At 55.7% G+C, this 105994-nt stretch overlaps 23 protein-coding genes across 23 annotated transcripts; 11 read left to right on the top strand and 12 right to left on the bottom strand.

Moving 5' to 3' along the window:
* Positions 1-13101: 13101 nt before the first annotated feature.
* Positions 13102-18413, bottom strand: GLRG_03617 (ABC transporter transmembrane region; the record flags this gene model as incomplete). The annotated part of the gene is made up of 6 exons (XM_008094302.1): positions 13102-13436; positions 13792-13860; positions 13999-16506; positions 16563-17178; positions 17234-18037; positions 18102-18413. 6 exons carry the CDS (start codon positions 18411-18413, stop codon positions 13102-13104), a joined length of 4644 nt encoding a protein of 1547 aa, XP_008092493.1.
* A 2201-nt stretch (positions 18414-20614) lies between these two features.
* On the bottom strand, positions 20615-22213 carry GLRG_03616 (alpha amylase; the record flags this gene model as incomplete). Its single annotated transcript, XM_008094301.1, has 1 exon — positions 20615-22213. One exon carries the CDS (start codon positions 22211-22213, stop codon positions 20615-20617), a length of 1599 nt encoding a protein of 532 aa, XP_008092492.1.
* Positions 22214-26872: 4659 nt separating this feature from the next.
* Positions 26873-27871, top strand: GLRG_03615 (uncharacterized protein; the record flags this gene model as incomplete). Its single annotated transcript, XM_008094300.1, has 1 exon — positions 26873-27871. One exon carries the CDS (start codon positions 26873-26875, stop codon positions 27869-27871), a length of 999 nt encoding a protein of 332 aa, XP_008092491.1.
* Positions 27872-28695: 824 nt separating this feature from the next.
* Positions 28696-29218, bottom strand: GLRG_03614 (uncharacterized protein; the record flags this gene model as incomplete). The annotated part of the gene is made up of 2 exons (XM_008094299.1): positions 28696-29103; positions 29171-29218. 2 exons carry the CDS (start codon positions 29216-29218, stop codon positions 28696-28698), a joined length of 456 nt encoding a protein of 151 aa, XP_008092490.1.
* Positions 29219-34478: 5260 nt separating this feature from the next.
* GLRG_03613 (stress-activated map kinase-interacting protein) lies at positions 34479-37011 on the bottom strand (the record flags this gene model as incomplete). The annotated part of the gene is made up of 3 exons (XM_008094298.1): positions 34479-34595; positions 34664-36932; positions 36989-37011. The coding sequence occupies 3 exons, from the start codon at positions 37009-37011 to the stop codon at positions 34479-34481; spliced, it is 2409 nt and encodes an 802-aa protein (XP_008092489.1).
* A 414-nt stretch (positions 37012-37425) lies between these two features.
* Positions 37426-38595, top strand: GLRG_03612 (uncharacterized protein; the record flags this gene model as incomplete). Its single annotated transcript, XM_008094297.1, has 1 exon — positions 37426-38595. One exon carries the CDS (start codon positions 37426-37428, stop codon positions 38593-38595), a length of 1170 nt encoding a protein of 389 aa, XP_008092488.1.
* A 343-nt stretch (positions 38596-38938) lies between these two features.
* Positions 38939-40426, bottom strand: GLRG_03611 (uncharacterized protein; the record flags this gene model as incomplete). Its single annotated transcript, XM_008094296.1, has 2 exons — positions 38939-39731; positions 39795-40426. The coding sequence occupies 2 exons, from the start codon at positions 40424-40426 to the stop codon at positions 38939-38941; spliced, it is 1425 nt and encodes a 474-aa protein (XP_008092487.1).
* A 5760-nt stretch (positions 40427-46186) lies between these two features.
* On the bottom strand, positions 46187-54414 carry GLRG_03610 (ubiquitin carboxyl-terminal hydrolase; the record flags this gene model as incomplete). The annotated part of the gene is made up of 10 exons (XM_008094295.1): positions 46187-46284; positions 46359-46415; positions 46470-49199; positions 49254-49462; positions 49517-49626; positions 49678-50249; positions 50299-50656; positions 50717-53417; positions 53484-53649; positions 53706-54414. 10 exons carry the CDS (start codon positions 54412-54414, stop codon positions 46187-46189), a joined length of 7710 nt encoding a protein of 2569 aa, XP_008092486.1.
* Positions 54415-57285: 2871 nt separating this feature from the next.
* GLRG_03609 (uncharacterized protein) lies at positions 57286-58154 on the top strand (the record flags this gene model as incomplete). Its single annotated transcript, XM_008094294.1, has 3 exons — positions 57286-57350; positions 57406-57456; positions 57539-58154. The coding sequence occupies 3 exons, from the start codon at positions 57286-57288 to the stop codon at positions 58152-58154; spliced, it is 732 nt and encodes a 243-aa protein (XP_008092485.1).
* A 1183-nt stretch (positions 58155-59337) lies between these two features.
* Positions 59338-60887, top strand: GLRG_03608 (uncharacterized protein; the record flags this gene model as incomplete). The annotated part of the gene is made up of 3 exons (XM_008094293.1): positions 59338-59530; positions 59581-59618; positions 59685-60887. 3 exons carry the CDS (start codon positions 59338-59340, stop codon positions 60885-60887), a joined length of 1434 nt encoding a protein of 477 aa, XP_008092484.1.
* A 645-nt stretch (positions 60888-61532) lies between these two features.
* GLRG_03607 (nucleolar complex-associated protein) lies at positions 61533-63632 on the bottom strand (the record flags this gene model as incomplete). The annotated part of the gene is made up of 1 exon (XM_008094292.1): positions 61533-63632. The coding sequence occupies one exon, from the start codon at positions 63630-63632 to the stop codon at positions 61533-61535; it is 2100 nt and encodes a 699-aa protein (XP_008092483.1).
* A 414-nt stretch (positions 63633-64046) lies between these two features.
* On the top strand, positions 64047-64748 carry GLRG_03606 (60S ribosome subunit biogenesis protein NIP7; the record flags this gene model as incomplete). Its single annotated transcript, XM_008094291.1, has 3 exons — positions 64047-64272; positions 64343-64431; positions 64500-64748. 3 exons carry the CDS (start codon positions 64047-64049, stop codon positions 64746-64748), a joined length of 564 nt encoding a protein of 187 aa, XP_008092482.1.
* A 582-nt stretch (positions 64749-65330) lies between these two features.
* GLRG_03605 (glutamate 5-kinase) lies at positions 65331-67010 on the bottom strand (the record flags this gene model as incomplete). Its single annotated transcript, XM_008094290.1, has 5 exons — positions 65331-66136; positions 66230-66500; positions 66552-66662; positions 66719-66906; positions 66959-67010. 5 exons carry the CDS (start codon positions 67008-67010, stop codon positions 65331-65333), a joined length of 1428 nt encoding a protein of 475 aa, XP_008092481.1.
* Positions 67011-68109: 1099 nt separating this feature from the next.
* Positions 68110-69024, top strand: GLRG_03604 (peptidase M76 family protein; the record flags this gene model as incomplete). Its single annotated transcript, XM_008094289.1, has 2 exons — positions 68110-68709; positions 68797-69024. The coding sequence occupies 2 exons, from the start codon at positions 68110-68112 to the stop codon at positions 69022-69024; spliced, it is 828 nt and encodes a 275-aa protein (XP_008092480.1).
* Positions 69025-69427: 403 nt separating this feature from the next.
* GLRG_03603 (uncharacterized protein) lies at positions 69428-70739 on the bottom strand (the record flags this gene model as incomplete). The annotated part of the gene is made up of 3 exons (XM_008094288.1): positions 69428-69544; positions 69604-70575; positions 70644-70739. 3 exons carry the CDS (start codon positions 70737-70739, stop codon positions 69428-69430), a joined length of 1185 nt encoding a protein of 394 aa, XP_008092479.1.
* A 2909-nt stretch (positions 70740-73648) lies between these two features.
* On the top strand, positions 73649-74554 carry GLRG_03602 (uncharacterized protein; the record flags this gene model as incomplete). Its single annotated transcript, XM_008094287.1, has 2 exons — positions 73649-74371; positions 74432-74554. 2 exons carry the CDS (start codon positions 73649-73651, stop codon positions 74552-74554), a joined length of 846 nt encoding a protein of 281 aa, XP_008092478.1.
* Positions 74555-75090: 536 nt separating this feature from the next.
* Positions 75091-76989, bottom strand: GLRG_03601 (uncharacterized protein; the record flags this gene model as incomplete). Its single annotated transcript, XM_008094286.1, has 1 exon — positions 75091-76989. The coding sequence occupies one exon, from the start codon at positions 76987-76989 to the stop codon at positions 75091-75093; it is 1899 nt and encodes a 632-aa protein (XP_008092477.1).
* Positions 76990-78363: 1374 nt separating this feature from the next.
* Positions 78364-80181, bottom strand: GLRG_03600 (DEAD/DEAH box helicase; the record flags this gene model as incomplete). The annotated part of the gene is made up of 1 exon (XM_008094285.1): positions 78364-80181. The coding sequence occupies one exon, from the start codon at positions 80179-80181 to the stop codon at positions 78364-78366; it is 1818 nt and encodes a 605-aa protein (XP_008092476.1).
* A 1000-nt stretch (positions 80182-81181) lies between these two features.
* Positions 81182-83365, top strand: GLRG_03599 (uncharacterized protein; the record flags this gene model as incomplete). Its single annotated transcript, XM_008094284.1, has 1 exon — positions 81182-83365. One exon carries the CDS (start codon positions 81182-81184, stop codon positions 83363-83365), a length of 2184 nt encoding a protein of 727 aa, XP_008092475.1.
* A 3763-nt stretch (positions 83366-87128) lies between these two features.
* On the top strand, positions 87129-88392 carry GLRG_03598 (KH domain-containing protein; the record flags this gene model as incomplete). Its single annotated transcript, XM_008094283.1, has 3 exons — positions 87129-87528; positions 87586-88202; positions 88255-88392. The coding sequence occupies 3 exons, from the start codon at positions 87129-87131 to the stop codon at positions 88390-88392; spliced, it is 1155 nt and encodes a 384-aa protein (XP_008092474.1).
* A 1448-nt stretch (positions 88393-89840) lies between these two features.
* Positions 89841-91265, top strand: GLRG_03597 (UAA transporter; the record flags this gene model as incomplete). Its single annotated transcript, XM_008094282.1, has 3 exons — positions 89841-90070; positions 90150-90943; positions 91033-91265. 3 exons carry the CDS (start codon positions 89841-89843, stop codon positions 91263-91265), a joined length of 1257 nt encoding a protein of 418 aa, XP_008092473.1.
* Positions 91266-93622: 2357 nt separating this feature from the next.
* GLRG_03596 (dual specificity phosphatase) lies at positions 93623-95968 on the bottom strand (the record flags this gene model as incomplete). Its single annotated transcript, XM_008094281.1, has 1 exon — positions 93623-95968. One exon carries the CDS (start codon positions 95966-95968, stop codon positions 93623-93625), a length of 2346 nt encoding a protein of 781 aa, XP_008092472.1.
* Positions 95969-103428: 7460 nt separating this feature from the next.
* On the top strand, positions 103429-103875 carry GLRG_03595 (uncharacterized protein; the record flags this gene model as incomplete). Its single annotated transcript, XM_008094280.1, has 1 exon — positions 103429-103875. One exon carries the CDS (start codon positions 103429-103431, stop codon positions 103873-103875), a length of 447 nt encoding a protein of 148 aa, XP_008092471.1.
* Between the last annotated feature and the right edge of the window lie 2119 nt (positions 103876-105994).

Here is a 105994-nt window from a genome sequence, read left to right as displayed (position 1 = left end):
CCCACACCCCCAAGGCAGCCAGCCCCCAGGCTCTCCTGCTGTACTCGCACTACTGTGTGCGTAGACGAGTTCATCAGAGTACAATCCCGAGCAAAGACTGCCCGCATCTTTGCACATCCATAGCCTGTGCCAGACCCAATATGGCCCTGCATGACCAAATAGAGGGATCCCTAGTCCCGACAAGGGGTTCACCATGTGCTGTCACTTGCGAGATTTGTAGAGGGCGGGCGGGCGATCCTCTTGGCCCTAGTCGCTCTCCCCAGTCCCCAGGAGTGAGCAGTGCCGCAACGAGGCCCGCAATCTGAAGGCTCTGATCATTCAGAATCGGGCACACTTACGTAGGTTTGCAGTTAGCTTTCCACTCATCCTTGATATCTTCAACAGCTTGTCGTCTCGAGTCTGTTGTTTCGATGGCATGAAGAGCAAAGCGACCATGGTGGACTCAGAAGGTCGATGCGAGTATCTGGCGCAGTGCGCATCCCGAGTACCAGTGCACCCAGTCGCCAGATAGTTCGGCAGGTGCTTACGCCGCGGGATTTCCACCCTCCTTGCCGCCTTTGAACTGTCAAGCACCCTTCTCGGAGGTACTGGAAAGAATGGTTTGTGCGGTTGCGTAAGGGTGTGGGAGAGACCCCATGTCGACGAGCAGGGGGTTGAGGTGAGACAACGGTGGACCGGGCTGAACGGCGCATCGGTCGGCAAGAGCCTCGCCAGTCACGAGGGTCTCCATAAGTACATGACTGGCCGTAATCTGGTCGCCGACTGCATCATGTTCAAGCCGAGTGCTATCTCATCTCAGCACTTTCTTTCTTCTTCTCACCATGGCTGCTGTTATTTGGGAATGCCTCTAAATACTCCCTGGGGCACGTCTGGGCGCTCCTCAGATACCCGTATATCGGTGTTGGACAGCATGACGCCTGCAGAGGCTCGTCGTGGGTTGACAGTCGCTAACGCAGCGATATTTGTGCTGTCCACTGTCTTGGGCGTTTCGATTGCATTGGCCGGCGGACTCTTGTAGGATATATGGTGGTCTGGGATCAGGGAAATACACGCAGCGGTCCGTCGTGCCTGGCTCAAGATCAAGGCAGCGTTGTAAGCAAACAGCTTGCCTTATTTTGGAATGCAAGGCGCAGGGTTGGGTTTGCAGCAAATTCAAGGAGCGCGGACAGAAGAAAAGTTCTCTCACGTGGATTTAGACGAGACATCGGCCCTCGTTTGGTCGACTACAAAGTGCGTAGCGAAAACCCTATATGGCCAGCTGGCCGCCAGTGTCCGGTTCCTGACATTCTGAACAGGCTTGCAGATGAAAACACCCGCGGTCGAGATAAGTCCAGGCGGGGTTGAGAGCGGAATTGGCATGGTTGGTCAAAGGCTTGCTGAAGTTCGGGTGAACTCACTGCATCAGAGCGGGGACTTCATTCTTGATGAACAGGAGACAGGACCCCCTTGCTTCAGGACGGGGCCAGGAGAGGGGCCTGGGTACCTGAGCAGTGGCCGGCTTGCGATTCCCTCGTTATCGGCCTGCCTTTGGTGTTTTTTTCTCTCTCCTACAGCTCAGGGCGAGCTGCGGGAAGCGGTACGGCGCGGAAGTTAGTACGTGCGCTGGCAAGCAAACAAATTTTCGACAGGGACCCAGTGCCCCATAGACACAGACGGGAAATGGTTCTTATTCGTCGCTATTGGATGCGGATTGAAAGGGCAAGTGTCCATCCAAACGGTTTCATTCGCTATTCCAAGGACCTGGTAATCCGTCAGGACAAAGGCTAGTTGCTAGTGTGCCCAAGCCATTGCCTTTCCGTTGGCGGCAGGTCGTCAACGGATGGTCAGGGCAGGTTGCGAAGCTGGGGCCGCAATATGGGATGAAGCCTGCAGTTGAAAGGGATCAGAATCAGGCATTGTGGGGTCGGGGATGATTCCGAACCAGGGTTAGGCTTGTGTGCGTTTTGTCCTGGCGTATGTTGGAGGCGTAGGACCCAGGGTTGGACCTCAGTGTACGTATTCACATCCGTTCGCTACCTGAGGGGGTGTCAGCTTCTGGTAGAGCGAGGGGGATGCAATCAATGGCAAACAGCAAGGTGGAAGTGCCTTACCTATCGAGGCACAGACAGCGATGCGCCAACAGGCTGCTGCTGTCGTCCATCGGGGGCCCGAACCATGCCGGCCCACCCGGGACAAGCAATAAGAAAGGTGGACTAGGTTCGGTTCGTTGTGGAGAAGAGTGGAAGGGGTGGTGGTCAACGGCTTCATTCCGGTGTCGGGAAACCTGACGGATGCTCTGCAGACGGAGGAATGCCATAAACGTTGGAAGCCGAGAAACGCATGTTTGCTTCCTCCTTAGGGCCTGAGAAGGTAATAGGTAGGTAGGCGGCGGACGGTGGGCTAGACCTGTTGAGAGGCCCGCCCCCAAGACAGTGGATGTACTGCGTATTGTACAGTTCTGGAGTAGTATGTATGCGCGGTACAGAGTACAGGGAACAAGAAAAACATGGGTGGAACGGTAGCAGTGTGGTATCGAGGAGGTGGGGCATGTGATGTAGGCAGGCAGGCGTCCTGCTGGAGGCACCGAGTTTCCGCAAAGTAGCCGGCGGCCATGGCCCGATCGTGCTTGACGGTAAAGGCGAAATTATTCGATCGATGCACTCCCAGGTCGCGTATAGAAAGAAAAAGAAGCGCCCGCACAGGGACGGCTACCAGCCGGAGAGGCGCCCGCGACAGGTATGGGCGGATGAAGAAGGACAGCGTAATGGTTGGATATCTATCGGAGCGAACAGCAGCAGTGTGGTGTGAGTCGAGAGAGGAACTGCTACATTGAGGACGATCATGAGCTCGGGTAGACAAAAAGGCGGGGATCGAGTTGGGGGGAAGAAAGTACGGGACGACGGGAGGTCAGTCAGAATGACCGTCGCGTCGTGGCCAAATACCTAAGGTACTTGGGTAGATACCTTGCCTTGTACGGATAAGTACCTCTGTCTAACTACCTAGTAGATCGGTACTTTTCCTCAGGTAGGCGCAAGTGGGGCGCGTAGGTCAATGTGTCTTTTCAGTACGTATCCGTACTCTGTATCCGTACAGGGAACCTTTTCTGCGACCGCATTCTGGGCGGATAGGTGCGGCCGCCCGGCTTTCTCCACTCGCTGGAAAAGGAATAACGCTGCTACTATGCATGTAGTGTACGCTCTATACCTAGTTAGATACCTACACTACCGTAGCCACTCGCTAGATCGGAGTAGAGCTAATTATCAGGCTAACCAGTGATGGCTAGCGTGCATCCATCGCGCTAGGCTAGAATATAGAAGGCGGTCAATCTACCTACTCCACTTGCCACCTGACTTGCTGCTGACGTACGTGACTAAACCCTGCTTTCTGCCAGTACACTATACCCATCACAGCAGCCGCGAAAACTCTTATGGTTAGCTCAAGAATTAGCTCTGCTCCGATCTAGCGAGTGGCTACGGTACTTGCATCCAACTAGCACTACCGCCGTCCCGTTGTGCTGACCATGTTGCTTCGCTAGGATGAGCTATCCGCACCTCCTCCCTCCCTTCCTCCCTGCCTGGTCTGAAAACCGTGCGTGTCCACCTCATGTCAGGCTCAGGAACACCGACGAGCGGGCAAACTCCCCAAATGCGGACGGACTAGGGCTGTGGAAGAACGTTACAACACGACGTCAACGGCTATTGACAGCAATGGAGCTGCCCTGTTGTCCGGGCGCACTACCGGTATGGGCACGAACTCTGGCCAATCCTACCTACACTCGGGGCAAGAGTGTGGGGGTTGCGCGGCAGGGCTGCTCGACCAAGAGCTTTGTCAATCTCGACTCCAACCTGAGCAAGCTTACATAGTACTTGCGCGGTATGGCCGGCGGGTCAGGACGACCGAGGCAAGGACGTCACGCATTCACAGGATAACTTAGCCAGGGGAAAGTGTGATCCATCGGTGTCTCGGTCTGTCTGCTGCAGCGTTGGCAATAGGCTTGCGTGCCCGCTCCCTGCATCCAACTGAGGACTCCATCGCATCAATGCCAACTCGAGGCATGCAGAGTGCTGTGTCATGCCAGATCGGAGGGATTGGGCCCTTCTTCGGGTTGCTGTGATGCGTCGAGACCACGGCGTTAAACCTTGACCATCATTGCCTATGCTGAAGCTTCCGGCCCGGCCCATCACGGCAGCAGGGGCGGGGCGGACTACCTGCAAAGTTACCGGTGCCCATGGAACGGCCTGGTAGTAATTGGCCGAGGCGACGCCATGTCGAGGTTTGATATACCGGTACAGGTTGCGCTACCCGAAGCCGTGGGGCAAGATTGAGAGAAGTGGAACGGGTAAATCTCTGCCCTGGGTCCCGCGGATCCCATTCGATTGCTGTAGTAGGGGAAGTGGTCTGATAATTTGACTGCATCTGAGGACAATGTTTGGCTATCAGTTCGAGAAGCTTACCTCCCTACAGTACTTAGGCTCGAGCATGTAGAATTGGTGACGTTCCTACCAGCTTGCCCTGCCGTTGTAGTAGTAGGTATGGTACGGCCCAGAGAGGTTCCGTCTCTTTTGATTTTGCGAGACTGGGGAGTAGCCAACCAATCCGGCATGAAAGCTCACATCCTAGCCAGATACCTACCTAGGTAGGTAACGGTAGATCCACGTCCCAGCACCTGCCACCGGGAAGCTTTTCTATCCCTCCCTCCCGCGGACCCCCAGCTCATTGAATAAGTAGATGTCATAGCTTCCGCAGGGTCCAAAGGCCCAAAGGTAGGTAGCATAGTTGTTCGGTCCCAAGCAGGTAGGCATCGTACGCAACAGCACTCACAGTTGTCCTTCCAGACTGGAGACCCCCGCATGATGCCATTGTCTCCTTTTCCATCATTAGCTAATGCAACCAAGTCTGGTTAGCTTTCTGCAGGGAGGCAGTTGCCAAAACCATAGCAAGCCATTCACTCTTCCCTCTTTCCCGTCGTTTCTCGACCGTGACTTGCTGATACGTGATTGGCCAGAATATGCCATCTTTTTTGGAACGCACCTGCTATTACCTATCAACCTCGTAGCCAATGGCAGTGCCTGCCTTTGCTTGTGGGATTTGTCCGGACTGACCTACCTCAAGCCTGTGCCCACATCCTCATCGTCACTCAGGTCCCAAAACCTCCCTCGCGCAGGAGACGATCCCATCACCATCATGGCGATGCGCAAGGCAGCACCGACCTTTCACAGCAATGAATGCCGTTCTCCACCCATCATACCCATCAACCTTTGCTCGTGAGATACATTGATGCTGTTCCGTGGTCTTGGGGCATCCGGTTGAAGCCAGGTCACACAACTGGCCGCACACGCTCATACGCAGAACCGAGCTCGTCCCGGAAATGCCTCTCGGCCCAACAGCATTGCTCATAGGCGGTTCTGGCAGTTGGGGTGACCCAAGCCTCTCGTTTCAGCCAAATTGGAGCGTCAACGATACTCGGTAATCGCAGTACACTTGTTTGTTTGTTTTTTTATTTGTTTTTTTCAACTTGGGGGGAGGAGGAAAAGCATCGGATGGTCCACCCAGAACCTGAACCATTTAGTCGTCCGACTCCGTCACATATTCCACCGGCTCGTCTCGAGCGATAGTGCAAAAGCAAGATATCGTCACATCCTATCGATCCAAAAGTGCCGGCCCGTGCGAACCTAGGACCCCACCACGCTAAAGCTGGTCTTGCAGTGCCTCTATGCACGCTGCGAGACCACCACACTTGTTATGCGGCCTACCGATACCAGCTGCAACCCTCGTCAGCCAACCATAGCAAGCCTGGCCACCGTAGCCAAAGGCATGTCTGAGGCAATGTGGTTAGTGGGAAAACTCGACGTCTCAGCGCAAAACACGAAGCCCCCGCCGCTACAGCCTACCATCACAGGAAAAGCAAACAATCCAAGAGCTACCTGTTTTGTTTTTTGCCTTTTTTGTGGCTCACCATGCTACTTGGTTGACCGAGGAGTGCGTAACGATCGTACCTCTCGCTTACCCAACTCGATGACCACTGCATCTTCGGCCACAGCAGCCACTTTGAAGCATGTTGAGGTTGCATAGGCACAGCGCTACTTCATCCTTCTGGCAAAGTCGTGCTTTGCCGCTGACGCCCGCATCCTGAGAGGCCGAGCCGAGGTGTCTCGTACAAAGTGCCGCTGAAAAGAAGGACTGCTCTGCATTTATGCGCCTTCGGCACCCTCGATTCCGGGATCGCACTACCCTTGGCAGAAGAACTAACCATGTCTTGAAATCGCAGGTGCGTCGCTCGCTTGCTTGCCCAGAAAGCCCAAACAAAGATTACAACGATTGTGTCCCAGCCCCGTGCAACCAGAGGCCATGCAGTCTTGTCGTAAGCAGACTAGCATTTCGCCATGTCGAGCTGTTGAGAACGCCTGGTGGAGACGTATGCACATGTCGACCTCTCTGATCACATTCCGTCGTTCCGTCTGCAGATAGCGGTAAGCGTGAAGAAGAGACTACCAATGCCTTGGGACGATTTTCGGTTCGGTGTTGGGTCTGTCAGGAAACGGCACAGGAGAAGGGTTACATCAACTACCGTTTGGCTTCATTCTCCGCTGCCTGCCATAAGCCCTAGAGCAGGCATCCAGTGTACCTGCTAGGTATTGGCATTGCTCTGCACATTCGCAATGCTGGATAGGCATGTTTCCGACGATTCGTCCGGGTAATAGCCCAAGGCTAAGAAGCACACTGGCGCAAACCTGCGTCTTGGGACCCGGCCTCTACTCTACCACACGTGTACGAATCCGGCGAGCAAGAGCGGCGGTGGTGGTGGTGGTGGTGGTGGCGGCGGCAACGGTGAGGACCTTGCGACAGGCATCGACAAGGAGTGTATCGGGAACATCCATCCGAACCCTCGCACAGTTTGGTCAATTGAACCTCACACACTCGTTGTTCGGCTTTGATCGCTCCAACCGTCTCTCCGTTGCAACCCTGAAGCTTGGATGATGGGGCTTTGTATCTAATCAACCTCATTCGCAGCGCCATCGATCCGTGATTCGTTGTCTCCACATGGGTGATAGGCGCCCCAATGCCGTCAAGGCCAAAGCGGCCACTTCAAGCCCTTCACCCTCTCGACGCTGACCAGGGAGGCAACTAGGGAGCCCTGGAACACCATGAACATACACGTAGGGTAGAGCTGGAGACTCGGCAGAATTCTCCACTTATAACCGGTCTGACAGCTCAAGTCACCCTACAGTTGGAGCCGACTCCACCTCTATTTTCTCCTCTTCCAGTCGCCTCGCTTTGGACCACTTGACGGATGTCGGCCGCACACAATGTGTCAATGCATCCCTGCCCGCCTGACTGTTTGCTATAGCCTTAGAGTTAATAATCCCCGTTCAGTATTGGCTTGGTTCAGCATGGCCTGGGGTCGATGAAGGGTTAGCCCAAGGTCTTTATTACCGCATATCTATTTCCGGAAAGGAGATGTGTGGCATGCCGGATTCGAGGTTGGCTTCACTCTGCCAAACCGACTCGACGCGTCTCAGTCTTGGCTAGATTTTGGTGACTTTTTGTTACTTTCGGAACAAGGTGAATATACTGACGAACTTGATATCGATGAAGCAGCAGATTATGAGAAACTTGACGTTGGGTGTTACTTTTTCCCCAGCACGCATGCACCGTTATGGTCTGCGTCTGATGCGTCGCGTCCGTCGATAACCTGCGCAGCTCATTTACCACAGGACTGGTAACGAGGAGGCCTGCGAGCCACCTGTGCCCCTGAAATAAATTCCGTGGTGCCGCCCGGAAAGCCTATCATGCCTCACGGACCATGAGAAAGGGGATAAGAGTCCATTTCCCCCCTCATATCCCGGGTACTCTTCGCCCCAATCCTCTCCTGTCATCTCTATTCCGGTAGAGATGTCTCGGGGCAGGATGGTCTCGCCCAGGATGGGTGGCCGTACCGAGCAAGAGGTACGAAGATCTACCCCCCATCTCAATGCGCTACCGCTAGCGTTGGTGTTCGTCTCTTATCGCAAGTAGCAGAACCCGCATCGGCGATGGATGTTGGAGCTCCCTCGCCAGATCCCCATGGGACACTGTTACCACTCGGAACAACTTTATACTTCCTCAGAAGTGCGATTGTAGCAATGCATACTGTTGCGGCCGCCGAAAATTCGAGCCAAGGAGAAGATTGTTCAAGGATAGATGGCGCCGTCTCAGGTTCCCCATCCTATCAAGGCGGATACCCTATTTGTCTGTTCCTGTAATCGTTGCAAGGCGCCGACACTTTTGCAAACGCTGTCGTGATGACACTTCCTCTTCGTGAAGCCCGTCTACATGCTACTGACCGCTGCTTACGCTCCCTCACCGGCGCACTTTGGGCGAGCTAGCATGAAAGGCACCACGAGCCTGTCATTCATTATGGTCGGGCTCGCTCCGCGGCACGGAAAACGGTTCCAACCCCTTGTAGTATATGATTGGGACACTTGCGTCAAGCATCGACATCTGGGCTGCTTCCCACGCCAACGCCACAACCACCCTTGATGTAGCAATCCAAGACGAAGGCCCAGCTGCAACCGATTGCTCGGATCCTCTCGCAAGGTGGCTTCGAGCCAGTTTCGTTGGCGCCGAAATGGAAGACACTGGCTTTGATGGGGGTTTTCTGACCATCGGCCAGGCAAAGTCACGAGATTCCTTGGCTTTTTAGGTATCTTTTTACCAGCACCCTCTGTCTCATGGAGGTACATGGAGGCGGCCGACACTCTGCTGGGTTGCACGACATTCGGCGGTGGCACAGCAGCCCAGGTGGCCGCCACTAAATCTTATTCGATAGCCCGTGCGGTCAGGAAACGCTCTGGCGTTCCCGGGGCTTTATTGCGCACCCATTACTATTCAATAAGATGTCCGCGGTATACCGGTCAGAGTGATACGTTGTTTCGCTCGCGTTCTACTACTCGACGTGAGTCGGTTCTTCAGAAGTACAGCTCTTCAAGGGCGTTTGACAAAAATGCTGTTTACTGCGTATGGTAGGTTGCATCTGACACTTGCCGGTGATGACGGTTTGTTTGTACACGGTTGCTTATCTTTTGTCTCCGCGGCTCGTTCAAACCACTCCGGACCACCACGAAGCGTGGGCAGCTAGCTGCTGAGGTCTGGTTCTCAGTACATTTTAGCTGGTAGCCCGGCGCGTCTCAAAAGTCTGTCACAAATGACCACACATGGAGCGTCTCCACCAGAGGTACGAACGAAAGGGGGGGACCCGCGAAGAATGCCTCCCTCTCCAAGGGTGGACGTCGAAAGGGGTCAAGGATCATTTGGATGGGAACCCATGTATCAGACCATTCTTTCTTGTGATCTTCATCCTCTCAACCTTCCACGGCGGACCAGCTGAGCTTCACGGGGGGTGGGGGGCTGTCACCGTATGGACGACATTAGAACCCCACCGTTAGTGTGCTTAGTCTCTTTGGACGAGTCAGAACTGCTCAGAATAACACTGTATGCGGCTTTCAGACACGGAAATCAGTGGCTTATTGCGAGTATCCAATATCAAGCGTGGAGCATTGGGTGCAGGCATAGCCTCTCGGCCCAGTCTGTCAAAAGACACTGCGTCCAGCATCGATATTGGACGCCCACGGGTCCTACCGAAAGTAAAGTCATAACGGAGCGTATGGGACGCACTGGCTGACCGTAGGATGGAAACTTTATGCTTATGATGCCCCTCCGATTTGGCGTTCCGCCCCTTTTTAACCACCACCCACACACAATCCTCATCTCCAGAACGCTGACCCGAGGTCGATTTTGGACAGGCCTCGTATCTCGAACGCAAGCTGCAAGTCATTGGGTACGACACGAAAAGAAAAAGAGAGTTTTCCCCGTACCCGCCATGAGGTGATTACCCCTCCTGGCACAGGGTGTATGCACTGGTGGCCTCCGGCGGTCAAACTGTTGCGGTGTTGTGCACGTCAACGGTGCGGCTACTAAGGCGGTCCCGCGCTCCGCTTCAGTGCCTTTCATCTTTGAATGTGTTCCCAAGTCTGGTCCTTGTGGATTCTGGTGCCCGCACGTGGCCATTGTCCTGCTTGCGTGTGTCCGGGGCTTTTCCGGAGCCACCTGGGCAGGGCGATTGGGAGGGGGAAGGCGAGAGGGTCGTTGCAAGAAACTCCCGCTGATTTCTCGCGTGTATGACGTGACTCGGTGTGCCTGTCGCAGCAATCTTTGGCCGTTGTGTTCTTGCAGTGATTAGCCCCAGACCGTCATCTCCGGTTGTTTCCACCCTGTTGTAAACACTATGCCAACGGCAGCCCATCTTGCAACGGAGCTTGAGGCTACGATCATAGAGCGAGCTACCGACCTTGTCTTTTCCCCTCGACGAGAACGCCCCTCGCCGTGAAACCACGACCCGATTGCGAAACTCCTCCCCTCCGACGTCCCCACGTACCCCGCCTTGACGACGAGCCACGTAGACGAAACTGAGCCTCCCGACTACCCCTAACCTTCTCGGGGGTGTTCCGGAGAAATCTACAGTGCCGCCGAGCGGCGGTTGACGACTCTCCTCCATCTGTAGGCGATGATCCAGCTCGAGCCCGGCCGGCCTCGAGGACGCGGACCCCGCGGACGGACGACCGCGGGGGGGGGATCGTCTCGGAGCGATGAATGCGGGTGTGTCCTTCCCGCCCGGGGGAGCAAGTACCTAGTAGGAAGCATGTCCGTGTCCCGGGCATGGTGTCCGGGTTGTAACAGCCGCCGATGTCGAACGTGATACGAAAGTGCGACATGGACGATCCGTTGCGGCAGAGGTGTCACTGGTCCTCCTCGAAAAACGGACGCGAGCCTGCTTCGTCGATACATATGTTGTCAGTTCGCCGCGCTCGGTGTGCGTGAAAACCCCTTGGGGCCCACGAAGGATCGACCAGAGAGGCCCAAGGGGCCCAGGGAGCCTCTTTGCCGATCTGGAGAGCTCCAGTGATATACAGTCTCTCCCCCACTGGTCACGGGTTGGACTGCCGTTCGTGTCCCTGTAAGGGCCACCCAAGTAATGGCCTTCCCCTCTGGAGGGAAAGAGTTGCATTCTGAGCCAGCAGACGGTTGGGGGAGGGGGTTTCCAAGTCTCCAAGTCAAAGCCAGTCCGTCGGACCGCAAGGGATACGATTGCCCTCCAAGACTATGCCTGGCTGTGAATCTGAACAGCTCGAGGTCATCACGCCGCGAGCTCTAGCCCCTTTCCGTCAGAATAGAGGGCGTCTGTGGATAACGTGCGCTGCTTGGTGACTATATTCCCCGTTTCTCGCCTCTCGCGACGCTCCTGGACTACTACGAGGTCGGCCGGCTTTGGGAGGATTGGGATAAGCCCCCTCGCGTGGCAACAGTTGCAGGGCAGCGTCTGGCTGCTTCTCCTGGCCAATACCTTGTCCGGAGCTCGACCCCTTTGAAGCTCATAATGATGAAATGTCACGTTTTTATATTTTCTCTTTTCTTCTATGCCGCATATCTGAGCTCGGCTTACACCCACATATTCTCCGTTGTGCGCTAAGGAAACCAGGTCCGTCAAGGGGTTTGGCCATCAGAACAGGTCACCGAGGCCGGTTATGCTTTGTTGGCAGAGCTTGGCAGGAAGGCGAGTTCCCGTGATATCTAGAATACCCAGACTCACGGCGAACCAGCCGAGGCGCCGAAGTTGCAACGAGACGCGGAGGGTCTGGTCTCACTGGCCCAGGAGAGGCAAGCGTATGGTCGGGCTTTTCGCAGTATATCTGGGTAGCCGTCGTGTGTTTCCGAAGCACAAGAGATACGTTTGGATGTTTCTCCTGCAAGGTGTAATGCTGCCGGGAAGGCGAGGAGGAAAACGCAGGGGGCCGGAGACGTCGAAAGCCCGCACAACAGTATCAAAGTTTCTCCTCCGGCGACATGTAAGCCCCCTTCCCACTGGAGACCTCACCGAGCAACTATCCCAACGCCGCATCCTGCGGCGTCCGATGCGGCCTGTGAGAGCGGTTTACTGTAGAGAGGGATAGAAACCGGTACATCGCTGACGCATCACGGATTCCACGCCCTTTCAGCAGCAGCGTCAAAGGTCACCTTTGCCGTTTCCGTTACCGCCAAGACGGACGGAGGTGCTGTTTCGCTCGTAAACGGCCCGCATACCGCCCTCTTCTGTGTCACCAGCCCATCCCACCCGTCAGACGCGCTCCCAGCCTCTCGTCCAACGAGCGCCGTCTTTCCCCTCTCCCACCCTCCCTCCAGAGCCCCGTCTCCGTCGTTCCGTCTTATCCAGAAAGCCCGAAAAGCCCGCCCCACGGTAAGCCTTCGGCAGCCGCGTCTGCCCAACCCTCACCGTCGCACAGGGAACCGCTCCTCCCCAACCCGCCCGGCCGAGACCAGGTGCCATCCAAGGAAAACAAGGACGGGGGAGAGAGAAGGAGGGGGAGGAGGAGAAGGAGGAAGAGGTGTGTGTGTGTGTGCGCGCGCGTACACAGGGAGGGAAGAAGAAGAAGAAGTTTCAAAGAGGGTGTGCGCACCGGGACCCGAGGACCCGCCTCTCGGGAAATACGAACGGTGTGGGGTTCGGCGCCAGCCACGCGCAGGGTGGTGATAGCGAAGAGAAATGAACATGGAAAAGGGTAGGTCGAGAGGCAATGGCGTGATGACGTTCACCGTGGCAGCACACCACCAGGCGTTGGGCCGCGGACGGAAGGGCGGGGGCGGGGTTCAATGTTGTCGCCGTCAGACAGCATCCCAACTTCTTCGGCGCCGAGCCCGTCTTTTCTCACCCTCCCTCCACGAATGGCGCAGGCGTATGGCGGATGTAGATCTACAATGGCTTCAAGATCCTTGCGGTACTTCTACAACGATGCCGGTGTATGCACTATCCTTTCTATCATCTACAAATCCACGCCATCCCTCCCAAAGATCACACACACCCTCTTTTTACCGGGGCTCGCCCACAGCCAGTGCATTCTAGTTCCCAAGAGGATAAAAACATTGTGTGGTTACACAAGCACGCATATGCTCTCCCGTTTTCTCTCTTGTCTCGTCCCCCCGCCTCCGCCACTGCCAATACTTCCTCCTTCACCGTCTTCTTCAGTCGCACAGGCTTCTTTTTGGCGCCCGCCGCCGTCAGAACAACGGTCTTGTCGGTCCACCCTACTGCTAGGACGAATCCGAGGTATCAAGACCGGCCTGCTTGACCAACCCGTAAAAGACGCCCCGCTTCTTGATGAGCTCCTGGGGCTTGTCAAACTCCACCACCTCGCCCTTGTCCAGCACGACGACGCGGTCGCTGTCGAGGATGGTGTTGATGCGATGCGCGACCGTGAGGATGGTGCGGTTCGCGAACAGCGGCGACCGCAACGTCGCCTGCAGCATGGCGTCCGTCTCGACGTCGACGGACGCCGTCGCCTCGTCCAGCACGAGAATGTTGGACGGCGTCAGCAGCGCACGAGCGAGCGATACGAGCTGCCGCTGACCCTGCGAGAGGTTGGAACCTGCGGCGTGAAGAAAATCAACAAGTCAGCAATCCGGTTACGCAGCCCAACAACAGTCCAAATCGGGGGAGAGGCTTTGTGGCAGAGAGAGTGAGAATGGGGGATTGTTGGGTCAAGGGCGCAAGATGAGTTGAGCTAGCATGAGGCGTCCAACTGCATGCGTGGAAGATCATGCAGGGGACTCTAAATGTGGAGATGGGTTCGTGTGAAAGATGACGGCCGCCTGGTCGCTCAAGTCTGATGCAACAACTTGAACTTCCGATACACCACTGCAAGCAGCCGTAAACATTGATGTGGGATGGCCCGAGTGGCAAAGCCGACAACAAGCGAAGAAGAAAAACATGCGGCGACTCACCTCCTTCATGGATCTTTGCGTCTAGGCCGCCTTCCATGCTCGACACGTGGTCCTTCAACCGGGCGTGTTCTGTGATAGCACTGCGCATTAGCTTCCACCGTCAATTCATGGAGGGGTAAAGACACCCAATCTCGACCAAGGTGGTGTGGGCGGGGAGCCGCCACGATTGGTCGGCGAGGGCATGACCGCTCGTCTGGTATGACTTACCCAACACGCTCCAGAGCTCCGTGTCATCATGCACGTTGGCGGGGTCCAGGTTGTCCCGGACTGTGCCCTCGAACAGGGCAGCGTCCTGCGGGATGATGGCCAGTCTTCTACGCAGGTCCAGCAGTCCGATAGAGGACGTGTTGATCTGGTCGATGCTGATGTGGCCAGCAGTCGGCTCGATGATGCGGAAGAGGGCCAAGGTCAGCGAAGACTTGCCCGCTCCCGTGCGGCCGACGACACCAATCTTCTCATGCGACTTGATATCCAAGTTGATGTTCTTCAACACATTATCCAAGCCCTCGCGGTAGCGGGTGCTGTAGTTCTTCAGCTCGAGAGAGCCTTTGGATGGCCAGGCGACGGGTGGCCTGCTGCCCTTGATGATCTCAGGGGCCTCGCTGGGCAGACGGGCGTATTCGAGAACACGCTCGACCGACACGATGTTCGTCTCCACCTCGACCGTCTGGCGTACGATCCAGTTGAGCGACGTCGTAATCTGCAACGCGTAAGACATGGCGAGGCCGACCATGCCCTCGCTCACGAAAGTGCCGCTCGCAACGGCGGAGACGATGCCCCCCGCAGCCGAGACAATGACCAGGGCACCGATGAACTCGAGGCGGACAGCCAGCCAACGGTTCGCGCTGATGGACGGGAAGTAGGCCTTGAGGTTGGCATCAACACGCCACTCGTTCTCGAGCTCGAATCTCTGCTGCTGACGGTAGGCCCGAATCGTCGAGATACCTCCGAGAGACTCCTGGAAGTGGGCATAGATGGGACTCTTGCTGACACTGTCGAGTCTCTTGAGCTCGCGAGAAGTGCGGAGGTAGTATCGCTGGATCCAGTAGTAGATGAGGATGATGGGGACGATGAGCGCGGTAAACGGAGGCCACGTGACTGAAATGATGGCCAGGGTGAAGCAGGAGCGGGCACCATTGACGAAAAGCATGTTGAAAGTCCTGGCAAGTACCTCGTCGACCCTGTAGATGTCACTGGAGAATCGGTTGAGGATGCGACCCGTCGGCGTGGTGTCGAAGAAGGACATGGGAGACCTGAAGATGGCGTTGGCCATCATCTCGTGCAGCTTCCTTGACGCCTCGATGGAGCAAAAGATCCACAGGATGAGCGTCTGGAGGACCGTCAAAAGCGAGGAGCCAATGCCGAAGGCGAAGTAGATGCCGATGTAGTAGCCCACATGCAAGTTGCTACCTGCTTCTGAATTTCCTTCGGACCACGTCTTGAGCCACGCGGAACCACCAATTTGGGCCGTCTGGGAGGCCAACAGAGCGATCATGTAGACCGCGACGGCAACGATGTTGCTGTTCTTGGCGTACTCGAAATAGACGTTCCACTTGACCTTTCCTTGCTCAACGTGTTCCTTGGCCTGCTTGGACTTGCTGCCAGCGACTTCTTCGTCAGTAAGCTTGCCACGGGGACCCTTGAAACTGGCGGTGCTAGCGCGACGCAGGGTGGCCATGCTCGAAGACCGCTTCTTGTTCTTCATGGAGGCTGCGGTTTTGATGGGCTCCATTTCCAGGAGCTGCTCTTGGGACTCTTCCAACTCGGACTTCTCTTGGCTGCTACCCTCGACCTCGATCACGGTCGAGGTCTCGCTGCTGGAACCGCTCGAGCTTGCGGAGGAGGACGGGTCCGATTCTTGTCCGGCAGTCTTGATGAGGTCGTTTACCATGCCCTTCATAGCCACGAGCTGTTTGTAGGTTCCACGCTCGACGATCTCGCCGTTCCTGATCATGGTGATGTAACTAGCCTGTCCGAGCACGGCAATGGCGTTGGTCGCAAGGATTCGGGTCTTGGTGCTCAGCAGACCTCTAGGGCCCAGGACGTTCTCGATGATGTGTCGTCCCACGTGGGAGTCGACGGCCGAAAGGACGTCGTCCAAGAGGTAGATGTCCGCCCTGGCATAGACGGCGCGGGCCAGGGCCACACGCGCCTTCTGGCCACCACTCAAGGAGATACCCCTTTCGCCTACAACGGTCTCGTCGCCGTCGGGGAGTTGAGCAAAGTCATCGAGGAGAGCGCAAGCCCTGACAGTCTTTTCGTAGAAATCGGGATCATATCGGTAGCCGAAAATGATGTTCTCCTTGACCGTGGCGTTCAAGATCCAGGAGCCCTGAGCGACATAGGCCGTAGTTCCATGGACTTCCACCAATCCCTTGACTTTCCAGAGATCGCCCAGAATGCACTGCAAGAAGGAAGACTTGCCAGCGCCAACACGACCGACAATGCAAGACAACTCTCCCTTGTAGGCAGTGAAATCAATGTCCCTGAGGGCCTCTTTGTCCTCGTGGCGATTCCAGGAGAATGATCCATCTCGGATAATGACGGTCTCCTCTCCAATCTCCTCGGGCGCCGGCTTGATCGTGATTGCATCGGGTTGGATCTCCTCGGCAGTCAGGAAGGAAGTCAAGCGACCAACGGCGACGCTAGCCTCAACGATAGAGGTGATGACCATGGGGAGAACAGCCAGGGGGAACGTAAGCAAGTTGAAGAGGGCTGGGGGATTGATTGTCAGCACTTGGCACCGTCACAGGCGCGCCGAGAGAACTTACTGAGGGCGGGGAAAACGATATCTGCCGTCAACGGCTTGTCCTGCGTCAAGACAAACACAGCAAAAGTCGAACAAGAGACGAAGAAAGGCGCGGTGCTCCACGTGAAGTTGGCAAAGGCCTGTGTCGCTCCAATCTTGCGCAGGTTCTTGAGTTCGAGGTCATTGCGGACAAAGTTAAGCTTGTTCATGAAAGCAGCGCCCCAGGCATAGAGCTTGATGCTCTTCATGTTGTTGATGATCTCGTTGATCAGACGGCTCCTCTTATCCTTGTTTTTCATCTGTTCCTTCTGTAGGTTCCTCATGACCCTGGCAATGAAACCATGCGCAGGCATCATGATGATCATAACGCCGATGCCAGCAAGCATGGACCAGCCGACCAGTTGGTGGAGAGATACCATGCAGATTATGATCTGGAAAGGGGCAGACCACGCTTGCTGGGCAAACTGGGTCAGGTCCTGCAGACGCTGCGCGTCAACGGCCATGTAGTTCACGATATCGCCAGTTGACTTGGAAGCGCGGCCCTCGTTGGACAACCTCATGGACTTTTTGTAAATGGCGGACGCCAAGCCGCCCTTGATACGCATGCCGGTGACGAAAGCAAGCTGGAAATATTGATGCTGCCAAGGGTTAGTGGGGCTGACGTTGGGCGACTTCTTGCGAGGCTGGACTCACAATCATGGAGGTCTGCAAGACGGCAATCGCGAACATGGCCAAGGCAATGGCAGCGCCCTGAACTGCAGGCTGAGACTCCTCGTCATGTAGGTTCCGGGAGCGCACGAAAGCAATGAGGTACTTAAGAAGCTGTGGCTGGATGTACTGGGTGACGTCATTGACGATTTTGAAGAGCGCGGCTATCGCATAAGGGCCACCATAGGCACGGAACATGGCGAGCCACAAAGACGGGTTCTTGTGGTGCTTCAGCTCGTACTCCCAGGCTTGGTTGAAGGCCTCCCCAGTGTTCTTGGTCTGGTCCTTCTTGGCAAGCCCCCAAAGGTCATCTTCGGTCAGATACTGCTTGTATCCGTAGCGCATCAGAGGAGTCATCCACGAGAAGGTTAACAAGGAAAACACGGTGGCGTATTCAATCGGACATTCTTCCTCGTCGATCAAAGCCTCGTATGCGCTAACCTTCCTCGGCCACAGCCACTCGATCAAAAACTCGGCGATGGACAAGCCGAAGCCGACGCTGTAAGTGATGAAGTATGCCCGGTTCGTGTCGTAAAGTTGCTGCGAGATCAGAGAGCGGAACTTGACGGCGTAGGCGATCAGGAGGAAGAGCCAGTAGAACAAGACAACGCCGTTGGCGTTGCGCAGTCGGGAGTGCTCAATCCATTGGATGGCAAAAACAACGCCAAGAGAGAGGATGGTGGCCGCGGTCGTCCAGAACCTGAAGTCGCCGAACCAGATACCAGGGTAGTTATTTATCTGTATAGCAAGCTGCACTGCGACATCGGCGATGATGAGCCCGAGAAGCGTCTGCAGAGGCGGCTCGTCAGACCACAACTGTGACGAGGGAGACGGCAGATCGGGGGACACTCACTTGCTTAACCCAAAAGTGCCAGTCCTTGGGAGCGTCTGTGGGCTTCTTGTGTTGGAGGAGCCAAGCTATCGCGAAAGATCCGAAGACAACGCCAAAGAAGGCCACGGAAGCTACCCAAACATCGATAAAGCAAGGTGTGAAGTCATAGCGGATGGGACTCAATGGGCCCCAACCCTCCTCGTTACCGCATAGCGGCTGCTTGTAGTCCGCGGTCGCAGAAAGGTAATTGCTGCCGAGCTGCCCCAGGCGGTGGAACCCTGTGAAGGATCCCGTATGCAAGACGCGCTGCGACGAGTGGTCGGAATAGTCCATGACGAATTGCTATCTGCGGTTCCCCAAGCCCGCCTGTCAATGCATGCTAGACAGCAGAACGACTACTCTCGGGCGGGGATGTTCTCGGTGGTGGTGGTGGGGGGGATGTCGCTCGGGAGTGTGGTCTTCGGTAGGTTATGACGGTCGGCCTGTATATGCGAGGTATAGATATTGCAAAGAAAAGGACGCCGCGACACGGAGGGAGACTCAATCGTAGTTATCGTAGTAGGAGAGGTGGGAAAAAAGTTTTGAGAGAGAGTCGACCGGTCGGAGCAGAGTGCATGCGATGCTCCGCGAAATGGATGGCAGAACGGTGTATTGCTGCTATTGGTGGCTGCACGGTTTGTCAGCTTCGACGGTACGGTGTGGGAAACGACGTTCGATCGGGTTCGCCCCGGGGACCACGCTGCAGCCAACTGCAAGCTGCTGCAGCCTCCTGCAGGCAGCGACGAGTGACCCAACCACAGGGCTCACCGTGGTTTAGCTCTCGGTAAAAGTGGAGAGCTATGACGACCTGCATTGGCTAGTGCCGCATTCGGCATTTTTTCTTCTAGCGCATTATAAATCCGCTAAGTCCGACACGTGCACTAGGTATCTACCTATCTATCTACCTATACGGAGTATTCCCTGCAGATATTGTTTGCACTGGAAACGATGGTTCCGCGCGTGTCAGCGTCTTACATCTCAGATGAGACATTGGGTGGTATCCCAAACCCTGACTATCCTTCCATCTTTGCCGCGTACCCTTGTGAGCCTGAGTCGTCGTTGACCAAGGCACTTTGTTAGTAATTGTGTATAATGGCAAATGCACGCACCTTTTCTTCACAATGTGGTTGAGGCGGCCACTTGACAATTAAATTGAGATACGGCTCGGGCAGCACCATGGTCCGGTCTCTTGTCTCCAACAGCTTATCAAACATCCATCTGAGTCTCTGAAGATCCAAACCTGAGACAAGAAACACAACGAGGGGTGTGTGCATCCCCCCCCGGATGCAACATTGCTTCTTTGGATTGTACATTGTACATTCCATTTAAGCTTTCGTGAAACCCCTTTTGTTGTCAGATGGGCTCCTCCCACGTGCGTCGTGACACCTCGCCCGTGCTTGTCTGCCCATCCGTCATGACCAAACCAAACCAACCCCACACCTTGTTGCATCAAACGCCGCATCGAGTCATCACAATCTTCGAGTGCGGCGACTGCTGACGCGTGTTCCCATCCGGCTGACGCCCCAAAGGCTAGCACCGCCAAGTCAGGAGAGGTTGAATCAAGAGAGAGACAAGCCCTTGCACGACAGCCTCTGCGGAGCATCCGACAATTCCGGTTCCCCTGCTCCCGCCCCAGAGAGAGAGAGGTAGAGGGGAAAAGCTGCCCAATGCAGTCCCCCGTTTTAGACCGCAACTCCCTCTAGCTCGCTGCCCGCCGTCGCGACCCGGGGGGCCACGCGACGAACCATCTCAAGAGCGAGAGAGCTGTGGCTTCATGATGTTCGAGGCCGTCCAGGGCAACGTCGGCCGTATTGTCGGCTCGCGCGGCGTGTGATTTTCTTACGAAGCTTACAAAGGCTATCCGATACCGGATGTTGAAACGCGACTGTCTGGGAAACGCCGCAAGCATGTCTGCCAGCGAGATGGCTGCGGACCCGACTTCACGGCCATCCGATGCCGCTTGCTCGAGTTCGGGCTCGGGCTCGGGCTCAGCCAGCGATCTAGCCTGTCTTGATGTGCTGGATCTGTTGTAAGAAATTGGGGTTTCAACACTAGCAACTCATCCAAGAGGGGATTTGATATCCCTCAGCAATGACGACAACCACTTACTTAGACATGGATGATTTGTAGTATAGGTTATCCGTAGTTTCCCGTCGAGACTGCCATAGTGGAGCAGACAATGCTTTAACAAACCAAGGGTGGGTCCTGAAGTAGCGACCTCGAATTAGAGATAACGCTCTGTCATGCACGTAGGGACGAGGCTGCATTTGTTTTGTTACACGTGTTTATGTGTTTAGTCATTATGTATCTATATATTAAGTTGGTTTAAGTATTAAACGCGCAACGCTTTGTATCCAAAACACATCGACATCGACATAGCTAGGTAAGCGTCGGGTCTCGTCAGGCACGTTTCGTGCCGCCATAATTCCACTGCGCCATATTTTCGCCGTCCATCCATCCGTGAAAAACAAATCCAATACCACATCACACTATACCTACTCCAGGATCGTCGTCACGTACGGCAGCGACCGCTTGCTGACGTACCCGGTGTTCTTGTCCACGCCGACCTTGACGGTGGCGCTCGACAGGGGCGCCCTGATGTCGTTGCAGAGGCCGGCGGTCTGCTCCTTGGGCAGGAAGACGCGGGGCAGCCCCCCGGCGGGCATCTGCACCCAGAGGCGTCCCTTGTCGGCGACGGTGAAGGACTCGCAGTTCAGGACATCGATGACTTCGGCGCCGATGGCGAACTCGTGGACGTTGCGGGCGATGGCGAACATGACGTTGTTCTTGGCGTTGACGCCGCCATTGGTGTACATGGAGAAGAGCTGGCCCTTGCGGAAGGCGATGACGCGGCTGCTGTCGGTGCTGTGGTAAGAGAAGACGGCCTGTATCCGGTCCGTGGTCAAGAAGTTGGGGTTCGCCTGGGCGGCGTGCACCCGGATCTTGTTCGTCTGCTGGATCCAGCCGTACAGCGGCGAGTGGATATCGTAGCCGCCCAGCCAGAGGGCTTCGCGCTGGTTGGGCGTGGCGCCGCCGCCGTAGTGCTGCTCCTGGCCGTAGTAGACGATGGGGATGCCGTCGCGGAGCATGGTGATGGCGTACATGTTCTTGGCCAGGGCAATGTCGGAGGTCAGGTGGGGGAAGCGGACCTGGTCCTGGTTCTCGGCGAAGGAGCCCAAGACGGTAGGATCGATGCTAGGCATGCTCGCCATCTGGTTGGTTCCCTTGAACACCACGGATAGGTCGCCGTCGACTACGGAGAAGGCGTCGGCGAACCAGTGGTAGGCACTGTAGTCCAAGAAACCGTCCATGACTTTCTGGTAGGGGGCCAGCACGTTCAAGTCCGTGTGGCTGATCTCGCCCATCATGTAGACGCCGGCAGCTTCTCTGAAGCCGCCATCGGTCCAGAACGAGGGCTCGATCTCGAGAGCCGTGTCGAGGCGGAGGCCGTCGATGGAGTACTTTGGAACAAGTTCTCTGATCCAGTCGGCATAGGTCTTGCGGATGTAGGCGTCCTCAGTCCTCAGGTCGGGCAGACCCGAGAGCCAGCAGACCTGGATGGACGGAATGCTGTTCCAGTTGATGCCGCACTGCTTGTGGTAGTACTCGGGCTTGTTGAAGGGGATGTACTGGGAGTAATTGCCGGGCTGGGCGTTGAGACCCACGTGATTGGGGGCGATGTCAACCATCAGGTACATGCCGCGGGCGTGGATAGCATTGGAGAGCTCCAACAGGTCGGCCTCGGTGCCGAAGCGGGTGTTGATCGAGTAGAGGTCCTGGGTCCAGAAGCCGTGGTAGGCCTCGCCGGCCCCTGGGATGTTTCCTTCGATGTTCTTGACGATGGGCGAGATCCAAACGGCGGTGGCGCCCAGGTTCTGGATGTAGTCCAGGTTCTTGGTGATGCCCTTCCAGGTGCCGCCGCAGTACACGCCCTGGGTCGTGTCGCATGCGGGGGTCGAGCCGTCGGAAGTGGCATAGCGGTCGGTGAGGACTTGGTAGATGCTCTGGGTGCGCCATCCGGCGGCGTCCAAGGCCGATGCGCCCTGGATGGCCCCGATGGCCAGCAAGGAGAGAGTTGATGCGATGGAGGGCATGGTGGATGTGAGAAGGATTAAGGTATTACGGTACGGGTTTATAGCCGAGAGAGGAAGGAGGGCAGAGGAAGAAGAAAAGAGACAAGAAGATACTTGGAACACACGATACAATGAGAGTGAGTTGGTCAAGGATTGGAACGCAGTGCCTGGTATGGATTAAACGAAAGACAATAAATAGCGAAAGGCAGAACGAAGGAGTACCTTTGCTACAACGGCGGCAACTGCAGATGAAGGGAGGGACCTTGAGCGAGTGTAAACCACGCTGGCAGCACGGCGGCGCCTATGATATACTGTCACCGACGAGAACGACAAAGCAGGATCCGCAACTCCTGCACTCCTGGTACCGACTGCGCCGCCTCCTCTCTCGGCATGTAGTAGCAACGCTTTCAACTCGGCCCTTGCACCTATATAAGCTGTGTATTAAGCAACACGCGAACCACTTACCAGATGGAGAGGTCCCGGCCGATCGGATGCGCCCCAGACCGTCTCTTTTGAACCAGACCCCGGCCGCCATCTCCATCCGGGGACCCACTATGGCGCCTACCCATACGGTAAGGTAATGGTCCTTAATATTGGTTCAGGTACCGCTAAGCTCTGCAGTGTTTAAAAAGCAACTTGGCGGGTGGGGGGGCATAGGCTTGGAGAGAGGTGAGGTACCTAGAGAACTGGAGGAAAGAAGCAGTGATGGAGGGTGCAGACGACGGGACGAAGGAAAAGCCTCCAGTCTTGATATTCTTGAAGCTCGACGAGGGCTTAGCACTATAGCCTACCTACCGGTACCTTATTCTAAGGATGTGTATCCGTATAGAATTACATGGTACTCTCTAATTGAGGCGGATTCGTATACTGTATTCGTAGGTACGTGTATCCCAAATCGGAAACGGATAATGTGGGGCGGCGGCTGCACGGCCATTACGGAATAAACAAATGGGACCATTATCCCCAGATTAGCCAATATTGCACCCGCCCCTGGCTGCTGTGCCATTGCCTCGTGTAAACGCCTTATCTGTGGTTGGAGCGCACGGTACACCAAGCTCTCCATTAGGTATGGTCGCAAGTCAGAATGCAATATCTGAACCAATTATATGTAGACCCAACTGAAAGGTTGTAATGTCAAGTTGCAATCCAATCCCAGTGGCGTCAGCGCAGCGGAGCTCTACACGTGTACAAAGCACGTAGTCCGGCGGCAATCGAGCCCCGAGTGGGTTGGGAACAGAACACCACGCGAGGAAAGGGACAAAAACAAACCTGAGGCTGTGCAAAGAAAAGAGGATGTCTGTCACCTCGCGAAGCCCCCCCCCCCCCCCCCACATCCCTCGGACTTTGACAAAGGGGTCGGCATTTTTGGTGCGAGACATGAGGACCGGAAGAACAACACGCCTCGACGAATCGAGAGACACCGCTGTATCAACATGTTCCGCTTTCCAGCATATATCCGTACACATCCGTGGTTTATGAAAAGTCGAGACGAGTCCTTGCCGAGGCGGTGCTCCCTCCTTGACTACTTCATCAGCCGTGGGAAAAAGGCCTCGCTGACAAACCCTTGCTGTACCCCTTTATGAAAACAGTTGGGTTGCTGGTAAATTGACGGTCCCCTTTTGGTATCTTGACGGCCCTCTAAGCCTATCCCAGTTAGTCACTTGCTTACTTTAGTTAGTCCCTGCAGAAATACTATATTCCATTCCATCAGGCGAATATAACCAACTAACCCAGACCCTAACCATCCTAACCACTAACCCTACGCATCTGTAAAAGCATATATAAAAGATGCATAGGGTTAGTGGTTAGGGTCTGGGTTGGTTGGTAATGTTAGAGTGGTGGAATGTGTTATTTGGATGTGCTGTGGTGGTAGTGGCTAGAGGGCCGTCAAAATACCAAAAGGGGGCCGTCAATTTACCGGCAACCAAAAGTTGGACAACCCTTGCCGGCCCAGTGTCTGTACCAGGGTCCAGTACTCCGTACTGTCCGCTTTCTACCCGACGCCGGTTGGGAGGGCGGATGAATTACTCCGTACGGAGTAGATCGAGGTTGGTTCAATAAGAGAACTGACGGCACTTCTCGATGCTCCTTAACGACTCGTTTGCTCCACCAGGCAGTCAGTCTCCTCGCCAAGGTCTACACCAATCATTAAAACCGTATCGCTACCTGCTGAGGGGGCAACTTCATCCAGCCAAACCGGCCGACCCAACCGAGTTAACAGCCGAGCCAACCGCTGACTAAAATGCATCGCTCTCCGCAGCCCACGAGTACTACAGCATTGCATATGGAAACACTTGGCCAAGAGACAAGTATCGTAAAAGCTTCGACCTGATAGGCATCTTGCGAGCAATGGAACACCTATAGCCACTTCGATTCCGTGCAGACGCGCGCGCCATCTTGACGGAAAAGAAGACCACAAGAGCGGTAAGTTATCGAGAGGCAAGTATCAGTTGTGGTTTCACGGACATGCTATCGCCCAGCTGTGAGTGCTACAAGGGGCCTCCTTGCAGCGATCTGGTGGTGAATGCCATTCCACAGGCTATCGAACAGCCTGTTTGATCACTTAGAATCCCCTTCAATGGACAACAGATGGAGACAGCAAAATAATGGAGCAAAATACGTCAATACAAACATCGGAGGGAATCGAAGCTGGACGAGAAGAACTTGAAACCCGAAGTCCACACCCATATCTTTGGATATAGTCACCTTGGAGCGTAGTGAACCTCATATGTCTCCAGTTTCCAGCGTGTGAGACGAGACTGTCTGTGCAGAGGCATAGCACAGTCAGCCACAAATTTGTTTTTTTTTCTTCACCCAAAGAAGTGAATGAGTCGAATCCGGACGCTACCATTGTCGCGCTATCGAGCATTCCTTCTTTTCCCGCCTGCAGCAACCTGATCGAGCTGTTCGCGATATGATCTGGGAAGTCTACTCCAGGTCCAGGTAGCCTCACGGACTGAACCACATGTTCGCCAACACCACATGTTCCTCAGGGAAGTGGGGGAACACATGCTTCTGAGGGCGGCAAATGTGCCGAGAGTTCGGTCATGGCTCATCGTCAAGAGGGCACAGGGGCAAGCTAACCTTTATTGGCCGCCTAACTCACCGGGTGTGAGAGAACGGACGCGGAAAGTTTCCCGTATCAGATAGCGATATCGAGGCCGCATAACTGATGGGAAGTCGTACGACTATGGCGAATGATGTGATGTTGGAGTGTGAGACCATGGGAGGGTACTCATGTAGGAAATAGTACCAAGGACGACCGTCATCAACTCTTCTCGACATAGACATACGAATTGCGGCAGGGTCAACAATAAAAGCACAGCTGCCACAGCTTCCCGTGTGTGTGTCGATCGAGTTAGTATCTCTGCTATCGTTGTATATAGCTGCTGTCTTAAGTTCGAGTTGGTGTTCCGATGTATCTGCCCAGTGCAGATGTATTTCTTGATTATTGGTTCCTTCGGTGGAATAAAGTGGTTGTTCCTTAATTGGGTATTTCAGTCGGGATGGTAGAGGTGGCCGCGATAGTCTTCAACAACCCGACAGTTGCCTGCGAGATCAAACCAATCCACAAAGCGTAGTGTTTGTCTCAACCCACGCGCAGAGGCCGCCCGAACGCTGACAAGGATAGTGTTGGCAGACTTTCAATATGTACCTGTACAGAGCGGTGGAGCGAAGGATTCCCAGTCGTTCCACTCCGGGTCAATGCCGATATTGGCACAACTACCGCTGCCTCCCCTGACAACAAACGGATGTTTGTTATTTCGGTCACCAGGCCGTCCATTGCTGCCTCTTTGACAAAACGCATACTTTCTAGCAACTGCTTTAACTACGCCCTCGCCCTCACCGTCGTTATGTCAACGCCCAGCAATGAATACCACCAACGCGACTACGCAGTCCGGCAAAAGGAGAGCAGTACAGTGCTACGATGGAAGCAGACAGGCACCATCAAGAGGACCGCCATATTCCCGCATTCGGGGTCAACCCATATTATGGTAGCAAGAGAACAGCCATTGTGAGCCATATACGCAAAATTCAGGGGGGAGGTGTCATCGGAAAACAACAGCTGGGATGTGAAGGGTATATCTGCCCATGGTAATCCTTTCTCTTGATATGTCCGACAATTCGCATTGGATTAAATTGGCTTGTTCGGCGAAAAACAATACGCCGGGGAAACGTACCAACAAAACAACTTCCTCAACATCCTGACCAGTGCACACCTGAGGCTGTGTTGGCCCCCTATGGTTGGACCTGAACCATAACCCACTAGGCTCAGAAGTGCATTGCCTTGTCAGTGCACAACAGCCTGGCCAGCCCCGCGCATGTCGTATGTGCAACATTGTTTAGGCATCAGACGACGTTGCGGCCTGTTGAGCCTCAGGATAAGTAGAGTAGGTAGTCAGGCACATACCGTTGGAAAGGGGGCTACGAACCTACCTAGGTTGGTTAGCCGCCAGGATCAACCTTATCTCGCACCATGTGGAGGGAATGACCCAGGCACGCGCCAAGACCTGTAAACAGGAAACTTTCAGCGCCGCACACGATAAGATAAGCAACAACGACGTCAACCCAGGGCCATCCCTCCAGCAAACATCTCTCGCCGAACCTTTATCCGACTACATCTCTTAATTCGACGACGACGACGACGACGATAGGCAGCGCATCGATGGGGTTCTCGCCATGACGAGCCCACCAGCTTCCCCGCGACGGCGGCACATCCTGTCATCCGTCAACCCGGAGGAGCGTCACGAGGAGGCGCCGCGGTCCAAGAAGCGCAGCTCACCTGGCGCGACAGAGTCGATTACGGAAGAACATGCGACAGCAGATGACGGCCCAGACCTACAGCCTAGACCGTCGCGCATTCGTCTCAAGTCGAGACACTCCAAGTCAAGCAGATCACATGGCGACCGCGACGATACCGAACACCGTTCCTCACATCACCGCCATCACCACCGTCGGCGACATCGCAGACGGTCGAGATCGCCAACGCCACCAAATCCCTACGAACAACAGGCACTCGACCCGGATGCCGCGTTTCGTGAGTCCCTGTTCGACGCGATGGCGGACGACGAGGGCGCAGACTACTGGCAAAGCGTCTACGGGCAGCCGATACACGTTTACTCCAACGAGCGACCCGGCCCAGACGGCGAGCTGGAGCGCATGACGGACGAGGAATACGCCCAGCACGTCAGGCGGAAAATGTGGGAGAAGACGCACCAGGGCTTGATCGAGGAGAGGGCCCGTCGAGAGGAGGCACGGAAACACAAACGCGAGGAGGAGAAGATGAATCGGAAGCTGCAGGAAGACATGGAACGGAGCCTCCGGCGCGGGGAGGAGCGCCGTCGGAGGAGGACGTGGACGCGGCTCTGGGAAGAGTACGCACACGCCTGGTCGGAATGGTCCAACGATGCGGAGAAGATACCGTGGCCCGTGGAAAGTGGACGGTGCAAAGACATCAACGAAAAGGAGGTCAGGCGGTTCATCGTGAACGGGCTGGCAGTGGAGGACATTGGCGAGAAGGAGTTCGCCGCAAAGCTACGCGAGGAACGCGTGCGGTGGCATCCGGACAAGATGCAGCAAAAGCTCGGGGGCCAGGTGGACGAGGCCATCATGAAGGACATTACGGCCATTTTCCAAATCATTGACAAGTTATGGGCAGATACCCGGTCGAAGGCGTAACAAATGCCGGGCTGCAGCAGGCATCCTTCGATCACCACTTCGTTATGGCGCAATCAAAAGGATCAATCACGAACATGCTCTTGGGCTTCCTGGGTGAATGTGGGAGGGAAGAGTATGACTACAGCCCAAACACAGGTGTGCCCACCCCCTTTTCTTCTTGAGCCGTGAAACACTGGGGGTGAAGCAAGCAGATGGGAGAGAGCTTGGTGCCCTCCAACCAAAGTACGGCCAAGACGATTGGCGCAGCATCACATCATCACTCTCCCCCATCCGGACGGCGGTGAAGGCATAGCTCTAGCACAGGACACAAGCGTGGCCTGACGCACCCCTCCCCGGCACCCGGACTACCCAGTCAGGTGCAAGACGGTGACTGAATGCATGGATCACAACTCGGTCATTGTGTCCCAACTGGCAATATTGCGCACTGGCACAATTACCCGGTGCCAAGTTGTTCTAGGCGGCCAAGGCGCGTAACGGCAAACCGCGCCTCGGTCGGTTTGCCCCCAAATCTCGATTCCCGCCACCCTGGCAAACAAATGATAGGTCGAGCAAATTGACCAGCCAGATCAAACAGCCCCCCTCAAGGAAACTGAACAGAGATTTCTTTTCTTCTTGGAAAAAAAAAAAAGTACGGGTTGATGATTTATTTATTGGTGTACAATTCGTACAGGTATTACATCATGATATCTCTGATAATCCCAAAACAATGCTGTAGTCTCCATCCTTATTTCACCAAGTGGCGCCTATCAGGGGAAGAGTTTTTCCCCACCAATGAGCCCGTGACGATTTCGTATCGCTGTGCTGTATGAACAATTGTCTATTTTTTACATGTTGGCAACGAGGGCGGCACCACCGAAGAGGGCACCGAGGGCGACGGCAGCGGTCTGCTGAGCACCGCCGGCAGCATCGGGGGCGGTGGTGGTGCCTGTGGCGGACTCGATCCTGGAGGCAGCCTCGCTGGAGGCGGACTCGATGGCGCGGGATAGGCTGGCAGAGGCGGAAGCGTCGGTGGCGGAGCTGAGGGCCGCGCTCAGGGAGCTCTGCTGGGCACCAGCGGAAGAAGTGATGGCGTTGACGGCGGACGAAGCGTCGGCGGCGGCGGAGGAGGCGGCGCCGGCGGCGCTGCTCGCGATGCCGGAAGCCTCAGAGGCGAGGCCGCTGGTGACGGAGTTAAAGATGGAGCTGAGCTCAGAGGCGCCGGGGATGGCGGGGGTGGTGGTAGTCTCCTGGGCCTTTTAGGAGGGTGTCAGCATTGGACAGCGGAAGAGAGTTGTCTGAGGATTGGGAGTTGCAACTTACAGCAGCCAGGGAGACGAGGGCGAAGACGGTGGCAGCGGTGAAACGCATTTTGGACCGAGTTTTGGGGTTTGGTAGGTTAAAAGGTTATTAAGTTGGTGGAAGGTTGGCTGGAGAGATCGACGAGTGCTGAAGACGATTGAGATGGATTATGAAATGGATAGAAGAGGGGGGGGAGCAGGTCTGTTGAAAGAGTCGGTGGAAACGGTCTTATATATCCCATGGTGAGCATCGTTCAGCAAGAGGTCAAGACAGTGGGCGCCCCCCCGTCCCCCGTCCTTCTGTCTCTCGCCTCGGTTTGTTCAACCCACGCCCCCCCTTTCATCTCGTCTCCGAGAAGGGCGAGGGCGCGATCCTCCACAATCCTGGGCGGCAGCGGTACACGTAGACTTGGCGGTGCAGTTATGGCGAGGTGAGTGGTACGGCGTGCAGTCCATGATGGGATTCCTCCTCACTCACCTCCACACGCCCCACCACCCACCCCCCCCCTATGCCTCACCTTGCCCGCTCCAGGAGGCGAACACACACGCCGAAGACTGGTGAGAAGGAGGGGCCTTTGGGGCTTGGGGCATTGCGACTAGGTTGCGTTGCTAGTCTAGCGGACTGCGGGTGGCGCTCCAAGACGGAGACGCTACGGTGCCGACTACGTATCGTATTCGCAGGGTGCGGTGAACCTACAAGTACATCGGACGTAGCGTACATAGGACGGAGAGAAGGGCAAACGCAGAGAGAGACAGCGGGAATGAAAGACCCACATACCCACGTCACCCCTACGGTAACTTGCGGCCCCGGATTCTCCAGCTGCTGAGACGGGCATGGGTTATGACTGTAGTGTACAATCAATGTACGGGCTTGATGGGCCTCGAAGGTCCTTTCGGAAGCTCGCTCGTCTGTAGCACCCCGCTGCTGCTCCATCCTGCATCTTGTGAGACTGACGGCGGAGAGGAAGCATTACATGATCCGTCGTCGGGCTGCGCGTTTGCCTGCGAGCCTGGTGGTTTAGACTCGGGGACGTAGTGCAGTTTGGTAAGCTGTAGCCAAAAAAGCAGCAGGCAAGCAAGCAAGCAAGCAGCGAACAGGGGCCCTCGTCATGCCCGTCAATCTGGGGGAGGAGGACAAGTTCCCAGTGTAGATGTACATATCAGGTACGTACATCGTACTTGTACGCCGTGGACCGCCCCAGCATGACCACTCCACACACACTCCCTCTGTCCCTGCCTCTAACGAGAGAACCGGTAGAGCTGTTCCGTCGAAGAATCCGACCACCAGGAGAGGCGATGGAGAGACGATATCTTGGATCGGTTGATGATGGAAGCGAACGCGTCCGCCGTCCGTTACCCCAACGAAGAGGAGCGCCAAGGCTGACGAAACGGAACTAATTCAGCGCGGATTGAGGAATCTCTCCCGTGGAACCGAACTGGTGCTAGCTGAACGGTGCACAGCAAGGCGAGACACGCACATACGCATGCATAGCAAGGCCACCCTGGCGTTTGTGCCTGCGCGGCGTGGCTAACGTTGTTCCAGAGGAGGAATGAACAAAGGAAAAGGAAAGGCCCAGGACCTGGTACCTGAACAGCCGGCCGTTTCCCAAGATAGCAACAGCAGGGAGGCTCGCAGCTCGCAGCTCGTAAGCCACGCGGGTACGTGGCACTCAGTGGCGCAGTGAGGAGAGGTCGTCCTCCGCATCATCCACGGCTTTACCGTACAGTACAATGTGTAGTAGACCCCAATGACCAGAAGAAATTACCCGGCCCCAGAGACAGTGCATTGACAGGACAGCAAAGAGCGGAGAGGGATGACCCACGGCCATCGGTCGCGTCGCCGAAAGGGGGCATTATGTCATTGGGAAAAAAAACAAAAAACAAAAAAAAAACAAGTGAGAGCATATGACGGTACTTGGCCTACGAGTGAAGACGGAGAAAAAGACACCCAAACGGGAGAGCCAAGGACCGGGGCGGCGGCGAAGACAAGCCGATCGACAGGAGGTGGGGAGATTAAGGGGGGACGTGATTCGCTGGAGCTCCTCATCCTCCTGGCGCACCGTTCTGGGGCTATTCTGTGATACGTACCTCCAAAGCAAACGGAGACATAAACTACCTACGGAGTACACAAACGGGAGAAACGGCATTGATTGCTGGGCAGGATGACGATGGGTGGTCACAAGGGAAGCAAGGAGGTCGCGTAGAAGGAATAAAAGAGAAAAAAAAGGAAGGAACCGCCGGCTGGCTACCTACATGTATCTCTCTCGGTTGGACAAAGTTGGCACGGCAATCAGGCTGCCGCGAGGGGTCTCGAGTCGTCATCATCATCATCATCATCGTCGTCGTCGACAACGACAACGTTTGACGGGTACACAGGTGACTAAGCAGCACCGATGCCATTTACTTACTTACCGTCACCAGCAGCCAAAGGGAATGAGGGGACGAGGCTTTGTGCTGGGAATCTGCGCGCCGACTATCGGGTCCCTCCCTGGATCGACACTGATATCCATTGTAATTTCTGTACCGCTTTGCTGAGGGGACCATCCGGCTAACTGTGCACGTGCAGCTTTGGAGGGCAAAAGGCAGTTTTGTCCAGCGAACCCTGCCCGGCGTCAATCTGTCCGGTGCCGCCTGCCAGCGCAAACTCAAAAGTCTATCCCAAGTGTCACCGCTTCTCGTTTGTTTTTGTTTCTATTTTCATCTAGTTTTTTTGTGCTTGCCGACAGCTGATAGACGGGCAAACTTTCCCTAGACCCCCCCCCCCCCCCCCCCCCCCCCCCCGGCCCCTGTGAAGGGGAAACATGCTTTTGTTTTATTTTATGGCGTGCCTTGAGAGTCTTGGTGCACTGACGGTTGGTATGTCAAAGCAGCTGCGCCGGTTTTTGCTCTCCAGGCACCGGGGCAGATCGGCCTCGATTGATGGCGTTTGTTGGAGCAGGCCAGACAGAACAGATGAGAACGACGGTCCAGCTACCAGAGGTTCGACCCCCCCTGTTGGATTTAACATAACGCAGGAGAGGCGGAAACCTTTTGCTGCTGTTTCTTGGTATGCATCCGAGCCACGTGAGTGGTCATACTACCACTTGCTACTTTCGGTTGGCTAAAGGCCATGCAAACCAAACCCATGTAATCCGTAGGAAACTGGGAAAGCTGGCAACGAGAGGGTGGGCTGGACCCGACGGACGCAATCGAACGAGTCTCGACTGTTCTTGGAGACCAGTCCCAGCACCCCACAAAGCCCAGAGGTCGTTTTCTGCCGGCTTAGCTGTGCCTGCTGTCGGACTGCCAATGCTGCGCCAATAATGACACTTTCACTTTGGCGTGCCCCCCTTCTCCAAAAGTGCCTTTTTAATCTGACATCGGCTGAACGGTCCTGTATCAGATCAGACGAGTCGGGCGGCTCGGATGGGTGGAGCGAGCGGTGGCGTTTTCGTCTTCGTTGTCGTCGTCGTCGTCGTCGTCCCTGCATCTGTGCGCCGGGGCCATATGGGATATACGCACCGGTCAGCGAGCAAAAAGAACCCAGACGGACAAGAGTTTTGGGGAGGTTGCAAAACCCAGGCTCGCACTACACACGCGACGGGGGCCGGGGGGGCGGAGAGACAGATTACGTCATAGGCGGTCCAATACCGCCAAGCACGCCGTTAGTTTCGGACCCCCCCCCCCCCCCCCCCCCCCAAAGTGCCATGGTCAAGGCGAGGCCGGTCTATGCAGCGCCGGGAAAGGAAACTCAATGCTACACACCAAGGTAATTAAAAAATTTAGAAAATCTGCTCCAGGGCACCTAGCTTCAATTTCCTGCTTTCCTTCCGTAGGGAAGCTCTAGAAGTTGTCTGGCATACAGGGCCCCGACGGGTGTGTTTCACCAAGACACACCTGCTTGGAACGCCATGCAGGGGAGGGAGTCCCCGGGGTTCCGCCCGCCCGCCTGCTGTCGCGAAATATGTTTGTGCGACCTCCCCTCTTTGGGAGCGTGAGAGTGAGGTGCACAAGTAAATGAATAATTCACGGATGGGCAAGCAGGGCCCATTACGGGGGGAGAACGCAGTCGGTCTCGAGTATTGACTTGGTCGCTTCTGCCTCAACCCGACACGATCAGCAAACGAAGAAAAGAGAGGAGAGGGGGCGTACAATGCTGTCCTGCCGCCTCGATGGCACGCACGCCCGCCATCAACCACCCCCCCAAACCCCCGGTTCCAGCGTTCCCAGTGAACAGAGTAGTGTACACCAAGATGGTGGGCAGCAAGCTCGGGAACTCTCCATCTCGGATGATTCCCACCAGGGATGAAGGATGCAATAGAACAGAGCGAACGGAGCCCCAGAGGTGGTTTTGGTTGGCTCACCGACGTCTTCTAACCATTGCAAGATGACGTGATGACGGGGGTTGGGGCATCACACTGGCATCACGACATGCATTACAATAGGCGAAATCAAGACGGGTTCCGAACGCCGCAGAGTCAGCCCTGATGCAGCTTACATCCGTCAGTTTCAGAAAGCTCGGATTGTCCATTGGCTTGTCAATTGATTGATTGCCTAGGTATGCCGTGTCATTCCGAAGAGCGTGGCTGAAGCTGGGCCAGCTTCGTGCAGGTATCCTCCACTGGTAATCTCCCTCCCCCGATTACCTCATCTCGCCCATCCATCAGCTCATCTTCCTGCCTTATCTCCTCTCCTCTCCCTGGCACAACGAGGCAAGCCCCTCGGGCCCCCAAGACGTCCTGTCGCGAGATGTATCTAGCCTTGCGCCCCGAGAGCGACTCAGAAGGAGCGCGGCCGCGGCGCCAAGTGTCCCGGCCCGCAGCTCTCATCGCGTTGATCTGCATGACGCAGAAGCCAGGATGCGAACCTTAATTGGACATGTGCCCCACACCTCAGCACTCCCACGGTCCCCACCCCGAATTCCTTTTACCTGCGTGTCTCTCTCTCTGTGGGTGCTTTTGGTAGGTGGGCGTAGATTGTCATTACATAATGGTCAAACCCCTTCCGTCATGAAGGGCGTGGCAAGCCACTGAGCTCTGCTAAATTAAGCAGCAAGGGGCTCTCGTTTTGTGGTGACGCGTAATCCTTTGCCAGCACAGAGGCAGCCGGCCGGGTGCGCCCCGTCCAACCAAATCCCGTTCTGGTCAGCAGGATTGAGTACATCACCCTTCAGCCCTTTCCCGCGCAGTCCAGTTCAACTGGAATGTCACCAATGGTTCGAGAGGCACTCCTTTTCGTGTGGCGGTGATGGTACGTGGCGCAGCCCGCCGCCTAACTGCATCTGTGGCGAGTACCTGACGGCTCCTTCATGATCGCCGAACCATGCGCAATTGCCATCGGGCATAGAATGCTCAGCCCATAACCTGAGCAACCCCCTTCTTGAGCTCGTTGACGATCTCGTGAGCCTCTTCGACTGATTTCGCTTCGAAATCATAGCGCTTGCTCTCCGTGTCCTTGTATATGAAAAGCTAATAGGCCATCTGTCAGCTTATGCCCTGACGCGGAAGCCCGCTCGGCAATCTGTGCGTGCACTCACCTTGAACTGGTTCGGATGCTTGCTCGAGACCTTGCATCCAATCACCTGAGAGATGTGCGCCGTCGTCGTCTTTGAGTCCCTCGTCGTTGGCTTGATGTGCACATACTCCCCGTCAATCTCGAACCGCTTCTCGGACTGCGTGATCATCCGCACCGTGCGCAGGCGCCAGACCACCCACGACTTGTGATACGCGCTCGTGAACTCCGCCTGCTTGATGGCCTCCTGAGCCAACGGGTGGCTTCCCATGATATGCGGCTTCTTAGCTTTGCGGCCCGGCGGGCCGTCTACAAAGGGAAGAAGCTTCGGCGAGGCACTGCTCGGCGACCCGGTCATGGCAAGTGGGCCGTCCGTGGCGAAGCGGCGCCGGTGCAACTCCAGATCTGCCAAGCTGCCGATTGCAGCGACCTTGGTGTCGAGCAGGATCACAGGGCCCCCGCCGGGCATCTTGAGAACGTGATTGGCCTTGTCCAACTGTCTCTTACGACACACCATGTCAAGGACCTCGGCCATGTACGTTTCCGTCGTTGTGTCGAGCGTGACCAGCTGCCCCGGAGCCACGTCGGTCGAGTGAAGATGCACCCGCAATAGCTTTTGTTGACCCCGGCTCGTGTTGGGCGCCGCCGCCGGCGCCTGAGGTGCGTCGGCGAACATACTATGCTGTTGACTATAGGTAGTATTCGTGACGGGGTTGGGGCGAGGCTCTGTGGCGACGGGAAGGAACGAGTTCAGGTTCGGCTGCGGCGTGTTGCGCGGCGTCAAGTCCTCGTCGGCATCTTCGGCCGCCTCTTCCTCTTCCTGCGGTGTGATGCTCTGGTTCTCGTTGAACTCGGACTGAGTTGCCTGTACCAGGCCAAAGTTGTCGAACGTCTTGGAGTTGGCACGCATCCTCCCGGCAGCTCGGTTGTTTGCCGTGGTGAAGGATGTCAACGCCTTGTTCCGCTCAAACGGCGGAAAGTCATCGTCGACTTCGCCGTCCTCCTCGACCATTCTGAGGGTAAACCAGTTGATGTTGGCTTTATCGGCGGGGATGGGCGGCTGCCGTTTCTCCTCGTTGTATCTCCAGAGTGCGAGGCCGATGAGGTCCGCCACTGTCACAGGCCGATCGCCGCCTTCGCCGTGATGCACCATGCGCCGGATAGGGACTTCAAACGGTTTCGCGGGGTTATCAGAGAAGGCGGGATAGATCCGAACGGCGATGGGGTTGTTCTCGCCCTGGCCGGAGAGGGCTGCAAAGCTCTCAAACGGCACCTTGGGCTTGGTCTTTCTTGCTCTGAGCGCTGCAGACAGCAGACTCTTGGGCTGGATCATGCTCATGGGCCGGATGGTGCTCATCGGACGAGGCGGCGGCAATGCCTGCAAGATGCGGGGCGGTGCCTGTGACTTGCGGATAGTAGACGTCCTCGTAAACTCGCGAGGCGGCGTTCCGACAACTTGCTTGTGAGGGATTGGTTCTGGGTTCCCGACGGCGTCCAGGATCGAGGCCGAGTCGATGCTCTCAATATAGGCACCGGACATGTCCGACCCATCGGAATCGTCCTCCTCCTCCTCCGGCAGCAAGTCAGTGCCAGCCCGCTTTATACCAAGGCCGGGCTCCTCCATGATCTTAGCCTGGAGCTTCACAGACTTGGCGGCGGCTCTCGCAGCCTCTCTCTGCTTATGGAAACCAGAGGCGTCGAACTCGTTCTCGGAGGATACCTCGCTGCTCGTGACCGTGTCTCTCCGGGCCCTCTCTTTAACCATTTCGAGAGCAGACTGAGAGCCCCGGCGAGCGCTGTGGGCCGCGCGGGGCGACATGGCTGGCGACTGCTTGATCTGCGACGACTGAATGGGGCTGGATCCGGCCCTTGCGCGGACGGGCATCTTGGCGAACTTGATCTGCTGCGCCGCTCGCTGGCCTGCGTCGTCATCGTCGCTCTCGTCGGTGAGATCACTACTATCATCGTCTTCGAGCGTTTCGCGACGTCTTCTTCTCCTTATAGCCAGGCCTGGGCCGATAGTATCGGTACCTCCACCAGTCAACATTCCAGCTTCATCCGGTTCATCTTCAAGGGTTACTCCGGCCTGCCTCGGTGCTTGGAAGTATTCGGAAGCAATCGCGGTTGGTATTGGGGGAGAGTAGCATCGTTTGACAAGGTCAGGATTCGCCTGCCAGGCGACCGCCTTGAAAGCCGATGAGTTCATGAACCCCTCATTGAGGGTAATCAGTCGCTCACCCACCCCGTCGGCGATTTCTGTAAGGTAGCCGCAGCGCAGCTGGTATGCAACCAGCCTGGAAAACCAATGTCAGCAGGGCGTGTAAGCTTTACGGGTACTCATCCTACCTACTCTTCGTTCTGGATAACCGACATTGTGGGCAGATGTGCTTCCGGTCATTGGGGTTGAAAGCAGAAGTTCAGTCGCAGACCACTCCAAAGGGTATCAGGTCAAAGGAGCTACACCCACGATCTAAAAAAGAACATAATTGCGAGCACGGCTCGCCAGATCGCAAAAGGAAGAAAGCTGTGCGAGGTTGAAAGAGGAAGCAGCCGAGGGGTAACTACGAGATGTGTCGGCAACAACCAACCCTCAGCCTTGTGAAACAGTAGCGCTGAGGAGATGGCTCGTGCACCAGTATGACGCACGGTTCCAGACTAGCCTTGTGGTGTGGCGGTGCGCCCCAGACATTCAGGGACAGGCACCTTGTTGACCTCCCAAGTCACTTTTCGCATTTTGTCCAACTTCATCTACAAACTGCAAACGACAACCTAAAACCAACAGCAACAATGGGCTTGGTAGACTACCCGGAATCTTCAGGGTCGGAGGACGAAGCGCCTGTCAAGCCGACCACCGCGAAGCCCGCGAAGCCCGCGTCCACCACAGGAAAGAAGCCGTTTCAGAAAGTCGTCGACCGATCGAACCCAGGCAAGATCGTCGTCAACCTGCCGTCGACACAAGCGGAAGATCCGAAACCATCGAGCGATGAGCCGCCAGCCAAACGCGCGCGCACCGGGAAGGGCGGCCTGTTCAGCGGCTTCAACTCCTTCCTCCCCGCACCGAAGAACACCGCGAAGGCCGCCTCAGCGCAGAGCAGCAACAGCAGCTCATCGCGGCCAGTATTCCAGCTCAAGACCGGCGCGGAGCCTGGCTTCAGCAGGGAGAGAGGAGGCGGAGATGTAGAGGGATCGTTGGGGACGAATAGCGGCGGCATGAGCCTGCCCGTCCCCAAGGCTCAGGCGCAGCCGACGATACCAGAGGGGATGACACCGGCGGACGAAGTCAAGTTGGTCGGGAAGCCGATGATGTTCAAGCCCCTGTCCGTGGCCCGGAAACCGAAGAAGAAGACCCCGGCCTCGGCTCCTCCCGCGGCAGCGCCTAAGGCGACACCTAAGGTAGATGGAGTGTCCGAAGCGAAAGACACGCCTACGCCGGCTCCAGCACCGACGAAGGTCTCCCTCTTCTCCTTAGAAACCGACGATGACACAGCAGCCGCGCCGACGGACGCGGCACCCGCCAGCGGCGCATACGAGCCGCTCTTTGCGACGGAGCAGCCGACGGACAATGGCTACGCGGACTACGCGGCGCAGGCCGGCTGGTCAGCCCCGACGACGGCGCCTAACAACGCCAACTCGCTCGACACCATCGCCGACGATCTCAACCTCTCGGCGGCGGCGCGGCGTGAGCTCTTTGGCCGGCAAAAGGGCGGCGGCGCGAGCGCCCCGCAGACGGCCTCGCGGGTCATCAACTTCAACATGGACCAGGAGTACCAGCACAATGAGGAGCTGCGGGCCGCGGGCCAGCAGCAGATCCACAACCCCGTGCGGTCCATCGCGCCGGGCAAGCACAACCTGCGGCAGCTCGTCAACCAGGTGCAGAACCAACGCGAGGCGCTCGAGGACAGCTTCGCCAAGGGCAAAAGCAACAGGAAGGAGGCATCGAGCCGGTACGGATGGTAGGAGTAGGCAGGCAGGCAGGCAGACGGGAGAAAAGATATGGCACGAATGATACCCGAATTGATGTAAAAATCTTTTTTGAACTCTTGTTTGATCATGTTTGCTAATGTACATGATGGTTGATGCTTGCGCATCTCGGTTGTCTAGGTACTCTCCCCCAAAACTTTTGTACTCGTAAAGGTCGTGATACACACTCGAAAGAAGAAAATGAACAAACAGGCTATCTTGTATACACGGGGGAATATTCGCCAAACCGTCACCGAATGTCTTTCCCAACAGGGAAAAGAGAGAGAAAAAAAAGACAAGGGATATCGAGAGGGCCACGAAGAAACAAAACAAAGCAGGCTCAGCAAGTCATGACTGGGGCGGTGCGGCCGGCTCCAGCGCCGCCGGGTCCCATGAGGAAGCCCCACTCGCCTCGGGTGATGGGGGAGATGTCGTCGTACGCGTTGGGCGTCACCGGACCCGTTTGCTGCCTGTCGTCGTGGAGGACTTCGGCGATGGAGATGGGACTCCAGACAGACACGGGCGGCTGGCGCTCCGGGCGGGCGGTGAGGTCTTCCTCCTCGTCATTGGAGACCTCGCCGGCCCTGACCTCGCGCGGTGGCGACAGCGGCTTGTTGTTGAAGTTGGTCAGCACCCGCAGCACGGGGCCCTTGGGAGTGGGCGGCTTGGAGATGCGGATGGTGCCCATGGTGGCGGCCAAGGTGTCGTCGACCTTCCTTTCGAGCTCCCTCACGGTGCGCTCCACCTGCTCCGCGGAGCCGACGCCCTCGATGGCGCCGACGCGGTCGGGCCCGCCGTAGGCCCTGCGGTACATCTTGTCGACGTCGTTGAGGGCGACGTCGGTGACGCCAAGCCAGTCGTAGGAGCGCAGCAGTTCAGACTTGGTGACCTTGCGGCCCGCGCGCGAGAGGATCAGCCTGCGGAGCTCGTCCACGGCGTCCTCGAGCCTCAGGGGCGCGTCGGTGCGGGAATAGCTGGAGAGGGCGGCTTTGAAGGTGTACAGGCGGTCCAGGGAGACGAGGGTGAGGCCATCGGAGGCGAAGAGGACCTCGTTCTGCACGATGGAGCGGCGGATGAGGTTACTCGTGACACCGCACGCGGAACCGTCAACAACGGGCGGGAGCCATTCAGTTCTGAGGGTGCGTGTTAGTGCGGGTTCTTGTTTGTGTGGTGATAGGGGGGGGTAAAGGACTTACCCGATACGGAACTTCTTTTCGGCCCGCTCAATGGTTTGCCTCAGCGTCCGCTCCTGCTTGTCGGTAAGGAGGTCGGCGTGGATGAGGCGGATGCCAAAGGGGTTGGGCGACATGGGGCCGGAGGCGTCGGTGATGGTTGAGGAAGCGGTGCTGGGCGTCATGGGCGGGGGCGAGAGGGGGATGCCCGGCGACAGGGGCCAGCGCAGCCGCGGGCCGTTGGTGTCCATGAGGAACGATGGCGTGAAGACGAAGGTGTCGGGGGCGGAGGCGGAAGCGGCGCTGCTGGTGGAGGAGACAGAAGAGGTTGAGGAGATGCTGGAGCCCGTGTTGGACCTGACGAGCTTCTTGAAGTTGAAGCGGGAGGTGGAGAAGGAGGAGTTGCTGGAGGAAGAGGCGGGCGGCGACATGGCTGGCGAGGAGAGGGCAGAAGACGAGGAGGCCGAGGAGGAAGGGAGGAGGGTGGGAAGCTGGTACTCGCGCCGGGCGACGACGAGGGTGACGTGGATGGACTTCCTGGCGAGGCGCTTGGAGGCGTACTCCAGGGCCTCGTTTAGATGGGGCGGTAGGTTCTGAACATCGAGGATGGAGGTACCGGCCTCCAGGGGCGATGAAATGCGGCTCTTGAGTGCCATTGTGAGGCTTTTGGTAGGTAGTCTGGGTAGAACAAAAGTTGGGGCAGGGAATGTTTCCCGAGAAGGACGGTGATTAGCCCAAAAGTGGCGACGCCAGGTCGATAAAAAAGTTACAGAATACTAAGAAATCGACACTGAGCGCCAGGCTTCGTTTGGATTGTCGATACTGGAACACTACTACTGCTGCTGAACTTGTTGACAAGCTCTGGGTGATAGAGGTCGAGTTGGGGGGGGGGGGGGGGGAGAGGCGGCGATGTTATATCGACAGGAAGGAGGCGCGAATGCAGGGAACCCCCCCAAGAAAAATCCGAAACAAGAGTCATTTGGATGCAGGAACCCCCTTGGCGGTCACCTCGTCATTAAGATGGCGATGCAACTCAAAACAGCCTTATGGGGGTATCTTGTCTTTCTTTGGTGCTACATGGATCTTTTGGGCAGAGTCCCAAAGGGGAAAGCAGCTATCTCCCGCGGACGGTGTGAGCGAGTGGCTTTGGCGATTGCCCCACAATTGGTGCTCCCCGCAGCTACGGAGTACATGGTACGATGTACTTATCCAGCCGGGGTTGTAGTGGGTGTGGTCGATGATGTTGATGTACACCACGTACCCCTGCCTCCTTCCCAAGGTAACCATGCAGCAAAAGGGGGGAAGGAGGGGAACCACTGCCAAAGGGACGCGAGGACGTACGAAAGAAGAGCCCTAGAGGCCGGATAAAAATAAGGGTTCACTGGGCGTTGGCGCGTCTGACAAGGGAAAACTCTATCTCTCGTAATACCTAATGTACTCAGGGTGGATCGCTACAGCCTTTGCCAAAAAAGATGAAACCCCTCTCTTTAAGATGACATGTGCGATGGGAGAAGGACGGGACGCACGGTCGCTACGGCTTAATTATTGGTTCTGGGCAAACGGCCAGCGGCCACGCGGGCGAGCGAGTTGTGTTTGTACGTACAGAGTACAAATATATGCGCGGGCTGGAATGAGGCGGCGATTTCAGTAGGACGGGATGGCCAGGCGAGCTTTTGTTTCATCATCTCCCTCGGTTTCCCGTCCTGATTCGACGACTTTGTCACTCGAGCGGGGGATGGTATCAAGGCTGTGACGACGACGATGAGGAAGAGGACCACTACACTCATGGGCTCAGTGGGCGCCGCACATGATGTACAGGTAAGGAAGAAGCAGACGTTGCCAAGGAATGCGGGAGAGCGAGAAAGAAGCCAAAACTGGCCCCGCCTGCCATCTATCTCTACCCATTATCAAACATGCCGCCAACAACGGCCAGCACTCCGCGGGCCCCCGCTGTCATCGATAAGCATGTCGTGGGTTTCGATATCGAATGGGTCTTTGCTCCCTAAGCGAACCACTGCCACGTATCATGGGCTGCGCGACGTAGAGTGCCTACGAGGTGAATACCTAGCCAATCTCACGGAGAGCAGGTACATCGTCAGCAAGCTAGATGGGGCCACTTCCTATTTCCAGCTCAGGACGGTAAGCTGCGCTCGAATCACACGGTAGTCCACTTCCCGTATCTACAAAATTAGAGCTGGGAAAGGCACTTGCTCCTTGTTTGTTTTTGCCCAAAATCTCACCTTGGAAGCACCTACTATTTAGCTATCTTTCCCCAACTCTGCAGAAAGCGAACGTTTGGAACAGCAAGATGGCCAATCGTAGATTTCCGCCCATCTCTCGTGCGTGCAGTAGCGTATTCTGGGCGGCTACGATGCTATTTTCAGTGAAGAAACCGACGACCGTTAGCTAGGTCGGGCCAATCAGACGCCGCTGAGGCGGCCGTGGGGATCTGCTTTGAGATCGCCTGTGTGCGCGTGTGCCGAGCAGGGGTATCACCTGCATAATATGGGGCCCGCCGTACTCTCCAGTGTCGCAAAAATAGAATGATGCCTGCCTTCCTGCCACACCCTTTCATCAACGCGCCGGGGCGAATGTCACCACCAAGGAAGAAAACGAGAAGGAGATAGAGAGAGAGGCTCAGGAATTGGTCCACACGCACCGCGGCGATGACTGCGAACTTGCGGGTGCCGAACCCGTGGACCGCCCCCATCTAACAATTGACGTGACTCGAAACAAAGAGAATCAGTCATCCTTTGGGGCATCGTGATAAGGCTTCCAGAAGAGGCAGTCACTAAACCAGCTTGCACACGTAAAGAGCTTCCCAGACCGGACCCCTCGCAAGACAATGAACGGTTCGATTCCCCTACTAACTAGGGCGAAACCTATTGTTCTTTTCTCTTCTCTCCCCCTCTCTCTATATCTGTCTCTGCCTCTTTATCGCAGACTCGCCTCCTTGCCGAGCCATTGGGGGGGGAGCCTTAATAGCAAGCGACCGTTATGCCGCGGGAAGTGGCCACTATGTATCCACTGACTACCTAGGTGCTTACCCACCTGTACCTACCTATCTGGCGGCTTCGCCTAATTTACCTGAAAGGTCGGTTGTCACGGTCGTCGCAGACGTTCCCGTGGGGAAAATGACAGGGTGGGGCGACGGGTACACATGCACAAGCCACTCTCACTACTACATACTACAACGGGTCGCGACACAGCCCATCAATTTACCCAAGGGAGCTTTCTCCCACACCGCATTCCTGCGCGGGACATAAATCTCTTGTCGCTTTGAGGTGCCCGCTCGAGATAGATTGCGTATCCCCTTACAGCCCATGACGTTGTCGACTGGCCTTGGCAGCTTCCGCATCCACCGTATCGTAAGTGATGCCGGCGGAGAATTGCCAAGAAACCTTCCGGGACTGTTCTCTCGACTCGCTTTAACGATCACGACCGTTATACCCACCCCAACGGCCAAGGAAAGATGGAGAGTCAGTCAGTCGTTCGGTCGGTCAGTCAGCTGCGAGGGCTACTAGAAACAGTGCCGAGCATCTTGGCGGGACTTATTGTTGCAACAATAGTCGAATATAGACATCAACTCATCCCCACCGGACTCGTCGAGCAACAAAGAGGAGAGCATTGAGACGGAAAGCGCATGAATTGAACAAGGAAAACGGAAGAAAGAAAGAAGGAAGGAAGGAAGGAAGGATAGAAACCAACACAACATAACCCTAAAGAAGATAATAGAGAAAAGGAAGAAGGAAAGAAAGCAAGTCCCTCGCCTTGGCATCCAAAAAAACAAACTTTTCTCCAACTGGTCGCAGAAGCCTTGGCTCTTCTTCTTCTCGACTCTTCGTCTTGGCCCCCACCCTCTTAGTCACTCTGGTAACTCTGCCATGTCGCGCACGAACTAGCGATACTCAACTCCATCTCATCTTTGGCTCAAACACTTTCTCACTAACGACCACAGTCAGCAGGACTCGTGAACATGTCAACCTACTCTGACAGATCGAGATCGATCCCGGGCCCCGACCTGACTGGCCCGTTGATCCTTGGCTCCCTCCTCCCAACATGGCGGTACACCGAAAGCCAAGAAGCACCTCAGCCTCAACCGCGTCGTGCACCGAACCCAGAGGAAATGCTAGCCGATGTTCGGGAACCCGAGCCCGTCGCGTCCGCTCACTCATCACGTCAGCCCAAGTCAGCAAACCTAGAGCCCCAAGCTTCGTCCCAACAACCCCTTCTTGATCGCGGCCACATGAAACCGTCAGACTGCCCAATTTATCCGGCCACCAAAACCCTGGCTTTTCCCCCTCGTGCCCTTCATCCACGGGCTCCCGCTGCCGTCGCCGCCGCCGCCGCCGCCGCCGCCCCGGCCACCCATCAACTACCGAGATGGCGTCATGCCGTCACGCTGCTTGTCGCATCTTTCTTTCCACCTCCTCCCATCTTCCTCACCGATCGTTTCCGACTTCATTTTTCGCCACGGGCCGGCAAACATCGTCCCTCCCCCATCGGCCCTGGTGACACGGCAAGGTAAGCCTGTAATGAAACATCGTCGCCCATCCTCGGAAACGGCTAGCGGCAATTGATCCACGGCATCACGGACAACGCACGCGACCGCCAGGCCGAGGACATATGTTTCACCAAACGCCCCCTCCCTTCTTTCCTTCTTCTTCTCCTTCATTGCCGACTGTCCTGCCAAGTGCCGGCCCCATGTCCCGAGAGCACATCGCCCCTCATCCCCGTATTCGGGCCACAAAGCTTGCCGTACCCCCCCCCCCCCCCCCCCCCCCGAGAGACCGGTTTCCCGTCTCTGATCATGTATGGAATAATGTCAGATGCCATCTTGTTACACGACTTCAGATGAGAGGGAAATCTGCTTTTCACTGGTGTGTCGTGCTGCAGTCCTGACAACAATTGCATCAGTGGGCGGTACCCTGATCCCGCCCATCGCCGTAACCGCATCCTCTCAAGAAACCACCCCGATCTTTCCTTCTCCCTTGGCTTTTTATTGTTTGTTTCGCGTGTTTGCGGCCTCGACATTTCTCGTAGCCTATAGCTGCGGGTCCCAGAATCAGACCAGCCAGTCAGCCAAGCCCAGCCGTTTCTTGAACATTCAGCCGCATACGCCCTCGTCAAGGTTTCTGTCCTGGTTTCTATTTTCGACTCGTCCGCGGCAACCTCGGAATGTCAGCCAGACAGAGTAAGCGCACCATCCGGACGCGGCCAATCGCTGCCGCCCAACCGTGAATCTACATCCAGAAGCCAAACGGATCCTCCATTCTCCTAAATCCTGCTTCACCTTCCCTTCCCTTCTCCCCCCCCCCGCTCGGACCGAACGAAAACGTAGAGAGAGAGAAAAAAAAAAACCCCAAGACAATTCCCCACGCGTGATATATGCATATGCAAGTTGGCATCCGTAATTGCTAGGCAAGTACCCCCGCCCGGAAGGGCACCCTTCGACTTCCCTATTCGGCAGCAGCTGTCAACTACCCTGGTCGGTTTGAGCGACTGCTACCTTACCTCAGGATACCCACGGCGGCTAGCAAAATGGCGGGATACCACCGCGGAACCCAAATTGCCTCTTACCTCTCTACGAAGTAATCTCCTTCTGCGCATCATCTCGCGTTATTGTCCACTCCATACACCCTGAACCGCCCGAAGAAACCTAATAATGGAATCGTCGCCCCATCTGCGTTGAGAGCGGACGGACTTTCCGCATGCCATCACATTCCTTTGTCTACTTGTTCACTGGTCCACCTTATTTATGACTTGCTAAGTCAAAGCCGCCACAGGTCCTGGCATGGTGGCATTCATTCAGTTACGCTCACAAATCTGTGCCCACTCCCACGATGCCATCCTCCTCCCCCCGTTTGTCTTGTTTCTACAAATGCTTTGTCCATTTTCCCCATAGCGTGCCAAAAATAAGTTTTACAATTCTATGTTGCTAAGTAGGCCTGCATGCAAGGGCATCGTTCACAGGTATGGTCCGGGGCCTAACATGGACCTCATACCCCATCGCACCCTTGACGCAACAATAGCGGTCTACTAACTAGCCGTACGTGGCATGTCAATCACCATCCAACGCCCCCCTTACGATCAAGAGCTGGCTGGTCGGCTGGCTGGAAACCAGACCATCGCACTCCACGCCCTTGGCCGTTGCTGTCCTCGCTGAGACACAGGAAAACTTTTACCCATCCCTGGGTCCGTAAAACGCCGACGCGCCACTGAAATGCAAGAAGCCCTCATCACCCTGTATAGCGCTTTGTGCTGCCGATCCCAGAATTCGTCCCAAACGAAGACTCCCCATTCCCCAGACTCCTTGCGTGGTCGGACTGTTTCCGACCATGTCGCACAACGAAAACGTCTTCAAGCAATGCCGTAGTCATTCAATTCATCAAAGGCATGTATGTGTTGTCTTTCCGTCACTGGAGGTCCGACTCTGGCAGGTCCCCAGCAGCCTGCATGCTGATATCTGCAAGGCTCTCCAGCTGCTCCGAGGATCCGCATGAGTTCTCCCAGTCTTGACCGCCGTAGTCAGCCATCATGATTCTGAGCCGAGGGTGTCCGTGTCACTGTAGAGTCCTGGAGACATACCGGAACCCTCATCCTCCAATTCTTCCACTGTCATGCGTCGCAGCGGGTCAACAACGGCTAGGTCACACGTTAGCAGCCGTCCAGCCAAGGCTTGATCCGTCCGTGACTTACAGCGGTAGAGCTCTTGGAAGTCTTCGTACATGATGAGCCCCATCCCGTTGACTCCCACCCCACTTGTGAAGAAGGGCTCACACTTGGCAATCACGGCGAGTAGGGGTTCAGTGGACTGCTTGGCCACCTGGGCGCGCCTCTGCACAACATGCTCTCTAAGGTAGATGAGGCAGTTCATAGCAAGCCTCCGGGCCACCGCGTTCAACAGAACCGCTATACCGTCGTCGTTGTCCTCGGCCGCTTCGTGGTTTGCAAACCACACAGACAAGAACTCCTCCGCCCCCCGCCGCACCTCTGCGTCATAGTAGCCCAGCAGCGAGGGTGCCCATATGGGAATGTGCTCCATGTATAGGGGGTAACGAGCGGCCCTGACCTCTTCTCGTTCGTCCTGCAGGCTGGCATAGGCGAGTCTGAAAAAGTCGAGAAAGGCTTTGCCGTCCGTGTTTTGCAGGTTTCTACACTGGTAGGCGATGTGCCTGAACAGTGCCTGGACGCAGCCTGCATTGCTACTTTCCTCAGAGAACAACACGGCGGCTCTGATGTAGGGTGTCATCGAATACTGTACCACTTGGCCTGTAACCATGCTCTTAATAGCTAGAAATACTTTTTGGTTCATGTCAGGGTTCAGATGAATCATGCGCTTGATGATGGACGCTGTGTAGATGGGCTCCTGGTCGAGGTCGACCAGCTTCTTCACAAAAGTGCTGCCCGTTCCTTTGTTCCATTCGTGGGTGAGAACATTAACTTCGTCGGGCGTCCAAGACATCTTGGGTGTCTGATTCTCCATGTAGATCTCCAAACGCATCTCGTGTGTTTCCACAATGGTGTGGATGTCTATAACGTCCTCCAAGGCGTTCATGAAGTGGTCGATGAGCTGGATGATCATCTCATACGAGGTGGAACGCGTATTGTTGATCCGGCGGATGACATTGGTCAGCATTCGGGCGTAGTTGTTGGGAAGGTCCATGTTGGTGTCAGCGAAGACGATGCGCAAGACTCTGAAGAACCAGTCCTCCGACATAAGCACGGCCGTCTCCAGCGGACCCATCTGTGCGAAGGCTAGGATGGTTTGGAAGACCTCGGGCCACGACCGGATATTAGCGTGGAAGTTGCTCCAGAGTGTGTCGAACATTTGCACAACTTGCATCATGATAGGATCCTCGACCATGTCTGCCTGAGACAACCCCCAGATTTCGGGCTTGGAGGTCTTAATATGTCGCAAGGCTGTGATGAACAGGCATCCGACCGAGTATCTGACGTTGCAATCGGGATTTCTCTGAAGAAGCTGCCGGAACGCCTCATGCCTCTCCTGGAAATATTCGAAGAAGTCCACGGCGCACTTAACACAGTTGACGACGGCATGTTCAATCTCATCTCGGAACAGCTCGAAGTAGGGGAGATCCTTGGTCCGGGAGGCAACCTGGTCGAGGTGGCCGAGAAGCATGTGCATGGCATGTTGCTCGATTATATGCATGCTCGAGCAATTGCCACCATTGCGCATCTTTGCATGTTGGAACATGCGGAGCACAAACTTTGAGTGGCTCGGGTCATAGAGGCAATGTCGTCGAAGTAGGACTGCATTCTCGCCGTTGATGTGGTCGGCAACCTCGGCGGGTACGTCCATTTTCAGTGGAGTAGTCAGCGAGAGGCTCTGCAGCTTCTCCTGCTCCGCTCTTAGGACCGAGGACCGTTGGTAGAAAAGCATATATGCGCTGTACGTCTTGTCGTAGGAAATGCCAGTCTCAGCAGACCCATCCGTGCCGCCAAAAGTCGACTCTTCCATTTTTGCTGGATCCCATGGGGAAACGACGTCGTCGTTGAACTCAAACCACGTCTCCGAGGAGGCCGCAGTCGGCCGCTCTCGGATGTACGAGTAATAATGGCCAGACTCTGCCGTGCCTGCGTGAACGAGTACGCCGACCAGCTCGAAGATGTCCTCTTCGCCAGACTCGGACGGAGATCCCAAATGGTCGATGGTGTACGGGCGCATGTCAATCTTCGTGGGAAACGAGAAGTGATCGTTAATCTTGCTTCGCATCAAGGTCCGGAGATTGAAATCAAACCGTTTGAGATGGAAGATCAGATTGTCCGGGATGTCCTTCAAGCAAGCCCTTTTGACCGCATCCACGTGCCGGTCGCAGCTCGAACACTTGTACTTATTGTCTCCTTCCATGATTTCGCCGTCGACGTAAGCCTGGAGACTATCCTGAAGCGTGCTCTTGCCCTTGATGTCGCACTGGATGGCCGAGAATGGCTCAAGCCGCTCGGAGATGTGATCGCATTCCTTGGAAGCAACCTGCTGGACAAGTTGGCCACCATAGAAGGACCTCAAGGCCTTTCTGTCATCCGCCGTCGAGAGCTGTCCTTCCCAGCGATCGAAAAGCAGATTGTAGAACTCGTCGACGTCCATCTGGTTATGCACATCGATGATTGTCTCCTCGTACGTCTTGATCGAACCGACAAGCAAGCTGGGGTCGATGAATTTCCGAGAACTTTCTTGCATGAACGCAAATAACTTCCGGGTTTCTCTGAGCAGCGCATGCGTGTTGGCCTGGCTTGGAACGCGAGCGTTCATCATGAATTGACGGAAGCCTGTGTTCATGAAAAGCTGGGTAAACAGCGAGTTGAGATAACATGTGTTGGACAGGTTGCGAAGTCCAGCATACCCGCAGGGCGCTCTCACGGCAGACATTCGGTCGAACTGAGGCTGTAGCTCGTAAAGGTACGGATCTTTATCATCGTGTAAGCCATTTTGAGAAGTAGTGGCAGACTGAGGGGACATACCAATGTCGAACTCGTCGAACGGCACAAGCTTTTCGAGGTCCTCGAGCATAGCTGTAAACTCGCGGTCTCGATCTCTGACGAGGTCGAAGATGATTTTGCACAGAATCGATCTGGTTTCGGTCGATAGGATGCAGGATCGACTTGAAGTCAAGCCATGCTGTCCAGGAGGGGGGAACAAGTGTCTCCAGAAGAGCTTTTTCCCGAGGTTTCTGAGACTGGTCAGCATTGCCTGCCTCGGTCGTTTTGGCCTCTGGCTGACTTACGCTGGCAGGCTGTTCTCCAGATCCACATCGGACCCTTCATTCAGGCAACTTTGTAAGAGCTTCACCAAACCGTCGGCTACGGCGTCTTTGTATCCACCATGGCCCAGTTGCTTGGATTTATTAGCAGAGGGGTTCTGAAAGATAATAGCAGTATTACTCACTTCCAATGATTCGTGCTCGAGAAGAAGCCTCCCACAATCGCTTGCCAAGGCAGGGATGTCGACAGCGAAGGCATATTCGAAAGCCATTTCGCGCAAAAGTGACAGAGACAGGCCAAAGACTTGTCTGCATTGCTTTGGGGACTTCGCCGCCTTTGGAACAAGCCGGTGAAGTATCGGCCAGAGAAATTCGCCGAGCGAGATAGTGTTCGGGGAAAACCTGTTGGTTGTGTCAGACGGCAACGAATGAGTGTCAGCCAGATGGACATACTCGTCAGGAGAGATGACCCTTTCCTCTAGGAGCTTGGCGATATTAGCACGGATTGCCTCGGAAGGCTCATCCAAAAGCAAAACTCCCAACAACTCCTCAAGACCTGGCACAGCTTTCAAGGATGTCCAGAAAGCAGTGTCGACGCAAGCACTGCGAAGAACTGCAGAGAATGTCGATGCGATCAGGGGAATAAGGCTCGTGTGGCCTTGCGCGGTGACCGCCGACCAGAGGATTTCAATGAGGCGGTCCGCAGGTGCTATGGCCACGGGACTGGGCGGAATGTCGATTCTAATGAGATCAGGATCTGTGGTAGTGTTAGAAGGTTTCATGATCAAGAGACTATCGCATGTTACCTTTAAAAGTCAGCCCGTATACGTTCATCAAGTTGAACGTTAACCGGTTCTTTAGAGCTTCCGAGGCACAGCCTCCAAGAATGTCACGGTCAGAAATTGCCGCCACAACCAAGGCTCTCACTCGGACCAGCGCTTCGAGGTATGTTCCAACTCTGGCATCATCTGCATCGGATATGGATGACTGCACTTCTCTCAGCCGACGACCAGCCGTGGCGATATACTCTGTCATGGCGTATAGGGCATAAAGCGACTTGAAAGGCTGCCCCGAAGGGAAAATCTGCTGATACGATGTGTCTGGTGAGTCGAAGGCAGCTAGCATGTGGGCGTCGGCAGGTAATTTGGTAAGGAAGGAGTGAATCTGCGGCGTTGTCAGCTTGATAGCACTTGATACGAAAAAAAGAAGAAAAAGAATGCATACTTCTGCGGCAATAACTTCCTGCATACTCAAGTAGTTCCATAGCTGGTCGAAGTGGCCCAGGATCTCAATCTCCAAAAGGGAGGCGCCTGGCTTGATCCTAGATGCCATGGCTGTGCCAGTCTCCTCCCGTTTGACCAAGATAAGGCCGTCGTGAATTTTCAATTCTTCGAGAGACCGGCAGACATCGCTTTCGTTGGGAGCAAAGGGGTGACCCCGGTAGTAGATCCGATAGTTGTCGAAGCCAGTCGCTTGGCGAATGCTCGCCAGTAGAGATGCAGCGGTGTTCTGTCTCCCAACCTCGAGGGGCATGATGTCCGTCTGAGTGTTGCCATCGAAAGACTGAAACTTGAGCTCAGCAGGCTCACCTTCGGCCACGCTTGGCGAGCCAGGCGTCAGAGCACGAAGATCGGGTGCAGAGAAATGAGCCTTGGCCTGGTGCGCATTCAAAAAGTGCCGAAGGACTGCAAGCGATCGCGTGAAAATACGTTCCTGTTCCAGCATCTGCTCTTCGGTTGCCACAATAACCATAGGCTCATCGTCACCGCTCCGAGTGCCGTCGTTGAAAGCCTCCAGACTCTTCGCAGAGTCTTCCATTTGCTTAAGGCAGCGAGCTACAAGTCCCAAGTGAACCTGACAAGCCCTGTGGTGTGGGTACGCCAAAATGGACTCACTGTCGACATAAATGTCGCCCACAAGCGTCTGGATCGCGGCATCTACGAGTGTCATCTCCTTGGCCACGATTGCGGTATCCTCGGCATCAAGAATCATACGCCAGAGTTGCTCGACCCCACTCTGCGCAAGACTTTCACCATCATCCAAGATGATATCGTTAATCTCGTTGACGCGAGGGAGCACTGCATTCCTTACAAACTCCAGAGCACCTCCGCAGAGGCAGTCACGAGGGAGATCGGGCAGATACTCACTGAAGCAGACCGAAAGAAACGGGTTTCCGTGGGCCGTCTTTGGGGTGGCGTTGAGGATCTTCCATCCATCGTCCCGATCGTCCTGGCAGGCGGCGCCATGACCAACAAGCATGTCCCACAGGCGCGGTCCAAGGTCCGATGTGATTGTGGAGGGCTCGTGGACCAGGATGTTTGCAATGAGGTCCCTGCGGGGATGGTTGAAGGTTCCGCCAATAATCCTTCGGATGCCAGCTTGCTTGCCTTGCTTGATCGCATGCTCAAGCTCGTCCACCAGCAGCAGGGTCAGGTTGTGTTCCGTGGTCAGCACGCGCAACTCTGAAGCCACAGCGGGTCGCAAGGCCACCGAAAGGCACGACAAGGTTCCTAATGTCGTGGGCGTTTTCGAGGCTATGTCCTCGATGCAGTCGTGATAGATTTCTCTGCGAATTTCAGGCTCAATACCGTCTCTTACGAGCTCTCTCAGTTTGTTCAAAGCAAAGTGGTGAACGTCGGGATGAGCAACAGCCGAATCCGAAACGTACACCGAAGACTCCCGCAGAAGCCGGATGCAGATCCTCAGCGGCAGGACGCTCTGGGTCTCTCCCGCGAGCTGAATTTTAGTTTGGAGGGCTCTAAGGCTGTTCTCGCAAAGGCCTCGTACGGGTGGGGTGAAGTTGTCTATCGGTAAGGTTTGTAACTTTTCGCACAAGTAGAGCAGCTCCTCTTTGTAGAACAGATTGACGATGGTCGTTGTCATACGAATCAGGGCTTCTGACACACGTGGATCCTGCGTGGTCGTTATTGTCTGCCAGAGCAAGTCTGTTTGCTCGCTGCGGTAGAAGCGGGTGACTACCAAGAAGCCCACGATGTTACCGCTCTCAACGGTGATTTCGGGATGACAGGTTGGACCCAGAATGTAGTCAACCAGCTTGGTCCCAAGAAGATATTCAGCCACGTAGTTCAAAAAGAGCTTGCAGTCCTCGTCTTCGTTGTCATTGTACCTTTTCCAGCATGTGACCAGATCATGACACATGGTCGAGGCCGCCATGACACGCAGTTGCATCTGGCTTGACGTGATCAGCTTCCCAAACACGCCCAATCGCCATTCCGATGAGATGGCCTCCGGCGTGAACCGATGGGGCAGGTCGGGATGTGCTTGCCGGTGTGCCTTGAGCCGCTCTATAGCCAGCCTATGGTCGCTGCCCAAGGAGATTTTGAGGATATCCGATAAGGAAGTAACAAGACCCTGCGTCATTTCGTTCGAGAGTTGTGTCACCTTGTTTTCAATCGTTCTGTGCAAGGCATCCGCAACCAGGTGGTACAAGGTATGGCCGTCCGCCAGGCGATTTTTCGCGATTTCCAGACTCGAAGAAGGGGCATCAGGGTGGATGCCTTGAACAGTCTTGTGGAGGATAAGGGCCGCAACGTTGCAAATGGGTGAAAGCACATCCATCAGATGCTGGTACCTCGGCGCGTTGCTCACATGCATCTGGGCGAGCTTGATCAACCCTTTGATGCTTCCGGTTCCCGACTGAAATGTATTCATCATCTCCGTACCAAGCATCTCTTCTTCATGTAGTTGACCATTCTGGATCCGATTGTGTTCTCTTCTGGCGAAGGATGTTAGTGGCTGTAAAAACCGGTAAAGAAGAAACTCTGGTTGGCGGGGCTCGTCATCTGAGGATGCCTGGAATGCCTGAGCAGTGAGGAGATCGAATTCAACGAAGTAGGCGGCCATTCTCGAGTAGGCTATGAAGAAGTCGGCGATGATCTGCCGGCATTCCGCAGAGGCAGGTTGCCTGTGAGAGCAGTGTGAGTAATTCTGCTTCACCTCCCTTCACTAGCGGGGTGAGCTATGTACTCACTTTCTGTTAGACAACACCCATGCAATTTCTGGAAACATGTGCCAGAATGTATGATAAGCCACTTGGGACTCGTAGGCGGCCCTCATCCCAACGATACCGACGTATTTTGTGTACTGGATTGTCCAAGAACGCAGAGACTCCAAAACACCCTCCTCTGGCGGCGCTTCTGGACCCGGTCAGAACCTCAAGTAGACCCCATTCACCAATGCAAGTTGGACTTACGAGAAGAGAGGTAGTTAACCAGCTTTCCAACCGTTTCCGGCAACGACTCGTGGGCATCATGGTATGGGAAATCGGGCGTCGGATCAAAGGACGCCGCATCCTCGCGAATGATGCCGACCTCCTCGTCGAACGGAGCATCCTGATCGTCGTCAGGTATGGCAAGCACTTCCACCTCGGGACTCTGCGGGCTTGAAGAGGAAGAAGGCGGGGTGTCTGTGATCTCAATGGGAGCTTGACCCATGTCAACTTCTTCCAAGTCTTCTAGACTCTTCTTCTTGGACCTCCCTGGTGGTTCGGCCAGCCGGCCTGGCAATGTATGCGGCGTCGGGGAGACGGGGGATGAGGAGAAAGGCTCGGGCTGGGCAGTATTGCGCAGATTTATCGTGACCCGGCTAGAGGCAGGCTCGGTTGCGGGCTCTGGTGCAGTCGACTGCCGCTCTGGCGTCTGCGGCGTGGAGGGGCTGATGTCTATTTTCATGGCAGAGTCTTGTGTGGCGGCGTCGTCGGCGTGGTGTGTGTTGGAGGAGCTTGAAGTATCGCGGTCCGACTTTGTGGTTTCGACAGAGAGGCTGCGAGAGCCGCCAGACATCGAGGTTCGGCGCCGTTTCCGAGAAGAATCGTCGCCTTCGGTAAAAGGGTTCGGTCTCGTTGAGCTAGGCTCTGAGGAGACCGCGCGTTCTGCTTCCGAAGATACTGTAGGCTGGTCCATCTGGCTGGTGCAATGAGGTGTTGCAACGCGGGTCCTGGAGCTCCAGAGACGTCACTCGGGCGCGAGAGACGACTCGGCAGCAGCTGGCCAAAATTAGCATGTGGTTTTTTCCCCTGTCCGTAGTGATGATCAAGGCGGATGGCAAAGTACGTGTGGGCAGTGATGATGTGCTAATTTTCTGAAGTGAATGAAGACTGGTGACAAGGCTTGGCGGTAGTTCCGTCCTCGAGGTAGAATGGAGGATGGGGAAAAAAGAATGAGAGAGTGGCGCTAAGATGTCGAGGTGACGGTGACGATAGCGAGGTGCAGGATGAGGTCTGTTGAAGGTGGGCTTTTGGGGGGAGCAGGGATTGCACGTCGGCCTTTTTCGGTGCTCGCAGGAGACGCGGTGCAGTGCGGGCGCAGACGTGAACAACGTGAATCCACTAGAGCTGGGAGCTGTACTTTGGAGGGGGAGGGGGGGCGGATAGTTGCTCGTCTGTTTGGAGACGGGCTGATGGGGGGCGGAGGGATGATGAGGTAATGCCTTATGACCTCAAGGGCCGGGAAGACGGGAATGAGGACTTTTTGTTACTAGGTTTTGGGTGAGGTGTGCAGGTAAACGGTCCAGGTACGAGAAGTACCTTTTTCTTTTCTTTTTTCAGGGTGGGCGACGGTGGGCGATGGAGCTCTGAGCTTACCTTGGCTTAGCTTATCAGCGAGTTGCTAACGTGGAAAGGCCCGGGCACGAGATTGGCTTTCCATGGATGAAATAGAAAAGGATACCTGGAAGGGGAGAAGAAAAAGAAGAAAAGTTAGATCGCTACCGGGTATTTCCTCTTATTAAAGCACGTCATTCCAGGCATAGAGAGAAGAAAAGGTTACTGCACCTCTCTGAGCCTCCGATTTGGGACAGCTTCCGTCGGCAAGTAGTTTGATGCTGCCAGAAGCTTTTGGACGATAATTAAGGCGCTGAAGTTGACGGGTGCGGGGTGACGGTGCCGTGTAAAGTCGATGTGGTGTGGCTCAATGGTGAACACCGAAAGTGGAGACGGGGGGTTTCTGAGGCGACTGAGCAAGGCAGGCGAGAAGGTATCTACCTACCTGCAGGTGAAGTGAGAGGTTGAAGAAGGAAGGCGCATCGCGTTCAGACGATGACCAAAGACGAAAAAAAGAAATGGAGGACGGGTAGCCCTGTATGAGACCAAATTACGTCAGTTGCCTCGGTTTTCTTTTCAAACCGCCTATTCGACTTTTCGGTGCTGCTCTTCCCTCAAGGTGCCAAGCTTGAGCTTTGCTGACGAGGTAATGTTGCGACAAGTCAACAAGCCCTGCAGCTGTGAGCTGCACAAACGATGGGCGAAAAGAAACTGTCAACCCTTGGATTATCGTCTGGGGTGAACAAGGAGGTTGACTCCCTTCTCCGTAGGGATGCTGGTTTTCTTTGACAAGATGCGTGGCTCTGGTTCATATGAAGGGGAAGAAAGCGATGGATGACCAGCAGCTGTCTTGCACTACTGCCTGGTACCAAAGAAATTCCAGAGGTTTTTCGGGTGGCTTGTTCCTCCAGGGTGACGGATGTGCTCGCGCTTATGGCCGTGGTTGGCCGAAACATAGGGACAGATGGTCCGCCAAACACCTCTGGGACTTGGCCGCCAGAACCAACCCAAAGCTAATATCTGCGGCTGCGGCCTGTGTCAATCGGTCTGACTCGTCTTACCTCTCTCTCTAGGCAGCCTGGGAGAGTCAGTGGTGTCATGAATTGGTAGCATCTGATGGGTCACGACAGGAGCTAACTGCTCGATTGGAAAACAGTCAATCCCGGGCAGGCAGCAAATCTAGAGGGATGCCTGTTCGCCCCGTCCTCTTCCTGCCTGCCCATCCCGAGTATCTGTACCTTGCGTAATTCAATGTGGTTGAGCTAACGCTTTAATCAACGCTTCTGTTCTCTTTCTTATGGGGCCCGGAATGCTTTTGCTTCGTAAACGACAGGATGACACTTTGGGGCCACCTACCGACGAATGTATTATCCACCAACAACGTCCTATTCATTGATACTAAACGTAGCACTCGGCCTCTCGCCGCCCCTTGCGCGGCTCGTCATCCCGCCGCTGTCCGTGCTCCCCGGGAGACTTGGAGCTCATGCGGGGCCGGCATCTCTGTGGCCCTTGTCCCTGCTGCGTAGGTATGTAGCCTGTAGGTACCTCGACGACCCCAACACTCATGTTTCCGTGCTTGCTGTGGCTGACATCCAGCGAGGAGACCAGAGTGAAACGCTGTGACAGGTCATGTAGTCTTTTGAGAGTACCTATGCGATTAAATCTCTTGACAGCGCAGTGTGTGATCAACCGCATATTATTCTCAGCGTCCTGATATCGTTGTTAAAATCTTTCGTTGATCTAAAGCTCTCATCTGTTCGTCTCGTTCCCCCCCCCCTCCCCCAATGGTCTCATGTGGCGCTAGTGCCACCCGTCCATCTCGCTTATCGGCCAGGCTATCGGCCGCTAAGGCCAATTAGCTTAATCCGTCGTTTGTGACTGACGAGTTTTGTTTTTGCCTTTCATTTCGTCCACGACTGGCACACACCGGCATAGATGGTTTAATCCAAACCTGTGCCGTCTGATTGGAACGCCTACTATTGCCCAGGAGCTCAACATTACGGAGCGTAACTCACACCGTCTTGGCATTGGCCGTTCTCCGCATTTTGCAAGCCCTACCGTTGTTGCCTTCTCACGGAGACGATCAAGGGTTCGCCATATACTTTGCAAGCTCAATCCCCACTACCACCAACGTCCTGCCAGACAGGTGGTGTTGGCTCCATCCGGCCCCCTGCTTGTCTTAACGCTGGAAGAGAAGAGAGACGTATTTTGTGGTTCCATACCAAATTACATTATGGCCGCGCAATTACGGAAGAAGCTGGTGTATTCGGTTGACACTCCCTTCTCAGCAACACAATGGTATGATATCATTGCCCCCAATATCGTCGTTCTCGTTAATGCTAATGGGCGATAGGCCAGAGATTACTCCTGAAGATCAAGACGTAATTTTAGAATTACTCTGCAGGTACGTGTTGGACCTTCCTGTGTCACCCAACAAACAACACTTTTCTCCTTCAGACCTCTGAGCTCGCTGACATGGAATACAGCCTTTTGTCTCCTCTAGGCCAACATCGCCAGAGGCATGTCAAGCCCTCAGAAGGCAAGCGAGCGGCCAAGAGGAAGATGAAAGAAGTTGGGATCGATTCGAAGGGACCAGCCAATAGCGAACGCCCGCCTATGCCTGATCTCGCCTCCTTCGTTGACGTCGGTCTCACTAGTATCACTCGTAACCTAGAAAGGCTTGCAACAGGACAGTACACCTCGGAAGCCTCCGGCGATAACAACACCTTGGCAAGCTTACCCACTCCCTATTCCGTTGTATTTGTCGCTCGCTCAGGGCAGTCATCCGCTTTCAACTGCCAACTGCCCCAAATGATCGCTGTTGCCTCCAAGAGCTCGTCAACTGCTCCTCCGATCCGGCTTGTGGGGTACTCGAAGCCATGCGCCGAGAAGCTAAGTGCTTGCCTTGGCATTCCAAGGGTTTCGTCGGTCGGCGTCCGGGTTGGTGCCCCTATGTCAAAGGCTCTCGTCGAGTACGTTCAACAGCACGTCTCGCCCGTACGAGTGGCGTGGCTTGAACAGGCCGAGGAAGCCATGTATCGTCCTACGCAGTTGAAGATAGATGAGAAGATGATTCCAGTAAAGAAGGGCGGCAAGGCTTGATTTCCACCGTCATGGTCACTAGTCGTCGGGATTGGAGAGGTGACATCTATAGGGCAGGCTTCAATAGTATACCCCTACCAGACTGTAGCTTTCTGAGAAGCACCACGTTGAGAGGCTATTTTCCTTACCCCTTGATGGGTTTGTTTAACATGAAGGGCTTCATAGCCGATTTCATTCGTGGTTACCACTCACCTGTAATATTTCTTGCTCGTTGCCCTTTGTGCCTACGACACACTTCATTGTCTTCCATCTATCAATTTTGTAACTTACAAGATTCACGGAATGCTTTCTAGGAGTGTGTGCATATACTTATGGTGTCATGGCATGCTGATACCACGCTTATATCATACGTAATCTTGTTATTTGATATCCCCTTGTCCAAATCTAACCAAGACATTCGCGCCTCTAAAGCTGGCAATCACTTGCCTCCTTCACAATACCTAGCATGTCCACTTGCTGCCAGTACTCCAATAGCTGGGTGCCTGATCAAGTGGTTGCAGACAACCCGATAGGAATGCGAGAAGGTACGGGAATGGTGCTGCTCTGCTCTTTCCTGCCATCCTTATATTCTCTTTTTGTTTAGCGCCCGCACAATTCTTTTGGCGAGTCTACCTCAGACGCACCTTTCCAATCATTGAATCACTAACTCAATTTTCCAATCAGTTACTTGGGAAAGAGCTTCTCCATACTCTCTCCTCTGTTGTCTCCTTCTCTTTTTCACTCAACCTTTTCTCTGTGGCCTTCTCATCTTCCCTTCAACACCTGTCTCTTCTCTTTTATCAACATTGTCGAAGGGTCGAGCTCTTCCACAATTTCCATGATCCCCAGACACTCGAGGCCAGGTTTCTAGAATCCGTAGAACCACAACACAGTCCCTTCTAGGATTTTCATCAAACAACGGAGCAAACAGTAAGTTACATTCCCTGCTGTTTCATTTACCCCATCATCAACTTCTGTTGCTTTCATGATGCTTCTTCAGCATGATTCCTTCCCTATTCGTATCATCATTGCTTCAGTTTTCTCTACATATAAGCCTTTGCTCCTTCTATGTGTTCAGTTCAGCCAGTACCGACGGCACATCACCAAGTAGTACATCATAAGGTATTGGAGCTAACACCAGTGCTAAAAATAGGAAACTGGCACAGACAGAACCTCCGCGCCAACATTTCAGGTCATCAACACGATGGACAGAGCCGCTCAGATGGAAGCGGCCAGAATTCTGGCACAGGAGTTCAAGTCGGGAGGTAACACCCGACGTGCCGGTGGTACTCGAGGCGGCGGCAGAGACGTGTTGAGGGGCGGAGGTGGTACCTATGGTGTTGGAGCTGGACGATCCTTGACCAAGCCTCGATCCGAGTTCTCTCGCAGCCCGATGAGTAAGTCATTTCCCAAGATGTTGTATCGCGCTCTTTGCTAATATTGCCAGATCGTCCCATGCCTATGCATTCCCGCTCAGCTCTCTCAGTGGGTAATGCCAATAAAACTCCTACTCGAATCAACCCATCTCTTGCTGGCTGGCTTGGTGATCAGAGTACCGGCCAAAACATACCCGCGAAGTCTACTCCTGCCGCTACCAAGGAGGCCACTGTCACGGTTCCAGTCGATCTCAAGCTTGCCAGTTGGCTTACCAACAGCAACCAGTCTCAGTCTCTTCCAGCCAAACCGGTACCGAAAGCCAACACCACTCTTGGGCCCAACATCTCGGCTTTAGGAGTTGTCCCTGCTGTCCAGCCTGCTGCCGTTTCCCAGAATCAAAGCATTCTGAAGGGGCCGATGCGTGTAACTGCTCAGACTCAGAGTCCCACATCTTCAACCATCAATAAGACTCACCGGGATGGGCAAGAGGTTTCGGATGGCCCCTTCGAGAAGAAGGCTACTTCAACATCGAAGGGCAATGGTCTTGACAAGAGCATACGGACCAGCGAGAACTCATCAACAGTTCATACACAGGGTGAAATCAGTGTCCAGGGTTCAGTCGTCGACACCGCCGTGAGCAGCCAAGCTTCTAATATAACCCAAGGGCAGCAGCCAGTCTGTACCGCTGCCGCTGCATATGACGGACAGGTTTCCCGGCTCCTTGAGACGGAGTACCCCAAAAACAAGACTCAGAAGACTGCCAACAAAACCGGCAGCAACCTTCAACTCCGCCAGCAGCCAAAGGTTGGTACCTTGCTCTGGGCCTTGCAACACATTGAAGCAGGATTGGAGCTCCCGGATCCGCAGCAGGTCAAGGCTCATGGATACCAACTCGATGGCAATGGCCCTCACATCCAGTCTGTGGCTGCCTCGCAATCAGATGACGTCAAGGGTGCCGTCTCACAGGGTCGGAATCAGAAGACCGAGAACGACGAGAACAGAAATGTCTCGACAGATGAAATCAGTTGCGACTGTCCCAAGAGAAGCCACCCTGTTACTGGCCTGGCGGCTTCGAAATACAATATGGACATAGACGGCGACGTGGGCATCTCTGGCATGTCAACTACAGCTCGCAACAAGTTTGCAGTCAACGTCATCCTTCATGACCATTCTAAGCCTGATTGCCCCGTTCTTCTGAGAACCAAGATGAAGTACCCGCTGTATTTTGGGGCAAACCCTGCTACAGCTGACAATGATGATGATGGATTGAATGTCACCGTCTGGGAGGGACCGCACCAAGCGACTCCCCCTACTCAGCAACTGCAGCAACCGTCCAGCAGAGGAAGAGGCATCATGTCTTCAATTTGGGCTGCTTAGGCCTTCCTGGAGAAAATACAGACTTGGTTAAGCTGTGTTAGTCATTGGAGCCGCTGAATCGTCGACCAGACGCTGGCGAACTAACATTAATTGTGGTATTTCGAAACACGCTGTCCTACTGCTGGGACAGCTGAATATGCACGGCTACATTTCAAGGCACTGATCAGGTCGAGATTGGACAAAATGTTTCCATTCAAAACGCCCTGCAACGTCACGGCCTTGAGAAGCTACCGAACAATGACTCACTTCTGATATGATCCCTTTTCGGTGTTGACGTTCGGCTATCATGGACGACCGACGAGACAGTGGGAGATTGGGGTGTGAGGCTTGGGTTAAAACGTAAAGAGGACCGGCACACCATGCGGCATTGCCCCAGTGCCTATAGGCACATAATCCGCTGCCAAATGTAAGCGAACTCTAGGTAGTCAATCAACGAAATACACAGGGACTGTTGACCGTGTCTACCGAATCATATGCCGCGGGCCACGAACTTGCAGACTAGACAGATGCCCCCGAACGACCTCACGACATCACACAACATGCTCTTTGTGATCCAATGCCACGCGGTCAATAGGTAGGTAGTAGACAGCACCGCCAGTATTTTTGATTTCCCAACTCCTTCTATGCCGTGTCTGAAATTGCTCTTTATGCGTTACTGATCTCTTTTTCTAATAGCTTGACGCCCTCCCGCACCTTGGGCGAGAAGTGCCTCCGCAGGAGCTCGCCCTCCCACACCGTCGTCGCGAACGGGTTGCTGCCCTCGACACTCTCGCTCAGCGCGTTGTAGGTGCCGTCGCCCTTCCTCTCCTCGGTGCGCCACAGCGACGAAATCTTCTTGCCATGCGTGTGCGAGACGTCCTGCATCAGCGCCAGCACCGCCTGGGCCGACTTGTCGGGCAGGTGGAGAGCGGCCGACATGAGCTGCTTGGAGAAGGCCGCCAGCCGCAGGGGTGGAACGGAGCGGATCTGGTAGGCGGGCAGGAGAACGGCCGTCAGGCAGCGGAGGAGCAGGACGGTGGTGGTCTGGAGGTTCACGCGGTTGTCGCGCGTCGCAGCGGCCGTCGCGGGCCGGATGTGGAGGGATTTGGAGGTCAACTCCAGGTCCGGATTCATGCAGAGCGAGGGGAGCGAGGCGAAGAGGTGGGTGACGAAGTAGGAGAGGTCGAGGTGAAGCTGGGCGCGGGAGTTGTGTGCGTCCTGGCCCGCGAGGAGGGCGAAGGCCGTCACGGCGCAGAGGAGGGCCTCGCGGGTGGTGTTGCGGGACGGGCCGCCATCATCGTCGTCGCTGGCGTCTGCTTCTTGGTTTTCCTCGCCGTCGGCGTCGACGGAGTTACCTTCGGCGTCTTCCTGAGCGTGACGAATGAGGTCCTTGAGAGCTTCCAACAAATCGCCGAAGAAGTCCTGATTGATAAGGTGGGCGTACTTCGCCAGGCCCTCGAGAACGGCGCCCATAAGATGCGGCACGCGCATCTTCAGGATGCGGAAGTAGGACGCGAAGACGAGCTTGAGCGTCTCTGACTGCATGCGCTCGCGCTCCTCGTGGCTGACGAGGGCATCGGCCTGCTGCATGTCCTTCTCGATAGCCTTTTGCTCCTTGAGCATCTTGCGCTCCTTCTTGGTGCGGAACTCCTTCTTGAAGCTCTTGCGGGATTGCGGTGGCGGCGCGCTCGGGTCGTGCTCCCGGTCAACACGGTCCTGTGACGCCTTGCCGGCGAACTCGGACAGCAGGCGCAGGTGGAGGAAGAGGTTCGGCACGCTCTCGTCGACGGCGAAGCCACGGGCCTTCATCATCTTGGCCAACAACGACACAGCCTCCATCGAGGGACGGCCCTCCTCGTCCTCGATGAAGAGCGTCTCGAGCGAACGGCGGCATTTCACATAGTCGGCGTCGATTTTCCGTTTTGAGAGCTTGCTGACGAGAATCTTGAGCAGGTCGTTGCGGAAGTTGAAGTGCGGCACCGCGTTGACGAGCGTGCAGGCGCACGCGATGGCGACGCTCGAGATGCTTTGCCCTGTCTTGCGTGTGGTAGGGATGTCGGCCTTTGCCCACTTGGCCAGCTCCTTGACGTACCCCTGGTATCCGGACACGAGGGCCTGCTCAAAGGCACGCAGTTTGCGGACCTCTTTGGAAAGCTTCTCGACGGGGGCGTCCTCGGCGACAGGCCGGATGCGGTAGCCCGGGATGACATCCTTGTAGACGGCGAGCTGGGTGGCCAGCGTGAGCTTCTGGATGGCCTGGATGCGCGACTGGCCGATCTTGGCGAGGGCCTTGAAAGCGCCGACGTTCTCCTCCGGGTCCTCGTTCAGCGCCATTGCGATCTTGGCGAGCTCCTCCTTAGCCTGGTGGATCTGGACGGGCTCCGGCAGGTTCGACTCTTCCTCCTCCTTCCGGCGATCCTGACGCAGCCGTTCGGCGGCCGCTTCGGCGGTGGCGTCTTCATCCTCGCGACCCTCGAGCCATTCGCCGTCGCTCTCAACCGAGGCGGCGTCGTCATCTCTGTTGTCGCCCTCGAGGGGCTGGTACTGTTCGAGGCGGCCGTCGGCCGTCTTGATGGGCAGCCGATGGCTGTCCTTCTTTTCCTTCTTCCCCTTTCGCGGGCGGTTCTCATAGTCCTGCTCCAAGTTCCAGCTGGCGGCGTTCTTGAAGAAAGACTTTTGGATCTTCTTGGAGCTCTTGCCGGCGGCGTCTTGCTCGTCTTCGGGAGGAGGTGTGAGCCTGCGGCGTTTGGTGGCTCTGGACGACATCTTGAATCGAAAGATGGCGGATGTGTCGTCGATCGAACCGGTTTGGCACGGGTAATTGAGGCTGTTCCGTTTTGTTGGCCCTCAATGCTCGTCGCTTGCTCGCCGAATGGAAGATTTCTCGATGCACGGGCGGACTGGATGGGACCCTGCGAGACCAGCAGCAGAAAGAGGGTCCGTCGAGAACTTTTTAGTGGAGTTGTGTCATTTCAACCAATAGTAACCCTGGCTTCCCCTCAGACCGCCCGAAATTTTTTGGGTTTCTGCCACTACTCCAAACCTATTCGCATCGCGATGCACCCTCTGCATCCCACTCTCGGTACGGTAGCGCTTGCAAGTTTTCCCAAGAAAGCCGCCCTTGATCATTTTCTCACCACCACCAAAAAGAAAGAAAGGAAAAGACGCTAGAAGCCCACAATGCGTCCCCTTACCGAAAAGGAGACCGAGACCCTCTTCAACAAGCTGGCCAGTTACATGGGCAGCTCGCTGAAGAACCTCATCGCCCCGCTCGACAACGGCCCCGAGCCGGACCGCTACGTCTTTCGCATGATCCGCGACCGCGTCTACTACGTCCGCCTCTCCGTCGCCAACCTTGCGACCAGTATCGCCCGCGATAAGCTCCTCAGCATCGGCATCTGCCTAGGTACGTTCTCGCGCGCATGGCCTTCTCACACTGCATTGGAAGTTGTGTCTCTAACCTGCCGGCGATGTAGGCAAGTTCACAAAGACAGGCAAGTTCCGTCTGCACGTCACCGCCCTCCCGATTCTCAGCGAGCACGCAAGATACAAGATCTGGGTCAAGGTGAGCCACTCTAGTCCGGAACAAGTCTATCCGAGGACGGTAATGCTAACTTCAATCCTCTGCGACAGCCCAACGGCGAGATGCCCTTCCTGTACGGCGGCAACATCGTCAAGGCTCACGTTGGCCGCTGGTCCGAAGACTGCCCGGAGCACCAGGGAGTCATCGTCTTCTCCATGGACGACAAGCCCCTCGGCTTCGGCGTTACCGCCCGCTCGACGGCCGAGGCGCGCCGTCTCGACCCCACGGGTGTCGTGTGCTTCAGGCAGTCCGACTGTGGCGAGTACCTGCGCGACGAAGATACCCTCTTTGCCGGTTAAACGGATTCCGCTTGTTTTTTTGTTCTTCCTTTTTCGCGGAGGAAAGGGGACCGTGGTCGTGAAGAAGGAGGAGGAGGCCGGAATCCCCCCTCCCCTCCACCCCCTTTGGCTTCTTGGACATTTTTGTGTTAAACATGTTTGGAATGGCGTTTTCGGTTTCACCCTAAAAAGAGAGTCAGAGGACACGGCGGGGCATCTTGACGGCGTTTCTTGTTGGTCATCAGCAGTCTTGTTCTTTCGGTCACTTTCTTTTCCAGCCGGGGCACCATGCTGGTACTGCCGGTGGCCTTGCGCTGCCTCCCCCCCCCCCCCCGACTAGTAAAATGCAATCACCTGGAGGATATATGCCGAGCTTTTTGCGAGTACATGACGAACAAAGCGCATGTGACAGTGTATGATTCTGTAGTGGGACCCTCGTTGAGAAAGCCCTTGTATAGTCTTTAATAAGCCGTCAGGTCTCAAAGCCGGCACCAAGTATCCCTTTATGGAATGCGCCTCGCAATTCTGGAAATATCGCTTTTTGATTCATCACACATGCAGACTTGCCCCCTCACCCCGGCCATCGTTGTCCCTCTCTGCCTCTTACGTCTTCTGTTCATACCCGGTGATGCCAGAAATCACCTCCTCGACAATCTGCTCCTTGGCCTTCTCGATGCTCGGCGTCACTGGCCGGCTCTCGCGGCTGAAGATGCGGATGTGCTGCCTCTCCGCCACGTACTCGCTGTCGGCGTACCCCAGCAGGCCCCCGATGTCCGAGCTCTGGTGGCCCTTGATGCGCATGATCTCGGGCGCGGCGTAGTTGACCAGCGCGCGGCCGACCTCGACCGGCGTCCCGCCCCACCGCTTGCCGCTCTGGCCCGCGCTCGGGCCGTGCAGGCGGTCCACGACGACGAGGCGGACGGCCTCTTGCTGCGCAAAGTTGCCGTCGACGTCGATCACGCCGGCCGGCAGCAGGCCGGCCTTGCGGAGCAGGGCGCTGTGGGCGCCGGCGTCGATGTACAGCGTGCCGTGGGGCTTGAGGCCGTGGATGAGCCAGAAATGACGGTCGCGGATCGGCTCCGCGGAGGGGAGGAAGCGGGTGTGCAACGGGGGCTTCTCGACGGCCTGGTCGAGGCGCAGGGAGGCGGTGGACTGGGACAGGGGGTCCTCGGCGTGGTCGTGGTCGTGGTCGTGGTCAGTGTCGTGGTCTCCGCCATCATGGATGGCAGTGGCGTCCAGGTGCGGGGAGGATTTTTGCTGTGCCTGGATGTAGCGCACGATCTTGACGATGTTGCCCGGGTTGGAGGAGCGGGTGATCACAGTGGTCACGCCTGCGGATGTCGCCAGTCTTGCAGCCACGATCTTGGTCATCATGCCGCCGGTGCCGAGGGAGGAGCCGGCGGTTGATACTGTTTGGGTGTGTCAGCTTCGGTGCGTTTACCTGAGCTCTCTCTCTCTCTCTCTCTCTCTCTCTATCAGGTGTTGATCTTATATTGGCTTACCGTCCGCTTGGATGCTGGAAATATCTTCAACTACTTCAATGGCCTGTGCGTCGGGGTGTGTTCTGGGGTTCTTGTCGTAGAGACAATCCACGTCGGTCATGAGGAAAAGCATGTCAGCGTGGACCATGCCGGCGGCGATGGCAGAGAGCGTGTCGTTGTCGCCGAACTTGATTTCCGACACCGCCAGGGTGTCATTCTCGTTGACGATTGGAATGACACCCATGTCGAGAAGCTCGTTGAATGTGTTTTGGGCATTGAGATATCGGGTCCGCTAAAGCCGGGTCAGGCACTTCTATCGTTCGTTCTCATTAGCATGACTTACATCCGCTATGTCGTTCCGCGTAAGGAGGATCTGGGCGACAGGCTGTCTAAAGTGGCTGAACAAGTCGTCCCACAAACTGATGAGTCTGCACTGGCCAATGGCTGCTAACGCCTGCGAGTCTGTCAGTCGTGTCTCTTTTGAGGTCGAGGTTGCAGAATCGGACCAACCTGCAACGTCGACAGGTGTTTCGGCCGCCTGCCCATTTCCATCCGGAGAAGACCAACGCCAATGGCGCCGGATGAGACGATGACCACCCTATGGCCATCTTTCCTCAACTTCACCGCCGTCTCGACAATAAGACTAAGAATAGACAGCAGGGGCTGATGGGTCTTCTCGTCAACAATTGAGCTGGTGCCTGTGAAACAAGTCAGTACGAATCATGGCGAACCCATTTCCGAACCACTCACCCAGCTTGAGCACCACTGTTTGGGGTTTCTGGCCCTCACGGTGCTGCTTCATATCTGCGGTCGATGATACCCGAAGTTAGTCACAGGCTTCTTTTCTTTAAAGCTTGCACCTTTCGCTAACGCCAAAAATGGCCACGATCAACGGTATAAACAGCACCAAAAATAAAAGACTAAAAAGACGCCCAACGGCGGCATCAGGCATATTACGTAGGCGCGGAAAATATTGGATCCTCTTACACGTTGAACCACTCTCTTCCGCCATTGCCAGGACTCAGACCAGCCAGTTGTCGTCGAAATGTGGGACGCAGGGACGAAGAGGGTGGTAATGTTCAAGGCCCCTGGTCAGGACTAAGTGGTTGTGCGCCCCTTTGTTGTCGGGCTTTGGTCTGGTGCGGCGCTGGATGACTGGATCGGTAAGAGAAAGAAAAAAAAATCCCCTTCCGGATGGCCCGACATCGGGATCGTCCGGTGTGACAGAGGCAGGCGGAGAGAGCCCGGGAGTGAAGCTAGGAGGAGCCTGTGATTGGGTGGGTGCCCTTCCCTAAAATCCGGGGCAGAGTGGTCCATATGAGGAATCTCGTACAAATATACCACCCAAGGCCGGTTGTCCTCTAGACGTGATGCATGCGGCAAGTATTTGAAGATTCGGTTGCCCACTATGTCACCAAGTCGAGCTACAGCAATAGCACGCCTTTATAGACCGCATCTGAGCCAACTTCCAGGGGTGCGTACAATGCGTACCTAGGTAGGTAGGTAGGGTGGGCATCTTACTCAGCCTAGAAGTATTAGGTCGTAAGTTGGGAAACCATTGACCTCAAGTTGCAATGCAACGGGTCTATTCCAGCGCTAGCCATTACATCAGACAATTAATGAAATAAAACCATAACATGATGAGAAATATACTATGAGGTCCTTTTCTTGCCAAATTGTGAGTAATGAGATGGCCGGATACTTGTCAAATGGCCCACTGACCGGCACTTCATGTTGAACATCGGCTCGCGCAACACTGCTGGCCTTATCGATAGTGGCCAAAATTTCCCCAGTCTCCAATCCATCTCCCATTCACAATCTCCACCCTGGCCATCACCAACGCTGTCGAGCGCCGATACCCAACGACTCGATATTTCACATCACTCCGATAGCCGGCCAAAATGACGATTCTTGACGATAAACCGATGCCTGCGGCGTCTCCCGAGGCCCCCTCGACGACGACGGCCGCCTCCTCAGCGGCATCAGCAGCACCGAACACGCCTCAGCAACCGCCGCGCGAGCTTCGCAACGATCCAGCCCGCACCGGCTTCGACCCGCAGACCAAGTGGTGGATGAACTACTTCAAAGTCCTCACTGGAGGCATGACCCCCGAGGGCCAGTTCCACTACCGCGAGGCCCGCTACCGCGCCAACGAGGAGCGCGACTGCAAGCGCTGCGAGGAGTACCGCGACTGGCTCCTCGCCTTTTCCCCGACCGTGCGCTTCCTCAACGACAAGATCGCCGCCCTCAACGGCAACCTGGACTCGTCCAACATCCTCTGCAGGCGGTGCCCTGCCCGGCTGACCGAAGACGGCGAGGTTCACCGCCAGTCCGGCGGCTTCAGCCCCGCGCACGGGATCCTCATCTGCGCCAACGAGGTGAGGGACCGGAAGCACCTCGAAGACACGCTGTCGCACGAGATGGTGCACGCGTGGGACCACCTTCGGTGGAAGGTCGATTGGATGGGTGACTTGGACCTGAAGCATGCGGCGTGTACAGAGGTAGGTTCTCTCCTGGGAGGTGGGGGGTGGATGGGGAACGTGGGAATGATGATGACGACGACGGAAATACTAAAGTGCGAGAAACAGATCCGAGCATCGATGCTCAGCGGCGAGTGCAGGTGGACGAGGGAGGCCTTCACAAGAGGCAACTGGAGCCTGTCGCAGCAGTTCCAGGACTGCGTGCGGAAGCGCGCCATCCAATCCGTCCTCAACCGGCCGAGGTGCAAGGATGACGTGCAGGCCACCAAGGTGGTGAACCAGGTCTGGGAGTCGTGCTTCAACGACACGCGGCCCTTTGACGAGGTTTACAGATGACGGAACGGCGCCGAGAAGACGGACAGGATGGTGGTGGTAGATGGGCTCGGGAGACGAGCGTGCGCGCGCGTGTGTATAATACCCTTGGAACAGGATGTACTATATTTTCTTCTCAGAAGAAGCGAAACACCCAACTACAGTAATGCTTTTACGATGAATGGCTATGCTTCTCTCTGGTTTTGTCTCTCTACTACACTTCAAAAAAAAAAAAAAAACGACGGACATATAGAGACAACCCAACTCCCGCCATGCAATTGGAAAGAAAAAGAAACAAGACTGCCCCCCAAAACCCCAAGCCGTAGATCAGAGCCCGTCTGGATCCCGCAAAGAAGAAACGCCGTTAATCATACAAGGGCCGTTATGCCTTGATGGTATGTGATGCATGAATCATAAGGGTCATAAATTAGGTGCTCTTCTCGCGGTTGGCGGCTCTCTCGCCTTTGACGCAGTGCTTGACGATCCAGGGGTGGGTTTGGACCTGCTCGAGGGGTATTCTCTTCTCGGGGTCAAGAACAAGCAGCTGGGCAACGACATCAGCACATGGCGTCTGGGAAAGCGGCGCGCGTGATATTGACTCACCTTCTTAATCAAATCCTTGGCCTCGGGACTGACAAACGACGGGACTGTCATGTCAGCCCGGGCGATCCTCCTTTGCGTCATCACGGGCGTGTCCTCGAAGGGTGCCTCGCCCACGAGGAACTCGTACGTGAGGACGCCCAAACTCCAGAGGTCGACCTTTTCGTTGTAGTAGTTGTCCGAGCTACCGGGCTTGATCATTTCGGGCGGCAGGTAGTCGAGGGTACCGCACATTGTGTTGCGGCGGTTGTTGGGGGCGTGGACGCTCCAGCCGAAATCGGAAATCTTGATCTCGCCGTGGATGCCCATGAGGATGTTCTCGGGCTTGATATCCCTGTGGATGACGTGCTTGCGGTGCAGGTAGCGCAGGGCCGAGGCCATCTGGGCAATGTACTGCGCCGACTTCCACTCGGGGAAGCGGCTCTCCTTACGGAGGTGCTTGTACAGCTCGCCCTTGCCGGCAAACTCGAGGATGAGGAAGACGCGCTTGCTGTCATGGAAGTGTCCGTACAGCTGAAGGATGTTGGGGTGGCGCAGGTTGCTCTGGATCTCGATCTCGCGACGGACCTGCTTCTCGACGCGGCCTTGCTGGAGCTCGTTCTTGTGCAGGACCTTGAGGGCGCAGATGAAGCCGCTCGTGCGCTCCCTCGCGAGGTACACACGGCCGAACTTTCCCTTCCCCAAGGGCCGGCCAATCTCGAACATGCCGAGGTGGAAGACCTTGGGCGCCGAGGGCTCGACGATGAGGGAGATTGTCGACTTGCGCTCGACCTCGACGACTTCATCGGACGTCCTCGACGAGGTCGATGGCAGGGGCTTTCTCGCGGGTGAAGCAGGGTTTTTCGCAAGTCGTTGTGCGGACTGCGACGGCAGCGTTACCGAGGCGACGGCGTTTGTGCTCTGGGACTGGAGTGCGACCTTGACGAGATTTGGTCTGCTCGAAGCCTGGGAGAGCTGTGATGTCTTGACCAAGGACTATTATACGCCTTATGTCAGCGACGGTGTCGTCGGATGATGGAAGTACACCGACGAGAGGCACGAACCTGGGTCTTTGAGTAGAGCTTGCCGCTGTCGACAGGCTCATTCTCGTCATTCACCGACATGCGCTCAAAGCGCGACTCCAGCGTCCGGGTAGCCATTGTCGCCAAGTGTATTGGAGAAGGTATGCAACTAGTTCGAGTGTTCCCTGCCGGTTAGAAATGAGTGCACTGAGAGGGTTGTATGGGTTTAAGGGAAAACGTGAAGTTGGTTGTCGGATTTATTAAGAAAGGTCTCGAGCGACTAACGATGTACCAGCCTTCGTGGGAGCTAAACAACGGGGGCCAGGATGGTTGCCAGGGAGACGGGCACACTGCAACAGCAGGGCAGCGACCCGCCCCTCTGTTTTCAGGTACAGCAACAGTGCCATTCTCCTGCCCCCCGCCCCACACCAGCCGATGGCTCCCCAACCGCCTTGTCTTAGCTGCTGTCAGCTTGGTCTGACGTTTACGGATAGGTACCATCTCCCATTTCCTTGTTCGTCCAGGATCAAATTAACCGACAGTTCCTCGATCCTCTCCAGCCCCGTTTCAGGTCATGTGCCTGGTCAATGGGTGACCAAGATGGATTAGGCCCCGTGATTTGTCCTGGCCGATGAGCGGTCTGGGCTGCAGCATCCCAAGGCGGACGCACTCGTTTTGATGACCGTATGCAACGTCCATCACATAACGGGTGCACCGTATACTTCTGGTGCAGAGCTTGAGTATTGTTCATCGGCTGTCCGTAGTGATCGACAGCTTTTTTATCCTGTATCGCTCTAAAATAACAAAAACTTATCGAGTTATTACAAGGTATCTGCTCCATCATTACTGTCCGTTTGAGAGGAGGATCTCGGACGATTAAATGTTTGACTCGGAATTGGGGGGGAAGGCACCTGAATGACAGCGTATGGTGGCATGGCTTGAATTGAATATAACCGACGACCACGCTTCCCTTTCTCCGATGCATCGAGACAAAGAAGTCTGCCTTTCCTACATTGTGCCCTTGTATGTTATCCTTCGTCCATCAAATGACTATACGAACGAAACATCGTGCTCATAATGACGACAAATCCTCACAAGCCAGCATGTCGCCGACCTCCCCATTGGTTCCACGAGCCAGTATCCTCTCGCTACAACAGTACTGACCTATCTGAATACTCGCGTCTAATAAGATTAAGTTTTCAAAGCGTTGGTCCAAAACCTCGTTGTATTCTTTTCAGTGGAAAGTGTGGAACAAGCTGCTAAGACGTATCTCCGATGACCTCCCACACATGTATATCAACTTACCACCCAGCTGGCTCTCTGGCAGGAAGCAACATCTCGAAAACAAACAAGGATCACCGCAAATACCGTCAAAAAGCTGTTGGTTCTGGGGGCAAAGATACTTTCAGATCAAGAACACCGATACTAGGGCGAACGATATCGTCTAGTCCGATTTCAAACGCAAGATGGAGTTGGAGCAACAGACCACATCAATTGTGCCCTTGTGGCAGACACCGCCTTTGGAACTTTCGAGAGAAAACGCCAGGCTTTCGGGGGGGCACATAGGCATGTGGGTCAGATGTGATAGATGCAATAGACACATCGAAGCATCAGTCCCCAAGAAATGGCTTCTCAGGATGAGCGAGTTCAAGGACCGATACCCGATACTTGCAGGGAGCTTCACACAATCCAACGAAGTGGAGCTGAGCATGACAACGATACGGGCATCTCCTAAGCTGTGCCCCGGCTACAGCGATGGCAGTTGCCTCGCCTCGGGAACTTTCGAGTACATCCGGACGTGGAGACAGTTCAAGTCGCTTCCCGGTGTATACAAGACAGACAGGAAGTGGTTGAAGCTTCGATATCCACCGGCAGAGGGATATTCCGCGCACCCTGGCTGGCAGGACATGCTGAAAAACGCGGCAAGGTCGGTGGCCGACTTGACGCCCCCGTATATCCGCTACCTCAGCTGGCGGTTCGCATGGCATCTCTTCTGGCACCACAGGGGCATGAGGCACCAGAACGCACCACTCGAGAGGATGTGGGGCAATGTCGCAGCAGACGTGCTGCTGTGGCACTTTGGACTCCTGCGGGACCATGATCTCGAGGTGCTTTACAGCATGAGCGTTGGCAGCCTCTTGGGCCTGCTGGCGTGTCGCTGGGACTACGCCATCGCCGTGCTCGAGATGTTCTACGCCATACGGCAGGATCTCGATAAGCACAGCTTCAATCCGCTCAAATCCGCCGTCGAGCGGGCCGATACAGCCATGCGCTGGTACATCAAGGCCATAAATAAAGGTGAAGAGGAGCAGAGATATCAACGGATGCTGCTAAGCAGTGCCTTCCGAGTTCTCAACAACATGTTGAGAGTGTATGCGACGGAGAGACAGTGTCGACTCTTTGCCAGGCTGTATTGCAAGCCCCCTCCGATTCCAAGAGATTCCTTTGGTATATCCTCCCGGAATCAATTTGGCAAAGAAGTCGAACAAGAACCGGGTGAACTAGAGCGAGAGAGAGCAGATAAGTCGATCAAATGGCTCATGCATCATATTGCGGAACACGAGGCAATCCATGGGAAAATCGAACCCAAGGGTGCAACGGCACCGCACGACCGGCATATGAGTTGTTTACATGCGGTCGAAAGCTGGTACGGTCACGCATTCATCGAGGAACTCGCCGAGTCCGTACAGGAGCGGGGGAGAAGTGAGAAATCGGGACATCTCGGCGACTCGGTGAGCTTGGTGGAGTGACGTTGGTTCCCTTCCCTCACCGACAGAAGCAGGGATCTTGGTCCCGGGACACACCTTTGTTCCCCGCCAACCCCCACCATCACTCCCTGGTGCTCTCCCGACCAGAGAGAGCTTCGACACTACTGCACACCTCCGATCCGAGCTGCGTTACACCAAAACCAAACAAAACCTTCCTCTCAACACCAACAGCTCCGAGCCACTACGGATATACAACTACCCCCGCCGCAACTCCCTCGCAGCGCGCCCTCCCAATTTGCATCGAACCTTCCCAAATCGACACCCCCCAACGCCCCCAAGATGAACCACATAACTTCCCCCAACGAGCCATTCCCTACCCCCTCCGCCCTCGCCGCGGCCACGACAACCCACACCCAGCGCAATTTCCGCATTGCCTCCCGCAAGCTTCCCATCTCCAAGGCCGGGCCCATCGACGAGATGACGGCCTCACTTGGCATCCCGGTCCCCGAGATGATATTCGGCGACAACCTCGTCTCCGTCTCCCACGTGCCCACAGGCTGGTCCGTCTCCTTCAACGCCTACGACGCACTCGACGCCGTCGACAAGACGGACAAGAAGATGCTCAAGGTCGCCTACGCTCGGGACTGGTCGTCGAGTAGGGAAAAGACGAGCGCGGGGATCAAGGAGGTCGTCAAGCCGTACGACTGGTCCTACTCGACCGAGTACCGCGGCACCCTGCAGGAGCCCGACGCCCCGGGGCAGAAGCTGGAGGAGACGACGACGCGGCAGATTCCGCTCGAGCTGCTCAAGCGCCGGGACCCGATCCTCTTCTTCGACGACGTGGTACTCTTCGAGAGCGAGCTCGACGACAACGGCATCTCCATCGTCAGCGTCAAGGTCCGCGTCCACGAGAAGCGCATGTTGCTGCTGTGCCGCCTGTTCATGCGCCTCGACAACGTCATCGTGCGCATCCGGGACACGAGGGTGTACGTCGACTTTGAGACGGACGAGGTCATCCGGGAGTACACAGCCAAGGAGGACACCTTCGACAGCGTCAAGCGGGTAAGTTTCGAAAGCCTCGGATGTACAGGTGCAAATTTGCTGACGACGAGGGTGTGACAGTCGCTGTTCATGGAGGGCAGGCTGCCGGATGATATCACCATCGCGTTGCGGGACCCGAACCTGCTCTACAACCTGCTGCCGACGGTCGAGCAGACGGTGCAGAGCGTTTCCCTGAAGCAATGAAACGCACCCTTCCCCACCTCCTTTGTCAATTGCTTGCTTCATGAGTTTGTTTCGCCTTTCAACGAGTGACCGGCGTTCAGGGCGAGGGATGTAGATTCAGGCGTTTCGGGCATCGGGAAAAGCTTACGGGCATGGTAAGGGACCGCGATACCTCTGCAGGAAGAATACAATATTTGTCCATACACCCATTAGATACGCATCGCAAGCATCATGTGAATGGAATCGTTCGTTACCGAATTCGCTGGATAAAGTACTTCTGGTTCCTGTAACTGATTGCCACCGCACTCCCTATTGCAAGAGAACGCTGCCGACGAGACATGCATCGGAACGCCCAACAGCGTCGGCGCGGGTATTTCCGACTTCACATCAGGCAACACGAGCAACACGAAAATAAAAACCCAGTTCCGCCCCTGCCCACGCCCTTTTGAAATTTTCGTCGCCGTCCCCTTTGTTATCCCACCGGAAAAAAAAAAGAAAAAAAGAGGATCTTGAAAGGGGAAAAAAGAACTTTAGACTGCCAAGCCCCCTGGTCCTCTTCACCGCGCATCCCGGTTCGGCGACGAGCCCTCCGTCACCTCCTCGAACTCGAGCTCCCAGCGGTCGACTTCTTTGAACTTGCGCGCCGCCTTCTTCAGCTCGTCGGCGCTGCGGGCCGGATCGCTGCTGTCCTGGCTCTCCGGGACGTCATCCGGGACGGGGGCGAAGTTGTCGCCCTCGGCTCCGGCGTCTGCCTCTGCCTCTGCCTCTGCCGTTTCTTCCTCTGCCTCGTTCTCCTTGTCCGACAGACGGCGGCTGTACGTGCGCGTCGACGAGCGCGTCGCCGCCCTCGGCCTTTCGGCCGACGCGGCTGCCTTGACGCTGCGGGAGGCCGGCCGATTCGCCGTGCCGGGGTCGCGGGGCGCTGCCTTTGCACGCCGGGAACGAGTGCGCGAGTCAACATAGGAGAGCTCGTCGTCGTGCTCCGCGTGATCCGAGGCGTCGACCTCTTCCTCCTCTGTGTCGTTTACGCCGTAAGGGTCTCGGGCCTTTTTGTGGCGTCTGCGGGGCAACAGCCCGGTGAGATCCGCCGTCGTGACCTTGGGAGACATGCCCTGCTTCTTCTGTCGGGACTTGTTCCTCGTCGCTGGGAAGTTGGGGGAGTGCGTGAGGGAAGGCGGCGAAGAGGCGTCGGAGACGTTGCCGTCTCGCGTCGGCGTAACCGGCGAGGCACGACGACGCCGCTGCTTGGCGAGGGTGTGAATGTCAGGCCAAATCCCCTCGCTGCCCTCAGAGTCGCTGCTCTCAGGAGGTGCCATAATCTCATCCCGGTTCGGTGTCGTCGGCTGAGGGAACATGGACGGCCGCGTGGGCGTGAGAACTGGCGAGGGCAGGTCTGAGAGCTCCGAGTCGCTATCGCCATCCCCTAGATCAGGCACGGGCTCGGGCTCAGGTTCGGGCTCCGTCCGTGACGCCTTTCCTGGTCGGTCGCTCTCTGCGTGACTCTCTGTACTTTTGCGTTTGCGCCATGTGGTACTTGAATGGGGCGCCATGTCATTCTGCGCGGGCTGTGAGTCTGGAGCGAGGACCTGCTGTGAGTCCGACTCAGGCTCCGCCGCCAGCGATTGTGTTTTACGCCGCTTCTGGAGAGGCGTCGACTCGGCGTCGGGGTCAAAACCGTCGTCTGCCTCCTCATCGTCAGAGTCGGGACCGGACGATAGCTCGATCGGCCGCTGCGCACGCTCCTTTTGGGCCGTACCCAATATACTCGGTTCTCTCTGTCGGCGCTTGAACAGCCCGATGTTGAAAGTCGAGCTGATGCCAGGGGTGCTGCCAACGCCGCGACTGCTTGGCCTAATGGGCGCGTCGTCCCTACTGATGCTGATGCTCGGCGCGCGGCCCCGGCGCCTAAAGTGACTGACACTGAATGCCGAGGTGACGCTGAACGTTGAGATGTCCGAACGTGGCGCAGCAGCATCGTCGTCGTCGTCGCCGATCGTGGTGTCGAGACCCTCAAACATTTCGTCGTCCAAATCCAGCCCTGTCGTGTCCCTCCGGTGCTGTACCGGCGTCGCGCGCGTCTTCCTGCTCAACTCCAGCTCCAGCGATGAGTCGGACTTTTGCCTCTGATCACTCTCCGTCTTCGCCTTAGAAGACGTCATGTCGAGCTCGTCCTCTAACCTGCTCATGGCCTCGTCACGCGCGTGGACCGACTCCTCCAACGCCTGCTTCTGGCGCAAACTGGCGCTCCGGCTCAGACGCGCAGACGCACGCCCCGCAAGGCGGGACGACCTGCCTCCATCCTCCTTTTCGAGCTCTTTGCGAATAACCGAGTGTTCACGATCGCTGTGGCTGTAGATATCGCTGCCCGAAGCGGGAGCGGGGCTCAACTTTTCCTCTGGTGCCGCGACGGCGACTGGGGCGGGTGGCGCGCGACGCGCTCGTTTGGGCCTCGGCATAGCTTCGATTTGTCGTTGGTGAACCTGGCTTGACTTCCGAGTGGTCTATGTGGCTTGGGTATTGAAGGAAAGTTCGGCGCGGTTCACGTGAAGTTGAGGGGTCACACCAAGATAAGGATGGGATGGCGGAATCTTGTGGTATTATGATGTGGTGTGGGAGGGAAATGCTTGTGAGCGGGACGCGTCGCGAACTCGAACCTTGCTCGAGCCGGGTCGCGACCCACCCCCAAGTTGAAAGCCGATGGGGAGCTAGCGCCACAGCAACACCAGCCACGCCCTTATATAAACGCTGGCTGGCTGACGGTCAAAGCAGCATTCAAAAGTATCATGTCGCCGCTGCAGTACACAGTCTATAGAAAATCTTGGGGCATTGCAGGTTCAAATTTATTGTTTGGAACAAAAGAAAACATGTTGAGTTGGGAGTTGGGACCTGAACCCGCGAGTGCGACCTTCCACCTCGGGTACATGTGCGCCATCCCATCCTTGAACCTTGATTCTGTCTTTCTTGTACAGCCATGTGTTGTGTTGTTCGAACTGGTGTCTAAAACCGCCTATTTCATTACATTGTTCTGATGCCTGAGGCAATTTTGGAGATTTTGGACGACAACTCCTCAACAACCTCTCGCCTTATTTATCCATCTAGCAACACGCACCATGGTTCTGAATCATTCTCAAGTCATTGACAAGCCAGAAACTGGTGGGTTACCAGCTGCTCAACGATACTGTTTCAGGGTCAGACTAGAGGAGATTCCTGGGGTACATTTGCGGCGCTCAATTAACCCTTGCCAGGGACTTTATTTCACAAAACTTCCAACGAGATTTCACTTGGGATAAAGACTATGTGTATACACCACACAGCATTGATGGAGAAGGAAAGCAATGGATACTTCTTGATGTGGATACAAACATTTTACCTAATCCTAGGTATAAGGATGTGAGGTTGCATGTGTATCGAGTTAGTGTTGTTGGAGACAAATTGTAAGTGTCCTGTTACGGTTGATCTTTGTACTAACTAACTTGTCATTTTGGGCATAGCAATTATACGACAGTTCAATACTCAGACATAAGAAGGCTAACGTCTATATTCCCCTGGGGTGGTCGGAAATAGATAACCAACTCTTAGGCCGTTGCCATTATAACTCACAATCAAGGCCATAGTATTCATCAGTTCTAAGCATAATCCATTTCCAGCGTAGCCTGTACCCATGCCGGTACAATGTGTGAGACCGAAAATGTTCACACTATGAAGGGCATGTCCGTGCGCTAAGAGAAAAGAGGTTACTTCAACCAGACTCATTTCGTACATAGCTTTATACATTGTATTGTTTTACATGTGTTATACAGTGTTCTCTTTCATCCATGCCGAGAAGCACACTAGATGAGAGCTTGACCCATGAACATGCTCTCCTTGACCTCGGAAACGACGTCCCTCTTGTCGTCCTTCCCAACAAGCACGATACCTCTTCCACGGCGTCCCATGCGCCCAGCCCTGCCTAGGCGATGGATGAAGTCGATGGTGGTGTGCGGGACATCGTAGAGAATGACATGCCGCACAGCCAGCGTGTCAATACCTCTAGACGCCAGATCGGTGGCGACAATCACCTTAGTGTTGGGCAGCGACCGCTTGCCGGTGACGGGGGATTCCGAAGACACGGAACGCAGAGGCTCCGCCGAAGTAAAAGAGTTGAGCATCTCAGACTGGCGGTTCTCGGCCGTGTCTCTGTTCAGCGCGACGGCATCGATGCCCTTGGACTGGAGATATTCGGCCACCTCGGTCGTCTTCTCGCGCTCGTTGACGAAGACCATGATGCGACGGACGTCAATCTCGCCCTGGATCGGGCCCTCGTGCTTGGACGCCTCGCGGCCGATCGTGTAGATGGCGTCCGCGCAGGCCAGGTTCTTGTTGTTTCGGTAAGGGTCCTTGACGACGTCAATGACGCCGAGCTGGACTCTTCTCGGGATGGCGTGGAGGTTCGGCGTTGTGATGCGGGTCATATTAGGGAAGTTGTTTGCGAGGTAGTTGTCCAGTCTCTTGGGAATGGTCGCCGAACAGAGGATGAACTGCTGCAGCGACGGCATCGCCCTGTCAATGATGGATGTGGTGACGGGTGCGAAGCTTCGGTCGAATAGAGAATCCGCCTCGTCGACAATCAGGTGGCTGACATGAGAGAGAACATTAGGGTCGGATTCTGCGATCGAGGCCAGTAGATGAGGCGTAGTGATAACCATGTCGACGCCGCGCGGCGAGTACAGGTTGCGCTGGATTGTGGTAGCGCTGAGATTGGCCGAGAGCTTTTCTGACTTGAACTTGACAGCGTGGGAGAGCGTCTTGGCCACTTTACCCACCTGATCAACGAGCTCTGCTGAAGGAACCAGGACAATGACGCGGGGTCTTGCCATGGTGGGGTGAGGCTCGTCAAAGGTAGACATCTTCTTCGACTTGGAGGCCCTCTCTCTAGCCTTCTCCTCCTCAAACCGCTTCTTGTAAGCCTGGATTTCAGGATTCGCCTCCTCGGCAATCTTCATAGCGTTGACAGCGGGCAGTAGGTACGCCAGCGTCTTGCCGGAACCCGTTTCAGCTGCAAGCAGGAAGTCTTGCCTCTTCTCGCCCCTGACTTTAAACGCGCTGGTCTGGCCGAGCATCGCCGGAATCGCAAGCCTCTGTACGGGAGTCGGTTTGATGTCCACCATTCCCCGCAGGAGATCGTCGCTGATGGCGGTCTTCACGGCAGGAAGGAGATTGAACTGGTCAAAAGACTCGTATTCCTGCATTTTGTCTTTCAATGCGTTCCTCTTGCCGTACGACACGCCGGCAAGGGACCGCTGCATCTTCAACGCTTTCCTATTATCGGACGAAGTCTGGGAATCGCCTCCTCTGCTGGGCCTACCCGACGGCGCCTTCGCGTTGGTCGGTCGCGAGGCGGCGCGGCGCGGCCCTTCGGGAACTCTGGCAAACTTCTGGTTCATGCCACCAAAGGGTCCCTCGACTAGTCGTTTCGGCGGGCGGGCATCTCGATTTCGGGGTTTTGCGACGTTGTCGGAGAGAACCATGCGCGATGGTTTTTCTTTCGCCGCCGAACGGTAGCCGGCGTTTTGCGTGAACCATGGCGAAGTCGTCAGTCGGGGGAAGGGTTGGAGCCGTAATGTCAGTTGGCATTTGGGGCACAGCGATGCCAGTGTCCTCGAAGACATGATGGGCAAACGCGTGAGAGTTGTGGCTAACGCTGAAGCTGGGACTGGAGCTGGAGCTGGAGCTTGAATTGTGGGAGGAGCGAGATTCCCCCCTGGTTCTCTCGAAATTTTAGAGGTCGGTATGGAGATTTCTGCGCCGACCCCCATGCAGTCGGCGCGGCCTAAGCTCCGCGCCGACCTTTGCAGCGCCACCTCTGGGGTCGAGCATCCCGGCTTCAGTCAGATACGCAATCCATGTTCCCGTCGCATTCCAGACTGTGGTAGCCGGCTTAGCTTTAAGTGGACTTAGCAATGATCAGGCTGACTTGCTCATACTTTTGTAGTCTACGCACTTGTATGGTCTCAAGGACTGTTGAACGACACGGATTTGGACCAACTCCAGCTATGTCTATAGACTATGGTGCATGTTTTCCGTCTACTGACAAGGCAACTTCAATTGGCATTGAATCTCCATCGCGACGAGTCGAAGTCACACGCTTCTAATCACCTGGTCGTCAAGTGAAAGCTACCAGCGTGGACAACGCATCCTTCTTGTAGGGCTGGGCAACTAGTTGCGCTTGTGTCTTGGCCAAGGATCATTGCCGTACCTACGGTATTGCTGTGGCTGTGGCACTCTGCAAGGAACTACCCGAGCTTTTTTTTTCCTAAGTCTTGACGTCCCGTCCCCCCTCCCGCAATTCAGCTCAAGTCGTCCACCATTCGATTCCAGGCCTGTGGAACCTCCCTCCCCTTCGTCAATCTCTCAGCCCCATTCACCACCGTCGTCGAGGGGGCGATTCCTGTTTCTGATTAACTAAGGTCGGTCCTGGAAGGTCAGCTGTCTATCTATCCGAACATCCTTTGTTCCTGTCGTCGCCGGCCAGGCTTCTGCCTCTTCTCTCCTTCCTCCCCGCTGCTTTGTTTTCCTCACTGGACTACACGTCCTGGCGGGTACACTTCGTCAGCAGAACTTGACGTCAGAAGCATGTGCATCCCCAGGTGAGAACGGGGACCCGAAGCAATGAGCGCCGATCTCTTGGACCTCGACAGCTTCTACCAGAGCCCTCCACCGCAACAACAGCAAACGGGGGGCCACCAGAGCCAATTGCAGCAAAAGCAGCAGCAACGGCCGCAGCAGGCCACGGCATCGTCGACGGACCTCTTTGACTTTGCCTCCTTCACCACCAACGGGCCTGCAGCCGCCGTGTCGCCGGCTCAGCAAACCCAACCATGGCCCAACTTTGAGACGCAGCAACCAAACGGTGCTGGTAGTGGTAGCAACGGAGGATGGGGTGACCTCGGCTCACTCTCATCCGGCTTGACGTCCGCAGCAATAACGCAGCGGCCCAAGCAGACGCAACAAGCTGTCGTCGTCGACGATGACGACGATGGATGGGGCGATTTCGAGGTCGCGGAGCCTACGCCGACTCAGCAATCATTCGTGTTGCCCCCGCAGACAAACAAAGCGAGGTCGTCACCGCCACCGCGGAACCGCATCGCGCGCGCCTCAACGTTCGATCTCATATCGAACAACCTCATCAACGTTGTGGATATGCCTCGTGCTTCCGGTCTGTCGCCGATCCCTAGTCCAGGGCTCCCCTCACCGGATCACAGACCCGCCCCTAGCCCTGGGCTCTCCTGGCAACAGCTCGATCGACAATCTAGTCCTGGGCTTGCATGGCAGGCGCAGAGTACCCAGCCGCCGGGCAGTCCGGGCTTTCCGTTCCAGGCATCCTCTGCAAAGCCGCAGCCGGGTCCTGGATTCTCTGGCCAGATGCACGGGTCACAGAGGAACCCAATCCCAGAGCCGGCTAAGCAGTCTGATCCGAACGTTTTATTTGATGCGGAAGATTTTGAGCTTCAGGGAGGAAACGACGACGAGGAAGAAGACGATGATGAGTTTGGCGACTTTGAAACTGTACAGACCCCCTTTCCCGGTGCGAACACGAGCCCGACGTTGGATTCAAGATCAGCGCAACAGCAACCACCACAGGCATCGCACCCTCCGCCATCTATGGACTTGCTCTCCCTCGACGACGATCCCATCCCGGTTTACCAGCCTCCGTCGAAGAAGCCGCAACTAGCTTCATTGAATCTCATCGCGCCTACCTTACCGTATCCACAAGCCCCCAAATCACCATCCTTCCAAGAGCGCAACCCCTTTCCGGGACTGGGACTCGCCACACCAACCTCTGCGGGATTTCAACAGCCAGAGAAGACGGAGGGGGATCCCGACTCTCCCACGCCTCTTACAGCCTGGCCATCTTTCGGGCAGACATCACCAAAGAAACCATCCACCGGTGCCGCGAAGAAGTCATCTACTACTACCAGCCTCCAGAAGCCGCAGAAGGAGGAGGAGGAAGACTGGCCAGATTTTGAAGACTTCCCTGACGACGAGCCCTCGGCCGTCGACTCCGCCAACCCCCCCGAAAGCTGGGACTGGGACGCAGTCGACGGCGTCAAGCCGGCAGTCTCCTCCGCAGTAACCACCAAGAAACCCGCCCCGAAATCCAAAGTCAAGCCAAACTCTGAAGCCTCCGAAGCCCGCGACGACGCGCCGCCGCCCATCAACATTCCCCCTCCCTCCGTCCTCCTCTCCATCTTCCCTCAACTCCTTGATCTCGCAAACTCGTCCCTATTTAAGCCCACAGGGCAGATGGCGGCGCCCATCAGGAAGCGCATCCTCTCGGACCCGGGCACCGTGTCCTTCCTCCGCGCGTATCTCCTCCTCGCCACGGTCGCCGCCCGTGTCATCGCCGGCCGCAAGCTGCGCTGGCACCGTGACAAGTTCCTTGCCCAGGGCATGGCCATATCCGCCGCCGGGGCCAAGGGTATGAAGCTCGCGGGCATCGACAAGGCGCAGGCGGCGCGCGAGGACCGCGAGACGGCCGACGTCGTGGGCGTATGGAGGGAGCACGTCGGCCGGCTGCGGTCCGCGGTCGCGGCGGCGAACTCAACGGTCAAGATACCGCGTGACCAGCTCCGCGTGCCCGAGATCAACGAGACGATGCCCGTGTCGACGGCCAAGGTCGTGCCGACGGCGCCCAAACCGTGTGTCATCTGCGGCCTGAAGCGCGACGAGCGGGTGAGCAGGGTCGACTTCGACGTCGAGGACAGCTTTGGAGAGTGGTGGGTCGAGCACTGGGGTCACCGGGCCTGCAAGAATTTTTGGGTTGAGCACGAGAGGCAGCTGCGGCAAAGGTGAAGGGAAGGGAGGTGCTGCGATGATGGCGGGAGAACTATCCAAATTGTACATAGTGAACATATATGATACCTCGAGTGCTTTTCTTTGCACATATCGGGCGGTGAGTCCCACAGCGACTAGACATTTAAATTAGGTAACAGTACATCAATGGCTTCGGTTTATCGTTTTGCAGTCAGAGCTCCAAGTACCCCTCCTCCCTCTGGCTGGGTAAGTTGAGAAGAGCGTCGTTGTGATGAGACGGATGTTCCATGTCTTGTTTAGCTTCGATCGGATCAGATGGTTCCTGACCGATGGCGCAATCATCACATCGTGGATGGGGTGTGTGCTGCCTCGTGTTGCTTCAAGCGTGCTGGCCCTTGCTAACTCTAATCGACCAGTGCGCGCACATCTCTCATCCGCCGTCGCTTACAAGAACGAGAGACATAGGGTATCCTGGCTGCGCCGGATGTCGCGTGCCCAGGGCATCCGCGAGCTCTGTGCCCGATGAGTGTCACATGACGAGAGGCATTTGAGAGGCATATAAGGGCAGCCACTGATCAATAGAAGAGCCGTCGGACTATCTACCGCGGCGGGTATCTCCTTGCAGGCGATCCAGCGCTGTGAGGCGCACTCGGGCCGGGATAGGCGGAGGCTCGCCGAATGAGAGAAGACGGGACGGGCATTAGTGACGAAACTACTGCAACTCAGACGCTGAATGAGGGTTGCCAGAGAGGCAGCGTTCTCGTGGAGTCTTTGTCGGCATGCATAAACCCACCTGCCTTGAGCCGACCAATCCAGAATGCTTGCTAGGAATGGATTGTCTCGAATACTATTCGTAGGTCGCCCCATTTGCATTGTGTTTTCGGGACTGGAGGAGCTGCGACGGATGGCCGGAGGCTAGTGAGATGATAACGACGGCATCGTATGTGGCAGCCGGTCAGCGGGGGAGGCTGGAAGAGGAGGAGCACGTTGCGACCGTCCCCGCCAGATTGTGCTGTGCCATCGTATTACCCGCGCAATCCGAATAGCGGGAGATGCTGCAACATTGCGTTACAAAGCAGAGCAATTTTTCTTTCGTGTGTAGCAACAGTGGCCTATCCAAATCAGCATGTCAGATACGAAGACTGAAGCAATTGGGACAGTGAGACATCCTGAAGCAAGCCTACTACTATACGATCCGGCTCATAGCACGGACTGCCATGAAACTTATGATATGCCATCTTAACAGTTGATAGACGGTTTCTCTTGAGACCGGGACGAAGGAGAGGCTGGCCCTGTTGGTATTGTTTCGACAGACTGCCGGCCGCAACGATCGGCAGCCTATCAATATGACGAAGTTGACGGGAGCCAAACATTTCGTGGGGGGTATGTGTGTGGGTGTGTGTGTGTACTCTGCACCCGCGCTGGCTCAATACCATGACGCAAGCGCACACTCTAAGCAACGTGACGACCGGAGCGACGAAGGTCCCCTGATTGATCAAGCCGTCCGATCCGATGGGAATGTAAAATGCATAAGCCACGGACCACTGAGAGGAGAACTGGAGCTTCGGACGCTCGATGCGCTCGCTGCATTTCGAGCATGCAATAGGTTTTCGTGTTTGGGAGCTGCGAATGCGGAAGGGGTGTGAACTAGTCTGTACTCAAATACCGGCAGAGCCCGTTTGGTCGCATGCCGCCACGTCGCAAGATATGACTAGTTCGATTGGAAACTTGTTCGATCCAACAGGACACCTGAGGAAAAAAAAAGCCCCGATGCGGCCGCGTACCCAGGCACCATCAGATCCTGGTGAGATTGGTTATGCGCATCGAACTGAAGGAATCAACCCTGGAATGGGCGACGATCCGAGACGGCGGCGAATGCTTCTTCCCTGTTGTGTGGGCTAGCGGGGACCAGTCCGAGGGAGCTGTATTAATATAACAAGGGCAGAACTGTCCTGTACTATGTAGTCCAAGAGGCTGTCCGGAGACCCGACCCAGAGTTTACAGCCCACCATGATAGAGGGAGAGGTCGATGCCTTGATTTCAGGGAGGTATCGCGGTGTCTCGGTGGGTGGTCGAGACACAGAGAAACGACAGCTTGGAGGAACCTCAGGCGCAGCAACTTGGTGTCTTATCGGTAGGTCGGTGCAATAGGTAGTTTGAGGTCCCCTTCAAGAGAAAGAGAAATGAGCTCCCCGGGTGGATAGGAAGAAGCCCAGAGATAGTGGATTTAGGTAAGCTCCGTGTCGTGTGGAGGGAGGGGTCATGAGCGAGGTGCCATGTGCAGTGAAGCATGTGCCCAGGAGGAGGGGCGGGGTACTTGGGAATGTATTGTCCAGGCAAAACTACGCAGAAAAGGTACACGTGATCTGTTAGAGGGCGGAACTGTTGAAGTGATTAAGAGTAGTATTAAGGCGTCTGTTGCCCTGTGTAGTGATGTCCTCCCCCACAGTGAATTATTGCTGTACCTGCCTACATTACAATCTTTCTGCCCCTCATAGTATTTTAACCTCCTGTAGTAAAGCTGCTCCCCTAATTATCCCTCTGAAATACACTACACTTAACCACTACTACAGTACAAGCAACTACTATTTACTCAAGTACAGAGAGCACTTACCAGGGAACTACTACAAGCATCAAGCAAGCTACAGGTAGCAATTAGCTACCCCCCTCAGGTACCTAGGTACCTACCTGCCTTTATTAACTACATCACATACCTACCTACATCCTACACTTAAATCAGTACCTAGCTTTTCTCCTGTGACACTACATTTTAGTAAGTACCCTATACCTTTGCTTCCCCGCCCCAGCCCGGCAGCCAAAAGCCAGACAAGAAGGGGGGAAATACTAAGGCGCACTTTCCTGTTCCTGCCCGTCCCTTACAATTACAATTACCTACCGACTTTTCTCCTCCCAATTTCATCTCCCACTCTTCTTTTCGTCCTTCACCTCTTCACCTCACTCTCCACTCCACGACCTCACTTCTCCCCGCCCCCCAACTCTTCACTCTCCCAGAAAACCTCACTTCCGCCTCATCCTCTCTCTCCCTCTTTACCTCTCCCGCCCCATCGCATCTACCTCTCTGCCGAACTCTTCAACTTCACCCCCATCCCCCTCCTCTACCCCTCCATCAACCCAACTCCCGTGGTCCACCACCCACTTCAATCTACGACCTCCCCCGCGCGCACCTGGCTTGCGCCATCCGCACGCCCCCATCACATCACGACTCCAACCAGCCTGCCTTTTGGAGATTTTCGCAACTACTCCTCGGTTTTACTTACCGACAATCGCGCCAAACAGCCGGTTTCACATCTTCCACAACCTTTCTTGACTACCTCCCTCAGTAGTCATTATTTCAGCAAGACCTGCGCCTTCCCACTTAAAAGTCAGGAAACATCAAGGTAATGAACTGCTATCCCACAACTCCTTGTTAAATGCGCACACTGCACTGAAGACGCACTATGTGCTCTTCTATACTCTAGCGCGCATTACACCCACTGCGCCAGTTCAATCTGAACATTTTACACAAGGCAGTCAGGGTTGTCTCTGCATCAATCCTATCTAGGCACGGTGTAGAGCCGCTTATTTCTATGTTTTATTCAGATTGTGGTCGCATACACAACTTCTACAAGATCAGCATCTTACCCTTTCCCTTCCACGCTTGCTTCCGTTCTCAACCCGAAAAAAAAAATTAGTTTAATCATCACAAACGTCCCCTTTGCGTGTAAAAGCTAGCTAACCATGTTCCTTAGGTTCCTCAGCCTCTACCTTAAACCTTACCCACTTCGAAACCGAATCAATCAACATGTCTACCGAGCACATGTCCTCCAATGGCAACGACCTTGTTGGGTCCCCCGATCAGCTGAAGCTTGATGACGAGGTTAGGCTCGGCCCCGACGGAGAGCCCGCGCCCCGCACGGACGAGGAGTATGCTATGGCACAGCTTACCTTGAGAGCCATCGTCTCCTCCAAGGAGGCTGGTGTCATCATTGGCAAGGCGGGCAAGAACGTCGCCGATCTTCGCGACGAGACCGGTGTCAAGGCCGGTGTTAGCAAGGTGGTCCAGGGCGTTCATGACCGCGTCCTCACCATAACCGGCGGCTGCCAATCCGTCGCCGAGGCCTATGCCATTGTTGCCAAGGCTCTTCTCGAGGGAGCGCCCTCCATGGGCATGGGCGGCGTTGTCCAGAACAATGGCACTCACCGTATGTCTCCGTTATCAACAATGTTTCCTGACAAATGTAGCTAACGTCCTTGCCAAGCCATCAAGCTTCTCATCTCCCACAATCAGATGGGCACCATCATTGGCCGTCAGGGACTGAAGATCAAGCACATTCAGGACGTCTCGGGTGTCCGTATGGTCGCTCAGAAGGAGATGCTCCCTCAGTCTACTGAACGCATTGTTGAGGTTCAGGGCACTCCCGAGGGCATCAAGGGAGCCATTTGGGAAATCTGCAAGTGCCTCGTCGACGACTGGCAGAGGGGTACCGGAACCGTCCTGTACAACCCAGTCGTTCGCACCCAGCCTGGCACCACCTCGACCGCTGGTAGTGGCTCGACCCCGAATTACTCTTCTGGCGGTGGCCGCTCCAGCGACTATTCTGCGCCGCGCGTCATGCGCACCGGCAACGGTGCCGACTTTAGCGCCAGCAACACTAACAACAACAACAACAATGGCGGCGGTGGCCGTCCCTATGGCCGTCGCTCTGACTCAGACGCCGCTTCCCGCGGCCCACCCACCCACGATGAGAACGGCGAGGAGCTTCAGACCCAGAACATCAGCATTCCCGCCGACATGGTTGGCTGCATCATTGGCCGCGCCGGCAGCAAGATCTCGGAGATTCGCAAGACTTCTGGTGCACGCATTTCCATTGCCAAGGTAAATTGATCCAATTCCCTACATACACGTCCGCCCTGGCTAACTTTGCTAGGCCCCTCACGATGATACCGGCGAGCGCATGTTCACGATCATGGGAACCGCCAAGGCCAACGAGTCTGCCCTGTTCCTCTTGTACGAGAATCTCGAGGCCGAGAAGATGCGTCGTCAGACTGCTACTTCGCCCGAGTAGAAAGTGTTCGGCTTTCGTCCCTTCCACGGTTCGACATCTAGTTTAAGACGCTGGACATTGCAGAATTTTAGCCGCAGGGCTTAATGACCGAGATGGGGGTGTGGTAGTTCTTCACAACTCATCTCTGGGACGGACGTACCAAAACACTTTTCCCCCTTGCTTTTCTTGTTCGTCAAAATTTCTGGGTCGACGGATTACCCAGACATGCGCGCAACGACATGAGTCACCAAGCTGGTCCTCAACTTTCGCTTTGAAACGTTGCGCACACGAGTTGCTTTTTGGGAGGGTGGTCCTCCGGTCTACGTTTGGGCAGGCAAAAGATACCCCCGGGTCTACGGACAGGGATTCTTGTATTCAGCCTTCCGGAACTGAACATACGGCACGACTGATGATTACTTCACGCGGATACCTCTTTGAAGCAGGGTTGCAGCTTCGGATCACTTTTAATGACATCGGCCTACAGCTCATTCCATATCCTACTCTCGAAAGTTACCCTACCCCTCCCTATACTCCGACTGATCCGAAAACACCACCAGCGGCCTATATGCGTCTGCTGGTCTTGGGTTATGGAACTCTTGCTTCTGGTATTAGCTTTCTGACGCCAGGGGAATTTAGATAGTACGCCCTACCCGTAACTAGGCAGATGAAATCCCTATGAGCAAGGCCGCTCAGTAAACCAACGTTCCAAGGTCCTAAATGTGATGCGTGGATTCCCCGTGAAAGGTTCTGACGGCATGGCGCCTTCGCTCAGTGATGGGTAAGGTCCGGCAAGTCTTGCTGGCTGACACGAGATAGGTACATTTCCGCCATTCGGATCTGTCGCGCAGTAGGAACGATGGAGAGGTGATTTCGTCGGTCAGACCAGGATGGAGATCTGTCAAATGGGCCAAAGCAAGTCATGACCCTCATCTAGGATCAAAATGCGATCCTTTCATGATTGGCCAATGCCGGGCGGGGTTATGGATACCGGTACCTGTGTATGGCGCCGATCCGGAGGGCTGGGCTGGGTGGTTCCTGATAAGGTTAGGGCGGCCGCAAGCAAGTAGTGGAGGGGTCCCTGAAGAGAGATGCTTGGTTGGGGGTAGGTAGGTAAGCTCTCCACCTTATTTTTAATTTTGGCTTCATGCCAACCTGTCATCTGCCCCAGCCGGATCGTCGAGTCGGTCATCCATCCATCAATCACTTTTTTTCGTCTTTCTTTCTAAGAGCGGCTCTGATCTCGAATCTCGGGAGCCTTTGCTTTTCTTCTTCTGTTTCTCTCTGTGCCCATTTTTCCATTCTCCCTCTCCAGACTTCGATCCGCTTGTGGTCACGCATCGAGGCCTTGTCGCTCCTTTGCCAACCAGACGTTGCGCGCCCGCCAAGCCGAGTTGCGCACCACGACGCTTGCCGCACAACGCACGACACGAAACGACACAGAACATTACGCGCGCCGATCACGAACCATAATGGCGCGTTCGAAGCAGGCCACTCCTATCCGTCGGCAGACGTCGTCCGAGTACTTCAGCAAGACCGACACCCTCGCGCGGATGCCCAGCCACGGCAATGGAGCTGCGACGACGACGACGACTTCAACAAAGCTCAACGACAAGGTCGCCGGGTCCGCCGCCCCCGTTGAGGGGAAGGAGGCCGGTGCGTTGCAAGTGCTAATTGCCGTTGGCGGCATTTATGCCTCGTTGTATGTTGCTCGCCCCCCTTTCCCCGTGTAGCCGGACATGTTGGAGAAGGCCTCGTTACTGATACAGGACCACGCGCAGCTTGACATGGGCCTACCTCCAAGAGAAGCTCACCACGACGCCCTACGGTCCGGCCTCCAAGCCCGAGGTGTTCAAGTACCCCGTCTTCCTCAACACGATTCAGTCACTCTTTGCGGCGACAACGGGTTTCCTCTACCTCTGGTCCTCCTCGCGCGGCGCCGCCTCCCTGCCGCCCATCTTTCCCTCGCGCAGCATCGTCCTGCCCCTCGCCCTCGTGGCCGTCACCTCCTCCCTCGCCTCGCCCTTCGGCTACGCCTCACTCGCGCACATTGACTACATCACTTTCCTCCTCGCCAAGTCTTGCAAGCTCGTCCCCGTCATGCTCCTCCATACCACCCTTTTCGGCAAGCGCTACCCGCTCTACAAGTACCTCGTCGTCGCCGGCGTCACGGCGGGCGTTGCCGTCTTCACGCTGCACTCGGGCAGCAAGAAGAAGAAGTCGGTCGTCAACCCGGACGCCAACATGCCCTGGGGCATGCTCCTGCTGTCCATCAACCTGCTGTTCGACGGCCTCACCAACACCACTCAGGACTATATCTTCAGTACCTTCAAGGGGTACACTGGCCCGCAGATGATGTGTGCCAACAACCTCATGAGCACCGCCGTCACGCTGGGCTACCTGGTCCTGAGCCCTTGGCTGGTACACACGGGGCTGGGCGAGTACCTCGGCATGGACGTCGCCGGCAACGCGGGCGAGCTCAAGGCCGCCCTGAGCTTCATGGCGCGCTACCCTGCCGTGTGGTGGGATGTCCTCGGCTTCGCGGCGTGCGGCGCCGTCGGCCAGGTCTTCATCTGTACGTCTTAGCCTTCCTGCCTTTCTCGGCCAATCATATCCTGCTTTTTTTTGTGGTTTTTCTTGTCATACCGTTAACACATGTCTCAGTTTACACCCTCTCGACTTTCTCGTCCGTCCTCCTGGTCACCGTCACCGTCACCCGCAAGATGGTCACCATGGCCCTCTCCGTCTTCGCCTTCGGCCACAGTCTCACCAGTATGCAGTGGCTCGGCGTCTCCCTCGTCTTCGGCGCCATCGGCGCTGAGGCCCAGATCGCGACCAAAGAGAAGAAGGCCAAGGAGGCTGCGAAGCGCGCCGCAGCCGCCGGCAAGATGCAGTGAACAGGAGAAGGAAACTTTCTCATGCGAACATGCCTCCCTCTCCGTTGCCTGTCACTTCTCACTTGTCGAAACCATTGCACTGTTCCGCGCACCAGCTCTCGTTCAGCCCCGTGAAGGGGCCTCCCCCTCTCGAGGGCTACCGCTTGACGTCTCATATTATGCCATGCGTTCGCGGGGATTCCTCACTGTGCACCCCTTTTCCCAGAGAAACAGCAAGAACAGAATACATAACACACAACCAGAGAAGAGCAGTGGTTTTTTCTACCCATGCTAGAGTAGGGAGCGTTACACGTCTTTTTGTTTTCATTTTTTTCTTTTCCATCGCATCGAATTATATTTTGAGATATCCAAGAAAAAAACATGCCGTCCGAGACGGTCACCTGGTGGCTTGGCACAGGGTGGCCCATGGTTTTCATTTCTCGTACCGCATACTTGTTATATATTTACTTACATGTACATACGTCCGTACACACACTACATGCACACCCTATAAGCGCGCTCGTCCACAGACGGGGAACACGAGGCGAGCTCGTATCTCTACCCGGCCCCAGGCGCCGGTTCGGCGTCTACCATCCGATGAGAGATGTGTCAGAGAGCGGCAGGGAGACCGGACCGCCGGGGGGGAGGGACGTTTCCCCTTTTCGATGCGAGGGATCCCGTCTTCTGCCTCCGCATGCTCCCCTCCCCTCTATGCGTCTCCGTCTCCTCCCTGCGTGACGTTCACGGCCCGTCGACGATGGCGGAGCTTCTACAATCCATCGTCGCGACGGGAGCAACAGGAGAAGGGGGGTTCCCTCCCTTGCCCCTCGCGGTTCCTCGTTTCCCTGCCACCTTGTCGCCCATGGGTAGCCCCGGACCCAGAAGAGGCGATTGCTTCTCTCCCTTCCACCCCTCCCCTCCCCTCCCCTCCCCCCTTTCTCCGGGAGCCCGTGGGAGCCCGTGGGAGAGAAGATTGGCCGGCCGGTAAGGCGGCGGCACGGCGCACCTCTCGACGTTCTCTCACCGGGCCGAACAAGTCTGGGGTTTCAGCTGGCCGGAGGTGGGGGAAAAAACGTCATGGGGTTCGGCGGCTGCCGGGGACTCTCACGTAGGGATCGCATTTCTTAGGGATTACATGTCTTGCTGAACCTGTTACCGTGACCGTCCAGACCGTCGATGACGGCATCCCGCGACGTGCCCACGCTCCAACGCTTTTTACCATTATGACACAATCACGTGGGACGCAAAGAGCAACAGGTTTGACACACTGTGTGTGGTTTCTCATTGTGGTTTTCAAATCATCTACTTCTCTCTCCCCACCTCCCCTTCTCTCTTTTCCTCCTGCCATGCATTCATGGTATCCTCGTCTCGTCCTTTGCCACATTCCCTTGGACTCCGTATGCGTTTGCGGAAAGTCATCCGTAGATTGACCCGCGGAAATTCCTAAACTCGACAAACACAAGAAAAAGAGAAAAGAAAAGGGAAAGGAAGAAAAAACTAAAAAAAAAAAAACTATGCCGGTGTCCTTTTTGGGGGGAGGGGGGAATGGGAAAAAAAACCCCGACGTCGGTGACCGTAATCTCTCTCCAAGTAACCCATTCCCCGTGGGGAAAAGAGCACCCGCGAAAAACCAGTGTACCAAACCCCCCCGGCTGTCCATAAACTCCCTGGGTCCTAAACGTTGGCGCACCCGAAAACGACTCCAGGGTGTGCAAAGATGGCCGAACTCCCGTTTCCTTGTCCATGTCCAAATAGTCAGGGTTTGCTTCCCACCTTTCCGTTCCAATATTCGCGCCCGGAAGATGCGCTTCTAGATTACACATTTCGGTTTATGGTTGTAAAGTACGTTCGTTTGCAAAGTGTTCGCGTGGCGGCACCATTCGCCAGCTCACCACTCACTACGCGCTGAGAAAAAGGCTTGAAAATGACAAAAGAAATGCCGGCTTGGCGATCGATAAGCTTCTGGAGCTTGCCGTGCTCAACGAGGTAGATAGGGTCGGATGCACGTCTCGTTGGGATCATTGGCGGTGTTCGCAAGTGTTTTCCATAATAATACCTGCCACCTATGTCCCGCCTTTTCGCCCAAAAATGACGCAGACGCAATGCTTGCAGATGTCGTTCTAACATTCAACTGGAATGAGGATGGAATACTTTGACTCCGCGAACGTGCGCATGGTTTGAGTCGCTGTCTCGTGCTCCGTCGATCGCAGGCCTCGTACAGTGTCCCGCGTTGTCGCAACACCCGTATTGACTAGTCCGTGTCGCGGGGAAACAGCCATAAAAGGCTCCAGTTTGGACCAATGTCGCCAAAAATAGTCCGATCCCCGGGGGGGTTGGTGCTAGTTGCCAAGCGACGTTGTACACCGTCCTGACCGTGGTCATAGCAGCTCGTCAATAGACCTCACAATTGGTGTTTCACCTCTTGTAGGCGGGCTTCGCGGGTCGGCAACCTGGGCAGGGCGTCCAAACGGGTAGAAAGGGTCTCGAGGGAACATTGTTTGTCTAGGCGAGAACAGACCCTCATTTGGGGTTGGCGGAACTTCGATAAACTGCATCCCTGGGAAGTCGCTGCAGGAATCGTGCAGTGGGTTTTTTGTCATTTCCTCTGCTCTAGGCGACATGAGTGTCGTATCAGCAGGCATCGCGCCAATCATTGCGCGAGGTAATTCCTTGCGGATGGTGTGTTCTATTTCCATTTCGTGCCCTAATGACGGGCCCAGGTTCAAGCTGGAGAAACCAAAGCCAGCTGAGGGGCCGAATCGATGAGCTCCGAAGCCGGGCGACGGTGGCGGTTTGGCCGGGAATGATGACGACGATGGTGCCAGGCCCGAAACAGACCCTTCAGGCTTGGATGGAAGTAAGCGATCAACGTCAAAGGTGGCAAACGTGACGGGATTCGTCTTGTTTTCTGACCAGGAAAAGCTCGACGGTGCCGATGATGGTCCCGGTGAAATTGGTCGATTGCCAGGTGTGGAATGTCCTCTGCCACGGGTAGGGCTACCCTTCTTTGGGCTCGCATTCCCTGAGCTGCCTTCCTGCTCTCCTGGTAGAGGAGCTGTCAAGGGCTCCTTGGGCGCGAGTTCCATGGCGGCATCGACGGACAGCGTTAAACGGTGCTTGGTGGGGCTGCGTCCAGCTCGAGGGCGAAAAGCTGAGCCTGGCGGGCCCTTCTTCTTGGAGACTTGCTTCTGGAAGTCCTGCAAGCAGTACATGAGCTTCATGTTAGGGCTGATCCATTTGCTCTTGCCTTGGGCAGCGTAATAGGCGTCGTTGACGCTAAGCTCAGGGTTCCTGTACATGCCGTACGCAATGATGAGACTGGCAGATCGACTTGCGCCTTGTTGACAGTGAACGAGCACCCTCTTTCCCTCCTTCGTTCTCGCGTCGATTGTTTCACAGAGATGCATCAGATCCTGTGCGATATCTGTGTTGTGGTCCCAGGGCATGTGAATGTACTCTGGGCGATGGATGGAGAACGAGGTGCCTTTGGGCGTCGTGGGTGTTTCGGTTCTCTCGAGGGTAGGGAACTCAAAGGCCGTGGAGAAACTCGCGTTTGACAAGGCAGTGTCGGGGATGGGGCTGGCTACAGGGGAGTCCGACATTGACTCGTCTGGCTTTGGCAAGAAGGCAAACGGGTTGTTGACCTCCCGCGCAACGTTGATGACAGTGTCGAACTTGGAAGCCTCCTCGGCTGTCGGTTCCAGGTAGAGGTAGACATTGTCTTCGTAAATTGCAATAGGACCGTCTGGGTACCCAGGTGTCTTTTGGTCCTCGTTGTTTTCGATCTCATGGAACGGCTCGAAGTCAAGAGCCGCGCGACTCGCGAGCTGCGTCTTGATCGGAGACTCCTCCTCGACAATCGCAGTGTCGAATGAAGAGCCAATGCCAGTCTTTGTCGGTCTCAGAAACTCTGAAAGACCCGACTCGTTCCTTTCCAGAACCTTGGGGAAAGTCATTCCGCCGGCGGGGCCGAACGTCGCGCTCTTCAGCGAGGGCAACATGTGGGGGGACGAGGTCGAATGCTTCAACGCGCGCCTCTGCAGCATGGGTGGCATGCCAGGCGTACCGGGGACTTCCAGGGTGTTGTTCCGCATGACGAGGTCCGATGTTTGCGTGTTGAGGCTCAGCTGACTGGGCTTGCGCTTCATTGCCGGGATGGTAGGCTTGATGAAAGAGGGCGAGGCCGGTTCGGAGACGAGCGTGGCGACCGAGTTGCTCACAAACGGCGGCTGGATCGACAGGCCCTTCATGTTCTTGGGGCGGCGCGGCGAGGGAGAAGTCATGGGTCGGCCGAAGCTCGTGGTTTCTGCCGCAGTGAAAGTGTTCATCGCAGACATGGGCGAAAGACCGCCAAAGGACGTGGCAGGGTAAGAGCTGAGGGGTATCAAGTTCACGGGAGAGTCCGGGGAAGACGAGGGGGACGGGTCTGACAGCGGGGAACAGTCGCTTGTCGAGAGCGTCGTCGTGGGCGACGACTCCGCAGACTCGGAGGCCTGGGTGGAGGTGCTGTCGTGGTGCTTGTGAGTGGGATCCGAGGGCATCGAGGCCCGCAGGTGGTGGATGGGGTCACCCAGGGGCTTTCCGGTAGCCTCCATCTCAATCAACTTGGGGTCAACGAGGGTGACTGTCTCCTGGGCGGCGATGGTCTCTGCGTCGAGGTCGAAGACGGACATGAAGGAAGGGATTTGATCTTCGTAGATCCGTCTCGCTGCTGCTGACGGCATGGTTCTGTGCACCTTTGGAATGGGCTGCCCGAATCCCTTCTCTCTCTCTCTTCTCTTGCGCGAGGGAAAGGTGTTGGCGACAGTCTCGGGCGACGACGAGACTGTGTAAGCCGAAGGGGGCAGCGTGGGCGTAATGGTTAAGAAAATGTTTGCGACGGGGGGTGGTTGAAGGGGCGGGAGTCGCGGTCGGTGTCGAAAGAAGGAAAAGGGCACGGGCGATTGGGTTGGATCGGAGGACAGCGCTGCTGAATCCCGTCGATGGTGTTGCTCCTCGTCGTCGGCGGGGGGGGGTTCGTGGTCCAGGCCTCGGCAGGACCAAATGTTGGTCCCTCGTATGTTTCCTACTCTTCCTCGTACTCGTTACGGTGGGCTGGTGACCAGTGTCGCGACAAGAATAGCTCGAGTCGGCGAGATGGCGGGGGACTGCTCGTATGGGGGGGACGGGTCCCTCTGCAGAGTGAGTTGAAATCGTCGTGTAGAGGTCGAGAAGCCAGTAGAGGGTGAAGCGGAAGGACAAGAGTAGTATAGAGAGTAAGTGGTTGGAAGTGGTGGAAGAGAATGGAGAAGAGAAAACAAATGGCTAGTCACGACGGAAGCGGCGGGCTTGGGGTTAGCACATGCTGTAGGCGGAAAACAGATATGTGGCGCCGTCTAGTCAATACGAATACATGAATTGGAATGAGACGGCGGGTAAAGCAAGCGGAAGAGGAGAAAGGTGAACAAGGTAAAAGGATGTTTTGCCGATTGGGGAGACCGCCGGACCAGAATGGAGGGTTGGTAGGTGCAGAGAATAAGAGAGGGGGTGGGAATTGAGGATATTGGGGGGGGGAGGGGAGGAAGAAGTGAGAAGAGGATTGGTAGAAGAATGTATCCGTATGTGAGGTGGTTAAAAGTTGAGTTGAGTTGAATGGACTAGGTACCTAAAGGTGGGAAGGGTTCGAGAGAGGATCCGACAGGGCCTTGGAGGCGGACGGGGCAGACTGGCAGCACTAATAGCAACAGCAACAGCGACAAGCAGGAGTTGCGGCGGCAGCGGCAGCACCAGAGTGGAAAGGATTGGATGGGTTGGTTTGGGATTGGGGGGTGGGAGGGGGAACGCTGCTCCGGTGCGGATGCCGGTTGTTGCTGGTCTCTGGTTGCTGGTGCCGGTGCTGCTGGTACGGGGTGGCGCTGCAGGCAGGCAGGCAAGCAAGCGACTGGAGAATGACTGCTGCCCTCGTCGAAAATGGGCCTGCGTAGGCCCGAAGAGAGACAGATGCTGGTCAAAGGCAAGGACCACGGATGGTGGGAGGGTTCCCAGGGTTGACTGCTGGCTAAGGGCGTGAAGCACTGGGGCGACCGGGGCCAGGGGTCCTTTCCTGGGCTGCTAGTGGCTGCCGCAGGAACCTGGGACATCCCAAGGTAACGCAGCACGGCGCGAGACAAGGTACGAGAGGTACGTATCTTCCCTTCCCCTCTGTCTCCCCATCCTTTCTGTCTGAGATTGTTCGTTTAGGTAAGGCAGTGCGTCTAGGTACGTATATTTACAAGGTACCTCAATACTTACCTACCTGCCTACCTGATAGAGCACGAGGTCGGTACGTATCTTCTCCGCCTTCCCATTTCCCAGGTTGCACACCATGAATAGCATCACTACTGCTACAGTTCCTACATCGCTCACAGACCACGAGGCTCACTAGTGCCTCTTGCGCACGGCATTGGCTCGAGTGGCGGCGGCGGCGGCAGCAGCGACGACGATGATAAAAACACAACCCATCTTGTCAGGGCTGCTACTTGCCTAGCTAGCGGGCGGGTATTGCTAGTGCGGTCTCGTCCACGGCATCTTCTGCACAACACACCGGATACCATCTTTCCATGTACCATTGTGCCCTGGGCTGGAGAGGGGGGGGGGGGGGGGTGGGCGAAAGTGTATTGCAACACTAAGCCGCCGCCATTGAAGAGAACTTGGACTGGTGCCCGTCCTTGAATTCATTTGTTGTTGTTTTAGAGCTGCGGCATTGCGGCGCTGGAAGGGTGCGGGAGGGGAGGGTTAACTGCCTGTTCCAAGGAGCCGTTGGCCTACCATAGAGGCAGGCAGGCGATCAGTCAGTCATTGAGGTAATCAGTGACTAGGTATGCTCACGTATGAGCCGTCTCGTGTGCTTGGGCCGGCCCTTGAATCATTAGTCTGCGATGAGCGAGCCCTGGCACCTGCAGCATAGGAGGAAAAGAACAGCCTGGACTAGACTAGCATCGGCGCAGTGCTGTGCCTGGTGCCGTTGACGAGCCTTGGAGCTCTTGCCGCCGCTCATGAGCGTTGCCGCCAACAGATGCGAATGGACGAAGCTGACTGGCCCCCTCATCAGTCTGTACCATCACGTACAGATAGTCAAGGGCTGGCAGCGCAAGTGGGGCGCCCAGTCTTTGTGGAGAAGAGAGACGAAAGAGTGGGGTTTCTTCCTCTACCTACCTGTATCCGTACTTCTTCTTAATTTTTTCCCTTCCTCCTTACCCTTGCCAAGTTGGTGTGAGTGATCCATGAGGGAAGGGAGTGTGTGGGCTTGCATCGTGACTGGAGCATGCTTTGCGAAAGGTGACCGGGGTTTTATTAATAGAAAAAGTCCGCGGTTCCACCCCCCCCCCTCATCCTAGGTCGTACTTGTGTGTGTGTGGTGGTGCTTGCGCCTTGCGTCGTCCGCCGGCGCCAATTATGAACCAATGAGAGCTTCGCTAGAGCTGATTTCGGCTTGGCTGTGTGCAGGCAAGGCAGGATGGATTCATTTCATTTTTTGATGGTTTTCATTTGGCCCATGGCGTCCGTCATGTGTGTACCGTCTTTGCGTTGGAAAAGAGGCCTTGTCACCCTGCTGAGCCCGTCTCTCTGCTTCCGAATCCGCACTTACGGAAAGCACACGTCCGGTTGGACATGGGTTTGGGAGGGGTTTCTAGCTGAGAAGAGGCTACTCAGCACTACTCCTGCAGATATAACCCGTCGTTTCCACTTTGCGGTCCCTCCCTCGCCACTGAGCCATGCTGCTGCTGCTGTTGCGTCTGTTACTAGTATGACAAAATGGATCTGCTGCCAGGGCCGCCTCCGCTGTTTCCATCTCTCTCTCTCTCTCTCTCTCTCTCTCTCTGTGTCTCTCTCTCACTTCCCAACGTCTCAGAAACAGGAAAGAAGCGCCATTTGCGTGTGCAGTGTGCCGTCACAAACAACCAACATCAGCACACACGGGTCACAGCTATTGCAAACATATGCGCGAGCGACACTCGGACACTAACTGGTTTCTGTGGTACTGGCGGGCCGAGAAGAACGTATACTCGAAAGAAGATGACAGGACCTGTCAGGAGTAAGCCTCTCGTTGCTCGAGCGTCAGCTGACGAGCCTTGCGACTCATCGACCGCCCCCCCAAGACTTGATTATTGTTCCTTCTTTTCGACCCGGGCACCCTCGGCCGCCTCGACGCGGCTGTTTGATCTCTCGCTCTTGGCCCCAGTGTTTCCGAATGTCCCAGCCTGTCTGACGGTGATGTGCCTCCTAGGCATGGGAGACACCTCTTGGCGTCCTGTGCTCTTTATCTCTAGTGTATCCCTCTCTTCTACATCGCACTTGGTGTGCTTCGACCCAGTTCCATCCTTGCAAACAGATACCGAGACTCTTGTGCCGGCTGCCTCTCTTTTGGAGTTGCTAGACCCGGTGAAATTCCAACATTCATGACACACCCGTTCCCTGCCGCCAAAGAAAGAAAGATCGTCCAGTAAGGATGCCTCGGAGAGAGTCCGACCGACAATCCCTTCTTTCGGCCGGGTTCGTGGGTTCGTCGTATGTCAAGTCAGGATATCTTTGGAAATGTCGATTGCAGATCATTCCATCATTCCACGGTTCCCAGACTCCACAGCACCATGCCGCAGAGCCCAACATGATATCTCTGGTTCTTCATCTGCTGCAGTCCATGCAAATCCTCGACGGTTCGAACACACATAGCACGAGCTCGGGTGATCAAAAAGATGGCCGCGTTTCCTTACTACTACCATACGGCAACCGACCTTTTTTTCTTCTTCTCCTTCACCCGAGTGCGTAGCTACCCTACCCCAGCATCAAGGGGCCAGCCAGCCACTTCTTTAGCTGCCCGCCGAGCCCTGTCCCCCCCTCCCTTGAGCAAAGTCTAGAACATGTCCCGGATCGAGCCCCCTTCCTTCCCGTCAGCGGGCTGGCGATGGGCTCGCGCTGACAGGGCCTGTCTGCTGCGCGTGTCGTCTTGTCCTCTCTGGATGCGACGTCCACACAGCCAACGAACCAACCTCTGGTTTCAGTTTGAGCCACCGTCGTGGAAGCCGCCATCGCCATCTTCTCCGTGGCTCCGGTATTAGCCACCAAACCCATTGATTGTTACTGGGCGCCGCACAAACTCTCCCAGCATTGATTCCACTCTGCACCCCGGGCGGCAAAAGCTACGACCAGTAAACTTTCACCGTACCAATCGCATATAAACACTTGAACCAACTTCTCGGTCAGGCCGCCAGTGGTTCCCGCCCCATCTGCAGTGCCCATGTGCGTTGTCGCCATGGATCGAGGGAGCGGCCATTCCGTGGGTCTGATTTGTTGGAAATATCGACATACGACGATTGCCTTGATCACGCTGACCGTTTCGGTAGTATTGGTATGGAGAGGGCCAGGGATCCGATCTTAACTTTCTTCTTACGTATGCCTGCCACTGCATCTCCATCCGTCCCGAACAAAGGGCACAACAATAGGTACATATCCGCTTTGAGGCTCGCGCTAACATTGCACTGCACCGCGGCCGGCTCGCTCACAGTGTGGCGCAGACCGCATACGTGTATGCCGGCGGCCGACCGATGATGGGGAGTCCCCGTCTCGGAAATCCCAACATCGTCTCGAATCTGTCAATCTGGGATCCGCGATGTCAAACCGCGGACGGGGCGGTGGCATCTTCCCAGGGCTAAAGGTTCACAAGTGATTCGCTTTGCTGCTTCTGTAGGTAGGCAGGTAGGTAAGCACAGGTGGCTTCATTTTGGAGAAGGGGGATGTTTCATCGCGCATCAGCATCCGGGCATCGTGGCATGCGAGGAGCAGAGACAGGATGGGAAAGCCACACCCAAAGGCAGCATTTCATGGTTCCTGGGCGGCGTTCACGGTGACCGAGTAGGTATCTAGATGGCTGGCTCGTTTGTGCACCATTCTGTGCCGTACCGTGTACCACGTAAGCCAGACTGGAAACCGCATTTGCCAAGCAGAGGAATCCTTCCGACGGACCCTACCCTTAACAAAATCCCTGCTAAGCTTGCTAAGGGGTATGCCAAGGCATGGGACTGCTTGTATCGTACAGGTAGGTTCCTCCTTCCTGGATGATAGCTTCACCTGACGAGCGGCAACCATAACGATGAACATTGTCTCTCTACCAGACTTGGGACCAATATAGTTTAATAGTTGTTGCTCGTATATGCGCTCGCTGTGAACTATTTAGTCTCACCGTTGGTTAATCTCCCTGTCTAGAGATGGGGTAACCCACCGATTCGTCCCATGTCCCTCTGCCTCGCTCTCCACACCCCCTAGGGAGGTAAAGGAAAACACCATCGTCATTCTTTACATCATTCATTCCTCACAGAATAAGTCAAGCAAGAAATATATATAAGTTAAAACCAAAATAAAAGACGACGCTGGCGTTGACTGAGGACGCATGAGATGTACGGTGGAGGCGACGAGAAAGGAGGGCGCTCTGGTGTTTGATACAACTCTGCCTCCCCCTGCCAAGGCCTGGCAAGGCCCGGCAGAGCCTCCTTTGTTCGATCGTCGCATGAACCCGGATTTTGTTTCTTTTGACGAGCGCAGCGGCGGTACCGTCTGGACACAGATGGCGGGCGGCCCTCTCCCCGTTTCGCTGCGACAGCCCCTTCCCTTTCCTTGCCTTTCCCCCCTCCAAAGACAAGCCGGCAGTTGGTTCGGTCGTCGCTGCCACTCATTCATTTTCGGACTTATTATGTGGGTCCATCATGACCGTTCAAGGGGGTCCCGCTGTTTCAGAAATTGCCAAGGCGTCGAGGAATAGCATAGCTTCAAATTTCGACCAAAGGCAAGCAGGGGCCCGATGCTCCTAATCTCCCAAGCGCAGCCACCACGATTGGAACGCTGCGTGGGCTGGTGGGCACTCCCGGATCGAGACGCCCATTGGATGCTGTACAGCAGCTCCACAAGATCGCTGCCAAAGACAGCGTGTGAACAGCACAAGATTGCCTCGAACGATCTCTTGCCGCGTTCCTTCAGCGGGATTCCCAAGCCACAGGAGCAATACCAGACATGGCCGGCGAGGGGACAGGGGAGGAAGACGGAAGTAAGGAAGGAGAAACAGAAGGTTTGAGAATCACACTAGTCTCGTCATCGCATTTGTCGCATCCTCCTCGCGCCTTCCTACTAGGTAGTTTTCTTGAAATTGCGATGGACTGATGGGCAGGTGTGACTGCACCGAAAGCAAACAAGAGCAGGTGCAGGAGCAGCACCTCGGCATGGCAGGGGGTGGGGCAGGCGCGCAGTCTACTAGGTAGTAGGGTCGTGCCTAAAGGGAAGAGGAAGGAAAGAGCTGGTTTCTCAGTTGTTGCTTTTTTTTGCGCAAGCATCATCAGCGAGTGGCAGTGACAGCAAGCGCAACTGACCAACTGCCGTCCGAATGAGACACATGAGGAAAACAATAGCAGGCGCCAATTCCGAAAAGTCGGTCTGGGACAGGGAACATCCCATCCTATTCCGCCTCTTCTGCCATTTTCCCTCCTTTTCACGCGCACAAACGTCGTTCGTTACCTAGGAAGTTATTCGTGCACGCGTCTATTTTGGGCGCCTATTTTTTCCAGCAAATCACCAGCCTCCAGGTCGACCCTTTCTCGGCCCACGGCCACTGACTCTTCCTTATTTATTCCACCGGCCGTTATTGCTCCTCGAGCTGCGAAGGACCTCGGCCCCCGGCCGACGAGTTCCGATGGAGCGGATCTTCGCCTGAAGAGGGAATCGGGCTCCGAAAACCCTTCAATGTCGTTAAACTGAACACCCCTTGCCGCAGTCTGTGTCACCCGTTGCGTTGCACCCAGAGTCCGGGGCTGTTCAACCTGCCCGCCTTCAATTTTAAAACTGATGACGACGGATACTACGAATGGTTACACTCAACGTGTGCCGCACGGGTGCGCACAAGTCAGTCACCCCCGTCTGATGAGCCTAATCAAATAGGCTTCGGGTATGAGGGCAGAGGCGTCGATCCTACTTGCACATCCAAACAACGACGCGAGAGGCAGGAAATTTCGCGAAATTTACCCGCTCTCACTACCGCAATCTTCTCTTCCCTGCCGGGCCCGCCCGCAAAGGAAGATGAATCAAATCATGAAAACTCACGATCGCCGTTCCGGCTCGCAATAGATTCTGTCATTTGGCCTCGACTCTGTTGTGTCCCGAAATAACCGTAATTTACTGCGGGATAATGAGCATGCGTTTCGTCTCCGTGCTGGCGTATGCGGACGCCAGCACGCGCATAATGGTAATATCCACAAGGCAGCTGTTGGCAAAGCTAAGCCACCCGCTTCAACGTGTAGGCCTTGAGCGGCAGATCCGCGCCTGTCAAGACGGCACACTGGAACCAGAGGAGGAGGAGGAGGAGGAGGAGGAGGAGGAGGAGGAGGAGGAGGAGGAGAAGGAGGATCTTGGGTCACCAAACGAACCGAGACCTCTATCAACTCCCTCGACGATATGTCTGCCCGATCTCGATCCCCCATTTGAGGGGATTCGGGCCTGCAACCTCCACCCCGTCGGCCCTCGTCCCTATTCATTCGTATGCCCGCAAACGATGCTTCAACTGCCCAACAACCGTGAACCCATGCCATACCGCGGGGATCTAGGAACCGTACCTCGGATCCCAGCTCGTGTGTAATTTGAAGGGGCCCTGCTCAACCGAGCCTCAAATCTGTTACCGTTTTGGGACGACACCTGGTCCAGGGATTGCTTGTTGCTCCTCAGCCTACTGCCCCGTCGCCCCAGCAATGCAAGACGACGAGGGCATTGACCAGCCCGCTCGCCATCTGGGTCAACACCTATCTCTCTCTCTCTCTCTCTCTCTCTCTCTCTTCCTGGGTCGTCGGGGTTGTGACCCCCTCTTTCTCTATTTCGTCTCCGTCTCGTCGCATCAAACCACCCTGCACGAGCGCGCATGTGGTTTTCAGCCCTGGGAGGCGGACGCGCTCTGCTTCATGCACCACGGTTCCCCCGGCTTGTCTTCTTTCTATCTGTATCTCCTTACATCGGTGCAACAGAATACCACGTATACGTAATCTACTTCGCCCTATCTCCCAAGACGCTCCAGCTCTCCATGAAAACCCAGTTTAGAGTTGTCGCGGCTCGAGCTGAGCCTTGTCGTCATCTGGACGATCTCGAACATCCGTCGCGTCGGAGGTTGACAGGCAGAGGACCTTATCGTTCCACCACCGGCCACATCATCAAATGACACTGAAGCCACCGACTGCAGCTCGAAAAATCTGAAGAAGCGGATCGAACGCGCGTGATGCCCGGCACCATGGTGGTCCCCAACCTTCTCCAGCCCCTGCCCGTAGCCGTAGCGTGGCCCCTTCGGGAAATCAAAGCACCCTGGCACAGGTACGAAACTGGCGACATGCCGTTTCAGCATCTCTCGCCCACGAACCACGTCGCTCTGGCGACTGTGAACGACAGGTTATACGCGAAGACAACAACAGGGGGGGCTGGTGAAATGGTGCGAGCTATACCGGCAGTCTCACAACGCGCGCGGAATATTCGTTTCGAACAGATTCGCCTCTAGGCTAATTACCTGATGCTCTCAAGCCGGCGGGAGATTATCCATTTGGGCTAGTCTTTTGCTACGGACGCTTCATCCGCCGTGTGGTCCCAGCACCCCTTCCTCATCACCGGCCCGTGTGAGACTGCAAATTGCGTGTTGTATCCTTTCCCCCCTGGCACCCGAGATTCGTGACCTAGACGCGCCCATCTCGAACCTTCTCACCACACCAAACCACTGTCTTGGAACACGCGCTACTGCACGGCAAAACTTCTTGTTGGCGCTACTTACTCGTGCGATCCAAGGTCGACACCTGCAACGCGATCAGGACACGATCTTCTTGACGGGGCAATGAACAAAATACCCCGGGTCGGAACCCTCCCCCTCCTTCCGTCTTCTAGCCTGCACACGCAAATTCGGCCTAATACAAAGCAGGGTGGGAGGAGGGGAGGGTTCTGGTCGTTCGTGGGCCGACTTTCGGTGTCCCCTCGTCAGATTCGGCTTCATATATCCGTAAGGCGACGTGATGGCGACGTAGTACGCCTGTCGCCCGCCCGCCCGTCTTGTCTGCTAATTGAGGCAGAGGGCATCTAGGCAGTCAAACTCGTTGTCTGCCTAGCGGCCTATATAGTTCACTAGGTTCAGACCGGCCTTCTGGTCATTCTATTCTTCCGCGATCCGCGACATACCTACCATATCCGGAAGGTCTTGTCTGAGATGTGGTGATTAATCTCTCCTCGCCATCACCGCGGATGCCTCAACGGCTGGCGGCTGCGAAACCCCAGGCGCGTATCTCTCTCTCGCTCTTCCTCGCTCTTCCTCGCTCTCCCTCGCTCTCTGTCTGTGTGTGTGTCTTGGCTAAGAGACGTCGGCTTCTTGATCCTTTTTTCCCATTGCGTTTGGCTTCGGGCATCCATGTTAGGGTGTTTGCGTGTACCTGTGCGAACTTAAGCTTTTGTGTATGTACGTTAGTCGGCCTCTTGACATATGTTCATCACCATCCGGACTTCCCCGTTCACGCTGACGAATCTCCGGGGATTAGTAGACCATGTTCGTATTTCTAGAGTTTCCCGCGACGAAGAACTGGCTCCGCGCGGGTTGAAGGGAAACGATGCCGGAGAAGAGCAGAAAAGCGCGGCGGGGGAGTGACGTTAAAGCAAAGAAGGGTTAGTGGGGTGAAGGCAAGTAGAGGTATACGCAGCAGAGGCCTCTTGCGAGGTCGACGTGAGCGGCGCGCCGACCT

Source organism: Colletotrichum graminicola, assembly GCF_000149035.1.
Source record: "Colletotrichum graminicola M1.001 genomic scaffold supercont1.11, whole genome shotgun sequence".
NCBI classification, from domain to species: domain Eukaryota; kingdom Fungi; phylum Ascomycota; class Sordariomycetes; order Glomerellales; family Glomerellaceae; genus Colletotrichum; species Colletotrichum graminicola.
This window is presented reverse-complemented; position numbering and strand designations above follow the sequence as displayed.